The sequence below is a fragment of the Carettochelys insculpta genome, chromosome 29, assembly GCF_033958435.1.
Source record: "Carettochelys insculpta isolate YL-2023 chromosome 29, ASM3395843v1, whole genome shotgun sequence".
Classification (NCBI taxonomy): Eukaryota; Metazoa; Chordata; order Testudines; family Carettochelyidae; genus Carettochelys; species Carettochelys insculpta.
In genome coordinates, this window is record NC_134165.1 from 3,765,427 (window position 1) to 3,876,196 (window position 110,770).

Consider the following 110,770-nt stretch of genomic DNA (forward strand, 5'->3'; position numbering starts at 1 on the left):
AGTAGTCATGGCCCATGGTGCTAGGTGCTGTACATTATTTATCAGATGTATGACACTGCAGCAAGTCTCAGAACCCAGGCCAGCTGATTTGGATTCACAGACCCATCAAGTTTGTGTTACAGGGCTAAAAATAGCTATGTAGACACCTGAGCTTGGGCTGGTGCCCAGGGTCTGAAGACCCAGTGAGCAGGGAAGGTCCCAATAGCTGGAGTCTGCACCCAATTTTCTATTATCCAATGAAACGGCTCCCAGCCCTGTGGGCCAGACTCAAGGGCCAGGGGCCAGCCAGGTGTGTTTGATTGTGACATAGACACATCTGTGAGCTAACGGAGTGCGTCTGGACAAATCTGCCCTCACAGGGAGAACCAAGCCCTTAAAGTCTGGCCTGAGCTGGGACGGGGAAGTGTTAGTATGAGGGGAAATAGATTTACCTTGAATGGACTTCTCCGAGATGGCTCCTGCTGCTTCCTTCTAGAATACAAAACACAAGTCTGGCAAAAAGGGGACACACACACACCTCCCACCCACAAATACACACACACACACACACACACACACACACACACAGACCATAGGCCTGGTCTAACATGTTTTACCCCACTGATTTCAACCGAGTTGTTTGGGAATTACATCTCTGCCTGTGGACAGCCAGTGGGTCATCCTGAGAGGCCAAACGCCTAGTATCAGGGTGGGCTGAAATAGCTCATTGCCCATTTTTTGTTTCATTTGGCAGACGTGGCCTTTTCGCGGACCAGCGAGGGGTTTTTTAGTGGAAAGGCCTGGTTCCCATGGAAACTTTTGAAGTTTCATCAGCCCAAAAGCCCCACCTCCCAACCCCAGAACATTTTCAGTCAAATACATATTTGGGTTTTGACTGAAAGTTTTTCAGGGGTTTGTTTTTTCAGCTGATATTTCCCAGGCTCCGCCTCCCCAGGTACCCTGCTTTCCAATGAGTTTCGCTTCCCTTGCCCTGCAGGGGCTGTGATTGGCTCAGCACCGGGCAGGGTCAGGCTCTCGGCTAGCTGCCTGATTCTGCCTAGATTAGTGGTTGTCCAGCTGGAGGTGCTCTGGGCCTGATTCTGCGAGGTGCTGAGAACTTGGGGCTCACCTCTTGGACCCAGCTCTTCAAAGATATTTAGCAATTTAGACCCCACGGGCGTGAGTGCCTATGAGGGTCTGATTCTATTAAAAATTAGGCTGCTTGTCCCTCACGTTGGAGGCTGCTTTGGAAAGGTTGACCCGAAGCCAGGGTTTGACCCCCCCAGAGCCTCCCCCGTGGCTTCCAGCCTGCCCTGACCCACCCCCCTCCAGCCCCTGCAGAGCCAGGAAGAAAGCTGGGTGAGTCAGCTGGGTGCCCAGCCCAGCCTGAGAGCTCGTGTGGGGAAGGACTTCAGCCGGCTCATGTTCTCGGCGTTGGGCAGGGCAGCCCTTGCTGGGATCCTGGGCCAGTCTCTGCTCCCCAGGAGTCCCAGGCTAGCAGGGAAGTAAAAGGTGACACCCGCCACGCCCCCACCCACGCAACTCCCCCAGTCCCAGCACACAGGCACCGCCCAGATGCTGTCACCACACACACACACACACACACACACACACACACACACACACACAGAGCCCAGATACTGTGTCATCACACACACAAAGTGCCTAATCCCAGAACACAGGCACTGCCCAGACACTGTGTGCCACCACACACACACACACACACACACACACACACACACACTGCCCAGAGACACTGTGTGTCACCATAGCCAGACAGACACACACACACACAATTCCACACAGGCACTGTGCAGAGAGGCAGCTGCACATGCACACCCTGATTCCAGCACACAGGCACTGCCCAGGCGCTGTGTGTCACCACACACACACAGAATTCCAGCACACAGGCACTGCCCAGGCGCTGTGTGTCACCACACACACACACACAGAATTCCAGCACACAGGCACTGCCCAGGCGCTGTGTGTCACCACACCCACACCCACACCCACAGAGAATTCCAGCACACAGACACTGCCCAGGCACTGTGTGTCACCACACACACACACACACCCACACACCCACACACACAGAATTCCAGCACACAGGCACTGCCCAGGCGCTGTGTGTCACCACCCACACCCACACCCACACCCACAGAATTCCAGCACACAGGCACTGCCCAGGCGCTGTGTGTCACCACACACACACACACACACACACACACACACACACACACACACAATTCCAGCACACAGGCACTGCCCAGGCGCTGTGTGTCACCACACACACACACCCACACACACAGAATTCCAGCACACAGGCACTGCCCAGGCGCTGTGTGTCACCACACACACACACACACACACACACACACACACACAGAATTCCAGCACACAGGCACTGCCCTGGCACTGTGTGTCACCACACACACACACCCACACCCACACCCACACCGAGAATTCCAGCACACAGGCACTGCCCAGGCGCTGTGTGTCACCACACACACACACACACACACACACACACACACACAGAATTCCAGCACACAGGCACTGCCCTGGCACTGTGTGTCACCACACACACTCACACACTAGCTCACTTCCCCACCACAGTGAGCGCTCTCACACACACACACACACACACACACACAGCCCCATGCCTTTCCACCCCTCTGGCTCATCCCTGCCCACGCTGCCCCGCTTGCCTCCTGCTCCCGTTCCCCCGTCACTCACCCCGCCCTGGGCGTTCGCCTTGTCCAGCTCTTTCTGGAAGCGGAGCAGGAAATAGCCTTCGGTGGCCACGCCAGCCAGGGCCAGGAGGACCAGAGCGGCCAGGAAGGACTGGCCACGCCAGCACGTCCGCCGTGGCCTCCTCATGGGCGGCACAAAGGGCACCCCATGCTGCTGGCCATCCACCACAAAGACGGACGGGTACACCACCCCATCGCCCATGACGCCTCTCGAAGGGCCAGGGGATGCTCCACCAGGGATGCTTATGGCCAGGATGGCAGAGCAGAGGTGACTCCGGCCCTAGCAAGCAGAGGATTGATGAGTCCCTCTACTGCCTGGGTTATGTATCGGGGCCTGTGACGCCCACAGCCCCAGAGGAAACCACATGATTACCCAACTGGCCTCCACATCCTTATACTTTTCTCTTGCTTGGCTGGGCGGTGCTACCCCGCCAGAAACCACACCCCTTTCTCCACTCCCCCCGCCTCCCTGACAGAGCACCTCTTGCTGGTAGAAGCAACCACAGGCTCTTCGTGCTTTCCAGCATATGGCAGCCAAAAAAGGGACACGCGTGGGGGTTTCCCAGCCCCAAAGAACTCCCGGCCAGATCCCCTGGCCTCATTGTTCAGGCTGGGCATGAAATCTACAACCCACAACCCATGCTGCTGGAACCGAGGTGGCAGCAGCTCCTGCTCAGCTAGGCTAAATAGCAGGCTGCTGTAATTGTAAGAGCCAGAGCTTCAACCCCGCACTACGGCAGACATGCTCTTATTACGACTCATTTATTAGGCGAATTACAGTAGCACCTAAAGGTACGTCTACACTACAGAGTTATTCTGGAATAGCTAATGCCAGAGTTATTATTCCAAAAAATTAGCTATTCCGGCATAATGTGTCCACACTACAGGAAAGCCCTGAAATAAGCAAAGCTTATTCCGAAATAGTGCGTCCACGCCCAATAGAGCCTATGTCGGATTAGAGGCCTTGGAAGCACATGAAAGATAGAACACTGGTTGCAAGTGCCTAAGTCTACACCTGAGTGTCGTTTCAGCATAGGCTATTCCGGACTATCTATCTATTTCAGAGTGCATGTGCCTCTGTGAGTCCATTTGGTCAAGAACCCCTCCCAAACCTTCAGAGATAGGACCATGCAGCTTGTGCTGACCGAAACTCAAACCAAGGTCAGAGTTTGGTTGTGCCTGGGAAAGGGGACGTGCCAGGAACAGGGCTGTTTTCCACCACATGGAGAGGGAGGAGGCAAAGAGGAGATATTGACAGAGTGGCCCCTGGGGGCAGCTGCAGCCCCAAGAGAGAGGCCAGCAGGGCTGGCGTGCTGCTGTCTTGCCTGCCACAAAGACTGAGTAAGTAGCTCTCCTCACGCAAACCTAGGGCCTGCCCCTGGCCTGTGGAGAGCCTGCAGGTGCCAGAGGGGGCTGCTGGAGGGGGCAGCCCCCACATAACCTGCAAGTCATGGGTGGGGATGCTGGGGGGGAGTGGACAGCTGGAGGGGGAGCAGCCCACTGAAGCCTGACCCCCCAGACAGCCAGCTGATTGTGGGGGGGGGCAAATGGAGGGGGCAGTCAGAGAAGGGGCAGCCCCCCCAGCCTGGCCCCGCCCTGTGTGCAGACCACATGGCGGGGGCAGCTGGAGAGGATCCTGGTTCCTGCCCCCCCCCCACCCGATGGCATGCAGACTGCAGGGGAACAGCTGGAGGGGGTAGACGCCAGACAGCTTGCAGACCATGGGAGGGGGTGCTGGAGGCTGGAGCAGCCCCCAGGCCTTGTCCCATTCCAGACCTTGCAGGCCAAGTGGGGACCACTGGAGGCCGGGGGCAGCCTCCAGAGCCCTGCCCCACCCTCAGCAGCCTGTAGGACATGGGGGAGCGGAGGATGCTAGAGGGAGGGGCAACTCCCAGAGCCTGGCCAGCCTCTGAAAGCCTCCACCAAACAGGCTGCAGACCAGATTCCCCCTTAGTTGGGGGTCTCTCCGAGGAGAAATCAGAGAGGATTCAGAGAAGAGCAGCTAAAATGATTAACATGTTTAGAAAATCTGACCTATGAGAGAAGATGAAAAGAACTGGGTTTGTTTGGTTTGCAAAAGACAAGACTCAGAGGGGACATGGTATTATCTTTCAAGTACCTAAAAGGGTGTTACGCAGAGGAGGAAGAAAAATTCTTCTCCTTGGCCTCTGAGAACAGGACAAGACGCAATGGGCTTAAACTGCATCAAGGGAGGTTCAGGTTGGACATTGAGAAAGATTTCCTAACGGTCAGGTGGTTAAGCACCCGAATAAACTGCTGAGGGAGGTTGTGGAATCTCCATCACTGGAGACATTTAAGAGCAGGTTAGACAAATATATATCAGGGATGATCTAGATGGTGCTGGGCCCTGCTGTGAGGGCAGGGAACTGGACTTGATGAGCTCTTGAGGTTCCTTCCAGTTCTAGTGTTCTGTGATCTTACGAGTGAGGGCAGAGTAGAGCAGAAGAATGACTTCTCGTGTCTTTCTCACCACACTCCCATTCATGCACTCCTGACTCACACTTGCTTTTTTTCTTTTTTTGGAAGCAACTGTCTCACGCTGTTGATGCATATTTAGCTTGTGGTCTACCATGATCCCTAGATCCTTTTCTGCCATACTCCTTCTCATGTAGTCATTTTCCATTGTGTTTTGATTCCGCCTTCCTAAGGGGAGTACTTTGCATTTGTCCTCATTGAGCTTTGTCCTGTTTGCGTCAGACCATTTCTCCAGTTTGTCCAGATCATTTTGAATTCTGACCCTGTTCTCCAAAGCAGTTGCCACCTCTCCCAGCTTGGTATCATCTGCAAACTTAAGCTGTGCACCCTCTCTGTCAATATCTAAATCATTGATGAAGATATTGAATACAACCATTTTCAAAAGAGACCCCTGTGGGACTCCACTTCTTCCACCCTTCCAGCATGACTGTGAACCATGAATAACTACTCTCTAAGAACAGCTATCCAGCCAGTTATGAACCTGTAGTACCCAAAGGCACTGAGACCTCATCTGGGATGAGTAAAGTCTCTGCTCTACAGCCTCAGCTGAGAGACCGCTGGCCTTTAGCTCACGTGGTAGAGTGCAGGGCTTTAGACCCTCTGCTCGCAGGGTCTACCCCTGGTGCTGGCGACCTGGGTCTGTCAGCATTGCATACCCATGGGATTTCTTTGGGGGGCAAGGACTAGCAGGGAGTCAGCACTAATACCCAAGCTGCTAGAATGGCTGATCACAGCACTGACCAGTGCAATGAGGCCAGACACAAGCAAAGTGCACAGGGAGATTTTTTTTTTTAACTCAAGTTTGAGAAGGAGAAGGGTGGAATGGGCCCTTACCTAGCAGAGCTGAGAAGGCTGGAGTCCACCTGTCACTCTGAAGACTTTAAAGATTCTCCCCTAAAGCTCTGGTGGAATGTGTGTGTCCATTGAGAGATGCTGAGCTAATCGGAGGGAAATGCACCCAACCAGCAAGGGCCGCTGAACTATTCAGGAAAAGGCTCAAAACAATGACAGCCACTCCTGCAGCAGCGGAGGACACAGAGCGGCGTTCCCTGTAAGCCGAGCACAAGGGCGACATCCCAGGGGAGATTCAGGTGCCGCCCAGCTGATCAGCAGTGCGGGCCCAGCCGGCAGCGTTTTTCTACAGGTGGTGAACATGGGTCAGCCCCCAGAGCAAAATTTATTCTGCCCCTGGATGGGAAAAGCAAGAGGGCAGGATTTCCTGACATCAAGGCTAGATGGGATCACAGTAATCAGTTGGTCACATCTCCTAAACAGGAGGGGCCAGAAGAGGTCACAGCCACTTCCTGTGAAAGGAAGCAAGCTAATAGCAACACACACGCGCTGTTCTTAATCATCTACCCTAGGCAGGAACTGAACCATGGGCAGAAGGACTGGGATGGTGGCTACACCCAGCAACAGGCCAGGCTGCTAGAGGCTCGGGCTCCAGGGCAGCTCTGCAGGTTTCCTTCCCAAGCCTGTGTGGGTTGAGCCTGGCAAGAGTGTCCCTCTGTAGCCTCTCCGTACAGCATCTCAACACCTCCTCTTTGACACGCACAGTCCCTTCCTCACCAGCCTTCCTAGCACTAGCACCAAGAGGCTTGTTATCGCCACAGGATCTATCATACTGGTGAAGCCAGCTAGCCACTTTCTCAGCAATAGGTCTCATACCTTTCCCCACCATGGCGGAAGCTTTGCAGCTTCTGGTCGTTCCTAACTCATCACACGGTCCGTAGCAGGTGGGCCAGGAACCAAGTGAATAGGAGTGGAATTCCCCAAAGAGGGGTGCGATTTTTTAACCAGGGACAAAAAAACGACACCAAAAAACCCCAAGGGCTTTCTTCAAACTCTTGACTTCAGCAGGAATGTGGTTACTAATTTGATCCTCACCAGGAATTGAAGTTAGGGTTCCCACAGTGAACACTCTTAAGATTCTAGAGTTTGAGATAAACAGCCAAGCTGGCCCACTTTCACTTATAGGATTCATACTAAAAAAAACAGCAGAAATGTAGCACTTTAAAGACTAACAAAATGATTTATTCGGTGATGAGCTTTCCTGGGACAGACCCACTTCTTCGGATCAATTGATCATCATTTTGTTAGTCTTTAAAGTGCGACATTTCCACTTCTTTGTTTTGTTGGAGTGCAGACTAACATGGCTACTTCTCTGTTACTTTTGGACTCATGCTGTTACCTTCACAGCACACACACACACACACACGGGGCTATTAGCGAAAAACCCAAAATAGTCTCGCTAGAAGCTTGCAACATAAAACCACTTGATGGCTGAGACCCCACAACTCTAAGGCTATGTCTACGCTAGACGGTTTTTTGGCCAAAACAGGTGTTTTGTTAACAAAACCTGCAGAGCATCTGTGCTAAAAATGTGCCCTGGCGACATACTGTCAACAAACCCCTGCACTTTTCTCAACAGCCTCCTGCTTCTGCCCCACGAGGCAGCACGCCTTTCTCTACAGAATCCGTCCACAAAAAAGCCATGTGGACGCTCCGGGGAGCGCTCTGTTAGCAGACAAGGCTGGTGGGTCACCAGGCAGCCCTGTCTGCTATGCTTCTGGTCGGCCATTCTGTCGAGAGATGGCTGGGCAGGCTGATCACTCTCTGTTGACAGAATGGATCACTTTTGCATGCGGATGCACTCTGTCGACAGAAGTTTTGTTAGAAGATATCTTCCAACAGTAACTTTGGTCAACAGACCATTGTAGTATAAACATAGCCTATGACACCAGAGCCAAAAGACAGAGAGAAACAAAGCAGGCTGCTCCTTAAGATTCGATAGCTGCCTTCAGCTTTCTGAAGGGGGGGTTTCTAAAAAGGAGGGAGAGAGGCTGTTCTCCGTAATGATGGATGGCAGAAAGAGGAGCAAAGGTCTCAAGTTACATGGTGATGGGGAAGTCTAGGTGGGATACTAGGAAGACCTATGTCAATAGAGCAGGGGTGCTCAAAGTGGGGTGTGGGCCCTCTTGAGGGAGGTGTGACATTTTGTAAGGGGGCGCAGCATGATTGGCTGCTGGGTCTCAGGCACATCCAGCTCATTAAAAATGTCAGTTTTATGTGTGTGTATTTACATTTATATACCGATTCATAACATTCTTACATGCTACAGACTTATTTTCTTACACCAGCTGAAAAGGGGCTTTTTTCGTACGAACTTAACCCAAACTTTCTGTCTGTTTGCATTACATTAGACAGCTCGTTGGCGGGGGCAGGGTGTTAATTGCAGGGACAAAAAGTGGGACCCGGTGTAAAAAGTTTGGCCACCCCTGCACTGGAGGGCGGTGAAGCACTGGAATGCGTTACCTAGGCAGGTGGTGGAATCTCCATCCCTAGAGGTTTTTAAAGTCCTGGCTGGGATGATTTGATAGTGTTGGTCCTGCTTAGGGCAGGGGGCTGGACTCCATGACGTACTGAGGTCTCTTCCAGCCTGGTACTCTATGATTAAGACAGAAAGGCACAACTCTGCTTCCCTGGTGGTAGGCTGGCTTTCTGCAGACTGAGTGCTGGAAGACCCAGAGCACATGCTCCCCTATGGAGCCTCTGGACTTCCAAGGCAGCCCGGGAACCCCCTCACAGACATAATGTGCTAGTTTGTGTTTGTAATACAGTTGTCACTACACCGCATGGGGCCCCTGTGAACTGCTTGCTAGCAGAGGAAGCATAGGACAGGCTGAGCAGCGGGTTATACGCAGCTGCCACAGATTGACCTCACGACCGTAGCACAACGACTCCACACACCTAGACTCGCTTAACCCTCCGCTACCCTTCTCGGCGTGCATGCCTGGATTCAGGCCTCCAGTCTCCCAGGCCTCTGGGAGGATGGCTGGTTCACCCCGCACTGCAGCAGGTGGGAAACAAGCGGCTGTGCTCTGCATGCTGGGAAAGCTGCCCGCGTTTCCCACCCAGAGGCACCGGTAACAAAGACAGCAATTCCCACCCCCCACCCCCCACCGAAACCGCTGAGGTTTCTCAGCACACGGCTGTAACGCGTGTTTATCTCCTGCCATGACAGGGGGCTTTGTTTGACTGTGCTGCACCAGACTGACCGGACACTCCCGCCCCCCCTTCTTTCCAATCTCCCCTCCGCCAGCGCTAGCTGGGTACCCTTCCTGCCCACACGCGGCAGAGAGGCCACGGCTGAGCTTCTCTCAATACCACCGACAGCGAACACCTGACGTGAGAGGAGGGAGAGGAGCAGGAAACGTGTGTGAGCAGCACCTCGCCGCATTAGGGGAACTTGTGCTGAAATGAGGAACCCATCTGAGCCAGAGCCTTAACTTGGGCTGGGCCCCATTGCTGCGCTACAGCAGGGCGCTCTCTCACCTCACTGCCGCGCTGGTGAAACACGGCTGGTAGTGAGCAGGCACGGGGATTGTGCCCCGCTCTAGAGCAGAGAGTGTGCTCGTGACTTTCGTTAACCAGAGGTAAAGCTGTGAGCTTGCTCTCTAGACGTGACGCATTTCGCTCCTCTCCCACTGCGGCGTGAGCGCCCAGAAATTCAGCCTGGAAGAGCGCGGGCTGGGGATCGCACTCAACCAGCTGCTGCTAAGCCGGAACAGGAATAGGTACGCAAGAGCCGGTGCATGAATTCACGCGCATCTCCTCCTGCTGCTGCTTCGGCCAAAATTTTCACGGCATGACCAATGTTTCCTATCAGCGGAGCGCTTGGGCAGCTGCCCAGGAGAGATTCAGGTGCCGCTCAGCAGAGTAGCGGAGCGCCCCCAGCCTCCCACAGCCGTCACTGTGTGTTTCTATTGGTGGTGCGCATCGGTGCCCGGCTCGGTGCACATAACAAAATGTATTCCACCCTTGGATGGAAAATGTTAGAGAAACCCCCGGCTGGGACACCCACAGAGGGATACTTAAAGCCAGATTGAGGCTCTGACAATATGTTGAACCTCTCTAATCTGGCACCCTCAGGGCCTGACCACTGCCAGACAAGAGAATTTGCTGGACCACAGGAGGTCGGTATTGTCTAGCAGCATTACCAATACTTCTGCTGCTTGCTGGGCCCTTAGAAGACATTTAGGGGAAAATTACAGCTAAATAACAGCACAGAACACAGCGAGCCAGGACTGCTGGCTGTAAATTACCTTTCTAGGACCACAGGAAATTTGTCCACACCTATGATGAGTGGTCATCCGGCTACAGGATTACAGATGTTGCCAGATGAGAGCGTGCCGGATTAGAGAGGTTCAATCTGTACTTGAAAGCTGTAATGTCCCCTCCCAAGTGTCTCTTTGCCCATCTAAACAATCCCAGTTTCTTCAAATCTTCCACTGTAGGTCATGTTTTCTAGACTTTTAATCATTGTGGCTCTTCTCTGGACTTTATCCAGTTTGCCCCCCCTCTTTCCTGAAATGCGGCACCCCCTCGAGTTGAGGCCGAATTAGCACAGAGGAGCGTGGCAGAATTACAGGCTGAACCTCTCTAACCCGGAATGCTCCCGTCTGACATTAGGTGTAATCCAGCATGAATTGATTTAGCTGGATGACCACTCATCATGGGTGTGGCCAAGTTTCCTGTGGTCCCAGAAAGTTCGTTTACAGCCACCAGGCCTGGCTCTCCATGCTTTGTGCTGTTACTTAGTTGTCAGTTACCCTAAATGTCTCCTAAGACCCTAGGCAGCAGTGAAAGTGTTGTTAATGCTGCTAGACGATACCAACCTCCCGTGGTCTGGCAAATTCCCTCGTCGGGCACGGATCAGGTCCTGAAGGTGCCGGATTAGAGAGGTTCAACCTGTACTTCTTGTGTCTTTCTCACAACACTCCTGATAATACTTCCCAGAATCATGTTTGCTTTTTTGGCACTGTTGACGCCTATTTTGCATGTTAAACTGTGTTATACTGTTCAGACGGTAGGTGGCATGATATGTAATATACTTTAATTAAGGTCACAACATTTCCTGGCAGCCTATTAAAGGATGCACCCAGCTGGTGGATCTCTTTGGGAAGGAGCTCTGCAGCCAGCCCACAGCTGGTACAACAGCCTGTCTTGCAACCTGCTGTCAGGACGTGTCAGAAGTAAAGGTGGCCCAACTGGTGCCACAGGAGAGTAGAAATGGAAGGCAAACAGCAAACAAAGGTTTCAAACAGAAGAATCAAAACACCAAAGGTTGCAGGAAATTCAGTGCCCCACCAAATTTCACCTTTGATGGGGCTTCAGAACAAACAAACAAGCTGTTTGATCAGATTTCCCAGTACTACAGACCTCCAAAGGAAAATGAAGCTATTCAGTTCTCCTCTTTCATTTTTGCTGTGAGGAAGCTGGCAGACCATATATTTGCATCTTTTACCTTTGCTGCGGACTGGCATAAGATGACTATGAAAGGGTTTGGGTATGTTTGATGCATCATTTTTACTTGAAAGAAATGTGGTTTGTGAACGGTCGTATTTGCACTAGAGAACTCAGGAACCAAGAGAGCAGGCTGAAGCTTTTTTAAGAGCTCTGCAGGCATTGGCTGTCAACTGTGATTTTTGGGACGGCAAAACCTAAGAATATGAAAGAGGGGATGGTGATCGGGTTAGCAGAAAGGAAGCTTTCACAGCATCCGACTGCTACAAGACAGACAATTCTACTCTCAGCTATACAGATAGCAAAGCCGGCTGAGCCAGATAAACATCAGAAAAAAGGCAGGAGCAAATTGAAACCTGAAACTAGCTTAGAAGCTGTAAAGAGACAATATCCAAGGCTATGAGACCAGCTGCCAAGTATTTCCGACTAGATGTGAAAAATTTCCTAGCACTGGGACATGTCCAGCTAACAGGCCATAAATACGTTTTGCCATCATTTGCTGTACTAGGGCAAGCAGGAAGATGACTGGGATTACAAACAAATGATCAAGAGCCATTGTTTTTGGACTCACTCATGGGTAATGGACAGAGACAGCCACCTGCTGCAGCCCTGACAAACCCCAAAGGGATTCTGAAGACCATTGAATCAGTGCACCACCAACACAACTTACAAAGACAAAACGTTTGCCTTCGAGGCAGAAGTGACAGATAGGGCAGTGGTTTTCACCCAGCACGCTGCAGCAAACCGGCGAGCCAGGAGGCCTGTCCTGAAATTTCATCAATTTCCCCTCATTGTGGTTCTTTGCAGAGCCGCCATGGGGGGAAACTGACCCACCCCACACCAGCTGGGGCTCAAGCAGCAAGGTTGCCTGTGGTCGAGGGGGGGAGCACAGGGCGAGGGGTTGCAGTGCAGGAGGGGGCGTTTCCTGTGCTGTGGTAGCTTCCAAAAATTTGACAACTGTTTGGCTGCCAGCAGGCAGAGACCCATCATTCTGACCCATACTTGTTGCCTTACCCACCCCGTCCACAGCCATTATTCTTTGAGCGGCGCTTGGGAAGAGACCATTTTTTTTGTTTGCTTTGCGACTGTACAGCACCTGGCGCGCAGGGTCTCTGCTTGAGGTCCCCCAGGGCACTACTGTCTGCGACTTTTTCCAGCCTCTGGGTAACACAAATAATAATAGGAGAAGATTGGGAACCCTTTGAGTACCACAAAGGGATTTATACCTTAAACTCAGGGCTGGCCCCACCAATACACAAAACATGCAGCGGCGTAGGCTGCCATGAAATTTGGAGCACCAAATTGACCCAGATTCTGTGGAGCCCCCAGGCAGTGGCATGGTGCTGGCTCCGGAGGCCAGCCCACTCCCCCAGCCAGCAGCACCATTCGTGTGGGGGGGGCAGGAAGAGGACCAATGCATCCCCAGCCCGTCCTTTTTCTGCCTCCTCCCTGTCTGCACCCCACCCCTTCCCCGAAACCTCCTCCCCTTTGAACGACGCAGCCAAGGATTAGCGGGGGCCTGGTGCTGGCCGCGGGGCCTGCTCCTGTGCTCACTGCCGGAGCAACCTGGCCCCCAGCCCTCTGCTCTCCATCAGCCCCCTCGCTGTGGCCCTCCACCTGCACCCTTTGCCTGCTCCCTCCCCCAGGCAATGTGCCTGGGAGCCAAGGGGGCAGAGCAGGCTGGGACGGGGCCCAACTGCTTCTCCCAGCCCCTGCTGGTAAAGGCGGGCCTGATTCCTCCCCTGCTCCCTGTAGCTCTGGGCATGCCCCCTACCCTTGCAGCTCCCCTCAAAGGGTCCTGTTTCCCATGCAGGCTGCATAAGACGCCAACACATCTAGGGGCAGCCCTTGTTAACCAAATCTAATGCACCCAGGGCTCTTGCCCTCAGCCACATGCCCTGGTGGGTAGCATTAGATGACGTGATGGCTGTAAAAACCACAGGTGGAAAAAAGGACCCCCAAAAGTTACTTGAGTAAAAGTGCAGCTGCTTTGGGGGAGGGGGATGTACTTAAGTACAAGCCACTGGCGCCCCCCCTGGAAAAGTACTTGAGTAAAAGCACACCCGTGCACTCACGCTGTACTCAAGTAGCCAGAATTGAAGGCAGCTGCACTTACTTAAGTCACTTGTTAAGTACTTTTTCCATCTCTGGTAAAAAAAACAGCCCAAGAGGTCCAGGTAAGAAGTCCAGCATTTTATATGTACAAAATGAGTGGTAGGGGTGAGGCAAGAGAGAAACTCCGAGCCGGGTGGGGGACGTTACAGAACAGGAATCTCAATGAAGGAGCCTCAGCCTTGTGTGATCTCCTCAGACCAGCCCCTCTAGACTCCTGCTGTGGGCACCACTGCCTCGGTTAAGTTGAGCAGCCAATCATGATCATGGCTTGGGAGAACTCCTCCAAGTCCTGGCAGATGGTCTGAAACTTCTCCTCCTGGCAGTCCTCCTGCTCCTGGGGCCACAGCTCAATCCAGGTGTCCTTGCTGATCAAGTAGGAGAAGCTGGAATGGAGAGGGAGAAGGTTTGTGACTATGATGGAGGGATTTACTGCTCACTCATGAGCCATCTACCTGCTGCACCCCTTGAGGCTGGCCAAGCTTTGTCTTCTAGGTGTAGGTCACGCCCAAGAGGCAGGTGAATCTGGCACAGTCTTGGCCCATAGCACTTGTCATTTTTTCCCACCTGCCTGCAGAATAAATGTTGCTTGGCATACCACCCCTTAAAAACCAGGCTGCCGGCTCTGAGCAGGCACGGGCGCTCTGCTCATCACCTGGGACTCTCTCACCCAAGCACTCAGATGACAGGGAATGCTGGTCTCGGCTGATGGAGATGGGTCATTTAGCTCAGACCCTAGAAACTCCTGGTTTATGCTCCAGAGGTCTCAGATGCCGTCAGCTCATCCAGGATCCCGGCGTGGCATTGGCCGGCATCTGAGGACCACACCTGGCTTGTGTAAGAATTTAACTGGCTGCATTCAATTCTAATTTGAATAGGGGGAGAGAGTCTAGCCAGAGACTACAGTTCCCAGCATGCAATGGCCAGCATTCTGGATGGGAGCCTCTCCTTGTTACAGAGGAAGGTGTCATTTTGGAAAGCCTTGGTTTTGTGCATGGAAGATCCTAGCTTAGTGAGGAAAGTCAGCTGAAGTTAGTGGATAGTCCGGATTTAATTCATCCAAGGGTACGGAGGAAATTGGCAGATGTCATTGCAGAGCCTTTGGCTGTTCTCTTTGAAAACTTGTGGAGCTCAGGTGAGAGCGCTGGTGATTGGAAAAAGGCAAATGTGGTGCCCAGCTTTAAAAAAGGGAAGTACAATCCAGGGAGCTATAGACTGGTCAGCCTCACCTCAGTCCCTGGAAAAACCATGGAGGAGATCTGCAAGGAATCTATTCTGGAGCACTTGGAAGAGGGGAAAGCGATCAAGAGTAGTCAACATGGATTCACCAAGGGCAAGTCGTGCTTGGGCAATCTGATTAGGTTCTATTATGATGTAACTGGCTCTGTGGACATGGGGAAGTCAATGGGTGTGATATATCTTGACTTTAGCAAAGCTTTTGATACAGCCTCCCACAACATTCTTGCCCATAAGTTAAGGAAGTATGGATTGGATCCATGGACTGTAAGAGGGACAGAAAGCTGGCTTGACAGATGGACCCAATGGGTAGTGGACAATGGCTCAATGTCCGGTTGGTGACCAGTTTCAAGTGGAGAGCTCCAAGGGTTACTTCTAAGGCGAATATGGTTTAACATCTTTATTAATGACCTGGATGAGGAGATGGATTACTCCCTCAGCAAATTTGCAGATGACACTAAGCTAGGGGGTCAGGTAGATACACTGGGGGGTAGGGACAGGGTCCAGAGTGATCTAGACAAATTGGAGGATTGGACCAAAAGAAATCTGAAGAGACTCAACAAGAACAAGTGCAGAGTCCTGCACTTGGGAAGGAAGAATCCCAAGCTTTGTTACAGGCTGGGTGCTGACTGGTTAATAGCAGTATAGCAGAAAATGACTGAGGATTATGGTAAATGAGAGGCTGGATGTGAGTCAACAGTGTGCCCTTGTAGCCAAGAAGGCTAACAGCACATTGGGGTGCATTAGGAGAAGAGTTTCCAGCAGATCTAGAGAAGTTATTATTCCCCTGTACTTGGCACTGGTGAGGCCTCCTCTTCAGTACTGCATCCAGTTCTGGGCCTCCCAGTATAGAAAGGATGTGGGCACCTAGGAGTGGGTCCAGCAGAGGTCAATGAAAATAATTAGGGGGCTGGAGCACATGCCCTATGAGGAGAGAATGAGGGACTTGGGCTTATTTAGTTTGCAGAAGAGAAGAGTGAGGGGTGATTTGATTGCAGCCTTCAACTTCCTGAAAGGGGGCTCTAAAGAGGATGGAGAGAGGCTGTTCTCAGCGGTGACAGATGGCAGAACAAGGAGCAATGGTCTCAAGTTACAGAGGGAGAGGTGTAGATTGGATATTGGAAAAAAACTACTTCACCAGGAGGGTGGCAGAGCACTGGAATGCATTACCTAGAGAGCTGGTGGAATCTCCATCCCTAGAGGTTTTTAAGTTCTGTCCTGGCTTGACAAAGTCTGGATGGGGTGATTTAGTCGGGGTTGATCCTGCTTTAGGCAGGGGGCTGGATTCCATGACCTCCTGAGGTCCCTTCCAGCCCTAGGATTCTATGATTATCTATTCAAGGTGCAACTGTTTCTGATCACACATCCTCCCCACAGAACAGAACAGAACAAGGAGCAATGGGGAGGTGACCAGCCGTCCCGTATTGGGTGGGATCCCTACTTATTTTTTAAAAGGAGTTAATTGTCCCATATTTGGGCCGTCCTCCCAGCTGACCTTATCCACCACCAGCTGGTGGGAGTCATTTCCCTGAGGCTCGGGGAAGCAGGGAAGTGTGGGTGGCCGCTGCTTCCCCACAGCTCCCAGAGAGCTCTGGGGGCTGCTGCTTTCCAGGGGATCGGAGATCCCCAGTGCTGCAGCTTTCTTAGGGCTTCGGCGGGGGGCTGGCAGCTGCTGCTTCCCCAGGGCTCCCATATTTGGGACAGGGAGATATAGTTGCGCTAAGCAATGGTTTCAGTGGAGAAGGTCTAGGTGGGATACTAGGAATAACTATGTCACCAGCGGGGAGGTGAAGCACTGGAATACAATACCTAGAGAGCTGGTGGAATCTCCATCCCTGGAGGTTTTTAAGTCCCAGCTTGACAAGGTCCTGGCTGGGATAATTTAGTTGGGGTTGATCCTGCTTTGGGCAGGGGGCTGGACTTGATGACCTCCTGAGCTCCCTTCCAGCCCTGGGATTCTCTGATTCTATTGTTTTGTGATTCAGTATCATACCACCCCACCTTCACTCATGTGCCGCTGCTGGTGGCAGTGGCACCTTCAGAACTGGGTTCCTCTCCTGCCACCCAGCTGTGAAAGCAGCACAAAAGTAATGGTGACAGCAGCGCAACCTGCCCCTGTAATAGTCTCACGACTTCCTTGGGATCAGGATCCCCAGTCTGAAAAAAACACTGATTTAAGGGCTTTACATGTTTACATTTGTAAGCACCTATTCATGAGTTGCGACAGAGTGAAATGTAAGATTGGCCCTGTGAAACGCAACCTGCCTAAAATGCTATAGACTGAAATTTACCAAAACGGACTGTGAATTTGGTAGGGCCCAAATAAAAGAGCTGGTAGAAAATTTTACAGTGAAACTCTTTCACAGTTGAAAACTAGGTTTTCCATCCAAGGGTTTGTCTAAACAGCAAAGTTATTTCGAAATAACTCTCCTAGCATCTACACAATGCAATTTTGAAATTGGCTTATTTCATAACTGGTAAACCTCATTCTACCAGGACAGTGCCTATTTCAAAATAGGTGTTGTTAAGATGGGGAATACAGCCTATTTCAAAATAGGTGCAATGTGTGTAGATGCTGCAGCCTGGGTGTGCCTATTTTGAAATGCATTTGTGTGTGTAGCAGTGTTATTTTGAAATAAACTATTCCGGAATAGCCTATTTTGGAATAAGGCTGCCGTGTACACATACCATAAATGAGATATTTTGTGAAATGTCAGCTTTCAGTGGGAAAAAAAATAATTTTTCATGGATGAAACAAATTTCTGAACAAAAAATTTTTGCATTCAGCTGTCCTGCCTTGCTTCCCCATGGGATATATTGTTTGGTTTAGTCCTGCTTCTATTCTTCTATATGGGCCACAATCCCCGACCAGATTACATATCCCATGGTGCACTGCAGTGAGAGCCTCCCATGCTGGAATGCACGCCCTGCGTACCAAGAGGCGAGAGAGTGTTGCATCATGGGAAATGGCATCTGACCAGAGATCCCAGTTTTTCTCCCTTCCTCCCTGCTGTGCTGTGGAGAGTGAGCCTGCAGGGCATGATGGGGTCCCCAAGGCACCCTGGGACCTGTAGTTCCTGCTTAGGGAGATGGCCCTGAAGAAGGGAAGGGACCATGTTTCCCAGATGCCCTTGGCTGCTTGCAACAGGAAAGAGAGGGAGCGGTGAGACCCCTGAACAGCACTTGCTGTGCATGGAGAGAGCTGCTGCAAGGGGTGGGGGTGGCACTATGAGTAGGAGTCTCTGGCCCAGATGGACTGGACTATTTTGGAACATTGTTTTCCACTTACAGTATTACAGCAAGATCCCAGAAAGTGATTTCTCTAACGCTTTTATTACTGCATACATTTTTAGTCTGTTATCACAAAATCATATTACTGATCACTGTTTCCACTCTCTAAATTTTTCATTAACCTCTCTTATGCGCACTCATTGTATGGCTATTATGAACTCCTTTATATTTTACAAATTTGCGGTCCATGTTTACCAAAAAAGTACACCCCCACAGAAATTCCTGCCCACGGGTTTGCAGGCTGAGTGCCCTTGATGTATTTTTATATGCAATGTAGAAAGAGCTAAATATGACTTTTCTATCATGGCTCCTAGATAACAGAGAAAATAATTGCACAGGAAATTAATATTATTTTCCCATCCTTTCTAGTAGATAAGTCAGTGCCAAAGAACAGACCAACCCATAACTGTCTGGAAACACTTCAGCTGTGATTAACTCAGCAAAACACAGATATTTTGGAGCCTAAGCATTCGTGGGCAAAGACCCGCTTCGTCAGACTCACGCATGACTCATGCATCTTTGCCCACGAAACCTTAAACTCCAAAATATCTGTTGGTCTATAAGGTGCCACAGGACTGCTTGTTGTTCTCAAAAGATACAGACTAACAGGGCTACCTCTGTGATGGCCACACACTCGACCTCCAGCCCTGCAGCACAGACCTGAAAAAGCCTCGAGGGCAGGTTACTTACTCGCCTTTCAAGAGCCACAAGTCAGTAGTGACTCCCCAGATCAAGTAATCTTTGTTAAGCTCCAAGTTCAGAGACTGCCTGCACTTCACATGGCTGACGAATGTGCGGGTTTCTCCGAGTGCATGTTCATCGCTCCCTGAGGAGGAGAAGAAGAAAGGTCAGAGGAGAGCATGGCAATTCCCGGCAGGGGGTGCTTATTTCCCAGAGTCCAAAAGCGGGTGCTCTTACCTGCTTTAATGACTTGCAGAACTTCCATCATGTGGTAGTCGTGGTTGCTGGATACGTTAGTTCCAACAAGTTTGACTTTATACACTGAAGGGGAAAAAAGTGACACTGGTTAAAGACTGTAGGAAAACTGGTGTGGGGGCAACTCCAGGAGAGACGGAGAGAGTTAAGCGAGCAGAGCAGAAGACCTTGATCTGTTCCATTTGTTCTGAGGCTTGGACTACACTAGGCAGGTCAGTCGATTGCAGATACACAATTCTAGTTATGGCGATTGCATAGGTGTAATCAACTTACCTGTCGCTCTTCACAGAGGGAGGTCAAGGGGAGAAAATCTCGACCTCCCCTATCCCTCGCAATACCGAGGAGTACAGGGTGAGCCACTGACCCCAGAGAGTTTGATTTCATGCTTCTCTACCAGATGCACGAAATCGAACTCCGGAAGATGGGCCCTGACCAGGTTGATCTTCTGCGTAATGTAGATGTACCCTAAGAGTCCGCCGGGGTCGGGATTAGGAGTTTCACATTATTCTTCGATCTGGTACTGACAGTAGTGACATGAGTCGTAGGCATACATAGCTGGGGGCCTATCCAACATCGGCCAGTGCCAGGGGCACATAGGGAATGAACAAAATCATCAAATCATCCACCCCCTGTCAGCAATTCCCAGCTTCTGGCAAACAGGCTGAGAACACCTGTCTCTGCTGCCTAACAGCCATCGACAGGCCAGACCCTTCATGAATTCATCAAGATCTTTTTGGGCCCATTTTATAGTCTGGGTCTTAATAAAAGCCCCTGGCAGGGAGTTCCACAGGTTGACTGTTGTGTGAAAGAAACACTTTTCTCTTGTTGGTTTTAAACTCAGCCAGATCCTTTCCCTACTCCCCTTCTCTCCCCCTCCAGGGCAGTAGCAGAGCCCAACAACAAGAGCAGAGGCAGTGCCCTGACCACCACCCTCAGGAAAAGCACGGGACCCACCACAATAGCATTGCCACACTCAATATTCCAAAGCAAGAAGCTGCATTTGAATTCTTAGCTCCTGTGGTTTTGGCTCTGGGCTGCATTCCAAATAAAATGAGGTCTGGTTTGCAGATTTTGTTGGTAAAACAGGTGAGAGCTCATGAAACCAGCTGGTTGATGGGGTTTTTTTTTGAGATTTCTGCTATCTTAGGGACCCAAATTCTAATGAGTCATTTGTACAAGTTGAACCTCTCTGTCCGGACCTCTCTCGTCCAGCAACATCTGTAATCCTGCAGGATTTGAGTTAGCTGGACGACCACTTATCATGGATATGGTCAAGTTTCCTGTGGTCCCATAAAGTTTGTTTATAGCCACCAGGCCTGGCTCTCTGTGCTGTTATTTAGCTGCAATCGACCCTTCGATGCCTTGTAAGAGCCCAGTCAGCAGTGGAAATGCTGGTAATGCTGCTAGACAATATGACCCCTGTGGTCTGGCAAATTCTCTCATCTGGCACTGGCCAGGTCCTGAGGGAGCCAGTCAAGAGAGGTTCAACCTGTACTGGTAAATCCAGAACCCGTCACCCTGGAACCCGTCTCTACTCTCACAGGAAGGACTCAGCACATCCAAACAGGAATCTTACCGTAATCGATGCCTGGCTCACACGCCATCTCAAAGCGTTTGCTCAGGGTGATGGGGCCGGCCACCTTTTGCCGCAGGAAGCAGTTTTCTGGGGAGGGGAAGAAGGAGACAGGCACCAGGGAAGACATTGGAGGAGTGCCGGGCAACAGGGTTTGCCACAATTTGTTCAGAAGGACAGAACCGGCGACACCGAAACGCTGGGTGGTCCAGCGTGCCAAATGGTTTGGTTTGGCTTCTCCCCCTCCTGCAAGTTCTGAGCTATCTAAATGTTAACAGAACGACAGGCGAGAGGAACGGTCCAGGATCCAGCCTGCCCTGCTCTGGTGTAAGAAAACAGGCCCCTCCTTACCCTCTGCGCACCGACAGACGTCCCCTTGGCAGATCTTACTGAAGAAGCCGCTCTCGTCAGGCAGGCGGTAGAACATGGTGCACTTTTCATCTGCCGGAAGAGCAGAAAGTCCCAGCTGAGTAGGTTTTAAGGGCTCGAGGCACCGCTGCGATCTCGCCTGACTGCCCACAGCACACAGGCTGTAGACTCTCACCAGCCGGACCCTCGCGATAGTGCCAGACTATTTTTAGGAAGACGCGCAGAGGTGGGAAGAAGGGGCGCTGGAGCTGGGGCGGTGGGGGGTGGGCCAGGTGGCCACGGTCCCACCACTTTTTAGCAGCTGTGAGGATGCTCAATGGGGAGGAGGGGTGGAAAGCAGGGAGTGGGGGGGCTGGGTCTTTGGGGGAAGAGGCAGCACAGGAGCAGGGCTTGGGGACCAGGAATGGCAAGAAGGCGGGGCCTCGGAGGAAGAGGCGGGGCGAGGGTGGGGCTTGCGCTGAAGAAGGCAGGAGCTTGGCAACGCAGCAGTGGGGCCTCAGGAGACTGGTGAGGGACTCATGGACAAGAGGTGGCCCAGGGGCTGGAGAAGGGGTGGCCACAGTTGAGTTGCCAGTACCCACCCCAGCATTAGGAAGCTGCTGATGGGAAGTGTTTACCTTCAGACAGGTTAACATCCATGAGTTGGAACAGTCAGGAGACAACCCTGCAGCCTGTGCTCAAGGCAACCTCCCCCTGAGGTCACCGCTGGAGTACCAACTGAGCAAAGCTAAGTCCCAACTAAGATCTGGAACCAGCTAGAGCAGTGAGAGAGATGTTAATGTATCGAGTCTCTCTGGGAGGCCGGGGTGAGGCTGTCCCTGCAAGAAGAGACGAGCTGACCTCTTCATCTGGAGATTATCCTGAATCACATCCTTGGATCTTCATTTCATAGCTGCAGAGATTTTAAGGCCAATCTAGACGCTAACTACCTCTAAAGCAAGAAGTCCTGTGGCACCTTATAGACTAACAGATATTTTGGAGCATCAGCTTTTGCAGGCAAAGACTGGCTTTGTCATCTGATGAAGCGGGTTTTTGCCCACAAAAGCTTACGCTCCAAAATATCTGTTGGTCTAAAAGGTGCCACAGGACTTCTTGTTTTTGAAGAGAGACTAACTCGGTTGCCCCTCTGATACTTAACTACTTATGCTAACCAATCTCTTCCCCTTTGAGGCTTTAAGTAGCTTTCCCAGGCCCGGAGGAGAGCCGGGAGTGACTCAGAATTATGTCTCTCTCATCGGCGTAAGTTCGTCCCATAGAAGATGACCTTCCCCTGCCTCGTCGTTGTCATTTCATGATGACGTGAAGTGGTTTCCCATGGCACATGCAATGTTCCCTCTCATTTCTTCCATTCACGTGAGGAATAATTTTTGTTATGTGCAGTGAGGCATGAATGGGTGTGCGCTGCCAATCAAAACACACGCTGTGGGTGCTCTGCCAGTCATCTGGGGGCTACCCACATTTCTCTTGCGCAGCCGCCCAAGTGCTCAGCTTACATTGAACCCAGGACGCACAGTCCAGTGATTAACTGCCCTCGGCAGCTCAGCAACCCAGACGAGGGAAGTCTAGATCTGGATTTCCTGACTCACCTTGCTTGCTTACACACACCTCTCACAAAGCTGGAAGGAACCTCTGGAGGTCATCAAGTCCAGTCCCCTGCCCTCTTGCCAGGACCAAACACCATCCCTTCTTTAATCTATTTGCCCCAGATCCCTAAATAGCCCCCTCGAGGGCTGAACGCCCATCCCTGGGCTTAGCAGGCCAGTGCTCAAACCCCTGAGCTCTCTCTCCCTCCACCAAGGCAAGAAATGCACCTTACTGTGCCACACAGCTTATCTGTTCTCTCCTGCTCCTGGCTGATAAATAGCTCATGCTCTGAAGCACGAAGAATGAGAATTCTTGTTGCTTTCCTTCTCGCTGCTGGGACTACTGGTGCTTTTCTTATCATGCACCTGATCAGCTCCCGTACTCCCATACGATGTTTGCTGCCCAAGTCACAGGGAAAAAATCTTCTGAGTGTCTGGGGGGCGGAGGCAGGGGCAAGGGGCATATTGGGTGTGATCCCTGCTTCCCTGAGTTCCCTATAAGCTGCACACTTGTGTGCCCATTCAGGAGAGACTCAGATGCCACTCATCTGATTGGCAGAGTCCCCACAGTTGGTTTTGTTTAACCAGTGGTGCACATGCCTCTGTGCACGTAGAAAAATTATTCCACACACGGACAGAAGAGATCAGAGGGAACGGTGCAGCTCGCTGTTACCTAAAGAATAATATTCATAGACTGTGACAGATCCTGGCTGAATGAGACCAACTTCGAAAAACTGGTGAGCTTTAAACTGCAGGCACTCCTCCTCCACGTGTGAAATCTGGGGGGGCGAAGAACAGAGAAGCAGCGCTCAGGTCTTTGGAAAGGACGAAACGGTGGAGGAGACAAAAAGGCGGGACAAGGAGGCCGACAGAGGTGTGTAGGGCATCCAGCTCGGGGTGGGCAACCTGCCACCCACTGGGGATCGGTGGGGGGCCCACACGATGGTTTGTTCACCACAGCCCAGGCGCGGGGTTGCCAGATTCTGCTGATTTTCATCTGCATAGTTTGTTTTAAACTACCAGCAGTGGTGACCAGTGTGGGCGGGGGGGGCGACAGCCTCTCTGTTCCAGCCCAATTCATACCTCATCCCTCTCCTCCCACACCTCTTCCATGTGCACCCCTCCCCACCCTTGCTTTGCCTCTCCCCCACCCTCTTCCTGCAGCAGCCGCTTCTGGCAAGTGCAGGAGCAGCCCCCCCCCCCGCCGCATCTCCCAGTGCAGCGCTGGGAGAAGAGGAGCCCGTCCCCCATGCTTGCCAGAAGCAGTGCAGCACTGAGGGAGAGGGACAGTGCTAGGGGTGCATGTGACCCCCCATATGCATGCCCTCGTGTGTCACCCCTGCCTACCAGTGTTATGAAAGTGACCTGCACGTAACACCAGGGATCTGGATTTCCTGACTCAGGTGTGTGCTGATGGCACACAACATTGTGAGAACTGGGTCTTCCTGCTGCAGCCGAATCAAATGCTAGATACGCCAATGCCCTTAGCAAAACTGCCCTGTCCTGGGAGGCTGCCTTGGTGATGACAATCTTGCGTCCCACCGAGATGAAGGAGGGCCACTTCTGCAGCCCCCTTACTAGCCTAGGCTGCCACTCACTGGGCTAACTGGTGCATCTCCCCTTAAAGACCATGGGGACTGTGCACGATTTAGGCTTTGGGCGATTCTGTTCCCTGTTATCCAGTCTCCAGCCCTACCGGAGTCTCTGGGATCCCTGAGAGTGGAACCTTGAATTTAACACAAGATCAGAGCCCAGCCCAGCAGAGTCTTACCTTGTTCAGGTAGATGATGAGCATGCTTCTGTCTGAAGGAGACCTATCAATTTCATACTTGGAGATGTATCTGTCAGTGTTGGAAAGCTAAATGTAAAGGAGGAAAAGCAAGAGGTGTCGCTGGAAGAAGGGGACTCCGAAGCCTGGAGCTGTGCCAGAATGAGTCAAAGCCTGCTGCAGGTTGAACCTCTTTAATCTGGCATCCTCAGGACCTGAGCTAATTTTCTGGACCACGGGAAGTCAATATTTTCTAGCAGCATCACCAACACTTCCGCTGCTTACTGGGCTCGTAGAAGACATGTAGGAGTAACTTACAGCTAAAGAACAGCACAGAGCATGGAGAGCCAGGACTTGGGACTGGGAACAAACTTTATGGAACAACGAGAAACCTGGCCACACCCATAAGCGGCCATCCGGCTAATTGAATCATGCCGGATCTCAGATGTTGGTGGACAAGAGAGAGCAACCTGTACTGGAGTGTGGCTAAACAGTACAGTGTGGCCATGATCTTCTCTCTTTCTAGTGGCGGTTCTGTATCACGCCCAAACCTACAGATTTGTGGCTCCAGATTAGGTGCAAGAGGGCAGGGCCAGTCCTCACTGCCCATAGCGATTCTTTCACGCACGGGGGCCTGTCTCACACAGGCACCACAAGGAATGAGTTTTCATTGCTGACCGGAGGAGACCTGCTTTCCCACCACTGAAAGTTTCCATGAGCCAAAGCCTCGAGCCCTCCAGGCTCTGACCACTTTGCGTAGCTATCACCTTTCAGAGCATGGGAAGAACCGCCCCCCACAAATGGAGCTTTCAGCTCTGCTTAGCCTGGGCCGTCCTTTTTGGATGATTCCAACATACCGCCTTCAGATCACTGATATCCGGCGAAAAGCCTGTGAGCATGGAGACACTGAGGATTGACATCGTGGCATTAACAACATCGCGGTACCTAGTAAGGAGAAGAAAATGCCCTTGTATCAGAACACACTGCCGGGAAAACCATTCAGGTACTGACTCGCCAGTTTTTACTACAGGCTGAACCTCTCTAATCCGGCGACATCCCTAATCCGGCGTAGTGTTACTTAGCCAGAGGACCACTTATCTTGGGCGTGACCAAGTTTCCCCGCGATCCCATAAAGTTTGTTTACAGCCACCTGCCCTGACTCTGTGTTGTGTGCTGTTATTTACCTGTAATTGACCCCAATTGTCTTGTAAGAGCCCAGTCAGCAGTGGAAATGCTGGTAATGATGCCAGACAATATTGACCTCCTGTGGTCTGGCAAATTCTCAAGTTTAGCAGTGGTCAGGTCCCAAGGGCGCCGGACTATAGAGATTCAACCTGTATTTGTTCTGCTGCCCTCTCGGCAGATGTATAGCCCATAAGTGCCCATCCCTATCTGTGTATCTATCTTTTCCTTGCTTGGCTGCTATAGTTGAAATGAGGGAGAGTGAAAAATTAAAAACCTCAAACCTCATTATTCTTTGCAATTATATTCACATAGTCACAATTAAAACATACAAGTGTATTTGCAAGGGAAGGAAAAAACACAACATTTAACACTTTTACAATCAAACCTGCATCTTCCTTCCTTAGTTGAGTGGAAAGTTTCTCCTTTCCAAACACGTTGCCGCTGCAAATTAGCAGGCACTGGGGGAAAAATGTTCTGTTTCACTTGTGGAGCTGCCGTTTGGCCAGTGGGTTGAAATCATCCGAAATAAAAGGATGAGCTACTTGGGACTGCAGATGACAATGCTGTGAATTTGCTACAAAATCTGTTTACCTAACTCTCTCTCTAGGTCTTATTACTGGAGTGCCTAGGATCAGGGTTCCCTTTAATTTTTTCCATCCATGGATGGACTACATTTTGTTATGTTCACCAAGACATATGGGGATGTGAGCCACCAATAGACACACATGTTGCCAGTTGTGGGCTCTCCACTAATCAGCTGGGTGGCACCTGAATTTCTCTTACAGGAAACTCAGCTGAGGACCCCAGTTGTCGTGTTGGCTGCTGTAAAAACAGACCCAAAGGATCCTACAGTGTAAGTCTAAGGCCAGATGGAACAGGTGGGTAGAGACAGATGGGAGGACACAAAGACGTAATATTGACCATCATGATGGGCTTGGGTCTCAGCTCACCAGCTGCCTGACTGTTGTCGATATTCTTGTGGGACTCAAAGCAAAGGAGAGTTCAAGGACAAGATTAGAAGGAAAGTGCAGCTGCTTTGTGGCTGCATAGGTAAGGTACTCGTATGGCCCTCATCACGGTAGGGTGTACACCCTTCTGTATACCTAACCGGGTCTTTAAATCATGCCAAATAGAGATGTTCATTCAGGAAGCCATCAGTCAAATTACACAGGACAAGTTCTGGGCGAAGCTGCTTCCAAAACATTGTGCTTCAGTGTGGTCTTGTGTGTAGAGCACTGGAGCGGGACTCAGGAGACTTGGCTTCTGTTTTTAGCTATGTCCCAAGACTCCTGGACGAGGGCAAATGCTCTGTGCCTCAGTTTCCCCACCTGCAAAATTGGGGGTAATGACATTGTTCCTGTTGAGATCTACTCATGGTAAGAGCTGGGGACAGTTAACGGTTATTCACTAGGAGTGATCCTTAGTCTAGCAAAACCTGTCCAGTGCTGGGCAGTATTCAGAGATGCTAAGGCCAGAAGGGAGCAGTGTGATCATCTGCTCTGAGCAGGCCGGATGACGGGGAGGGGAGCCCAGAGCTACAGTGGAGGTGGCTGGAACTCCAGGTTCCTCTGACGTTCTATAGCTGCCTCGTACCCGACAGCACTGAGGAAGGGGAGGGGCCAGCACGGTGGTCCTGGCAGTGCTACGGGCCAGCTGCCCCAGGCCCTGCCCTTCCACCTTGGCCCCACCCCTTTTGGGGGCTGTGGTGGGGTGGACTAACCCCAATGCCCTGCACAGGAGGCCAGAGGACTTGCCACGCCCCAGCCCAGCAAGAGAAGACAAGAGGTCCTGCAGGCAGGACAGGGCGTTGTCTCTGCTGCAGCCAAATCAGGGCCCAGCAGGCTGATGTAAAAGAAGCTGCTGGTCTAAGGCTTATCAGTTCCTCTCGTGGGCTGACCCAGGCAGATCTCTATCCTGTCTGGAGAACAGCAGCACTTTGCACAGCGGCAAGGCTGAATTTAGACTTGGGCAAGGCCCAGGCCCAGTGGTCAAAGACAGGCCACAACCCAAACATAAGAACTGAGGGCTAGTCAGAGCCTACCCCCAGAGCCTTGGAGACAATCAGGGAAAGACATGAAGCAGCACCCCTTTGCCACAGAGGGGCACTCTCAAGCGGGTGGAGTCAGGGCGTGCCTTGGCCAATTGTTCCAGGGGTAAGTTAGACCTGTATACCTTACTGGCCCTCTGAATTCATCTAGCGTCAATGTCAACATTCTCACCTGGTGCAGATGTTGATGTAGACTGATCGCAGGGTTCCCTCTGGCTTCTTAGCTAGAAATGTTACAGAAGAACAATATTTTTTGTGGTCAAGTTCATTTTTGTTTTGGAAAAGACCCCCGCCCCCCCCAAATTTGGCAACTCGGTCCTCAAAGCAAATAGATCCTAGAACTGAAGTGAAAAAGAAAAGCCTGAAGCTGCGAGCCACTTTCAAAGATCCCAACGCTGCCAACTCTCGTGGCAACTCTTTTAATTCGCAATGTGTTGCTGAAAGCCGCCGCTCCTGGAAACAAGATGGCACGGGAATTTCAGCTTTCACTTAGCGTAAAAGTCCAGCTGTAGACCCTGATGTTGGGGCGAAAAGCTTTAAAGTAAAAGCAATTGAAACTGGAAGGCAAAGCAGAAAATTCCAAAATGGATTAAGGTTGAACCTCGCTAGCCTGGAGCTCTCTGGTCTGGCAACATCCGTGGTCCAGGATGGTTTTAGTTAGCCAGACGTCCACTTACCACGTGTGTGGCCAACTTTCATGCAGTTCCATATAGTTTGTTTGCAGCCACCAAGAGGGGAGAATAGCCACCGTGAGCCCCAGAGGAAGGTGGAAGGGGGACCCAACTCTGTGCCCCCAGAAGGGGCGGAGCCTAGGGCAGTCAGCCCATTGCATTGTGTAGATTGTGCCCCTGGGCCCTTCTCTGCCCCTCACAGCTGCACTGAGCAGCAAGACAACACTGTCACAGTACTTCAAAGGCACCCTGGATCTTTGGCGGCTGCTGCAGCCAAAATGTCAGGCCCAGGACAACTGCTGTCTTTAGGCCCTGCCATCAGCAGGCCCACAACCCCCAGTCCTGGCTCTCGGTGTTCTGTGCTGTTATTTAGCTCTAATTAACCCCTAAATGTCTTGTAAGAGCCCAGTCGGCAGTGGCAGTGTTGGTAATGCTGCTAGACAATATTGACCTCTCATGGCCCAGCAAATTATCTGGTTTGACACTGGCAGGTCCTGAGGGTGCTGGATGAGACAGGTTCAAGCTGTATTCTAAAAAATCTCAAGAAGTTAAGCAGATGTTCTTCCTACCTGCCAGGGTGGCTAAGTGCTGGGATAAATTGCCGAAGGAGGTTGTGGGTAAACATCTGTCAGGGATGATCTAGATGGGGCGTGGTCTTGCTGGGAGTGCTGGGGGCAGGACTCAATGGCCTCTCAAGGTCGCTACCGATTCTATGTTATTGTTTTTTGGGGACATAGAATGCTAGAATTGGAAGAGACCTCAGGAGGGCATTGAGTCCAGCCCCCTTCCCAAAGCAGGACCAACCCTAACTAATTCATTGAAGGCTGGGCTTGTCAAGGTGGGACTTAAAAACCTTTAGGGTTGGAGATTCCACCACCTCTCTAGGTAGCACATTCCAGTGCTCCACCAACCTCCTGGTGAGACAGTTTTTCCTAATATCCAACCTACACCTCCTGCTCTGTGACTTTAGACCATTGTTCCTTGTTCTGCCTTCCCTCACTACTGAGAACAGCCTCTCCCCATCCTCTTTAGAACTCTCCTTCAGGAAGTTGAAGCCTGCTCTCAATCGCCTCTCACTCTTCTCTTCTGCAAACTAAAGGAGCCCAAATCCCACAGCCTCTCCTCATAGGTCACATGCTCCAGTCCCCTCATCATTTTGATTGCCCTTGGCTGGAGCCTCAGCAGTACTTCCACCTTCTTTTGACACTGGGGGAGAAAGAATTGTGGCAGTGATGGGATATGAACCCAGCCACGCCCCAAGAGATCGGACATGATTAATGGGGTTCTGAATGCTTGTGCTTGGCAAGAGCAAAAAAGCCTCTCCCACAGAAACATGGAGAGAGGCTGGACTCGGAAGCCTGGATCTGAGCTCTCTTGGACTTTGGAAATTTCAGAACTTGATCCAAAACTCCCGACTGGCCCTGATCTCTCTGACGGGCCAAGACAAAACTCTCACTCTGCATCGCACGGGCATAGGCTACGTTGCCAACATGTTCTAGGCATGCGATTCCCCAACTTCCACATCATCGTGCTAGTGCTCTTCTCACTAGCATGAATGTAAATAGTTGTGTAGTCACGAGTCACAATCACATGGGCAGCAGTGCAGAGCACAAAGCTACCTTGTGCTGGAAGGTACGTACCCAGCACCGCTAAGCCATGCCTCTGTTGCCTTATCTGTGGCTCTGCAGCTACATCGCTATTTATATTCACGCTAGCTAGACAAGCGCTAGCACGGCCTGTGAGCACACCTAGCCTGCAGTGTGCACATCCCTCGAGTGTGTGCTCCCGTCTCCATCTAGTGGCTCAAATCAAGGACAGCTGCCAGCTTAGTCAGCCAAGTTATTTGCAAAGGAAGCAAAAGGTCAGTGCTGGGAACAGCGAGGTCTCGCCCCTGACAAGCGTGACGAAAGGGGATCTGGATGCTCTCAAACTTTAGACTCTTATACGTCTACCAAGCTGAACTGAACCCTAGATCTGAGCACCCAAATACAGGAAGCCGTGCAGACCCAGTTCTAAATGCCTTGGTTCAGTCACAGAATCCCAGGGCTGGAAGGGACCTCAGGAGGTCATCTAGTCCAGCCCCCTGCTTCAAGCAGGATCAACCCCCACTAAGTCATCCCAGTCATCTCTCTGTTAGAGGGAGTAACTTGGAGTCCTGTGCCTGACTTCTCATCCATATGATATTGTGGGATGAGAGATTCTAACCACACTGATCACAGGTCTTGTGATGTCAGCGAGCTGCCTGGTAGTGGGACAGATGCTGTGTTGGAACAGGCAGTGCTTAGAGACAACAGTGTTATTAGGATAAAAAAGTCTTAAAGCGGAAAAGGAGGGGGAGAAAATAGGACCTAGCTCTTCTAGAGTATTTTTCAGCTGTAGATCTCAATGTGGTTTGCAGTGTCATTAGTCCCACTTCACAGCTGGGAAGACTGAGATACAGAAAAGGGAAGTGAGTTATCCAAGGTCACTCACAGGCCAGGGCAAAAAGGGAAGGGAGCCCAGATGTCCTGAGTACCAGGCCAGTGCTCAGCCCACTATGCAACACTGCTGCACTTGCTAACCTACCCACCCAGATGTCCTTATTACTTTACACCCCACCCAGCTCAGTGCTGGTCTTATGGTTAACACACCACGTCAGGACTCGTGAAATCTGTGCACATTTCCTGGCTTTGACCCAAACTCCCTGGGAAAGTAAGGGAAACACGCTTATTCGCTCCTCTCCCTCTTGCAATTTTACACAATTTCCTCCTGTGTAAAATTGAAATAAGCACCGTCCCTATGGCGGGTAAGACTGGAAGCTCTTGAGGGCAGGACTCCCTCTCACTACTTCTACGTACAGCGCCTGACGCAACACATCCTTGATCTCGGTTGAAGCCTCTTGGTGCTATCCTAGAGCTAATACAGCTATTTTAATTTGGTGCGTCTACTCTTTGCCTCCTGTTATCCTTGTCTTAATTTAGGCCGCAACACTTGTGCAGGTGTGTGGGTAGCAACCTCACATTTAATTCAACCAATCAGAAGGTTACTTACCATGCAGGGCTTCCTTGACGGCCACCTTCAAGTCAAACTTCTTACACTGAGACGTATTCTCTGGTATCTTTGCGTTGTAAACCGTTACCACAGTCAAGGTTCCTTGGCCGGTGCCTTTCGCTTTCACAACGAAGTCTTGATTCAGCCTAGTCTGAAAAGAATCCGTAGTCAGACTGGGCAGCTCTTACAACTCTCCATTTGAAATAGGTCTGTGCTGATGAAATGTGCCGGACTGACAGCCTGCAGGATTTCCGAGGTTCTCCACATACCAACCATCTACAGGGGCTGAGTCTCATAACACATGTACTGTCCCTTTAACGTGCTTCAGTTTGGTCTTATACAGGTTGAAACTCTCTGGTCTGGCATCCCTGGGACTTGAACAGTCACGGAACAGGGATTTTGCTGGACCAAGAGAGAAAAATTCTGCCCCCCCACCCAGTGGTGTTATAGCCCCTGCTCCTGAGCTCTCCTCCCAGCTGTCGCCAGACCCCTGCAGCATCCCTAGCTGTGGCTCAGATGCAGCTCCCAGCCCCAGACACTGGCACCCAGCCCCAGCCAGCCATTGCCCAGCCCTGGCCACAGCTTCCCGCCTGGCTGCAGCCATTAGATGCTTCAATCCACCACTCCTGGGACTGGCCTGCTGGCTTCCTAGCCCTGGCCACCGCCTCTGGATGGAGGCAAGTTAAGTGCTGCTCTTGCCCTGGGCTCCCTGGCTGTTGCTGCCCCACCTCTTGCCACCAGCCTAACTGTGGCTTCCCTACCATGGTCTCCTGTGGCTAGTCTAGCTGGCCCTGCCTCCTCCTAGCCACAGAACTCTCTGCGCTTGGAAGATCCGTGGTCCTGCTGGATGACAGATGTTGCCTGATGAGGGAATGCTGGACCTGGAAATTTCAACCTGTAGTATATAAATGCAGTCTTACTATGGAAGCAGGTTCCCTCTTGTTCTCTCCTTCGGTTTCTCTGCTGGGCCCATCATCAAAAGGAACAAGAGTGGTGGGGATTTGCCATCACTGAATTGAGGCCTCCCACTCCTCTCATGCCAGACAGTTAACAAGCTTCTGATGGTAACAACTGGAGCTGGGCAAATAGCTATGGAGCTGAGTGAGTGACTGATCTGTTGATTCATTGGCAGGTCCAAAATGTTGGCCAAAAAAAAACAGGCTCCACCCAAACCAAATCTGGAAAAAAACAAAAAAACAAAAACACCCCAAACCCAAAAACCCTTTGAAAATGAAAGAGACTCATCTTGGGTGGGACGAAGCAATTGGTAAGGGGTAGAGTCACCCACTGGAGGCAGGAGGAGGTTGTACTTTAGCTCAATAGTCTGAGATTCATCTGGGATTTAAAAGATCCTTGCTCCATTCCCTTCCTCTGCCTGTGGAGAAGGGTTTTTCACATGGGGGTCTCCACATGGCAGACAGGTGTCCTGGCCACTGGGCTATGGGATAATCTCATAAAGGGCTTTCTCAAGTCCTGCAGTTTAAGCTCTTTTACTTCTCAGCAATCATTGCTCTCCCAGGAGCAAACACTGGATGTTAGCTGTCTTGCAGCTTTGGAACACCAGTTGTTACACCCTTTCTTTTCACCACAACCACCTTTGTGTCATCTGAAGCCAGTCAGCAAGCTTGGGACCAACCGAAACAACAACTTTTGGTGCATGAAAGGATCTCCCCAGCTACAGTCATGACACCTTTTGGTCCCTGTGAGCATGTTCTGCAGGGGTGAAACTCCAGAGGGCAATTCCAAGTCCCTCTACTGGCCAAGGCAGGCCCCTGGCAACTCCTGCTTTTTCAGATGGCGAGAAACGTGAGCGGCCTTCAAGGTTGGAGTCCTTGAAATCTTAAATGTGTTTGTCCACTAATGGTCATGAGCTACTAGATCAGTGGTGGGCAATCTGTGGCCTGTGGCCCACATGCAACCCACTGGGGCTCCATCTGGGGCCCATAGACCCCAACTGCCCTCTTCCCCCAGCACACGGAGGAGAGCAGGTAAGCATGGGGACCCAGTGTGCAAGAACCATGGGGGAGGAGGGCACACAGGGGCTGCGAGCTCCAGTGACCCACCAAGGTGAAGAAGGGCCACTCATGTGGCCCACCTGGTTGCCCAGCCCTGAACCCCTCCAAGTCCAGGCTTGCCCACCGAGATGAGCTGTTCTCCAGGAATTTCAGCCCCAGGGGGCAGAAACCCGGTGAAGTCAGACACTTCCATGACATTTCTGCACCTTTTGCTGCTCTTGTGAGGTCTTGGTAGCATAAATCTTTCAGTAGAGTCTCTCCCGTTCATTTAATCTCCTGGAAGTGATGCCATGTCGGATTGAATCCGCACTGGCACATAGCCTCTGGGGGGTTCGGTCTGCACCGCTTCTGAATTGTGAATGCTGTCATGAAATTAAACCACAAAACTACTGTAACCTGGAAAGATCATAAGAACGGCCAGACAGGGTCAGACCAAAGCTTTATCTAGCCCAGTAGCCTGTCTGCTGACAGAGGTCGGTGCCAAGTGCTCTAGAGGGAATGAGTAGATCAGGGAAGCATCAAGTGATACCTTCCCTGTTGTCCATTCCCAGCTTCTGACACGCAGAGGCTAGTGCCATCATTCCTGCCCATCCTGGCTAATAGCCATTGATGGGTTTATCCTCCATGATTGATCTAGCTGTTTTCTAAACCCTGTTAAAATCCTGAACTTCACAACGCCCTCTGGCGAGGAGTTCCACAGGTTGACCGGGCGCAGCCTGAAGAAATTCTTCCTTCTGTTTGCTTTAAGCCTGCTACCTATGAATTTCATTGGGTGCCCTTCACTGTTTGTGTGTTATGGGAACAAGCCAATAACTTTCCCTTATTTATTTTCTCAACACCAGTCACAATTTTATAGACCTCTATCTTTTCTCTCCTTAGCCTCCTCTCCTACATTGAAAAGTCCCAGGCTTTTTACTTTCTCCTCATACAGCAGCCGGTCCAAACCCCTACTCACTTTTATTGCCCTTTTCTGAACTTTTTCCAATGCAGCGATAACTTTTTTGAGGTGGGAAAGGGGTTAATAATTCTTCTTTATTTACATTCTCCACACTGGTTGGGATTTTATAGACCACAGTCATATCCCCTTTCGTCTTCTGCATGTATGTGAAGCCCCATGAGTTAGCAGGGCTGTGTCATGCCTTGGTCAGGCAAGAGATAACAGGGTGTGACCAGCACTCAGTGACCATCAGCTTAAGCAGCTTGGGACCATAAGTTTTCTCCCAGCACCACCGACCACCACCGTGGTCCCTGGGATAAAATGAGAGGGGACCCTTGCTCCATGCCTAGAAGGGGCGGGGCCAGGAGCAGAAGGGGCGGGGCCAGAAGCAGTCAGTCCTCCGCGTCACCTCAACGACAGTGCTGCCCCCCAACTCCCTTACAGCCACAGACAATCCCAGAGCCGTGTTGCCAGGGTGTTTCAAATGGGCTCAGAGGCAATTCCCCCACATTTGATCCACCTGGGAGAAAGCTCTCCCCCCTCTAGGAGCTGGGGGTAATGGGTAAGAACCAAAAGCAGAATGAAAGGAAAGGAACAGGAGCCCCCAGCGGGTGTCTACAAAGGGGTGAACAAGAGGCAAGTTAGGGGAAGCGAGGCATTGTGCTCCGGATTAAGAGGAAGGCAACAGTTGCAGGGCCAAGTCAGCAATGGGCCAGAGGACCCTGCCTGCCAGAACAGAGGTGATCATCCCAGGACTCCCAGCCAAGGAGGAGCTGCTGAGGGATTTGGGATGTTCCCCTGTTTTGTGTGATCCTCTCCTGGGCTGACAGACTGCGCAAAGTGTTGGGGGGGAAGATAACTGCTCCACAGCCACTGCAGGTGTGTGGGTGCTGGAGAGAGGTCCTCTGGGAACTGGAAGCATCACACCTTTTGGGTGCAGCGCTGGGAGAAGGATGGAGCTCTGCCAGGCTGTTGCATGGGCTAGCATGGCTACCAGAGGGGCTAGGTGGCTGAAGAGTGGATTCCAACACTCAGTGTGGGGGGAGGGGGAGTCAGACAGAAACCTGCACCCTTAGAGTTCACCTAGCACAGAGCTGCTGACTTCGTGGCTACTCTGGGGCTCAAGCACGCACAGAAAAAATATAGGGGTGCTCAGCACCCACCAGCCACGGTGGTTCTGTGGCCCCAGGGCTGGCCACAGATCAGCTGCTCCTTGGGCAGCCCAGGCCAGCCACGGATCAGGGAGTGGTTGGTGGGAGGAGTGGATGGGAGTGGGGACAGACAACTGAGTGGCAGAAGGGGGTGTGCTTCAGGAAAGGGGGCAGGACAGGGTGGGAGGATGCAGAGCAAGGGTGGGGCCTTGGGGTGGAGGAAATACAGCTAGGAGAAAGAGAAAAGTCAGTGTCTGAGATGCCTGGGGAATCCCTTGGCCCCACCCCTTCTGCTTTTGGCTCTGCCCCTTCTGGGCATTCAGCCTGCAGGTGCGCCCAACCCCTTGGGGATCCAGAGCACAATGCCAGCCTGTGGCTAGGAAGGGGCACTCGTTAGGATCTGCGGCAGCAGGAAGAACAGTACCTCTGCCGTTCTGACCACCATGGCATTCTCATACAAAACCCTGTAGTTGATGGGGGTGGCACGGCCAGGCAAAAATATTGAAACATCCAAATTCAGCTCTTCGTGCCGCGGGATGTCTATCTGGTACTGTGCAAGCGCCTGGAACACCATGATGATAGCCTGGAAGGTCAGAAAAGAGACAAGAGAGTTACATTGTTTTGTCCTATGGTCACAAGCCAAGGGCCTGAATCCCATCTGTGGTCGGGGAAAGAGATCAGAATCCAGCCCCGACTGTTTAATGGCTGAGGAACTGAAAATGCAGTAACAGTTCTGGGGCATCTTAAAGATGAACAGATTTATTTGGGCATTGGCAGTTGTGGATAAAACCACGCTTTGGCCGATGAGTCTTTTGCCCATGAAAGCTGATGCCCAAATAAATCTTTAGCCCTTAGGGTGCCATAGGACTCCTCCGACAGTGTTCCCTCTAATGTTTTCCATCTAAGGGCAGAATAATTTTGTTATGTTCACCAAGACATATGTGGATGGGTACCACCTAAAGAAACATGCACTGCCAGCTGAGAGTGCTTTGCTAATTAGCTGGCCAGCATCTGACTCTCTGGTGAATGGCTGGCCAAGTGCTCAGCTCACAGGGAACCCTGCCTTCTGATACTTCGTACAATAGCAGTTAATGCTTAGTTATCTTAGGAGCATGTTTCTCAGCCAGTGGTACACGTACCCTTAGAGGTGAGCAAGAGAAGTCTGGGGGGTACTTATAGTTTTTTTAAAGGGGTCCTTTATAAAAAACGTTGAGAATCACTGACCTAAGGGAAGTTCCACAGACTGTTTTATACAGGAGGTTGTAATGCTCCCTTCTGACACTCGAAACTCTGAATTTATATGAGGTTATCTTAGGGGTGAGAATTAGTGGCCCATGGGCTGGACACAGGTTACCAAGGCGAGCCCCTGGAGGATGGGCTAATGTTTTGTTTACCGGAGCAAAGGTAGCTACAACCATTTATGGCTCCTGTTGGCCACTGTTCCTGGACAATGGGAGCTGTATGCAGCTGTGTCTGTGGACATTCAAGTAAATAAAACATCTGGCAGCCCACGATGGACTAGACTGTCTGACAATGCCTGACCACTTGCTGCCCACCCACAGATTATCAGGTCCACCTCCTTGACTAGTTCATGATGTTCCCTACAGGTGTACTGTCCATCTCAGTAGGTTGAGTGGTGAAGTTTCCAGTCCTTCTCTGGGGAGGCCTTCCCACTAAACATATCGTTCTGTCAGCCATGTGAACAGATTCACCGAAGCTTATACTCACTTGGGTAGACCCATAGCGTCCTTCATAGAATTTTGCCTCTGACAGCCATCTGACGATGGGCCTGGCTAGTTCAAACTTCTTCATGCGCAGCAAGGCCAGCAAGGCGTACGCGGTGGCCTCCACACTGTAGGTATAGGCATTCGTGTCTTTCCAGTGGTTCCCCCCTAAATACCATCAAAGAAAGAGAGCCAGAGTTACCCTCCCCTGGACACATAATGGCACATTTTGAGTGGCTCTGAACGGAAAATGCCACCTCTGCGGCCAGGCCCGTGAAGAACGCTGTGTGTGGGACAGATCCGTGGCGACGTAGATGCTCCCCCACAAAATATCTAAGTGCGACAGAAAGGACGGTTGGGCTATTTTTTTAAAATAGCTCTAACAAATATGTTATAAAGATAAAACTATGTACAAGAGTAAATAACTAACTATAACTTATTTCTTAACTACAGGTCTGAGAGGCAAGGAGAGAGCCATCCTCCCTCCGCAGCTGAGGGCAGCAATGAAGGAACTGAGGAGAGAGCGGGGCTGTACGCACTATACCTAATGGCGCGTGCTGGGATTGAGCATACACAGCCCCACTCAATGCTGCTTGGGAAAGTCTCTGTCCTGCGGAGCTGGGCGAGCCCAACACCTACCGTGGAGCCCATGCAGGGACAGCACTTGAAGAAGAATTACTTCATGTATTGCAACACTCCTATTAATACCGCCCTGAATTATGTTTGGTTTTTTTCCTGAGGGTTTTCTATTGACTCCTGTTTCACCTGTGACCCCTAGATCCCTTTCTTATCCTTCCTAGGCAGTCATTTCCCCTTTTGTACCTGTACAATGATGGTCCTTAGTGAATTTCAGCCTATTTGCTTCAGACCATTTCTCCAGTTTGTCCAGATCATCTTGAATTTTAATCCTATTCCCCAAAGCACGTGCAACCCCTCCCAGCTTGGTATCATCCCCAAACTTTACAAGTGTGCTTATTATGTCATTATCTAAATCACTGATGAAGGTATTAAACAGATTCAGACTACAGGACCGATCCCTGCAGAACCCCACTCATTACGCCCCTCCAGCATGACTGTGAACCATTGGTGACTTCTCTCTGGGAATGGTCTTTCAACCAGTTCTCCCTCCATCTTACAGTACCTCTATCTAAGTTGCAGTGCCCTTGTTTGCAAAACAGTATTAAAAGCTTTACTAAAGTCAGGTTATACCACATCTACCACATGTCCCATCCACCTGGCAGGTAACGCTGCTAGAGAAAGCTGCTTTTTTTGACATTTGTTCCTGACAGATCCATGCTGACTGTTACTTATCACCTTATTATCTTCCAGGCCCCACTGCCTTGTGGGTTATCTTGGGAAGGAGCAAGGCTAAGGGAGTAAACCATGACAGAAAATCCAGAGGGGAGTCCTAAGGCGGTTCTGTGCCAACTTCTGGCATTGACCCGGCAACTCCTGCAGCTGAGCTGGTACCAGACGTAGAGGTTATCCTCTCCTTTGGACTATATCAGTAAAGCTGAGAGGGGGACACTGGTGTCTGGGCAGCCCAGGGTCCCAAAAAAAAATTGCCCAGGCTCGCTCCTGGAGAGGTACGCCAGTATCGCTTAACAGTGTTATGATCCCAAATGGAACTACGAAGGGCGCAGTCCATAGTCTACATAGACTGAAGGATGCCTACTACTATTATCTTCCAGATGTTGCATCTTCTAGATCCAGGTGTCAGTGGATCATAAGCTAAATATGAGTCAGTGTGACACTTGTTTAAAAAAAGAAAAAGTTTAGTAATGACAGGCTTGGTGTAAGGGGAAAGGCCGAGGACAACAGTCAATGCTTTGTTGACATACAGCAAAGCTAAAGGCCTCAAGCCTGAACAACGGTGAGTTAAAGCAAAAACTGGGCTAGGTAGATGCTGCCCACAGGAATGCAGCAAGAGACAGAGCTGATAAGTCACAGGGCCTAAAAGCACAGAAAAACACTGAAAAGCACCCAGAGCCAGGCACTGAGTGATACACATAAACACATCCCGCTTAGTGCTATGCCCTCCCCATAGATAACAGCTCAGCACCAGGTACATTCCCGCCCAAGTTCAGGAACAGGTCGTAATGACAGCAGGATGGAGAGTGTTGTTTGGATGGTACCACCATTATCCCCCAAGTTAACGGCTAGATCTAGTTCCATTAAGGGGTGTTGATGTATTACAATGAGAGGGTTGTACCTGGATACGTAATTTGTTTATACCTGTGTATAAAAGTGCGCGTAACAGGGGCTGCGTTGAGCAACCTAGGGGATGACAGAGCCCCCTTGCCATCAACTGAGTGGTGTCCATTGTCACGACGTGTGCGTGTACCGATGTAAACTGTTGAGTCACATTGGAGACGCATGAGGGTGCTGGAGACCAGCACCCTCGACGACAATAAACCTGGCTCCACTGCCTTTGTACCTCGCTTGATTTGTGGTTCTTGGGGACTCTCAGAGGTCTGCAGTGTCAGCTCACTGCAGGATCTACGCTGTTGTCCAAAGAGAGCACACACATGCAGCCAAACTGATTACATCAAAGGGAGCAGATTGGACGTCCGAGCACCGTTCCGGTAGAGACGCCCGACCACAAAAAGCAAACATCATTCTGGGATGCATTAACAGGAGCATCATAAACAAGACACGGGAAGTCATTCTTCTGCTCTACTCCGCTCTGATTAGGCCTCACCTGGAATATTGTCTCCAGTTCTGGACCCCCACATTTCAAGAAAGATGTGGAGAAATTGAAGAAGGTCCACAGAAGGGCAACAAAGATGATTAAGTGTCTAGAAAACATGACCTATGAGGAAAAACTGAAAGAATTGGGTTTGTTTAGTCCGGAAGAGAGAGGAGCGAGGGGGACAGGATGACAGCTTTCAAGTATCTAAAAGCTGTTACAAGGAGGAGAGAAAAAACATTTTCCTTAAGCTCTGAGGATTGAAGAAGGAGCAATGAGCTTAAACTGCAGCAAGGGAGGTTTACGTTGCAGATTAGGAAAAACTTCCTAACTGTCAGAGTAATTAAGTGCTGGAATAAGTAGCCTGGGGAGGCTTGAAAATCTCCATCATTGGAGAGATTTAAGAGCAGGTTAGACAGACATCTGTCAGGGATGGTTTAGATGGTGCTTGGCCCTTCCGTGAGTGACTGGACTTGTTGACCTTTCAAGCTCCCTTCCAGTTTTTGTGTTCTATGCTTCTATGGTCCTATGAAACGGATTCCTCAATTATTTGCTCCATTATCTTTACATGCAGGGAAGTTAAGCTTCCTGGCCAGGGCCGGTGGGAGCCGCAGCGGCGGTTCCTGCAGCCAGGGGTAGTGTGTGGAGGTGCCTGTCCCCATTGTGAACCTGTCTTAGCCCCCTTGTGCTCTGGATCAGGACTCAGAGCTGCCCCAAGTAGGCACTGTCCAGCCAGAACCTGCACTCTGATCACCTCCCACACTCTGAACTCTTGCACCAGCTCCGAGCCCCCTCCTGGAGAGAGCACCCTGCACTGCCTCCTGGATTCTGCACCCCACACTGCTGTCTTAGCCCTGAGCCCTCTCCTGTACCCCCTCCTCCAGCCCTGAGCACTCCCAAGATCCCTCCCAGAGCCCAACCCCCATTCTCCCTCCTGCACCCAAACCCCTTTCCCCAGGTTCAGCCAGAGTCCCTCCCGCACGCCAAATCCCCTGTCCCCAACTTGGCAACAGTGAAGGTAGGGGAGAGCAAGTGATAGAGTGAGCAGGGGAAAGGTATCGAGATGGGAAGGGGCGGGGCCTCAGGGAAGAGGCAGGGCAGAGGGTGGGGATGCGTGTGATTGGACAGTTGGTAATCCTAGGCTGATCTGGATTGGCTATCGCTGTCGGACAGATTAGAACACTGTCCCCCTTTAAAAACAAGTCACTGATCAACAAAACCACACAGGACCCTCACCTGCTGCAGCTCTTGCTCGCTCTCTCCCAGGAGCGCCCTCCCAGCTTGGGCCACTTCTTTCTGGTACTGAGTACCCTCCAACAACCTACCGCTCGAAGCGTTCATCAGCACTTCCTCGTTGCCCAGTTTTCCCATGTGGGCTAAGGCGTAGGAGACGAGCGCCACGGTGTAAGGTCTTGCCAGCGACGGATACCTGGTGCTTAAGTACACCTCAGCTTTGCTAATGGAGGCTTTCAGACTCTGGGTGGTCAAAAAATAAACACATCAAGAAACTCACAGATCAGGCTGAAATTCTATCAATCCCTATATGTTTACATTGCATTATTAGAAGAGTAACCACCAATTAACTGAATTGTGCGGCACGTGAAGTTCATTCCGGTGAAAAGTGCCAGACATGGGATAAAGTCTGGAGATTCTGCAGAAAAAGTGCGACAGAAGAGTGAGGTTTGGCCCCTGTGCTTCATCTCATCTCTACATGCATGCCTCCTGCTCTGCGCCTTAACCTGTAGAGGGCCCCTCTGGGTCACAGGCAGACAGAGAAGCACATCCTTGGAAGTGCACTTGGGTCACGGTTTCTTTGGTGACCATGTGAACACCGGGGGGGCGGGGGGGCAGCCATAAAGGGGGGTTTAGTGACATAGTGGGTTGTGTGTTAGGGATTGTAGAGAGACGCCCTCCCTGCCCACAGAAGAACTAAAAGACTTGAGTGATGTGTTTCTAGCACTGCAGGGCTGACCATGAAGGGAGCAAGGGCTCCACGGCTCATTGATAATCTGTTAATCTAGCCAATCCCAGTTTTTTCCAGCTGCAGTCAAAGATGGGAAAGGGAGATCAATCTAACCTAGCTGGGTGGGCACATTCCAAAATTCCTGTTTCCCTGGCACATCAAGGCAACAAGAATTCAGAGAAGGATGGTCTTGTGGTGATGGCATGGGGCTGGCAATCTGAGTTCACCTCCTGGTTCTCCCATCCATTTGCAGCATGGCCTTGGGCACCCCAGTTGTCTAGCCATGCTGCATTCCCCCATCATTAAAAGGGTGTCAATAACATACCTTTGCTCTGTCCTGATTGTAAGATCTTGGGGCAGGGATCATTCGGGTTGCTGTTCTGGCATTAGAAATCTCAGCTCCTAGAGGACTGTGCTGAGACTGCTGGAGGACCAGGAATCTGGCCTCCTCAGCACACTTTGACACATGAGCTCCTTGATGGAGGGCAGGGGAAATCTGGCAACTCTAATCATTCCTGTAGGGCAAATTCTTTCCACACCCGGAAAGAGGAATACCGTGACTAAGCGAAGATACACCATAGACATACTCACAGGGACTAGTTTGTCACAAACGTCTCTGGACTCCAGCAAGGCAATCAGAACGAAAGCTGTGAGAGATACCTCAGGCTCAGCGCCCTGGTACCCTCCCTAGAGGGGAAACAAAGAACAAAGACTTGATGACTTTGTCAATTGACCTTTCTAGTCTGTCCAGTCTATTGATGGATTTTAGTTCTGCGCTCTAAATACCCTGACCAACACAGTAGCTGCGCACCCATTCTGGCAACAGCACTGCAAGGTTTTGGCATCAAACCATCACTTGATGTACTCTGACTTATATACATCCGACTTGTACTCCGAGTGAAGCATGTGTCATCTACAAGTCTCCTCCCCTTCACCCTCTCACAGGACAAAAAACTTCTAGCTGGCCCCAGGAGCACCCCGGTTGCTGTCCTTCGGCCTCAGCAGGTCTTCTCCACATTGTCCAAGGTCTTCCTATTTTGAGTTTTCCTGGTGGGTTCCCTGTGAGAGCTTGACGGACTCTGCTGGACGGTGCTTTTCTGAGGGCGTGGCCTGGCCATCCCCACTTTCTTCTCTTGATTTGAACATCAAGTAGTTCTTGTCCTGCTCTGTTCCAAAGCTCCTCATTTCTGACACGATCTTGCCATTTGTCGTGAGGGACGTACCTCTGGCGTCTGTTTATAAAATGGCTGGAGCTTGTGACTTGAAGGCTTTTTAGTATGCTGGATCTGGCATCCAAATGACCAGCACAATGTCACAGTGCACCGGCACCCATAAGAAATTCTCTGTCTACTGTAGTGGACCCAGTTTGGTCCACTACAGTAGATTGGTTGTTCGGTTGCAGTGGTCTTGCAGAAGGTAAATATACTGGCCATTGGATGAATAGTTTTCTGTTCCCAGCGTGACCAGGGCAGGGGGATACTCCAGAGCAATTAGGAACGGACTAGATCTAATTAAGTCAGACAGACATCATAAGACACCTGGAGCCAATTAAGAACTTGCTAGAAGCAATTGAGAGACAGGCTAATCAACATACCTGCAGCCCTGTTGGGACTCATTTAAAACGATCCCTTGAAAGGGTGGGGGTGGAGATGGGAGGCAGGGGGTGCACTGGGCAGGAGCTATGAAGGATGAGTGTGGTCAGGTACCAGGGGAGGTGCTGGGAGGGGCTGTTTGAGGAAGTGGCCCAGGGAAGGGCTGTTGCTCTGGTGATGGAGGAAGAACTAGCTGCTGCTGTTGCCAGTAGGGTCCCTGGGGTGGAGACTAGGGTAGAGGGTGGGTGTGGTTTCCCGCAACACTTCCCACACCCCTACAGAGACACTCCCTGAGAGGGAAGATTGGGACTAGGGCGGGGTCTCACACCCAACCCATTGACTGGCCCATGAGGAAGAGGGCTCAGTAGGCTGTGACTCTTGCTTCCAGGAAGGGAGAGAGAGAAGCTAAACAGGCTCACAGTGAGCCTCTGAGGCAAACCCTAACTGCCTAGGAGCGCAGGGTTCCCCAAGGCAAAGCTGGAGCTCTGCCACACTGCTTAACCCCCCCCAAACACACTGTCCCTTCTCCAGACACATCTAACCTATTTCCTGCATCCTTCATGGGCCAGCTTGCCAAAATGCAGGCACCCTGCTGAGATCAGCAGCGTTCTGCAATGCAGCGTCAAGGGTTACACCTCTGTTTAAGCAGAAGCAGGCTCAGAAACGCCCAGAAGTAGCTACAAAGAGACCTCACACTAACTCAGGGACACTCTGCCATTTCCAGTAGCGCCTGAGCCACCAATACGTGTTATTGAGTTTGTCACAGCTGAGGCTGATGGCGTGAGGGCTTCTACCAGTGAGAGACTGTATGCCTCACCGAGCTGGTACAATGACACAATCACTGGGCCACGGCCTGAAATAATCCAACGAGGTTCAACAAGGACAGGTGCAGAGTCCTGCACTTGGGACGGAAGCATCCCAAGCATTGTTATAGGCTGGCTAAGTAGCAGTGCAGCAGAAAAGGATCTGGGGATGACAGCGGATGAAAGGCGCCAGCCTGCCCTTGTAGCCAAAAGGTCACTGGCCTAGTGGTGAGCATGAGGAGGAACATTTCCAGCAGATCTAGAGAAGTAATTTTTCCCCTATATTTGGCCCTGGTGAGGCCACACCTGAAGCATTGTGTCCAGTTCTGGGCCCCTTAGTATAGTAAGGATGTGGATGCCTTGGAGAGGGTCCAGCGGAGGGCAAGCAAAGTGATGAGGGGGCTGCCGCGTATGACCTAGGAGGAGAGGCTGCAGAATTTGGGCCTATTTCTTTTGCAGAAGAGAAGAGTGAGGGGCAATATGAGAGCAGCCTTCAACTTCCTGAAGGGGGACTCTAAGGTGGATGGAGAGAGGCTGTTCTCAATAGTGAGCGACGCCAGAAGAAGGAGCAAAGGTCTCAAGTTACAGTGTGGGAGGTATAGGTTGGACATTAGGAAAAGCTGTTTCACCAGGAGTATGGTAACGCACTGGAATGCATTACCCAGAAAGGTGTTGGACTCCCCATCCCTAGAGGTTTTTAAGCTCCATCCTGGCTTGACAAAGTCCTGGCTGGGATGATTTAGCTGGGGTTGGTCCTGCTTTAGGCAGTGGGCTGGACTCAATGACTTCCTGAGGTCTCTTCCAGTCCTGGGATGCTATGATTCCATGATCTCCTCAGGTTTTACTCACTTTTGCTTCAGATATAATTTTCATTGATCTCAACAGAGGCTTTGCTTGGATAAGTACTCGCTAGAAAAGGGCAAAGACTTTGGGATCTGACTTTGTAAGGTGAACAGCTGGTTTAGGAAGTATCAGACTGCTAGGCAGAAGCAAATGGGGATAGTCTGGCACATTATGCAAATTGAGGTTAAACTCACCATCATACTTTTCGCCATCACGGGGGCATCTTCCTTGAAAACTCCATCAGGTTTCTGCTTTTCTAGGATCAGCCACTTCACTGCCCCGCAGATAACTTGAGATTCTATGCCTACTACCCTCTTAGCCAGGGCAAAGACCTTTGCTACGTACGCCGTCAGCCTGTGAGTTAACATGCAGAATCAATCACGTGAGAAATTCTCCTCAACAGATGTTTGAGCCCAAGCATTACCCTCTTTGGCTGAAAGCTGGATAGATGAATGAAACACTTAGGAAACCATAAATAATTGAAACAAAAAGCAGTCAAGTAGCACTTTAAAGACTAGCAAAATAGTTTATTAGGTGAGCTTTCGTGGGACAGACCCACTTCTTCAGACCATAGCCAGACCAGAACAGCTATGGTCTGAAGAAGTGGGTCTGTCCCACGAAAGCTCACCTAATAAACTATTTTGCTAGTCTTTAAAGTGCTACTTGACTGCTTTTTGTTTTGATAGGGTATAGACTAGCACGGCTTCCTCTCTGTTACATAAATAATTGGTGTTGGGACAGGTTTTGCATGGCTTAATCTCGTAAACCAATCGCAGGGACTTGGTTACCACTCCCACAAATAAGCAGGCCAGAGACGGAGAAATGAGCTTAGAGATACATGAATGCTTAGAAGTCCTTGCATGTAAGGAGCAGAACTTCCTGTAGTAATTGGGTTTTTTCTGGCAATCTCCCTTCCAAGTCCTAACCAAGCTGTATTTGAGTAGCATGAAACATGACGAGATCATGACTAGAGTGGCTGTAATTCTAGAATTTTGGGGGGTTGTGGTTCAAGTGTCCCCTCTAATTTTTTTCCATCCATGGGCAGAATAAATTTTGTTATGTGCACCAGTGTGAATGTGCACCAACAATAGAAACACAAGTTGCTGGCTGTGTGGGGGAGTGTTCGGCTAACCAGCTCGGGGGCACCTGGACCTCACCTGGGCAGCCGCCTGAGCTCTCAGCTTACAGGGAACGCTGCTGCGGACACCTTTTCACCGGGAACTAGACTGAGACCCACCCACTTCATCATCCTATGCTAACAAACAACCCTCTTGAGTTAGGCCAGACTGGTTTCAGCAACCATGCAAGGAACTGTACCAGTCTCTGATGCCATCAAGTCGCCTTGGTTTTTAATCAGCAGGTGTGTTATTTTAAAGATCAAGGTCTACTTTTCCCATTCACTAGAGCCAGGGGAAATCAATCACCTCTACCATTACTCTGGAAGACAGGAGTCAGAGCAAAGGAGAAGCTATGCATGGCTCAGCGGACAGGTACAGAAAAGCTGCCTTTACCATGTGCTTGAGGGTGTTCTTAAAAAGGCTGCATATGAGTAGTCAGGTTTCTTATACGACAGTTGTTGTGAGTAACCTGAAAAGAAGAAAGAGAGCTCTTTGAAACATGTTGTGCACCCATCCAGCCTACCTCCACCCATCTGTCATACTTCCTCCCTCCCCTCCCCTTGTCCACCCTCCTGCTTTCCTTCCTCTTTTCAATGGACCAGCTCGGCAATACAGTTCTGCATTGTGGTTTAAATGAATTATTACTGGGTTCTGCATTAAACATGCCTTGTAAGGAATCTATTTGTCAAAAAAAATCTGGAATCTTTTTTGCTGTCTGTGTTCTTACAGACAAGCTTGCTGAGTGATATTTTGAAATAAACTACTAAAATAAAAAAAGCAGTCAAGTAGCGCTTTAAAGACTAACAAAATAATTTATTAGGTGAGCTTTGGTGGGACAGGTGTCCCACGAAAGCGCACCTAATAAACTATTTTGTTAGTCTTTAAAGTGCAACTTGACTGCTTTTTTGTTTTGATAGTATATAGACTAGCACGGCTCCCTCTCTGTTACTACTAAAATAAGTGAAACTGGCATGCTAATCTGGTGTTATTTTGATAACTAAACCAGGCAGATTTAAAAAATACTGTGAGAAGAATTTCTAATATTTTGGCAAAGAATTCCGCTTCGTGTAGGTTGACACCAGCTATTTACGGCAGACTCCCAGGTATTGTTACGGGCTGGGGACCCACTGGCTAAGTAGCAGGGCAGCAGAAAAGGATCAGGGGATTACAGTAACAGAGAGATAGTCTATATTCTGTCAAAAGAAAAAGGCAGTCCAGTAGCACGTTAAATACCAGAGGGGTAGCCGTGTTAGTCTGGATCTGCAAAAGCAACAAGGGGTCCTGCGGCACCTTATAAACCAACAGAAATGTTTGAGCATAAGCTTTTGTGGGCAAAGGCCCACTTTGGCAGATGCAGGGCACCATGTAAGGCACTGCATTCAGACGTATGGAGTGGAAATCTAGCACTTTAAAGACTCACAAAATAATTTATTAGGTGATGAGCTTTCCTGGGACAGACCCACTTCTTCAGACCACGGCCAGACCAGAGCAGTCTGCGGTAGTGGGTCGGTCCCATGAAAGCTCACCACCTAATACATTATTTTGTGAGTCTTCAAAGTGCTACTGGGCTGCCTTTTTGTTTTGAGGGGATTACAGTGGATGAGAGGCCGGATATGAGTCAGTGTGCCCTCATCACCAAGAAGGCTAACAGCATATTGGGCTGCATTAGGAGGAGCCTTTCCAGCAGATCTAGAGAAGTTATTGTTCCCCTCTGTTCAGCACTGGTGGGACCACGTCTGGAGTATTGTGTCCAGTTCTGGGCCCCCCGCTATAGAAAGGATGTGAGTGTACTGGACAGAGTCTAGTGAGAGCAACGAAAATGATTTGGGGCTGGAGCACACGACCTACCAGGCGCATCTGAGGGATTTGGGCCTATTTGCTTTGCAGAAGAGAAGAGTGAGGGTTGATTTGAGAGCAGCCTTTAGCTTCCTAACGGGGATTCTAAAGAGGATGGAGGGAGGCTGTTCTCAGCAGTGAGGGATGGTAGAACAAGGACCAATGGTCTCAGGTTACAGAGCAGGAGGTCTAGGTTGGATGTTAGGAAAAACTGTTTCACCGGGAGGGTGGTGAAGCACTGGAATGTGTTACCTAGAGAGGTGGAGGAATCTCCATCCCTAGAGGTTTTTAAGTCCTGGGTTGACAAAGCCCTGGCTGGGATGAATTAGTTGGGACTGACCTTGCTTTGGGCAGCAGGTTGGACTCAACGACCTCCTGAGGTCTCTTCCAGCCCTAGGATTCTATGAGTTTATGATTTATCCACCCTGACTCTAGAATTCCTGAGTTCTGGTAATGAACATGAGTCTGGAGAACGATTTGCAGGAAAGCCTCTTACCGCTCATGATAAGTTTGAGGGCTTCCGCCCTGCGATCCACCCCTATCTTCTCCCACTGGTTGGTGCTGTCCAGGAAATGGGTGGTGATGACTGTTGGGGTCAGGCTGATCATGTTCTGTTCCCCGCAGCCATAAGGCACTGTGATAAGATGCCCCATCTTGGCCCCGTCAATGGAGCTTTCCACAACATTAGCCACGGGGTTTCCTGACCAAGAGAAGAACCTGGTGTGAATTCAGACACGGGGGCAGTGGTTTGCGGGAATGGGGGAGAAAGTGACTCTTTGATAGATCCTGTAGACTTCACACTCTGCCCCAGTATGTACCTCAATGCCCTCTGCCCCCAAAGTCAGAGCACCCACCAACCTAGAGGTCCTAAGATGGACCAACTGACCCAGAGCCTGGTTGGGACCTCACACGTTGGAAGAGAAGTCAGCGATATTGAGACGGGGGATATTGTCAGTGCAACTTTTTTTCATTTACAATTCCGCAAACCAGGCCTAGAGCACAGGTGGCTGCAAACAGGATGCAGGTCCATCCTCTCTCCTCTCCCCAGCATCTTGGTTGCAAACGCTAATTTTCAGTTCCTAGGGGACAACTCCAGCAACTGCTCTGCTGCTTTCCACAGCTCCCCCAAAGGAAATTCTTTCACAAGAACACCATCACCAGGCCTGTTGATGGGGGGAGACGTAAAGGGGGCAATTCCCCAGGGGCCCAGTGATCCGAAAGGCCCGGGGGATCCTGGCAAAGAAGCAACAGCAGCGGCTGGAGCCCTGGGTCCTTTAAATCACTGCTGGCATGCTGCACAGCATGCTGGGCGGTCTGGGTGTGGGCAGCACAGCGTGGTGTGCTTCAAACAGCCAGGAGAGCTGGCTGCCCCAGCCCCACCCCTCCTGTGAGTACCGAGTCCCCACCCCCTTGCCCAGGGGCCCAAAAAGCCCGTCAGCTCCCCTGACCAACACTGTATCTTTTCCTTCACTAAAATCTCGCTCCTTTGTTAGGAAGAACCTTGTAAGACTGTAACGTTTGGTCTGGTTGTTGGTGTAACCGGCCAAACAGTCTTCTGAACTTCTGAGCTGCACTATTTCTAAGCTCTCTACAGTCGCAGGCTCTCACTTACCACTGACGGTGACTTTGGTTTCTGGTTCACTATGCGGAATGATATCATTTATATTTGCAGCTTTCACCTTTATTTCCTGTACCCCACCTGTGAAAAGGACAAAAGAGCCCTTGGTCAACGGACGAGCATCCCATGGTCTTTGGTGCACCTTACGGGCAACCAGCCTTCATGCAGAGCTTGAAGTGACGTCCTGTGGAAGGTAGACAGGGGACGCTACTGAGATGGGAGTGGGGTGGGGACAGAAGATAAACTGCTGGTATCCTCTTGTAGGCAGTATATCGGAGACAGCAATAACCGTGAAGTCCAGACTGGTTTCCCCAGGATTCATGCAGCCACCTGCCTTTAGGTAAGTCATAGAATCACAGGGCTGGAAGAGATCTCCAGAGGTCAGAGTCCAGGCCCCTGCCCAAAGCAGAATCAACCCCAACTAAATCTTCCCAGCCAGGAATTTGTCAAGCCAGGACTTAAAAACCTCTAGGGATGGAGGTTCCACCACCTCTCTAGATAAACAACAAGAAGTCCTGTGGCACCTAATAAACTAACAGGTATTTTGGAGCAAAAGCTTTTGTGGGCAAAGACCCACTTCAGCCGATGAAGCGGGACTTTGCCCATGAAAGCTTCTGCTCCAAACTATCTGTTAGTCCACAAGGTGCCACAGGACTTCTTGTTGTTTTTGAAAATACAGACTGACCCGGCTACCTCTCTGATACGCTCTCGGTAACACACTCCAGCGCTTCACCACCCTCCTGGGGAAGAAGCTTTTCCTAATATCCAACCTACACCTCCCCCTCTGTAACGTCAGACCATTGCTCCTTGTTCTGCCGTCCCTCGCTGCTGAGAACAGCCTCTCTCCATCCTCCTTAGAAGCCCCTTCTGGAAGCTGAAGGCTGCTCTCAAATCACCCCTCACTCTTCTGCAAACAAACTAAGCCCAAATCCCTTAGCCTCTCCTCATCGGTCATGTGCTCCAGCCCCCTCATTTTGGTTGCCCTCTGCTGGACCCTCTGCAGTGCATCCGCACCCTTTTTATACTGGGGTGGGGGGTGGGCTCAGAACCGGATGCCGTACTCCAGCTGTGGCCCTACCTGTGCTGAATAAAGCCAGACCAGTTGCACGATCAGAGGCTTGAACAAGCCGATTAAAGATGATGGTAAAGACATTAATACTAGTGGCCTTATTCTGCACTGCTTTTCACCTCATTGTTACTTACTACTGTCTGAACTGCAGAGATGCCCATAGGCATCAATCTGGGGTCAGGTCTCCATTCTTCCTCCATTGCCTCCAGTGATGGTGAATAATGCCCAGTTTTGTAATAAATGTGATTTTCTAAAAGGTTCTCTTCTTCCCTTGAGAGCCACCTGTTGCACCAGCCGCTAGCAAAATTTGTGTCACACTTTGTATTTAAAAGCATCATTAGAACGTAAGAATAGCCACACTGGGTCAGGTCAAAGGTCCATCTCGCCCAGAGTCCTGTCTTCTGGCCATGGCCAATGCCAGGTGCCCCAGAAGGAATGAACGGAACAGGGAATCACCCCGTCACCCATCCCCAGCTCCCAATAAACAGAAGCTAGGAAAACCATCTCTGCTCATCATGGCTAATAGCCACTTATGGACCAAAGCTCTATGAATTTATGTAGCTCTCTTCTGAAACCTGTTAAAATCCTGGACTTCACAAATCCTCTGGCAAGGAGTTCCACAGATTGACTGTGTGAAGAAATACTTCATTTTGTTGGTTTTAAACCTGATTTCTATTAATTTCACTTTGTAGCCTTTAGTTCTTGTATTATGGGAACAAGTAAACAAATTTTCCTTATTTACCTTCTCCCCACCAGTCTTGATTTTATAGATCTCTGTCATATCCCTCTTTAGTAGTTGTTCGCCAAGCTGAAAAGTCCCAGTTTTATTAATCTCTTCTCCTACGGCAGATATTCATAGCCCTAATCATTTTTGTGGATCTTTTCTGAACCTTGCCCAATGCCAATATATCTTTTTTGAGATGAGGTGACCACACTTCTGGACACAGTGTTCAAGGTGTGGATGTACCAGGGGTTTACATAGAGGCAATATGATATTTTCTGTCTTATTATTTATCCCCTTTTTAAGGTTTCCTAAGATTCTTTTTGCTTTTTGACTGCGTGCAGATGTGGTTGCCTTATCTCAAAAACGATACCTTGGCACTGGAAAAAGTTCAGAAAAGGGCAACACAAATAATTAGGAGCATGAAACAGCTAAAATATAAGGGATGGATAACATTTCATTACATGTTTGAAGAAATGGTTAATTGTTATAGATTGGTAGAGTCCAGTAGATCAATATGTTGCTTATAAACATCTGTAACACCTTCTGCCAACAGCTGCCACACACACTGCTCATGTCTGCACTATGCTTATAACACACGGTAAAACTTTTAATTCTTTATTAAACTGCTTATAAGCGCACACAACATCGTGTGACCAAAATCTATGTGTTTTGAACAGTGTAAGTCCTTTGAGAGGAAGGATGGTCCACAGAATAAATTATCATCCTTGGACTGAGAACCTAGATTTATCCCTTATTCTGGTGCAGATGCCATACGTAACATTGGGCTAGAGGTTAATAGCGCTGTGCCTCAGTTTTGCCAGCTGTAAAAGGGGAATAAGAGCATTTCCTATCACATTAAGGTGTTGTAGGGGTAAATGCATTACAGAGGGTGAGGTGCATATCAGTGGTCCCGCTAAGTTTTTTTCCATCCATGGGTGGAATAAATTTTGTTCTGTGCAGAGAGGCATGGGCAGATGCGCACCACCAGTGGAAACACATGCTTCCGGCAGCGGGTGACTGTGGGTGCTTTGCTCAGAGGCACGTGAATCTCTCCTGGGTGGCTGCCTAAGCGCTCAGCTTACAGGGAACACGGGGACAGAGACCACACTACATTGAAGTCCCTCAGCTGGCTAGAAGGCTTCAGTGTTATACGACTGTGTGCAGACGAGAGAGGGGCCCAAAGTAGTGCTGGTATTTCACACACATTTGAAACAAGCGTAGGGTATTCCATGGAACTGATGCAAATCTTCCATTCTCAGCCTCGCACATCACCCTCCCCCTCCGCCGCGATCCATTTCAGACTTCCCAGGCACAATTGTATGTCAGGGGCAGAAGTTTTCTGCGATGCCTGAGGCAAACTGGGTGAAACACCAGAAAGAGAGGAGGGCTCTGCAAATGAGATGCCCTTGCTTGGCTCCTGGGGGAGCGCTCCCGGAGCTCTCGTGGAATGAACGGCGCTATATAAAGACCCATTGGGGTTACTCGCCTGTTGCGGCTGGATCCAATACAATGGAAGTAACAGATTTCGTCATTTTCATCCCTTCAGGCTAGGAAAGAAGAAGAACAGGCCACACAATCAGAGTGTAACTAGCATTATATGCTGTGTTGTTGTGAACAGGTTGGTCCCAGGACAGGGCTGGTGATGATTCTTCCTAAAAGAGGAGGACCCGTAAGGTCCCACTCCCCCCTGTGGCCCCACCCCAGCCCTACTTCTTCCCCCTTGGGTCTGCCCCCTAGCCACGCAGGAAGTCAGAGCTGAGACGTGCCCAGTATGCAGCCCTAGGATTTGCCCCTCCCCCCCTTGGCCAAACCCACCACCCACCTTACCTTGGGCCCCAGGGTGGGTGAGCCCTTCCACCTGCCTGGAATAGAAGAGGCCAGAGAGCACGTAAACCTCATTCCATGAGGAACAGTGCCTATTTTAACCCCTTTTGAAAGAAGCGTTGCGTAGACAGGGAATAGAGTCTATTTCAAAATAAGCCGTAGTGCATCCAATAGCTCTGTTTAGGAAGAGTATTGGTTGCGTGTAGACGATCTATTTTGAAATAGCTAAGGAGGTTTCGAAATGCATTTTGTGGGTAGAAGTGTTATTTCAAAATAAACTATTTTGGAATAGCTGTTCTGGAACAGCTTATTTCAAAATAAGGCTGCTGCACAGGCAGAACTACACCTGTATCTTCAGATTTGCTAATCTAATTTTGCATTATTCCCAGTTATGTACTGCATGTGTTGTTTGGCTTTTAAACAAACCATTTGTACTTTTGGATTTTCCAAGCATGACACTCAGAAGGACAGACACTCCTTTCTTCCTCTGTGCATTATATAATTTTAACATGATTTTTGATGCAATTTAAAAATCTGAGTGCTTCAGGATCCTGCACAGATCTAGTATCGGAGAGGTAGCCGCGTTAATCTGTATCTTGGAAAACAACAAGAAGTCCTGTGGCACCTTATAGACTAACATACTTTGGAGCATAAGCTTTCATGGGCAAAGACCTTCTTCGTCGGATGCATGCATCTGACGGAGCGGGTCTTTGCCCACGAAAGCTTATGCTCCAAAAAGGCTGTCAGTCTATAAGGTGCCACAGGAATTCCTGTTTTGCAGAGATCTAGGCTCAGGACTTCCCAGAGAGGCAGAACAGCACTAACAGTCCCAGACGGGTAATTGATAAGCTGAGTAAGTGACTTGCCCAAGATCACACAGAGTCTGTGGCACAGCAAAGAATCAATTCAAGTCTCCTAAGCTCTAGGTCAGTAATCTAACCACAGGACCAACTTTCTTGTGCAATGCGGACTTGAGAGATGGTTCTTTCAGATATACCATTGATGTTTTCCAGCACACCGCAGAATTGGATCCTGAGGATGCTGCTGCTTCCAGCGCATGCTGTCCAAGCAACAAGACACAAGGGCACCTGTGGCCAGCTTAGGGCTCTTTGAGCAATTAAATGTGGCTCCTGCTCAGAGCCGTGAGTCAGGATTGCCATCCGCTGTTCTGTACATGCACCCCAGCTCATGGTGGGAGAAGCACATGGCGGTGGCTCTGGTGAGTCACTGGCATCGAATCTGAGTAGGGGGCTGGGGATGCCTGGCTGTGAGGGAGGGGAAGGGTGTTGGGTTGGAGCAGGGGAGGGCTGGAGGTGCCTGGCTCTGGGGGAGGGCACTGAGCCACGTATTCTATCAACTGATTGATAAAAAACATGTATACGTGACTCTTTGCACTCTACCCATGTGGCTCTTTGCACTTTATCCGCGGCTCTTAGTCCCTAACTGGTTGGCCATCCCTGCAGGAGGGGCTTAGCAGCTGAACTTGGCTCTCTCATGTGAGATCCTGCAGAGTTACACACAGCAGCTCAGCTGTTAACAAGGCTGCTGTGCTCACTGCAGCAGAGGTCAAGGAGTGGCCAAGGATGTAGGTGCTAACTTACGCAGTTAGGTAGAGCAGACTCCAAAGACAACCTGGCCACCCGCTGTGGGCTTGGGACCCAGTACATACCACAACCTTCAGCTTCTTTCTCACTCCATCACCCACATATGTGCCCCAGACGGCTGCTTTGACCTCAATGTCGTGCAACCCCAGCTCCAGCGGGACGATGACTAGTGGCACTGCCCGGGAAGACATGGCCGTGATTTCCAGGGTCTGCCGGTATTTTGCTTTGGAAGTGGCCGCGCTGCAGAAAGCCGGATTGTGGATCAGCTCCATTCGGACCTGAGAAGAGAACGGGTTTATGAGTATGAGAAGCAAAAGAGAGCAGTTCTCTCCATTGCAAACTGCTGCTGGGGTCTGCGGGTCCAGTCCTGCCAGGTGCTGAATGCCCTGGTAAGCTGAAGGTGCTCAGCATCTTGCAGCATCTTTGCAAGAACAAGTCCCACAACAGGTCCTGAAAAGCGCTGGCTGACGTGTAACGAAGCCAAAGGATCCAGACTGGGAGGCCCTAGAGCCTAGGGGTCAGCAACCTTTCCAACGCGGAGTGCTGAAATTCGACTTTTTGACTTCTGCATACAGTCCGAGCGCCGGTGAGACTCTGATAGTCCTGCTCACAACAGCTTCATTAGTAAATAAATTAAAGGTGCAGAGCTTTACTGTTCGGGTGGTGGCTGACAGCATTAGCTGGTCTTTTGCTAATCCCCAGGCAGCATAGCTTTGAGCAAGCTCCTGGCTGTATGGGGGAGGAGGGGCGGGACTGAATTCCTGCCTCACGTGCTGCTGAAAATCAGTTGCAGCAAGGGAGGTTTAGGTTGGAAAAACTTCCTACCTGTCAGGGGGGTTAAACACTGGAGCAAATTGCCTGGGGAGGTTGAGGAACCTCCAATCAGTGGAGATATTTAAGAGCAGGTTAGACAGACATCTGTCCGGGATGGTCTAGACGGTGCTTGCTCCTGCCAAGGGGGCAGGGAACTGGACTCTATGAACTCTCGAGGTCCCTTCCCGTTCTAGTGTTTTGTGAGTCCAGGTTTAGGTAGGGTGGATCCCTCAATGGAGTTAGCCAGGATGGTCAGGTGTAACCCAGTGCACAGGGTCTGGGACAGGATGGCTGGGGATGAACTGCGGAATCATCATCATCCTGTTCTGTTCATTTCCTCAGTCGTCTGGCACTGGCCTCTGCTGGAAGGCAGGGCAATGGGTTACAGCACAGGTGGCTGGCGCCAGGGGAGGGTGCAGGGACAGCCACCCAGAGGGCCTGGGGGCGTGGCATGAAGGGACACTATTTAGCAATTAAAGATTTGGCGGGGGCACAGGGAGGCAGTACACCTCTCGAGTGCCGCCACGAGTTAGCTGTGGGCCAGATGGACCATTGGTCTGACCCTGCATGGCTGTCACAGCTCTGTGGGATTTCAGTGGGTATTTGTCTCCACTTTTCCTTTCGACGGAGGGGGTTTGTTAGAGACAAAAATCCTGGGTCTCTCCCTCCTAACAATGTCTGAAAGTCTTTCCTCTCCCAGCCCAGCGACCCCTAGTGGGCCGGCAAGCCCACCTTTCAGGCATTGATCCCATTGGGAAGTGAAACGGCCAACACGTTTTAGAGAGGCTCCAAGCAGCCCCCATGTTGGGAAGGGCCTTCTGTGAGCTCACACGGCCAGCGGAGTCAGTGTGACCTGGGCTGACCCGATCATTTTCGGGTCTCTCTTTCAGAGCAGAACGAGCGTGGCATGAGCAGCGTGTGACCCCCCACATCTGAGGAGCTTGGGCCACAGCACCAGACCCTCCCTAACAGCGTGGGAGATGCACCAGCGCCTGGAACGTGGCCCCAGCCCCTGCTCCACCCCACAGCTTGCCTCTGCTCAGCCTCCTCCCCCCGAGGCCCCATCTGTACTCAGCAGGGCCCACTGCCATGTGCGCGCGTGGGGGGTGAGATGCGCGCCACCAGAAGGGACAGAGGCTCAGGTGGAAGGGGTGAGACAAGGGCAGCCAGACCTTCGGGCTCCCCACAGCGTGCAGCTGCCTCCCCCCACCCCGCAGCCCTCAGAAGCTGCACAGAGCAACGCTCCTGCAGTGTTTCAAAGGGTGCAAAACCTCCTGTCGGGGGGGCTCAGGGCAGGTCCACACTAGGCCGGTAAGTCAATGCTAGATACACAGTTCCAGCTACAACAATTGCTGAGCTGGAATCGACCTATCGACGACTGGTGCATCAGGCTGTCCTCACAGAGGGAGGTCAATGGGAGAAACTCTTCCGTCGACGTCCCTTACTCCTCAGGAGAATGAGGAGTACCGGGGTTGACTGAACCCCCAATGGTTTGATTTGGCATGTCCCCACTAGGCATGCTAAATCGGACCCCAGAGGATCAATCCTGACCAGGTGGGTCTTCTGCTTAGTATAGACGTACCCTTAGTCTCCCCTGGACTCATGCGGCGAGGGGCTGTACTTCGATTTGTGGCACGGCGATTTCTAGTTGAGCCATCGCGGATCTAACAGCATGTCCAACATGCACCTAACAATGCAGTGTCTGGGTGCCAGCCAGGACTTTACCTTGATGTCGTTTTGCCAATAGTTGTAGAGGATGGCCCGGATCTCCACCTGCTCATTCCTCACTACGGAGTAGGGCAGCCGGAGGTCGATGAAAAACTCCTTCATCACTGTTATCTCGTAGGGGTCGGCCACGCAGATCCCTGCAGTGGGAAAGGACCCTGGGATCAGAACCAGCAGGCTTTATGCTTTAATATTGAAGGCTGTTTGCCATCGGCTGGGCTGTTACGTCTCACTGGGACGTTTTTCAAGTCCGTGGTTTCCTGGAGTTCTCTTTCCCCCCCCCCCCAATCAGAATTTCTGTTGGCTCACTTCAAGAAGTGGGCTGTGCTCCTCACCTGTGGTTTCAGAGAGGCTTACAGCCAGCACCTCCCAGGTTGTGATGGAATCCATTAGGTGAATATGCAATGTCTTGGAAGAAATGCTACAAGGACAGAAAGGCAGAGTCTCAACTCTGAGAAGGAAGAAGCTGGGTCTCCTGGACATTCTCAGCCCCAGGGCCTACATTCTAAATCCACCCATCTTTAAATGATATCTGACCTTGGGATCCTGACCAGCTATAAGCAGTGGCTGGACCCCCTTTGGTTTGGGGGCAAACTATAGCAAAATACAGTGGGCCAGGTCAGTAGAGCTTACTGATTTACACCCACTGTGGATCTAGCCCTCTGAGAGCCATCCCTCTATGCACTCTTACCCATCTTTGTCTTGTATCTCGTTCAGCGTCTCCACTATCCACAACCAACTCTCTGGAAACTGGCTTCTTGAGGTAATATCTTCATCTTCTAAGATCCAATCATCAGTCTCACCTGGGATAGAAAAGCCGGGGCAGTTAGCTGAGCTGTGAAGTCCTCAATGCCCTGCATTGAGGCACCATAGGATGGCAGGGATGTCATGGCATAGACTGTTACGTTTTGATGCCACCATGTTCTGGGGTTGGAGTATAAGTAGGAGGCTGGAGATGGAAAAGTCCCAGCTGCCCACATTGGGCTGCCTAATTTCACCCTCTGCTCCCATCTCCCAGAATGACCTGGTTTTGGCTGCTTCCCCAGATGGCCAGTCTCTTCCAGCTGCCCATGCTCCAGAACACGGCAAGTGCTTTGGAGGAGAGGGTCAGAATTCCAAGAGCTCTGGACAAACTGAAGAAGTGGTCCGGGGCAAACAGGATGAAGTTCAAGCAGGACAAAAGCAAAGGGGTGCACTTAGCAAGGAACCAGCAGTTTCCCACATACAAAACGGGAAGGGACACCCTGTTGTGTCCCATAAGAACCTCTCTGCTCTAACAGAGAAGGGCTAATGGCACGGGAGAGCCAAAGTGGGGAAACTTGCCCCTTTTCCCAGCCCTCACAGAGTGTGTGTGAACCCAGAACTGCAGAGAGGGATCAAACGGTCATAGTGAACCACAATGAATATGAGTCAACAGTGTGATGCTGTTGCAGAGAAAAGCAAACATGATTCTGGAGTGTTGTGAGTAAGACATGCAAAGTAACTCCTTGTGGAACTCCTTGCCAGAGGAGACTGAAGGCTAGGACTATAACAGAATTTAAGAAAGAGCAAGATAAATTCATGAAGGTTAGGTCCATAAAAGGCTATTAGGAATGGAGTCCCTGGCCTCTGATTGTCAGAGGCTGGAGATGGATGGCAGGAGACAAATCACTTGATCGTTGCCTTCAGTCCATCCCCTCTGGGGCACCTGGCACTGGCCACTGTCAGCAGACAGGCTACTGGGCTGGATGGACCTTTGGTCTGGCCCAGTATGGCTGTTCTTATGTTCTAATTCTTCTGCTCTACTCTGCACTGACTGGGCCTCAACGGGAACACTATGCCCAGGTCCGGGCCCCCCATTTTAGAAAAGATGGGGAGAAATTGGAAAGAAAAAGTGTCCAGAGAAGAGCAGCTAAAATGACGAAAGGCCTAGAAAATATGACCTGTGAGAGATGATTAAAAGAATTGGGTCGGTTTAGTTTGAAAAAAGAGAAGGGGACATGCCAGCAGCTTTCAAGTACCTAAAAAGGCGTTACAAGGAGGAGGGAGTAAATTTATTCTCCTTAGCCTCTGAAAATAGGAAAAGCAGCGAGGGGCTTAAATTTTAAACAAGAAAGGTTTAGAATGGACATTAGGAAAAATTTCTTATCTGTCGGGGTGGCTAATTATTGGAATAAATTGCCTAGAGTAGTTGTAGAATCTCCATCGTTGGAGAGATTTAAGATATTTATCCAGCCTGTTCTAACAGGGATGGTCTAGATGGTGCTTGGTCCTGCCATGAAGGCAGGGGACTGGACTTGATGACCTCTTGATGTCCCTCCCAGTTCTAGTGTTCTGAGACTATGTCACAGATCTCACTCAGTGACTGACTCGTGTGGTCCAATATTCTTCCCCAAGTGATGTGCAATGCTGGTACTTGCTTCTTGCCAGTTCCAGGAGGAACTCCCGTTGCCGCTCATCACGGATTTTCTTGATGTAGTTGCAGCAGTCGAGGAAGGCTTTCTTGCACTCGGCCGTGTCTAGGATGTACCCAGCCCGCTTCTCACAGCTGTGCCCCATGGGGTTCTCATACATCCCATCCTCGCAGCATTTCTTCACGGCTTGGTCCTGGTACTTTGCCACTGAAATGTACAAACCACAAGGCCTGACCTGCTGAGCTTCTGCTCAGCTTGTTGTGACCCACAAGGACCTTTTTACTCTCTAACAGAGAAGAGCTAATGGCAAGGGAAAGCCAAACTGGTGAAACTCGCACCTTCTCCCAGCCCTCAGAGTGTGTGTGAACCCAGAGTAGACACCCTTTACATTCACCCACCTCTGCCAGTGAGTGACTCTCACCCACCCCATGCTCATCACTCCTGGCTTAGGTCTCCTGAAACTGGGTTCCAGATTCCCTCCTGCCTCTGAGGGCTGGTCAGAGCAAGGGAATGCTCTGATGAGGTTTAACAAGGAGAAGTGCAGAGTCCTGCATGGATGACTTAATCCCAAACATTGCTACAGGCTGGGGACTGAGTGGCTAAGCCCAAGTTCTGTAGAAAAGGACCAGGGGATTACAGTGGAGGAGAAGCTGGACATGGGTGTGATGGAGTGGGGGATACCTGTGTGTGTGTGGGGGGGGGGGGGCTCACAGAGGGTGTGGGTCTTCTGCTGAGGGTAACCTTGATGACCAGGTAACACCTTTGTGCTAGAGACAAAGGAGGAGGTGGATCCTGAGGGGTTTGAATTGGAACTGGGAGTTGGGAAGCAGTGAGTGTGGGCTGAGAGAGCACAAGACCAAGGAGGGGGCAAGCCCTGGTTCTGGGGGCCCTTGAGGGCCTCCTCTCCCCAACATGGATGGGACTGGCTGTCTCTGCCTGCTGTACTGACTCCTCTGTACAATGCTGTGTCCTGTCGGCTAATAAACCCGCTGTTCTCCTGCTGAGTGAGAGTTGCTCCTGCCTGCAGACAGGGTGCAGAGCTTGGGGGACCCCGAACCCCATCACAATGGGTCAACAACGTGTCCTTGTAGCAAGGAGGCTAACGGCACGTGCAGCTGCATTAGTAGGAGCACTGCCAGTAGATCTAGGGAAGTGATTATTCCCCTTTATTTCACACTGGTGAGGCCACATCTGAAATACTGTGTCCTGTTCTGCTCCCTGCCCCTTCCTTACAAAAAGGATGTGGACAGGCTGGAGAGGGTTCAGAGGACAACAAAATTATTAGGAGTCTGTAGCACATGACCAATGGGGAGAGGCCGAGAGATTTGGGCTTATTTAGTTTACAGAAGATAAGAGTGAGGTGCGATTGATAGCAGCCTTCAACTTCCTGAAGGGGAGCTCTAAAGAGGATGAAGTGAGGCTGTTCTCAGTGGTGACAGATGGCAGAACAAGGAGCAATGGTCTGAAGCTACAGACGGGGAGGGGGAGGTTGGATAAGAGGAAAAACTATTTCACTGGGAGGGTGGTGAAGGACTGGAACGTGTTACCTAGAGAGGTGGCGGAATCTCCATCCCTACGGGGAAGGAGAACACCCCATTCTGGGTTCTCTCAGCCTTCATACCCTTCCCAACCTCTGAGCAGTCGCCTACAGTGGAGATGGAGTGGGGCGGGCTGACACAAACACACATCTTTTGCTGATTTTATGGGAAATTCCCACCCACCAGGAGAATTTTTCCACTATGGGCCTGGCATTGTCTGAGCGGTTCATGCAAATGAGCATCCAGCCCAGAGCTGAAGCTGGTGTAATTCACACAGTGCAGGGGCCAAACAGAGAAGAGCAACACCAAAAAAAGCAACAGAAGAAGGGGACTAGCGCACGCTTGGGGGTGGGGGGGATGCACCTTCCTCCTTGTCCTCTTCCAGTCCCTAGGAGTGCACGTTATCTTCCCTCTTAAACCGTCTCCACTTCCCTCATTCTCTCTTATTCCAGACAGCACCAGGGACATCTCAAATCACCCAGCGCCCCCCCATCTTTTCTCAGGGACAACAAGGCACCAAGCCAGGAGTTGAGGGGGGAACCTTTTTTGGGTTGGGGGCCCACACACAAGTGAAAAGCCAAACCTCACAGATGTGGCCCCCAACTGAAAAGCAGAAAGAGGCTTCTTCCCAGGACCTAGCAGGACTGGGACAAGTAGACCTTGTGGGATCCTCCTAGGCTTTGGGGTGGGGCCAAAAACGAGGGGTTCATGCACAGAAATGGGCTTCAGGGAATGGCGATGTAGGGTCTGGGCAGGAGATGGGGTGCAGGAGTGGGCTAGGGGTATGGTATTTCCTTAGCAGCATCATCCCCCATCACTCCCATTGGCTGTGGTGCCTGCACACAGAGCCACTACCCCATCTGCTGGTAGGATCTGTGGACTGGATGCAGCCTTGGCTTGCCTGGATCAGGCCCGTGAGGCTTGGGGCTCCTCCCCTTCCCTGCAGTGGCGTGAGCCATCCGGTGCTGGTGCCCCCCAAGTGGCTGGAGCGCCAGCGCTGGCTTGCGGCCCTGGTGTGGGAAAAGCCTCAAGCCTCGTGGGCCAGGTCCAGGGATCCAGCCCACAGGCCATAGGCTCCCCACCCCTTCACTAGGCAGCAGGTGCATTGGGCAGGGTGGGAGTTTTACCTTCCGCTAAAGCGCCCGATGTCAGTCGCGCTTGAGAAGCGGATCTCCACCTCGCCTGTACCTACCTTGGTTCGCCTTGTACTCAACAAGATGAGCAGAGCGACGCCGGCGCTTGCCTGGCTGAGGACACTCTGGATCTGCAGGAAGAGAAGAGAACCGTAACGAAGCCCTGGGCAGAGGGGACCTGAGCCTCCGTTACCCACCCCGTCCTGGCATCTCCACTGAGTCTCCCATGACCCCCGCGGTGATGGTTCCTGCCATGGAGTTTATCCATGCTGCACCCCCATGCCTCTTTCAGCCAAAGACCCCAAAACACCGGACCCAGGTGAGCATCACTCTCCCCGGTTGGTAGACGGCAAAGCTGAGGGGGCACGCAGCGGTGATGTGACTGCCCAAAACCTCACAAGTGGCAGAGTCACAAATGGAATTGAAGCTTCCTGAATGCTCATTCCTACTGAGCCTCATCTGACCTATCCCACTGTCTCCAAGAGCTGGGAACAGAGCCTAGGAGTCCCGATTCCTGGTCCTTATCTAAACTCTAGGCTGGGGTAGTCAATTATTTTCTGGTAAGGCCCACATTTCTGGATCAAGGTCCAGACACCCAAGGAAAAAAAAAAAACAACAAACAAAACAACCCGATGCTGATAAGATTTGGGGGTCCATTCAAAAGCATCTGGCATTCCAGATTTGGCCAGTGGTCTGCCTATTGACTACCCTGGTCCAGATCCACCAGCCTTAAGAACATAAGAATGGACATACTGTGTCAGATCAGAGGTCCATCTAGCCCAGTGTCCTGTCTTCTGACAGTGGTCCAGAGGGAGTGGACTGAACAGGTAACAATCAAGCAATCTCTCTCCTGCCATCCATCTCCAGCCTCTGAGAAACAGGCTAGGGACACCGTTCCTACCCATCCTGGCAAACAGCCATTGACGGACCGAACTGCCATGACTTTATCTAGCTCTTTTTTGAGCCCCATTATAGTGCTGGCCTTCACAGCCTCCTCTGGCCCGGAGTTCCACAGGGTGGCCAGGTGCTGCGTGAAGAGGAACTTCCTTTTATTTGTTTTATACCTGCTGCCCATTACTTTCATTGGGGCCGCGTCTACACGTGCCGGCTACTTCGGAGTAGTGGCGCTAACTTCGAAATAGCGCCCGTCACGGCTACACGTGCTCGGTGCTATTTCGAAGTTGAAATCGATGTTAGGCGGCGAGACGTCGAAGCCGCTAACCCCATGAGGGGGTGGGAATAGCGCCCTACTTCGAAGTTGAACGTCGAAGTAGGGCACGTGTAGACGATCCGCGTCCCGCACCATCGAAATAGCGGGGTCCGCCATGGCGGCCATCAGCTGAGGGGTTGAGAGACGCTCTCTCTCCAGCCCCTGCGGGGCTCTATGGTCACCGTGTGCAGCAGCCCTTAGCCCAGGGCTTCTGGCTGCTGCTGCCGCAGCTGGGGATCCATGCTGCATGCACAGGCTCTGCAACCAGTTGTCGGCTCTGTGGATCATGTGTTGTTTAGTGCAACTGTGTCTGGGAGGGGCCCTTTAAGGGAGCGGCTTGCTGTTGAGTCTGCCCTGTGACCCTGTCTGCAGCTGTTCCTGGCACCCTTATTTCCATGTGTGCTACTTTGGCGTGTAGACATTCCCTCGCAGCGCCTATTTCGATGTGGTGCTGCCCAACGTCGAAGTTGAACGTCAACGTTGCCAACCCTGGAGGACATGTAGACGTTATTCATCGAAATAGACTATTTCGATGTAGCGTGCACGTGTAGACGTAGCCTGGGTGTCCTGTAGTCCTGATATTACGGGTACAAGTAAATAATTTTCCTTGTTCACTTTTTCCACACCACTCCTAATTTTACATACCTCTATCTTATCCCACCTTAGTTTCTCTTTTCTAAGTGGAAAAGTTCTCGTCTCTAATCTCTCTTCATAGGGGACCCGTTCCATCCCCTAATTATTTTAGTTGGCCTTTCCTGAACCTTTTCTAATGCCACTATATCGTTTTGGAGATGAGACCACCACATCTGCATGCAGTATTCAAGATGGGGGCATACTATGGTTTTATATTAGGGCAATAAGGTGTCTCTGCCTTCTCTGGGCAGTTGTTCTCTGGGAGGTGGATCGAAACCGTCCCAGCAAACAGAAGACCAGGAGGCCAACTTTTAAATTCTCTCTGTCCTGGGTTGCAGTAGAACAAAGTCTTGGCGGTGGAAGGTTTTGAGGTCTAGTTGCCATTACCCAGAGCCCCCCAGAGAGCAGCCAGACTATGAAGCTAGTTATTGAACGAGGAGGTAAGCAAGGCGCATCAGTGATACCTGATCTTTGGGGTGTTGAAATCTTAATGTTTGTCTGAAGGCTCAGTCCAGCATCTGCAAACACACCCTTATTGTCCTTGCCACTACCGGGGGTGCAACCAATGTCGTTCTTCTCCACTGTGTCCCAAATCTGTGAGGAGGGGGCAGAGGGCGATGGGAAATCGTGATGAATAATGTCATTTTCTATTATCTATCTGAGAGAGTTTGTCTGTCTGCGAGTCTGTTTGTCCAAGAACTCCTCCTGGATGGTAAGAGCTAGGACCACCAAATTCAGTAGACAGCTTCTTCTTGTGGGGAAAAACAATGAGGAGTGCCATGGCATCTTACAGATTAACAGATTTTTTCTTCCAGCGTAAGCTTTTGTGGGCAAAGACCCACTTCGTCAGGGGCATGTCTTCCTCTTGTCATAACTTAAAGCAAGGTCAGGGGTTGGTTGTGCCAGGACAATGGGATGTGCTTGGAATGGGATTGTTTTTCATCAAACAGGAGGGGAGGGGCCTGCTAGCAGGGACAGTTATACTCCACAGTGGCCACAGCGGGGGGGCAACAAGCGTACCAGCTCTGGAGAGTAACCGCCAGTACGGCGGCATGGCCCCCAGGACCATGGCCATCCGTGGGGAGCAGCTGCTCGATAGGCAGCTCAGCCCTCGCTGAGCTCATGGGAATAAGGGGACTTCGAAGTAGGCGGGGCCCTTTCGAAAAGGAGCCCCGTCTGGACGCGCCGCGCGGCAGCAAGGAGCGTCAATTTCGAAGCGCCGCTGCCGCCCGCATGCTAATGAAGTGCTGAATATGCATTTCAGCGCTTCATTAGTAAACTTCGAAATGGCCATTTGCGTGGCCATTTTGAAGTTTGGGGCACGTGTAGACACGGCACTAGTGTGTTAAGATATCAGGCTTGGACATCTACAGGGGTCCAACACAACGTCTTCTGTCCAGAAGGATCTGAAAGCCCTTTAGTGGCTGAAGACTAGATTTTGCTCTTTGACGGCTATGGCTGAAAAGTGCTCCATCTACACCAGCTAGGCAGTGTTCTGGAGCGAGTCGCAGGCTGACCAGAGAGCAAGTGTGAAAACTCAGGATGGGGGGAGCAGGAAGTGCCTGCGTAACACAAAGCACCAAATCTCAGGACAGTCCTCATACAACCGGGACACCTGGTTACCCCAGCAAGCCTCCCAGTGGGGTCAACAGACTTGCCAGCGCTCTAAAAAACAGCCGAGGAGGCAATGCTGAGAAGCTATGGACTCGGCCGGAGCCCACACGCTGCCTGGGCTTCAGAACCCAAGGGGCAGCGCAAGCTGCAGTTTCAAAGTCCGGGCTGCACTGCTGTTTTTAGAGTGCCGGCATGCTGGGGGGGTGGGGTGAAAGGGGCATTTGCCTTGGAGCCCAGTGATTCAGAAGGGCCTGGAGCTCCCAGCTGCTCCTAAAGTGGCAGTGGGGACAGCTGGAGCTTCAGGCCCTTCTAATCACAGCTGGAGCCCTGGGTGGGGTTGAAGGGCTGCTGGCAGGAGGCTAGGGACAGCCCTGCCCCTCCTGACCAAAGTCCCACCCCTTCCAGGAGCGTGGCTCCATCCCCACTTGCCCAGGGGCCTGGCAATTTTGCTAGGTCCCTGGAGCGCGAGCCCCGCTAACCCGTGTTGGTTGACTTGGGAACACTCCTAGCTTGCTCCAGAATGCTGCGTTGCCGTACCATGGCAGATCGCAGCGCCGTGTTGGAGTGAGAACGGACACAGAGGGAGGAAGGCCTCACCTCAGCGTGGCTTGCAGCTCTGAATTTCTTTTTGGCAGTTGTGGGCAGCTGACGCTGACTGTCCGTAGACGCCGCCACTGCAGCTCCCATGGGCTGAACCGCGGCCGCTGGGCATGGCAGGGGGAGGTGCCTGCGGATAGTCCATGTCAGCAAAATGCCTCGTGGTCCACAACCAGATTATCTGGGTGGGCCATGGGCAGGCCCCAGGTTGCCCACCACTGCTTTAAGGTGTCCCATTTTAGGACTGAATGGGCTGAACCTGGCTTTGAAGGAGTCCGAAGGAGAGCCCACCCCAAAGAGTAACCCCCCTGCCAACAAAAAAATGCTGGCTAGTACCGAGCAAATCTCAGCTCAGCACTTTCCACAGCATGCAAGACCTCAGGTCAGTCAAGGTGCTCGTGCTTTCATGTCCCACCTTCATTTGTGACAGCTTGTGCTTCTTGTTCAGAACATAGACTGCCTTGTCCACCACCACCAGCCCGACGTGCGCGCCAGCATCTCCTTCCACTTTGATGTTCATTGAAGACATCGGGGCGTGGACTTTATTGTCTGCGTCGCTGGCTCCTTTCACCACCAGCTATTTGGAGAAGGGTGAAGCAAGGGGGTTATTTTATGGCTGAGGAAGCAGTTTCCTTCTGTTCTTGACATGAGAATGTAGAGGAAACCTGAAGCCGATTCTAGATTCCAGAGAAATCTATTTATGGACCTTAATGCCTCTCTCTCTATTGCACCTCTGAGGAATCTCTTAATTGCGGTACAGGTTGAATCTCCCTAACATGGAGCTCTCCCCTCCAGCAAGATTGGTAATTCGGCATGATTTTAGTTAGCCAGATGACCACTTATGGTCCTGCAGTCCCATAAAGTTTGTTTACAGCCACCCGTCCTGGGTCTCTGTGTTCTGTGCTGTTATTTACTTCTAATTTATTCCTAAATGTCTAAGAGTCCAATAAACAGGGGAGGTGTTGGAAATGCTGCTAGACAATATTGGCCTCCCATAGTCTGGCAAATTCTCTCATCCAGTACTGGTCAGGTCCCAAGGGTGCCGGACTACAGAGTATCAGAGAGGTAGCCGAGTTAGTCTGTATCTTCAAAAACAAGAAGAAGTCCTGTGGCACCTTACAGACTAACAGATGTTTTGGAGCCTGAGGTTTCACGCGCAAAGACCCACTTCATCAGATGCAGGACTACAGAGGTTCAACCTGTATTGACTCAAGGGATGCTGAGAGCTGACTGTCTGACTATTCCTAAAAATGACTTTTTGTGTATTTCTTTTCTCCAGTCGTGATCGAAAGTGGTCCGGTCTCTCTTGTGCTAAGAGAGGAGGAAAAAGAAGCCAGAAAATTGGAGAGAGAAGATAATAGTGATAGTTTCACAACAGAGAATAGTGATGGTTTTATGTAGGGTGACCACATTCACCTATAGAAAATATGGGACGCTGGCTTCTGGGGATGGGGGGCTTTTGTTCCATGTTAGGGTTCCTCAGCAGGGGCGCTGCTGCCCCACAGTGAGGCACCTGGGATGGGGGCTCCGCAACCTCCTGGTGGGGGTGCTGAGAATAGGGGCTTTGCAGGCTCCCAGCAGGGGGCCCAGGGAATGCAGCAGCCGCCCCACAGTGGGGGTGCTTGGCAGCAGGGGCTATGTCCCTGAAGCATGGGATACTGGGGAACAAGGCAGCCACGCTGTGGAGGGGCTCCATGGCAACAGGACCCGCCTCCCCTATGCATGGGGCACCAGGGAACAAGGCAGTCATCCTGTGGCGAAGATCACGGGTGGTACCAGGGAATAGGGCAACTGTCCCACAGAGCAGCTTCCGAGAAGCAGGAGCTGCCACCCTGAGACACCAGGGCTAAGGAACAGCAGCCCTAAGAAACGTGGGCCAATTTGCCTAGTTTCTGAAAGTTGGGACATCTGTGAGACAGCCTAAATTAGGGACTGTCCCAGGAAAACACAGGACAGATGGTCACACTCATTTTGTGAAAACAATTGTTGATTTGTCTGAACATGCCAAGACCACAGAGGAAATAAACCTACTCTTCCCATGCAGGTGTCTTGGACATCCACCCAGACCGAGTCTGCTACGAGCTCTGAATTTCCTCTCTGGTAGTAAGCCAAGAGGCGGAAAGAAGGGAGGAGGTTTGGAGTGATGGGGAGGGACATGGTCACCAGGGTCTGTCCAGCCTCCTTGGGCTGTCTTCCTGCATGGATGATCTTCCCTTTGTTCAGGATCTAAGAAGGAAACATGGCACATGGGTTGTTCAGAACAACGAACTTCAAGTGGAAGACATCTGGAAACATTTCACTGATGCATTAAAATCTAGCATTGACAGAATTGGTTGAGAACAGCAAAACCTGGGCCCTTGATGTGGGGCTTACCAATAAATATTTTCAACCCCTTTGGAGTTTTTAAGAGCACGTTGATAGGAGATGAGGGAGGGACTAAGAAATATGCTATCATCATTCAAGCTCTGCTTCTACATCACTCTGGAGTCTTCAGCATCTGGATGGAAAAGGAGAACCTACAAACCTGAAGCACAACACTCACCAGGTAAGTGAAGTACTGGATCTGGTTCGCAACAGCTGAGCTGCTAGTTTTCATGTGGAAGTTCACAACTAAGTAGTCTCCAACTTTGACATCAGTAGAGGTGACGGTTAAGTGGAGATAATTTTTAGTCTCTCCTTCGGTCTGATAAGGTTCAGCCAACATGGACTTACGGGCCTGGCGGTTGTCTGGGAGGGACTTATGGTCAGTTTTTACCTGGAAGGATCCGGGGAAAAAAGAAAGTCAGCTAAACTAAATTTGAACCTGAAAGTAGAGTCTAACACATTCATCTGGGCCAGATTCTGTTCTCCCTTACACTGGTGTAAATTCAGGGGTGCTCCAGTGCAGCTGCTTTAGATTTACATCATTTTTGTGAAAACCAGTGCCTGGACTGTAAGTCTGTAAATAAACAAAAAGCTAGTTCATAAAGCCAAGAAAAATGAGTGACCTCCAGTCCTCATTCTTTTAGCAGCACCTCACGCTCATGGGCCCCGTCTACACGGTGTGCCGCTGCCAGCAAGGTCATGCAAATGAGGGCACTCGAGAATGCAAATGAGGTGCTAATTTACAAATTGTGTGCCTCATCTGCATACTCTCGCATGGTCACCGTCTTGACAGAGGCTTCGGTCACCACCAAAGCAGCCGCGTAGACGGACTTCTGTCGACCAAAATCCCCCTTGTCACCAGCCCCTTATCCCTGACAAAAAACCAGGGCCAGGGCGTCACCCGGCAGACGCTGTTCAGCGGGTGCACACATCACCCCCAGCCACCCATGGATTACTTGCCGTGATGGGTAACGGTGAAGGTTCCCCGGGCGTGTTGATAATGAGCTTCGCCGTCCCGTCTCTCTGAGTCAGCCTAGAATCTTGGGAGCCCTCGACTTTCACGGGAACGCGGTACGCTGGCGAGCCATCGGGGTTTGTAACGTAGGCCTGGGCAGGAAGGGGATTAATCGTCGAGAGAACGGTCCCATGGCTGCCCCACCCTCCCACTCCACTGCCCTCGGCTGTTTGACACTAGCAACCGTCTATCCCCCTGCAAATTCCTGCTGCTCCCCAGGGCTGTTGATTCCCGATTCTCCTCCACTCACCCTCTCCCCAGGGTGTCGGAATGGAGGGGGCCCCATGGCTAGGCCCTTCCGTGCTTTACTGGCTGTAAGGGTGAGCCAGGCGGGGAGGGGCAGTAAGGATGGACCGTGGGAGAGGTTGGCAGGGGTGGGGTGGAAAGAGATGTCACAAGAGCTCAGGGAAGGGGGGAGGTCTGGAAGAAAGGGACATGTGAGGGCAGGGGCTTGGCGGGGAAGGGGTGGCTTGGGAAGAGAGCCCACAGTCCAGGCACCAGTGGATCCCCCCACTTTTTGGGAGCTTCCGCCCTGCTCCTGGGCTTGAGTACACACCCAGGGTCCCTGGCAGGCTTGTTCCCTGCTGTTACCTGACGGCTGTTATCTGCACTAGCCAGGGCGAAGCCGGCTCAGGCGCATCTATATGAGGTCATGGGCAGTGGGTGACCCCACAGCTTGGGGAGGAAAGACCCCTCCCCCTGCCCAACAGCCATGTCCCTTCCGCCCGAAGCCCCCGCCACCCCGGTGGCCCCGAAGCTCCAGGGGGCACAGCTGTAGCCTGCCCCAAAGCTCTGGGGAGCCAGGGGATGGAGTCACTGGCTGGCCCCCAGCCTGACCCCGACAGGAGCAGGCTGGGGGACCTGGCGGCCTCTGGTAGACGTGGGCAGCGCCTGGCCTTCCCCCTTCCGACACCCGTCGCCCACAGCTGCGCCTCCGAGAGGGGGCGCACAACCAGAGACAAGCTGCCCTGGGGTGCCCAGCCCAGCGGAGAGCTGGAACCAGTCCCTGTTCCTTAGCAGGGCAGCGGGCAACCCCCCTTTCCTCAGGCTCTGCCCTGCCTGCCTCCATTGTCCCCCTTCCCCGAAGCTCCCTCCCCCTGCCCCCGAGCTACGTGAGCACAGGGATTACTGGAGGCAGCAGGGATCAGGCCCCTCCCCCAGTCACCATGGCAACAGGGGCTGAAGCCACCCCCCAGCCCACTGCAGTATGCCCTGGCCCCAGCCTGGTCCCCTCTGACCCCCAGCGAAGGTTCAGGGAGCATAGGGAGGTTGGGGGTGAGGCTGCTGAGGGCCCCCCACCCGCTGCAAAGCGCAGGTTGCAGAGTGCTGCCCTGAACTGCCCTTGGGAGGGACCTCAGCCTCACTCCATGCTCTGCCCCTTCCCAGCAGCCCCACCCCATCCCCAAGGCCCCGTACCTCCTCACTCCACCCCCACCTTCGCTCACTAGGTCATTTGCACCAGGCTGAGGCAGGAGGTTTGGGGGCGGGAGGGGTGCAGGCTCCAGGGTGAGGCCAGAATTGCAGGGTTCAGTGTGCAGGAGAGGCCTCGGGGCTGAGGCAAGGGCGTGGGGACAGGAGATACACCTCTCCTAGAGCTGGAAGGGACGGCAGGAGGTCATCTTGTCCAGTCCCCTGCCCTCTTAGCAGGACCAAGCACCATCCCTGACATTTATTTGCCCCCCTCCCTCAATGGCCTCCTCAAGCATTGAACTCACAACCCTAGGTTTAGCAGGCCAATGCTCTACCCCTCCCCAAAGGGAGGGGAGGGGCAGGGCAGAGGGAGCTTTGTGCAGCAGGAGATGGCTTGGGGCTCAGCCCAGGAGCAGGTTCCAGATGTGGGCTCCAGGCAGTGCTTACCTCAAGTGACTCCCAGGAAGCTGCCGACATGTCCCTCTAGCTCCTGGGTGCCGAGTTGGCCATGGGGTCTCTGCACACACTACCTTTGCCTAGAGGGTGTGGTTGCCAGCCAATGGGAGCTGCAGAGCCGGCGTGCAGGGTGGGGGCAGTGCACAGAGAGCATCTCTGGCTATCCCTGCATCTAGGAGCCAGACACACTCATGGAGACAGGCAGGGAGCCTGCCACGCCTGCACCAACCAGACTTTTAATGCTGACCGGGCGCCCTGGTCCAAAACTGGACACTTGGCAACCCTGGAATGTCTAAAGCCTGAAGCACCCACTACTGGTGCAAGGCCCAGGAAGTACCATGGTCCTAAGGCATCTGCGTGACCTCATGACCTATTCTGCATCCAGAGCCACCGCATGGCTCCCTGCACAGTCAGCTTTGAGCCGGATTCCGATCTCCATAGCGCCAGCATGAATTGGGAACAGCGGAGGCACGGACCCGGCCCTTTGTCTCCCGTTAAAAGCAGGAGAGCAATTACCATGAGCTCAAAGGGCATCCCCGGTTTGAAGTACTTGGGCGTTTTGGTGAAGTGGATCTGATAGGGAGACGTCACAATGTTAATTCCCGTTAGCTCCGCTTCCACCATGTCACTGCCTGCAGAGAGAAGCCACAGGGTGGGTGAAGAAAAATAGTTTCTGGACTAATGCTGATCTAGTCTTTCCTGCTGTCCATCAGAAATCAATTATGGAGGGTTACAGTCTCATTATGCCATTGTAATTAACAGAAGCCTTGGGCCTGATATTTCCAAGGTACGTGGGAGCTAAGCCATAGACCAAAAGCTGTGTCTTGAATTGCACCCAGAGAAAACAGACAGTCAATGTCAGAGCCCTAGGGCTGGAAGGGACCTCAGGAGGTTGTCGAGTCCAACCCTCTGCTCAAAGCATGATCAACCCCAACTAAATCCTCCCAGCCAGGGCTTTGTTAAGATGGGACTTAATCTGTAGGGATGGAGATTTCACCACCTCTCTAGGTGACTGGTCCCAGTGCTTCACCACCCTCTGGTGAAATCATCGCTCCTGATATCCGACCTGGACATCCCCCACTGTAACTTGAGACCACTGCTCCTTCTGCTATCTGGCACCGCTGAGAAGCGGCCTGTCTCCATCCTCTTTGGAACCACCTTCATGTAGTTGAAGGCTGATATCAAATCACCCCTCACTCTTCTCTTCTGCAAACTAGATCAGCCCAAATGCCTCAGCCGCTCCTCACAGGTCACGTGCTCCAGCCCCCAAATCATTTTTGTTGCCCTGCACTGGATTCTCTCCAGTACACCCACACTCTTTCCACAGTAGCAGAGGGCACCCAGAACTGGACGCCATACTCCAAATGTGGCCTCACCAGTGCCAAATAGAAGGGAAAATAATCACATCCTGAGATCTGCTGGAAATGCTCCTCCTAATGCACCCCAAAGTGCTGTTAGTCTTCTTGGCTACAAGGGCACATTGTTAGCTCATGTCCAGCTTCTTATTCTTTTCTGCTGCACTGCTACTTAGCCAGTTGGTCCCCAGCCTGTAACGATGCTTGGGATTCTTCCCTCAAGTGCAGGGCTCTGTCCTTGTTGAACCTGATTTTTTTGGGCCCAGTTCTCCAATTTGTCTGGGCCTAGGCCAGTCTGTCTATATTACATTCTTCCTGTGGAGAGGACTTTGTTCTGTGCCTCTCTGGAGTGAGCCGTTACTCACCGGACTCTGTCAAAACCGTCGTAATTGCATAGATCGAGTGGCCAATGAGCTCGGTCAGGTTGGTGAAGCGAGCTTGCAGCATCTCTCGGGTTAGCTCTGCTTCCCCATTCCCATTAGAGATCTGGAAACAGGGAAAGGGGTTCCTAACATCATCTGGCTGACCACACATAGACATGTGCAAACTTCCATGGGTTTCTCCCAATGCCCCAGGCTGGGCTTCCCCTCAGAGCCCAGGGACTGTATCTGGAATGGCACAGATTTGTTATTAGTTTTGGGAAGCAGACCTGGAGTCCACAGGACCCCACCTACAGCTCAGAGCTCTGTATCCTCTGCTGCTGCTCCTCCAAATTCGGGAGGGGGTGTGACACGCCACAGAACTCCTCGGGTACCTGTGGTTCACTGTCAACATTTTGGCCAGCCTGCTATAAAGGAGCCATGGGACAGTCCTTATGCTGCCCCTTTAACTCCTCTCCTGTGGCAGCTGCAGAGGAGCTGCGTGAAGCAGGCACAGCCAAGAGTGTCATAGAGGCAAAGAAGCTCGGGGCTATGGCCTGCTCCCTAAGTCCACAGCCCCGTACAGGCAAGTGGAAGCTACAGCTGGCGGGAGAGAGGGCAGGCCACCCTGAAGGAGCCACCTATCTCTGTAGGCTTAAGAGCACATTGGGAATGTGCGGGCAAGAGGTGGAGGGATTGTAGGGCAAATCTAGTAGGGTCACACAACTTGGTTCTTTGCCATCTCATGTCCCCACCCCACAGTGACCTTGACTGCAGGACCTTGGTGGTGCGGGAGGTAAACACCTGACTAAGGTGATGTTCAACTAGAGAGGCTCTTCATTTCATTTGTAAGGATGCATCACTTCCCCAATATTTCCCCTCTGAGAACAGCTGCTACCTCAATTCTCTTGAGTGACTGTGGGATGCTCTTCTTCTCATTCCCTATCTTCACCCCAAAGAGGATATAGGCAGTGCCCTTTAATTCCTTCCCATAGAGGAACCTGAAAGAGGAGAGGGTGGGTAAGAAATACCCCCTGGAAGCCTCCCAAGAACCCGTGGTGCTGGCCTGTGGGTTAGACCCAAGACATTTCCATCAAGATCTCTTGAATGACACCACGTGCCTTTGCTTAGAGGTGGCCCAGTCAGAGATCTAAGTCATTTGTTTTCCAGTTATCTGCTTTCTGGTGTGGTAGCTGGAGGAGGTGGCAGTAAAGGTGGATGAAGAACCAGAGCCGAAGACACAGTTTGCTGGTGGGTCAGGCTAGTTTCAACTCCTCACCAGAAGAAACTAAAGGAGGGGAAATTTTCAGCAAGTTCCACTCCCAAACTGTTGTTCCATGGCAAATTGGGTTATTTATCAAACAGTCTTTTCGATGCAAACCATATGCTTTCCACAAAAGGGAAAAAAAAAAATCTATTTTTAAATGAAAAATATTTTGGCCAAACCCCCAAAACACTTAATTTTGGAAGCGCTGCCATGATGGCTTATGGGAGGTGTAGCTCAGCTGTCTCATGTCCCCATGTTCTTCTACAGGCCCCTAGCCGCCCAACCAAACAACATCTCCCATGATGCACCATTGCTGGGGATTCCCACGATACACCGCCTCCTCTTCCACTCTAACAGCTCACAGAGAGACCCACCTCGCATGGATATGAATTGTGAGATTCTCATTGCCATCTATGTAAAAAAACTTCTCAGAGGGCACCAATGTGACTTCGAAACTTGGTAACACTGGAGAAGCAAGGAGGAGAGAACATTCAGCTTGTAGGAGGATTCAGCAGGTCTGCAAAGCCAACCTGGATGAAATTTCTCCTCTACAATGGGTTCAGGGGATGAGAGAGAGGAGAGAGCTCTTTGGGACTGAAGGAGGACAACAGGAGAGATCCTCACCATATTCTTTAACCTCAAACTGTGTACTGAAGCTCTTCTGTGGGGAATCTTCATACCTAGCCACAATCTTCCAGGTTCCCAAACTAGAGAGAAAAACAAAAGACAAATGAGTGGTCCAGCACATACATGGCTATGTCTGACTGGCCCTCTTCTTTCTCCAGGTCATTGTGTTGGGCTGTGATGCTAACCCTGAACCTCGCATTGATCCTAAGATGTCTTCAAGTCAATAAAGATGACTGTTGCCTTCTTAGCTTCAGATAACCTAATGTACAGTTGTATATTTTGAGAAGTGTTGGGAACCCTACAAATCTTGCTCTCTTTGGGGCAGGGGTGAAATGTGGGGCAGGAAGACAAATTTTGACCAGCTCTCCAACTGGACATCTCTGTGACTCCCCAAGACTAGAACAATTAGTGCTAATAACAACACTGGCAGGGTTCTTAAACCATATCCTGCAGGGCTTATGCCGGTCTCTAAATATCAGAGATTGATGTGACACTGTCATGGTGATGTTATCCAACATCTGCCTACTGCAGAGGTTCCTACACTGTTCTCTGCACCAGCTCATGGTGCTGCTTCACTGGACAAGGTAGACATTGAGTCTAAACCACTCTGGCGATTTCTATGGCACAATCATTTTGTTATGAGGGGCTAGATCCCTTTTCATAGTGAGATAACCATAATGGGTACACACCTGCTTTATACACTGCTTAAGAGTGTCTTTACTCCAGGGGAATGTTTGTAGATGACCTAGCTAATGAATCATACACCTAAACCTTCCGTCTCCCTGCCTGGTCTCCGTAATCTTTATTACCTAGGTCTACGGTGACAGTTAGGGCAACTTACGGGATGATCTCAGGTAAATGGTAGGTCAAAGGGAGGATTCCCTTTTTGCCAGATGAAGATATGGATTCTCTCCTCACAATAATGCCCTCAGGGGTCTGGTGAGAGAAATCAGGTCAGAGATCAGAGGGGTTAGAAAATACTGTAAATTATCCTGAACAACACGATCGAGAGGTTTTTTGGCGAGGTTTCTGAGAAGAGATTCCGAGGTTTATAAACTAGTACTTAGCAACCAGTTGCTGCGGCTGCTGCTTTGGTTGATGTGACACAGACCCACCTCGTTGCAGTCAGTCCTCAAGACAAAGTGCTCCAATGTAAGTTGTTTTGCACTTACGCCATTAAAACTTTGAGGAACACAAGGTTAAAATTCCTCCTCACTTAAGTAGTTATGTTATTTAGCACACGGAAAATTAGCATAGCTTACCAGCATCCTCCGCAGCTTTCCTCTCTCTCATATGGCACACAGGGTACAAATGGTTTTAAAAATGTATTTTGTGTTAGGATTATATCTTTAAGTGTTGCTTAAAACGCCTGGTATGGTAAGCGAGTGGCACATTAGGGTTTGAACGGTCACATAGGTAACATTTGTGCTTTTTTCAGTCCCTGCCCCCCTCTATTTACGTTATTTCTTATGGCATAGAATGAGGAATTCTCTCCCATTTTGCTTTAAGTCACAACTTTACAATCCCTATCTCCAACGTATATCAAGGAAGACCTGTACAGGCAAATAATTCTTACCTCAGACCTGACAAACTTACTCCATCAAACTCGTGGCTTGCAGGGTAATGTAGGGAGGCTGTGCAGGAAACAGCCAATAGGGGAGGAGCTCAGAGGAGCAGCCAATCCAGGCTGGGCAGGCCCCTATAAGAACTGCAGCTGGGGCAGAGCAGGTGCAGTGGGGGAGAAAGTTAGACCCCAGGAAACGGCAGTCGTGGGCAGGAGCAGGGGAAGCCCTGAGGTCCGTGCAAAGAAGGTGCTAGGACCGAAGGGAAGGGGCCCAGAGAAAGGGCATGAGCGGGTGGAGGATGCAGTACATGTCTTCTATCTCCAGGGCCCCTGGGGCGGGACTGAGGGTAGGGATCCTGAGCTGGGACCTGGTGCGCTGCTGCTACGTCATGAAATAATGTAAAAATAAATAAAATAAAACATATTGTGAAACAGCAGCATGTTTTCGGACAAAGCTTTGGTGTGCTCTGAGAGCATTTTTTTTTTTTTTTTTTTTTACATTTCAAAAAACATTTGCGCAGGAATTTCACCAAAATCATTCATTTTGGGAATCCTGCTCTTCGTCAACATGTCGTTGTCTGCTGGACAATGGTTTCAGCAAAGAGCAGCTCTAGTCATAGCTTCCACTTCAGAAACACGCGGCATGCACTGCTCCCTTACTGGTCACCTTCCCATCTGCCCAAAGTGCTGCCCGGTTTCCTTTCAAAACCTTGCACCAGTGCTACACCCAGCATCTCCCACAGTTCAACCATGAAGCCTCCCAGAGAGCTCAGCTGTGGAATCATACAGCCACTAGTGCAGTCTAGCAGTTAGAGCAGCAGCCTGGGTCTCAGGTCTCCTGGGTTCTAGGTCCCAGCTGAAAGTGGGGCTAATGCGTGCTTAAGAGGCTGTAAGACACAAGAGCAGAGGGGGTGAAACCGATGAATGTGCCTGTACGAGCAAAACCAGGTGTTGTCCCACCCCCTGCTACAGGGCAGAGTGACACCAGACTCAGTCAGCCAGAGGTGTGACAAAATGCACAATATCAGCTGAACAACATCCCCATTGGCTAAGCCTTCCCTGGAGAGCTGGCTTGGCAGTGAGGGGCTGTCTTCTCGGGGTGGGGGTGGTAACTACACTAGCATCACCCCCTGGGGATACCTCAATGGGCTCATACATTAGGTTAACCATGTCAGACTTCTATTAGCCGTTAACTTGTGTCCTATTCCCACCATGTTTTCCTGTGTTCTCAGTGCTGGTCCCAGGATGAGAGAGAGATGAACTTTCCCGATAGACAAACCTGAAGATGACCTTTGTGTAGCTCACACAGTTTTGTCCCTTTCCACCAACAGCAGTCAGCCCAGCAAAAGATATCACTCCCCCCACACCTTGTCTCTCTCATGTTGCCATCTAAGCATTTACCTGCAGCTATGCTCGTTAAAACAGTCTTGTTTCCAAAAACTCGGTGCTTTACACCTACACATTTCGAGAAAGTGACTGGGAACTGCCTTACCTGAAGTTCAACAGCAACCGGTTTCAACACTGGTTCCAGTCGGTGACCCACAACGAAGAGCCGACAATTGACTGGGGGAAAAAAAAAAAAAAGGAAAATCAGAAGGCAAATTCATGGTTGATGCTCTGTTAGGCCTTGGACTGGTTTACTTCACATTAAGCAAAGCACAGGCTGATGCATCCTGAGCAGACAGGCTAAACTATAGGCAGCAAAGGGTGGGGTGACAATCGGGAGCATGTTTAAAATAAGCAAAAAGGAAGCTCATCACACAATGCTCACTGGACTTGTGGAATTCATCTCCCTGGTAGGCTGTCCAAAGGCCACAAGTGTAACTGAGCTGGTTTCATGGAAGATTGATCATCTTGGCTAACAGCCAGCAGAGGACTTGTGACAACCCCGTGCGATAGGGTGTCTCTAGATATCCAACCACAGACCATTGGAGCATTCGGCCCAGGTCCCACGTTTTTGGGGGGAGGGCTGAACTTCAGGGAGACAAAAAGTCTGGGCAGCGCAGGGACCAATGGCAGTCCTACCCAACCCATTCTGCCCGGCCCCACCTCAGAGGGATGTCCTAGTGGCATTCAGGACAGGTTTGGGGGGGATGGCTGGAATGGGGATGGTGGTGGGGTAGGGGTGGGAAGAGACAGGGGCTTGCAGGAAGGGGTGGAGCCTAGGACTGAGTGGGGGCTGTTCTGAGCCCTGCATGCCCCTAAGGATGGCCCTGCCTAGCTAGAACAGTGGTGTAACCCAAAGTAGCCAATTCTCATATTCTCACTCCACATGCAGCTTCTGAGGAGGGCTTTGTGTCTACACGCTGCTGTGCCACTAGGAGTTGGGAAGGGATGTGAAGAGTAACAAGAAGGGTTTCTACAGGCATGTGAACAATAAACCGGTTATCAGAGAAGGTGTGGGGCCATTACTGGATGAGGGAGGTAACCTAGTGACAGATGATGCAGGAAAAGCTGAAGTACTCAATGCTTTTTTTGCCTCAGTCTTCACAAAGTCAACTTCCACGTGATCATCCTAGATGATGCAGTATGGGAAGGTGGAGGGCAGCCATCTGTGGGGAAGGAAGAAGTTCTGAGCCATCTAGAAAAACTAGATGTGCACAAGTCCATGGGTCTGGATTTAATACACCCCAGGGTACTGAGGGAATTGGCAGAGGTCATTGCTGAACCTTTAGCCATTATCCTTGAAGACTCTTGGAAATCAGGGGAGATACCGGATGACTGGAAGAAGGCAAACGTAGTGCCCATCTTTAAAAAAGGAAAGAAGGACAATCCAGGGAACTATAGACCCGTCAGCCTTACCTCAACCCCTGGGAAAATAATGGAGGGAATCCTCAAGGAATCCATTTTGAAGCACTTGGAAGAGGGGAAGTGATCAAAAGTAGCCAACATGGATTCACCAGGGGCAAGTCCTGCCTCACCAATCTGATCAGCTTCTATGGCGAGGTAACAAGCTCTGTGGACATTAGGAAGTCAGTGGATGTGATATACCTTGACTTCAGCAAGCCTTTTGATACGGTCTCCCACAACATTCTTGTCCATAAGTTAAGGAAATATGGATTGGATCCTTGGACTATAAGATGGATAGAAAGCTGGCTTGATGGTCAGGCCCAATGGGTAGTGGTCAGTGGCTCAATATCTGGATGGAGGTCTGTTTCAAGCGGAGTGCTGCAAGGCTCGGTTCTGGGGCCGGTGTTATTCAACATCTTTATTAATGACCTGGATGAGGGACTGGGTTGCACCCTCAGCAAGTTTGCAGATGACACAAAACTAGGGGGAGAGGTAGATACGTTGGAGGATAGAGAGAGAATCCAGAGGGACCTGGATAAATTGGAGGACTGGGCCAAAAGAAATCTGATGCGGTTCAATAAGGAGAAGTGTAGAGTCCTGCACCTGGGGTAGAAGAATCCCAAACATTGTTACAGGCTGGGGACTGACTGGCTGAGCAGCAGTGTGGTGGAAAGGGACCTAGGGGTTATGGTGGATGAAAGGCTGGATATGCGTAAACAGTGTGCCCTTGTAGCCAAGAAAGCTAACGGCATACTAGGGTGCATTAGGAGGAGCATTTCGAGCAGATCTAGGGAAGTAGTTATACCTCTTTATTCGGCACTGGCAAGGCCACATTTGGAATATTGTGTCCAGTTTTGGGCCCCCCAGTATAAAAAGGATGTGGATTTCCTAGAGTGGGTTCAGCAAAGGGCAACAAAAATGATTCAGGGTCTGGAGCACAAGACCTATGAGGAGAGGCTGAGGGATTTGGGCTTGTTTAGTTTACAAAAAAGACGACTCAGAGGTGATTTAATAGCAGCCTTCAACTTCCTGAAGGGGAGCTCTAAAGAGGAGGATGAGAAATTGTTCTCAGTGGTGTCAGACGGCAGAACAAGGAGTAATGGTCAGAGATGAAGAGGGAAAGGTGTAGGTTAGATATTAGGAAAAACTTCTTCAGCAGGCGGGTGGTGAAGCATTGGAATGCGTTGCCTAGAGAGGTGGTGGATTCTCCATCCCTAGAGGTTTTTAAGTCCCGGCTGGACAAGGTCCTGGCTGGGATGACTTAGTGGGGTTGATCCTGCTTGAAGCAGGGGGCTGGACTAGATGACCCCCTGAGGTCCCTTCCAGCCCTGTGATTCTGTGAGTTAGACCGACAGCCAAAGATTTTCTTTTCCACAGGCCACAGAATAGCCAACATCATTACATGTCAGGGCACTACCAACCAAAAATGGAACTGGAAAATAAATCATTTCAGTGTGCTGGGATCCATAACCCATTCCCACTGAGGCTTAATCTGTCTGTGGTGTTCCGGTAATATATGGGTGTCTCTCACGAGCGCTTCACGGCAAGGCCATGCTCTTATCCCCATTGTACAGATAAGGCAACTGAGGCTTTGAGAGACCAGGCATCTCTTCCCCTTCTATACTGCAACCTCTGAAGAGTCACTGGAAAATACAGGAGGTATCATTCACGAGTGCTTTGTGCCTTGCGTCCAGAGTCGAGTGAAATATTTTCTTTTTGGTTCCATGTGAACTGAAAAAAAAAATCTCCCCAAATTTTTGTTTCCAACAAAATGGAAGTTGGTTTAGTTTTCTTGCCAAAAACAAAATTAGGCTCTATCAATATAGGACAATGCCCTTGCATGAAGTGTACTGTGGATGGTAAACACTTTGTGCTGGGTCAAAATAAACGTTTAGTTTAGTTTTCTGGTGGTTTTGACAAACAAAATTTAGCTGAATTTATAAATGGAAAACTGTTTAAAAAAAGTCAAACATATGTCAAAAAATGTCAAAAGGAACCATTTTAACTTAAAACAATTTTTTCAGGCATAATTCTGCCAAATCAACTCGGAATTCATGAATAGTTTCGATCGACCGAAAATTGCAATTTATGGAGGTTTTTTAGTCCTCTTGTGACAAAGTCCTGACTAGGATGATTCAGTTGAGGTTGATCCTGCTTCAGGTACAGGGCTGGACTAGATGACCTCCTAAGGTCCCTTCCAGCCCTGGGAATCTACAGAGCATCATTTGTCTGGAAAAACGTCAGCCAGCTCGACTCGTGTCATCGTTTGCCCAGAGGCAGAGTGGAGTAAAAGACTACCTCTAGCATGAGAGGAGAGCTCTGTTTTGATCTTGATTTAGATCTTATTTGCAGAGATGTGATTGATGACCTAACATGGAAAGCAGTAGATGATCAAGATATGACCATTCCCTTGCAAGGAGTGCAATGCAAAAGGCTAAATCTCAACGAAAGTTATCAGATGCTTGGGGAGGAGGACATAAGAAGCCATTAATGAAATACAGTAGAAGAATTACAACCACAAGGTGAAAGACACAATAATCTGGGTAATACACTGTCTGCAGCCCTGCTGTAGATCTAAAATAAAGCCAGGGCCCCCAGCTACCAAAAAGGAGCAAGAAGGCGGCAGTACCTGAAGATCCTGGTGTGTAGATGGTTTTATCTGTCTGGATGAAGATGTAGCCACTGTGGAAGGAGACCAGAATCACCTTCTCCAAAACAAATTGTGGACTTTCGGCTTGGACAGACACAAACTGTTTGACATCTTTCTTTAGGTCTCTGGTCGGAATCTGAGTGAAAATAAGATTTACTAGGAGTTATTGGTTCAGCAGGTCATTAGTCAATGTATAAAAGTATCTGTGCTGGAACAGCAAAACTCAGTCAGAAATTTATCAGGGGGGGGGGCCATGTTAGTCTGTATCTGCAAAAACAATGAAAAAGTCCTGTGGCACCTTACAGAGTAACAGATTTATTGGAGCATACGCTTTCGTGGGCAGAGACCCGCTTCATCAGATGTGTTGTCAGCCTGTCACAATGCATCTGACGAAGCGGGTCTTTGTCCACGAATGCTTACGCTCCAAAATATCTGCTAGACTATAAGGTGCCACAGAACTTCATTTTTTTGAAAATTTATGTCAACAATTCATACAAAGCTCTACAAGAAGTGCTGTATGGCATAAATTTCTCCCTGACCTACCCATCTGCTCAACCTCCGTTCATAAGACATTCCAATCACAAGTCCACTGTACAATATGACCCTAATAGGGACAATAAAGCTGCTATTCCCCACATAATTCAGCCACCTTGGTCCTAAAATACTAGCCTACTGGCCAATAACTACCAATATTTTGAAATTCCCTTTTATTCTGAATTGGAACAAAACCAGAACCGGCTGGTAACTTCGAAGTAAAAATCGAAACATTCCATATGGAAAAAAGTGAAAAAAACGTTTTCTTCTTTATCACGGCTATATAAAGCCAGGACATGCCCACATCTTGAATAACGTGTACAGATGAGGAGACCAGATCGCAAGGAAGATCTCTTAGCACTGGAAGTGGTTTAGAAAAGGGCAACAAAAACGATGGAGGGATTTGGAACGGGTGACATATGCAGAAAGATTAAGACGACAGGGACTTTCCAGCTTAGAAAAAGGGAAACTAAGGTGGGTATAACAGAGGTCTATTCCCACATCGGTCATGATTTTAAAGTGACTAAGGAAAAGCTATTAACCTGTTCCCATAACATAAGAAACTAGGGGTCATGCAATGGAATTAGTGGGTAGCAGGTTTCAAACTCAAAGAAAGTATTTCTTCAGAGTACATGGTCAGTCTGTGGAACTCCTCGCCAGAGGATGTGGCGAAGGCCAGAACTTTAACAGGTTTCAATGAAGAACTAGATGAATTCATGGAGGTTGGGTCCATTAAGGGCTATTAGCCAGGATAGGTAAGAACAGTGTCTCTAGCCTCTGTTTGTCAGAGGTTAGAAATGGATGACAGGAGAGGGATCGCTCAGTGACTACCTGTTCTGACAGTGACCAATGCCATATGCCCCAGAGGGAGTGAACAGAAGACAGGACACTGGGCTAGATGGACATTGGGCCTGAATCAGTGTTGTCGTTATGTGCTCTTTCTGACTTTTTCCTTTTGTATCACTATGGCTGTGGCCACACTTGGCCAAAACTTCAAAATAGCCATGGCCATTTCAAAGATTACTTATTCAGCGCCTCATTAGCATTAGGACACTTCTGGCCATGGCACTTCGAAAGCACCACTTTCAAAAGCGCGCAGTTCGGCGCGGCCCCACCAGGGTCCAAAGGAGCAGGGTCCTTTCAAAAAGGACCCCCATGTAACCTCACCGAGCCACGCGCTTTTGAAAGCGGCACTTTCTAAGTGCCGCTGCCAGAAGCATCCTAATGCTAATGAGGCACTGAATATTTGCATGGCCATTTCGAAGTTTTGGCCAAGTGTGGCCACAGCCTATATGTAACTAAATACACAATTAAATACCTTCCAAAACAAAGTTATTTCTAAATGAAAATTGAAAACATTCTATTCCAATAAGGCTAAAACACTCCCTTTCAATTACAAAAAAAAAACCCCAAAGAAAAAAAAAAGACCACCAACCACACAAAACAAAAAGAGTCAAATCAGGCATGCTCCTTTGGAAAGTTCCTAGTTGGATGAAACAGCATTTACATTTTCCACTCATATAACCCACATACCTTCCGGATGTGGTATACTGGCTCATCTAGTGACATGGAGACCACTTACACAGAGCATAATCTGCACTCCAGCTGTAGCTGCCAGCCAGCTGGATTTTAGCTCATGTTCTAAGCTTCCAAGGTTCAATTCCACCTACAGATGACACCCTTATGGGCTTGCAGTTTATTGGGATAATCCATTCATCTGGACACTCAAGGCCAGGGACTCTCTTACCAATACAATGCATTCGGTAGACATTAAAATACACCCTGAGCCAAACCCTCAACAGGTGTAAGCCAACACAGCTTAGTTGATGATACTGATTTACATCAGCTGAGGATCTGACACTTGATTTAACAAAAATAAATCACAATCTGACTGTGCCAAAGATCACAGTAAGCTTTTTTGGAAAAAAAAAAAAAAAAAAGTCACTTCTCCCTGAAAATGAATGACCTGCAAAAGGTAAAGAAAGGACTACAGAAATACGGACTACCATTGGATATTAACCCATTGGTTAAGTGATTCATTTTTTCCTTCCTTGGTGGAAGTTACCCCAAAACATCAATGCTCATGATTTTATGGAGATCCTTGCGATAGTCAATGTTTTTTGCAAAGCTCCATCTCCTGGACTCACATCATTATGTGCGAGAATCAGCTTCCTTGTTCTTTTTAAACAAGGAAGTTCTCAGAAAGCTTGAAAACGTGACCCAAATGCACTATGATCACTGGGGAGGGTGGGGGTGGGGGGGGATGGTGTGAAAGTCCCTGGGATTTTTCAGCAAGTCTTGGGACTTTTTGATGTCTGATTTATGGTGTCGGAAGACTTGGGCTTAGCCTGGTCGAAACCTAAATTGTGATTTGGTTTAACCAAGTGATGTGAGGCCGGGGTTTTACCCACCTTTATTGTGACTGTGCCCATCGTCCCATTCTGAGTGGTCAGGGTGGTTTGGCCCTGGGACAAAATGTGTCTCTTGAAGGGGAAGTCCCGTACAGTGACTGTCACGGTGGTGGAAGCGGTGAGTCCGTGGGCTTCAACCACGATTTTCTCTTCAGTCTCCACACGCAGGACGTTAGGGGTGATCATCGTATATCTAGGAAATATTTATTCATTTACTACCTTTTAAATTCCTTCTGAGGCCTGCCCCTTCCCCAAGCACGTCTCTGACCCCTTCATCACTGATAAGCATCACACCCTCCAAGGTAGAGCTAAACACGAAAGAAACATGGGGCTCATCACAAACACTGCTGCAAAGAAATCACTTATGAACTGGTGGCCAATATCAGATAAGGTACCGGGAACCAGATTCAATTCTCAACACATTAAGTGCACATGCTCCAACAAACGATGCAGATGAAACGGGCAAAGAGATTCCAGATAGAATCGAATGATACAATGAAAGAAACACCAAACCATGTTCTTGTCCTGATCATGGGACGGATTGAATACCTGGACTGGAAATGAAAGTAGAGGTTTTAAAGACAAACAAAGAGTCTTCACACAACTGGAATGACAGATAATGGCACAAGATTTCTGGAATTTTGGGCCACACATGATCAGCACATCTGCAAATCTTTCTTCCAACATGAAAGCTTACACATGGATTTCACTAGATGGTCATGTACAAAATCAAATCTGCTCTCTCAGGTTTCAGAGGTAGCTGTGTTAGTCTTTTTCAGCAGAAAAAACAGACTCCAGTGGCACTTTGAAGACTAAGAGTTTCATTACGGCATAAGCTTTCCTGAGTTGCAACTTGATTTGTCAGGTGCCTGAAGGGAAACAGAAAGAAACAGCAAGCAGACGCAGAGATGCAAGTGTTACATTAGGATGTATATGATCAGGGTGGATGTGGATAAGAAGAGGGGAGTATCTAAAGTGGAAAATTACTCAGAATATGCAAATAAGGTTAAATATGCAAATATATACCTCATTTGCATTTTGATTTGCCTAATTTGCATGCCTCTTTCGAAAGAGAAATGCAAGCGTAGATGCACCCAAAGAGAAAGAAAATAGACCCAGATCCCTCAATACACAGAGGCTATGTCTATGCTAGCCCAAAACTTCAAAAACAGCAGATAGGAACAAGGGGATTTCGAAGTTGCCAGGGTCCTTTTGAAAAGGAGCCTGGTCTGGACAAGCTGCGTCAATTTCGCAGTGCCGCGGTTGCCGGCATTCTAATGAGGCGCTGAATATGTATTTCAGCGCTTCCTTAGTAAACTTCGAAATGGCAATTTGCATGGCCGTTTTGAAGTTTTGGGCTGAAAGGCGAGTGCCGTCATCTCTGGTGCTGGGGACCTCGGTGCGGCTATCGGTGCCGCTACATGCGGTTCCATCAGAGTAGCTGCCTCCAGCACTGTTGGGTCCCATGCCAGGGACTCTGGTTCCAGTACTCTCGGTGCCACATCGGCACTTGCTAGATCCTTGGTGCTCACCGTTTACTGGTCAGAGCCCCGAGCACTGCTCTATAGAGTGCGGCCTTCTCGCTGCTTTGAGCCACCAGCGGTTCACGGCCCTGTGCCTCGCTCGTCCTGCCCACAGGTACCACCGGCAAGGATCGAGTTGGGGATTTACTTATGCGTAGAGGAGGTTAAGGAGGTAGCCTTCCTCTTATGCAGTCCTGAGGGCCCTTCCTTCTGGGACGCGTCCGATGGCTCAGGCTGGAGGACCTTGTTGAACAAGATCATTTTTAATCTCATTTCCCTGTCCTTCCTTGCTCTGGCTGCTAGTTTAGAGTGGTGAGGACACTTCTGGGGGACATGGGCCTCTCCCAGACAGCGAATGCATTTACTACGGCCATCGGAGGCAGGCATGGCCTCGCGGCACGATTCACATTTCTTAAACCCGAGCAAAGACATCTCTTCCAGGGTGTTTAACTCCTTTCAATGTTAAGTAAGGCAGTTAACAGCTAACAAAGCAGATATTGTTTACAATCTCTAAGATAGCGGAACGCCTGAGGCGGCCGCCTCCTTTTCTTATTCTCTCTTTTCCTGCCCCCCCCGCTATTTTTTTTTAAACTATATACAAGAAACAACTTTAACAGTCTTAGAAAACGAGACAAAACAAACTAATAACTATATTATAACGAATTTATCCGTCTCAGGTGTTGGAGCCGGAGTGGATTCCACCTGCAGCCGTTGGCGGTTGAGAGGAACTGGTGTGGACCGGATTGCGCACGTGACCAAAAGCGCGCAAAGGACCAACGTGCATCGGCGCATGCGCGACCTGACGAGATACAGCTGGAAATCTCCGATCTGCGGCGCCGGGGCGAGCCCAACACCTAATGTGGAGCCCCCATGGAGGCCACTCAAAGAAGAAGCTCTTTTCCATGGTGACAGATGACAAGAATGAGGAGCAATGGTCTCAAGTTGCAGTGGGTGAGGTCTAGACTGGATATTAGGGAAAAACTGTTTCACCAGGAGAGTGAGGCACTGGAATAGGTGGTGGAATCTTCAGCCCTAGAGGGTTTTAAGTCCTGGCTTGACAAAGCCCTGGCTGGGATGATTTGGTTGGGGTTGGTCCTGCTTTATGCAGGGGCTGGACTTGATGACCTCCTGAGGTCTATCAACTCTGTGATTCTATGAACAAAAAACAAAGTGGAAAGAAACCTGACTTTTTCCAAAACAGCTGTGCTAGAAGCAGCCCAAAGAGATCTTAGAAGAAACAAGGAAAATTAGAGATAAAAATAGCAAACAAAAGGTTCTAGTACTACAACACGTGACTGAGGAAACAAAACAAGCCTATAGGATATTAGGAAAAACTATGCATGTATCTGACAAAGAGGGTCTTTTTCCACAAAAACTTATGCTCCAAAAAAATCTGTTAGTCTATAAGGTGCCACTGTTTTTGAGAAAAATCTGTTTCACCAGGAGTGCGGTGAAGCACTGGAATCTCCATCCCTAGGGGCCTGTTAAGTCCTGGCTTGAGAGAGTCCTGACTGGGCTTATTTAGTTGGGGTTGAGCCTGCTATGGGCAGGGGGCTGGACTTGATGACCTCCTGAGGTCCCTTCCAGCCCTAGGGTTCTATGGACCTTGACGAAGCAGGAAAGAAGCAATGCAAGAACGGTAAGTGAAACTGGATGGAAAGCAAGGCCGGGGAAGCTGCAGAAGCAGGGGAAAGAAACAATATGATAACAGTCTCCACAATCTTGAAACCTTATCATGATTACCTAATAAAGAAATATGTTAGGTCTTCCAGGTGCCACAGGCCTGGCTGTTATTTGGGAAGCTACAGACTAATATGGGTCCGCCTCAGAGTCTACAATCTTGAAACGTTAGAACAAAAAAGCAGTGAAGTAGCACTTTAAAGACTAACAAAATAATTTATTAGGTGATGAGCTTTCGTGGGACAGACCCATTTCTTCAGACCACAGCGTTAAGGTGACCATCCATCCTGTTTTGGCCAGGACAGTCCAATATGTCAGGCATGAGGAACAAAAGGGTTAATTGTCCCATATTCATGGCCCCTGCTGTACTGCCCTCCCCCCAGGTCAGAGCAGTCACATCTGCATGTACAAGGTGCTGACCAGAGAGCACAGCCAGATGTGCAGGCAGCCAGCAGGGGTCTTGCCATAGGGTAAGGCAGGGGTGGGAGGGGGCAGCATGTGTCCCACACAGTCCTTTTTGCTGCCCCTCCAGGCAAGGAGACGTCTGCCCTCAAGGTGGGGCTTGCAGCCCCGTTCCCAGCTCCCATGGCTGAGGGAAGCTGGGAGTCACACCTGTGGGGCTGCAGTCCCGTTCCCACTGCCGCGTGGTGTGGGGCAGCCAGACAGCCCCCATCCCACAGCTGGGCTGCATTCCTGGTGCCCCCTGGCTAGACAGGTGTTCCACCTTCCCATCCAGGAAGCACCTCCCCCAGGCCTGCAGGGTGCAGCCATCAACCCTGGGTTCCCATGCTCCCACTGGGAAGCTGCAGCGCCTGTGCCCTGGGCCACCACTGCAGGGCAGGAGCCCCCCGTCCAGTGCCCCACTGCAGGGCAACAGCTGGGAGTGGCAAGGCTTAATTCTGTATTCCCCATTTGCTCCTCTCAAAGAAGTTGTCTTTGGAGCCCATGGGCCAGAGTCAGAGCCAAATTAACCTCCTGTGGGTCTGCGGCCCAAACATGTGTGTGGGCTTTTGGGGGGCGGGGGGGCAGCAGAGCCTGGTGCAGGGCTGAGAGGCCAGCCTTGCTAAACAGCACTGACCATTGACTTGCAAACACATATTTTTAGTTTCCTCCTATTAGTTATAAAAATGTCATGCGTGTTTTTAGTGGGTGCTCAGTAAACAGTGTTAATTTGAACATTTGTACAGTGCAGGTCTGACTGATTTCCATTGAACTCCCTGCTGTCCGAGAAATTTTACCAGGTGTCCTATATTTGGCATAGGGAAATATGAAACAGTTGAGCAGATCAGGAACAATCTTCAGACATGTCCCAGTGACAGGGAAACAAGGAGAAATTCAGAAAACACAACAGGAACACGGATCAGAGAGGTAGCCCTGTTGTCGTTCTTGAAGATACAGACTAAGGAGTCCTGTGGCACCTTGTAGACTACCATATCTTGGAGCATGAGCTTTCGGTGGCAAAGACCTGCTTTGTCAGATACATGTGTGTGTGTGGGGGGGGGGGGGGTGTTCAGAGGAGGATTTAAAGAGTGGGGTCTCAGTAAAAGGGAGGGCCAGAGCCAACAAGATCTGTTCAGCCAAGGTGGAAATGGCCCGTTAGTGGCAGTAGGTATCCAAAAAGCTAAAAACGAGTCAGATCAGACGGGGGATGTGGCCCATTGTCAGAGTCTAATGTGGAGACTGGCAGTGGCTGGCCCCTTACAAAAGCAGCTTCTCTGCCCTGGGTGTTAACATCTCCACATTAGACTTACAATGGGCCACATCCCCCCCCGTCTGATCTTGCTTTTTCCTCTTTTGATACGCACTACAGATAATGGGCCATTTCCCCCTTGACTGCACTGACCTTGTCAGCTCTGGCCCTCCCTTTCACTGGGACCCTCTCTTTAAATCCTCCTCTGGAAATCTTCCCCCCCACCGAAGTCATGCACCTGATGAAGCAGGTCTTTGCCCAGGAAGAGGAACAGAACACTTCAGAGAAGTGCTAGATCAACAAGAACCAATTTAGTAATGACAAACCATCAGACCTAGATTTAGATGCCTTCTGTTTTTCTCTCAGAGAGGTTAAAAACAACAAGGCACCCAGGCTGGAGGGCTTTCCTTCGGAGATGCTTAAAATATAGAGACGAAGAGGTGAAATCAGTCACGTGTTCACTGTGCAACAAGCTATAGACAGAGAAGAAAGTGGCAGAAGACCAGACCTTCGGAATCCTAATTAAATTAGCAAAGAAAGGCGATCTAAGCATTTGCTTAATTTGAAGGACAGTGACACTTTTATATGTCGGAGGGAAAATATTAGCAACAATCCTTCTGTACAGAAGGAAAGAAGAGATGGATAATCTCCTAGGGGAGCAACAAACCGGATTTAGACAAGGGAGATTCCATACAGGTTTTGTTTTCACACCGAGATGGATTATGGAGACCACCACAGAATTCCAAGTTGCAGTCCTGCCATTAATTCTATGCCTTTGGATCGTGTGAACAGAGAAACAAGGTTAAAAATTGTGGAACAAAAGGGAATTCCAACAAAATGAATTAATATTACGGATGTATTATACATCAGCTCAAAATGCTTCATTGCAATGAATTAAGCAAACCACTCAACATCCAGACAGGCGTAAGGAAGGGGTGCATCCTGTCCCCTTTTCTGTTCATGCTAGTCATGGACTATGGATTAAAGCAATGCAATGGTGACGCATACATATGGCCTAAAATGGAACAGTTCAAGGCCATTTGATCTAGATTTTGTTGAGGACATCGCTGTTAGTAATGAAGATGCCAACAGGCGACAAAAATGCACAAATCAAGTAAAAGGAACGCTGGAAAGGATAGGTCTGGATTCAATGCAAAGAAATAAAGTCATGTAACAGGGACTGTAAAGACAGAAATTAAAACTGAATTAGAGAAGCTGGAGAAGGTGGACAATTTTACATAATTTGGAAGTTCCATCACCCCCCACCCAAAAAAAAAAAAAAAAAAAGAAAAAAGAAAATCAATGCTCCCACAAGTCTCTATCCATTGCACAGAGTTTTTCCATGCACATGTGGAATAAATTTTATGTGCACTGACGTGTTGCCTGATCCTCAGATGATATAAAATTGGCTCTAGATTCCACCCACCAGCTTCAAGATCCTCCAACCCTGAAACAGTTACAAATCAAACATGGTTGACAAAGATCAGAGCAAACGGGGAATGAAGGTTTCTGAAGAGGGGGCTCCCACGGAATCTCAGCAAAGGAAGAAAAACAAAGGGTTGACCTCACTCAGAGCAGCCAAATGAACTTACCGTTCATAGCCTCATTTGGCCAGAACACCAGGGGTACTTACAGTTGGCTGTGGGACACAGTAGGGAGACAGAACCCCAACACCACCACAAAGTAGAGAACAGACCCCTCCATAGCTCTGAGGGTTGAAACAACAGCTCCCGCTGTGTTATTTAGATTTAGAGTCCAACGTTATCAAGCCTTTGTGTAACCCAGGGAGTAATTCTTCAGGGCTGGGAAGGGACCAAGCCAATTTTGCATACTCAGTGGAATGACCTTGCAGGGATATCTGCTCTGTTGGTTTGCTGTCTGGTCTGTCATTTACTCAGCCTAGTGACAGCCAAGAAGAGTCAGAGCTTAAATCTAGGGGTGGGGAAATGTTCAGTTCTCCACGAGGAACCAAGAACCAGGCCTGGGAGTCAGGACTCCCAATTTTTGTTGCTGACCTGCCACTACCTCATCCTATGACCATGGCGAGGGGGTGGGTCGCTTCAGCCAGGCATGTAACAGAGCTGGCTGCTTCCTCAGAGCCTCTGCATCGCTCTTCCTCAGTTTCCCTCCACATCTCTGTCCAAAGGTAATTAAGACATTTCCTTCCTGGGGTCCAATTTGTTTAACCCTGACACACATTGGCCACCCCAGGCCACAATTCTAGTTCAGTGTCTCTGACTTTGAGAGGAGCTTCGTTCAGGGGCTGGTTCTCAATTCAAGGTCTCTCTCTCCTCCCTTGAGCAGAGCAGGGTGGGGGTGGCACTGGGTCTTTAGTCTCTGCTGGCCCCTAAGTACAGGCCATCCTGCTGGCTCTGGTGTCCAGGCCTCAACCTTCTCCCAGTCAGAGCCTCTGGTCATGGACCACCCACTTAGCACCCAGGCCCAATCAAACTGGGAACCCCCCCCAAATCCACATGCTGGGACTCCCAACCCCATCCAGCTGTGTCACAAGGCTCTCCTGCCAGCACCACAGGCTGTTGCCCCAGTGCTAGCCTCCTGGGGGGGCATGCCTCCTGGGGGCAAGTCTGGGTGGGACTAGCCCTGGGGCCAGAGACCAGAGCATCAGCATGTATCACTTGCAGAAGGGAGATGAGAACAAATTGGCAGGACTGACCTGGGGTTGGGAGGGTGAGTGGAGTTCAAGGCCCCCTGGGTGCACCCTGCATCCTGTGTGCTCTAGGTCCCTGCTGGAAAGCAAGGCGGGGGGGAGGCAGCACCCACATCCTTCCTGCTTCCCCAGGTCCCACCATCCCTTTCCCCCTCCTCCCACCACTGCCTGCTCACCTGAGAACGCAGACATAAGTCACCAAGCTTGCTGCTCCCCACTCTCCCACAGCTTCCTTGTATGGTTTCCTGCTCTCCTCTAGCTCCTTATAGAAACCAGCTGCTCTCCACCTGACCCTATGTGAGGCTGTTAAAGAGGCACAGGTGGGCTGGACCAGTTCTCACTTAAAGGGACCCAGGTTCCTTGCCTGAGAAAGGGGCCGTAAATAACACAGCACCGTCAATGGCTGTGAGCAATTGTGCTTTGGCGGCAAAGACCATCGCAGACCTCCATGAAAGCCTGGGGGGAAGCCCAGTGCTCTCAGAGGAGGGTTCACCCAAGATTTGCCTCTAACTCTTCCAGAACGGGGCTCCTTCTTGCCAGAAAGTTTGTGTCTCTTGAGGCAGAAGCTGAAACCTCACAGGCTGGGGCAGGTAGGTCCAGCACTCAGCAGAGCACTCTGGACATAGGGACAACTTGTCCGCCTGGGGGTGTGAGGGATATCAGAGGCACTGGGGTCTGTAGGAAGATGGAAGGCCTAAGCCCATACAGCACAGGCCTGGTGTAAGGCCTGAGGCCTAGCAACAACGGATAAAACGTGGCTCAAAGCAAAGCTAAGCTAAGCTGTGAGCAAGAGGCTGGCCTCTGCTAACAGAACTTGGCACAGACGGGGCTGAGAGTACAGGACACTCATTGGTAAATGGTCCAGGCGCAACACAATAATCGGCATAAGTTGAAATCACAAGGTCTCACCAGCTCATTAAAAAAGACCTTGATACCTGCTCCGTACGGATACAGACCTACGCTCACGAAAGGGTCTCAAACAACATTGTGATGGATAGAGGTGATCTATCCAAGCCACGAGTACAGGCTGATGGGTGGTAGCTAAGTAGCCTCAGAAGGCGGTAACCTGACAGTGTCAGAGGGTGGTAACCTGAAACATCAGCAGTGAGGTGTGTTTCGTTTGCACCTGGATATAACGTGATGTCTTGGGGGGGGTGGGTCTTTGTCTGACCTGAGGGGGCAGTGGAATTCCCACTGGCTGTGTCAGTCCATTGCTGCAGGAACGTCTGTACAGTGTATCAGTACAGTATACTACCCTTGACAACTGTTGTTTGTACCTTGCTTGGCAACAAACCCTGGCTGCGCGCCTTCCAGCCTCACCTGGTCTGTGGTTTTTGGGAAGCCTCGGCTGTGGTCAGTGGGCCTGCTTCACTGAACACACACACACACTAGCAGCCTTCTGGTTATCGTCACTGATGGGGCCAAAGACCTGTGAGAACACCACAGCAGTAAGTCCACCATATTACAGGGTCTAAAGCTGACCTCATGGATTAGTTGAGCAAAGGTATTTGCAGAGGGGCTTCCTCAGTCATTCCCTCTGCTCCTCTCTCCAATTCCTCCACACCCCTCCCAAAAGACAGCGCCGAAAACCAGACACAACATTCCAGTTGAGGCCCAACTGGCGCAGAGCAGAGGAACAAACCCCCACGTCCTGCTCGAAGCATGGCCATCAGCACAGCCCAGAACTGTGCCGGCCCTTCTTGCAAGAAAGTCACACGGCTGACCTACGTTCAACCCTTGTTTCTTCACACCCTCCAAGAACTCCAAGGGATGAGTGAAAGGAGAGGGGCCTCTTTGACCAGATCATGTGCACCACGTTGGTCTAGACCACTGGTTCCCAAACTTTACGGCGTCCCGCGCCCCCCCCTTCTGATTTTTGAGAAACCCTCACGCCCCCCACACCTCTTCATTACCAGCATCCAACCCCCCTTTGAACCAAAAGTTCAATTCGTAATTTGAAACTTGATATAAAATGTTATTTAAAATTAAAAATAAGCAGAAATAGTTTTTCTTGGCCCTTTGTGGGTGCCTGGTGCCGCCCCAGCTGGCCGGCTGCCTGAATCCTGTGCCAGCTGCCAGAGCTGCCCGTTCCAGCTGCCCGCCCACCTGCAGCATGTGCTGCCAGAGCCAGCCGCCCCATCCCCGCACCACCAGGGCCAGCCACCCACCCCAGCTGCCCACCCAAGCCCCATGCTATCAGAGCCAGCTGCCTGCCCACCAGCCCGAGCTGCCTGAGCCCCGCAATGCCAGAGCCGCTCCCCTCCCCTCCCACAAAGCCAGACGCCACCAGCCCCCCCTGCTCTTACTCCATCCCCATCCCCCTCACCTGAGCCAGGAACCCCCAGTCCCCCACCTACCCCCATCCCCCTCCTCCCCTCAGCCCACACTCACTCTCCTTTGCAGGAGGCGGCTAGCTCCATATGGGTCTTCGCTGGCTGCCTGCTTTTTATAGCAGCTGCGCCAGGTCGCCCACATAAAAAGGCAGGGGCTTAGAGCCAGAAGCAAAGGCTGGCTCTTTCTTTGGGTGGGGGGAATGACGGGGGGGCTGGGTTGCCTCACAACCCTCCCCCGCCAGAATTTCTTCATGTCCCCCTAGGGGGGCACGTGCCGCAGTTTTGGGAAACCATGGTATAGCCCAAGACTTGCTTCTCCCTTCTGGGTTCCAGGACTCGCTGCTCTAGGAAGCAGCAATAACGATGGGTAGATATTTTATCTCTGCATCCCACCCCACGGCAGCACGTTCTCAGTTAATATGGAGATAGCTGAAATCACCCAAGTGATGTCAGCAAGGAAAGCACTGCTGTCCTAAAAAGGCCTGGGCCGTCTTACCCAGGCTGCTGCTGGTCGGGAAGGGTGTGTAGCTGGCCAGGAAGTTTGGACTGAAGCACAGTTGCCCTTGTTGCGACTCAGCTGGGGCCAGAACTGCCCAGCTTCTCCAGGGACCAGAGCAGAGCCAAGGCTACCTGGATGCTTCGGGGGCTGGAGAGAGGCCAGAGCAGGGCTGGGACTGGGACTGTCTGGTTGCTCCAGGGATCGGTGGGGGAACTGGGGCTGCTGAGCTGCCTGGCGCAGGGTGGGCAGGTGCTAGCAGCCAGGTGGGCATGGAAGGGGTGGGGCCTCAGGTGGAAGGGGTGGAGCTGAGGCTTGCCTTCCCAAGCCAGCTGGTCACCCACCACCCATGCTGCTCATTTCAGAATCACCATCGCCAGTATAGTTAGGATTATAGTCCTCCTGTTATATCTGATGGTTCAAGCATGGAATTCTTTATCACCGTGTTCTGTGATGCTGGTTGATTCGTTTCAGAGTTCAGCGGTATTGACTTTATGCTTTTTTTTAACCCCACATTGTACCACTCCACCACCAGCACGACCTTCGCTGTCGCTCCTGTACAGTTTGTATTCAGGGATCACTGTGTCCCACTGATTATCTCCTCCTAAGGCACCCCAACATGCTGTTAGTCTTGCTGGCTACCAGGGCACACCGTTGCCTCATATCCAGCCTCACATGCACTGTCATCCCCCAAGTTCTTTTCTGCGGTGCTGCTACTTTTACACTCGGTCACCAGCCTGTCACAATGCCTGGGATTCTTCTGTCCTAAGTCCTAAGGACTCTGAACTTATCCTTGTGGACCTCATCTACGATGGAAAGGGACCTAGCAGTTGTGGTGGATGAAAGCCTGGATATGAGTAAACAGCGTACCCTTGTAGCCAAGAAGGCTAACATCATATTAGGGTGCATTAGGAGGAGCATCTCGAGCAGATCTAGAGAAGTGGTTGTTCCCCTCTATTCAGCACTGGTGAGGCCACATCTGGAATATTGTGTCCAGTTTTGGGCCCCCTGGTATAAAAAGGATGTGGATGTGCTGGAGCAGGTTCAGCGGAGGGCAACAAAAATTATTAAGGGGCTGGAGCACAAGACCTATGAGGGGAGGCTGAGGAATTTGGGCTTGTTTAGTTTACAGAAGAGAAGACTGAGGGGTGATTTAATAGTAGGCATCAGCTTCCTGAAGGGGAGCTCTAAAGAGGAGGGTGAGAAACTGTTCTCAGTGGTGTCAGATGGCAGAACAAGGAGCAATGGTCTGCAGTTACAGAAGGAGAGGAGTAGGTTGGATATTAGGAAAAACTACTTCACCAGGAGGGTGGTGAAGCACTGGAATGCGTTGCCTAGAGAGGTGGTGGATTCTCCATCCCTTGAGGTTATTAAGTCCCGGCTGGACAAGGTCCTGGCTGGGATGACTTAGTTGGGGTTGATCCTGCTTGAGGCAGGGGGCTGGACTCGATGACCTCCTGAGGTCCCTTCCAGCCCTGGGATTCTATGATTCGTCAGATTTCCTTTGGCCCAAGCCTCCAATTTATCTAGGTGCGGGAAAGAGATTCCCAGTAGTTCCATCCTGCAGCCATGGGTAGCAAAAGGAGGTGAGCACTGGTCATGGTCACTATTTGTTCTCAGCACAGGAATGAGGATGGTAAGAGTACACAGGCACTGCCAGACAAAGGACTCTGATCCCACGCGCCTGGGGCACATGCCCCCCGAGATGGACAAATGTTTGAAGAACTTTTTAAAAACTTATTCCAAGTGCACATGCAAAAATTGACCCCCAAAGGGCTCCAGCTGCAAGCCAGCAAAGAGTTAATGGGGAAATAGGCTTCCAGAAAATCAGCCAGTTTCCAGTAAACTGTTTTTGTGGCATTGCCCAAGATGTTTGGAAGGGATCTAAGTCGGGACACTCTCCAATATTTGCAAATTGCAAAATACTGAATCAAGATGGCATCAGCCATGATTTCATCACTCAGAGTAGCTCCAGACTTCCTAGATACGTGCTATGCTTGTCCGGTCACACGTGCACCCCTTCTGACTTCCATGGAACAGGATCATCTCTGGGAAGAGGATCAATCAAGCAATGCCTGTTCGTCTCCCTGTCACACGGTTGGTATTTTAGGAGGATGGACTGGAATGCTCCTGACCCTGCATTTCACCAACAACCCACACAAGCTGCTGATCATGTTTGGTGGATTATGGACTCTGATAAAGGTTGGGGATGTTGGGTTTGGGCTGTTTCCAGAAATCTCCTGGCTTATCAATAGCATTTGTGAATGTCCTCTGTCCCAAACCTGCCCTTATCTTAACCTTGAATGAAGCCCTCCCTGCCCTAACTTTACTGCCCTTCTTGTTCTTTTTTGCAATTGCAAACCAATTTTTTTAATTTAATCACAGGTTTGTTTATTGAAAGAGAAAAATTCAAGGAGAAACTTAAACATTAAGGTAAAAGTAATATTACTGAAATGTCAGTTTCTTATTTGGAGTTTTATAAACTTATTTGCACTCTCAGATACCATTCTAAAAACGTTAGAGTGAAAATCTTTCTTAAAATATAACAATTTACACTCTACCGGGTTATGCTGCAAACATTAAAGCTAATCAAACCACTTCAACTGGTCACCGCCTGTGTCTCCCAAACAGATACAAGTAGCATAAATGTTTAATACATCCAAGTATTTACCTACCAGTAGTTTGGTTCAATTTTTATTGTGTTCTGTTAAGGGGCAGTCATGGTGGTTAAAAGTTTGTGCTTCTAAAGAGTTAACTGTCGCAGACAAATAAGTTCTAAAGCACTTGGGTAAAAATTGTTCCTAAGGGACTGGCTACACCGCCAATGTTACAGCTGGTCGGGGGCAGCACTGTTACCTCAGAACTGTGACCTGGACAGAGCAGGAACTCTTTATCAGCAGGGCAGAGCTCTCCTGGCAATTACAAAAACAGCCCAAATGAGGGGTGGTACATTTGTCACCAGCAGTGCGGTTCCTGGAGAAAAACGCTGTCGGTATCGGTACTTTTCAGCACTAAAGTTTATCATACGGGGTGGGTGGGTGTTTTCACACCCCACATATGTAAAGCTTTCACATGGAACGTGGCAGTGTAGACCCGTGTCTTCTACCAAAAACAAGAGCGCTAGGAGGGAGTCCCACAGAAGACTGTAAGTGTCTATTGTAGCACTCCAGCGTTATATTTAACCAGCAGATGTACCCGGCATTGCTTGGGTCCTCATGGGGGCTCAGGGCAGGGGGTGAGGAGGGTGGCTGTAGGAATCAGGGCAGGGGGTTGGGAGGTGCGTGTAAGGGGGCCTCAGGACAACCTGAAGCCAACCTGGGCTGCGTTCCCCTGCCAGCAGCATTCCTGGGAGGAGTTGGGGGGACGGTGGCTGTGGCAGTGGGGACGTGTTGCCTGACCCGGGTCAGTGGTGCTCCTTGGTCTGCTGGGTGGTGGGTGGCCCCCAGCCCATGGCCACTGCTGTTGGTGCCAGGCCCCCTTGCTAGGCCCCACTGCCACCCTGAGCTTCTGGTCCCAAGGACCACTAGCTTTAGCTCTTCCTGCCACAGTGTTAGAACATAAGAACATAAGAATGGCCATACTAGGTCAGACCAAAGGTCCATCCAGCCCAGCATCCCATCTGCCGACGGTGGCCAATGCCAGGTGCCCCAGAGAAGGAGAACAGAAGACAATGATCAAGTGATTTATCTCCTGCCATCCATCTCCTGCCCTTGTTCTGATGGCTAGGGGCACCATACTTTATCCCTGGCTAATAGCCATTTATGGACCTAACCTGCAAAAATTTATCAAGCTCTTTTTTAAACCCTAATAGAGTCCTGGCCTTCACAGCCTCCTCGGGCAAGGAGTTCCACAGGTTGACTGTGTTTGCGGGGGTGGTCACATCCTCTATCACGCATGGTCCCTGTTGTGTATTAAATATGCAAATAAAGAAGGAAAAACTTTACGTTAATGAACGTCAGCTGTTTCAGGTTGCAGCTCACAGGCCGAAGGTGCCTACTGACATCATACCCTGGAGACACCAGAAAAGATCACTACACAGGGAAGAGACCCTCATGCACCAAGAAAGTAAAGATAAAGTGCTTTATAAATAACAAACTGCATCGAAGTCAACCATACATGGATAATCGAGTAGGCCAAATCAGATAAAAACCATTATCTGGTCCAGGTCTAATGGCATTTGTAGTAAGTACAGGCCCAGTATGAGGCCTTAGGCCTGAACCAAAGTAATGGTCAAGACTTTGCTAACAGAAAGCAAAGTGCAGCTGTGAGCTAAAGGAATGCATTGCTCACAGAAGTTGGCAAGAAGAGGGTTGATGTTACATAAACATATCTACCTAGCATATTGAAGTAGAAACATGGTACCAGAACACTCTACCCTGGAACATTCCACAGATAAGAAAGAACAGGCCGACCCATCCCAATGACAGGGGCAAAAGGGTAATATGATGGATAGAGTTGTTTTGTTCGAACCAACATGTACAAGGTGAGATGCGGCACCTGACTACGTAGAAGGGTTGTACCTCAATATGTCAGGAGTGATGTGTAAATTGTTTGTACCTGTGTATATGAATGTACTCCTGGGGTGTGGTCTGGGTCCGGCCGAGGGGGCAGTGGAAGGTCCTGCCACTGTCTGAGCCGAGTCCATTGACCGTGGGTGCATATTTGTAGTATGCCCTGACTTAGACTGAGAAGTCTACAGGGAACTACTATTGTGTCCAATACAGCAATAAACCTGGCTGACGCGCCTCCGCACCTTACTAGACTCTGTGGTCATTGGGGGTTCTCTTCGGGTCTGCTGTGTCAGCTATCTGCAGAGCTGGGGCAGCACACAGAGGGAACACACGCATGCAGCCGAGTGATACCAGCATTGGAGAGAGCAGAGCACCACGCTGGTAGCATCTGACAACAGCATTTAAATGGGATATTATTCAGCAAATCAAGTCTACATGCCAGGGGTTTAAATCTTTAACACTGAAATATGAATGAATTTGGCTACCATGTAAAAGCTGCTGTATTATTGCCGTGCAACACTGACAAACTTTGCCAAACTGTTTCACTAGCGTACCAGTAAAAATGAAGAAAGAAATGGCAGCAAACAACTGGACCCAAGGAACAAACAAGCTGGCAATGAAATTCTTAAGTTACAGGGTAACTTGAACTTAAGTAAGCAAATTCCCTGTTAGCGCCATCATCATGTGGGGCAGTAACTACAACCTAACGGCGTTGCAGTAGACCCTCAAGTCACACAGTTTCAGGCAAGTCGGGGCAGTGGATGGTGGGCAGATGGGAACCAGGCTTCTGCATGGTTCCTGGCTCCCCTGGGTTTACAGGAGCTGGGAAACTGACCACCTCACAAGGGCTGGTCAGTTTCCTGGCTTCCAGAGTAGCAGGGAGCCTGGAACCAGGTCGCAGCCTGGGTCCCAGCTCCCGGCTGCTTGGGGGACTGGGAAACTGACCTGCCCTCCTGGGCTGGTTAGTTTTCTGACTGCTTTTCCCTGCCTTACCCCAGCCATGCTGTCAGCCTGATAGCTGTACCGCTGGGGGAAGGCAGGGAGAGGAGGCTACAGAGCGGCTTCAAGTTGTGCTAACTTGCATTAAAGCGAGTTATGCGCATCTTGAAGCTGCATATTTCAAGGGTTTACTCTATTCAAACTCATCTTGCTGTGTGTCTGGGTACTGATGGGAAATCGAGACCCAGCTTTATTGGATGAATGGAATATTGTTGTCCCTTCAGTAGGTTATCTGGAAGACAGCATCCATACGGAATAACCAGAAATACGTCAGCTACAGGTGTATCACTGAGCAACGCAAACGATGGAACAGAGACACTGTCCACTGCCGTTTTCTGCTCAGTACAGCTACCCCCGGTAACAGCCAGCGGTTGGGGTAACCTATAACCAGATGGGCAGCAGTAAGCCTGTAAGCAGAGCGCTTGAACAGCTGTCCAGCAAAAATTCAGGTGCCACCCAGCTGATTAGCAGAGCGGCTGCAGCTACCAGTAGCTGTCAGCATGTGTTTCTATTGGTGGAGCACCGAACAAAATTGATTCTGCTCATGGATAAAAAAACAATAGCGGGAACATTCTGAGCAGTACTGGGTAGGAACTAATTACACAAATTGATATGTAAAGGCCTCATTTGCAATGACACTCCTGCAAATACCTGTTTTATTTCTTTTATACACAGCATGGTTGGGTAGCCTATAAATTATGAGGCCAGTATTACAAAGCACACAGCCTGCTGCTAAAAGGGGTGGTGACCAGTGTTCCTAAACCTGCCGACAGGGTGGGGCAAAGGGGCAGGTGCCCCAGGGCCCAGCCTTTAAAGGGGGCTCTGGGTCACTGTGAAGTGCCAATAGCGCTGCTTTGTTGCTCTGAGGCTGGCGGGGTGAAGGCAGCACCACACCCACTGCCCTTGGCCCCACTCTTTCTGCCCTTGCCCCACCCCTCCCGTGGGCTTTGCTTTGGTTGACTGTCGGCCCTGCTGAGTGTTCCCTGTAAGCTGAGCGCTCGGGCGGCCACTCAGGAGAGATGCAGCTGATCAGCAGAGCACCCTGGGCTGGCAGGGTGTGTTTCTATGGTGGTGCACAGCCACACATGCCTCAGCGCACAGAACAAAACGTATTCCACCCAATGGATGGAAAAAAATTAGCGGGAATCCCGGGCAGTAACTGTAATTGCCCCAGTTGGGGTCTGTTGCAGCACCAAAGGAAAGCATCAGATAACAACTTAAAGTTGCCAACTTTCTAATGGCAGAAACTGAACCCCTCGCCCTGCCCTGCCTCTTTCCCCAAGGCCTCTCCCCCATTCACTCCTTTGCCCCCTCCCTCCCATCTTCAGTTTCCACACAGCCCCACACCCTCTTCCTGCTCACTCCTCACTCTCCCAGGACTCGCCTGCTGCCTGCAGAGCCAGGCTGGGATGGCCTGATGCGGAGCCTGCCCAAGTGGGGCATGGTGGAGTGGAGAGGGAGGTCTGTGAGGCAGAAGGGGGAAGACAAGCTCCCCCCACACCTTCAGGCAGCAGCACCTACCCCTGGGAACTTGGGCCAGAAGCCAGACACTGCTTTCTGTCAGGCTTCAGCGGATGAGCAGAGAGCTGCTCCTTCACGGCTGCTGCTCTTGGGGCAGAGGCTGGCTACCGCGACCAGCTGGACTTCTATCATCTGGTCAGCCGAGCCTCCTGGATACCGCCAAGGTCCCTGTTCACCAGACCTGGATATCTGGCAAACCTCATGGAGTGGAAAGGGTTTGTTGTGCTTGGATGTAAGGTGGTGTCATACGCACACATACATTCTAGGCGTATAGTCTCACAGGTGCGGCCCATATAAATACCACATCCACCCACCTGGGCTTCCCCATAGGCCACAATCCGTGATCAAAGTCCCAGGCCCAACATAGGGGTCTAAAACCAGCCTTCTGCTGTATATTGGAGAAATCTCCATCTGTCTGTCCATCTGTGAGTCCATTTGTTCCTGCACGGGAAGAGCTCTGACTGCCAAAGTTGCGATGCAGCTTCCTCTTGTCGTAGTTCAAGACTAGGTCCAGGTTTGGTAGTGACAGGACACGGGGACGTGCCTGTTTTTCATTAACGGGAAAGGAAGGGGGCGTCTGCTAGAAGGGACTGTTATATCCGGAATGACCACAAGGGGGCAGTGAGTGCAGAGGACAAATATAGTGCACAGTGACCACAGGGGAGAGCTGCATCAGGGGTCAGCTGAGGCTGGGGCTTTGCATGGTGTAGGCCACAGGCAAGAGGCCCACCTGCCCCAAAGCCACATCCCAAACCACTCCCCTCTCCCCACAGCTCTTGGCCTCAGCGCTGGACCCAGGGAGCAGCTGCCAGCCAGGACCAGCAGAGCAGCCTCCACTGCCGCAGCCAGGAGGAGCTGCTTGCAGGGCAGCAGAGCCCTGGCCCCTGAGAAGGAGCCACCAGCCCAGGCTGGCCAATGCAGCCCTGTCACCACGCCCCCGCTTCCCTGAAGGAGCTGCTGGCCCAGCAACACAGCCCCTCCTTTCCCCAGGCTGGCCCTGGAGAGAAGCCAATGGCCACCCCAATCTCCTTCCCTAAGTGCTACCCCGCCTGCTCAGCCCCTCTCCTTCCAAACTCTGCCCTTCCTCCTGCTACCCTATCTCCTGCCCTGATCTCCTCCTCAACCCCCAACCCTGATTAATGCACCCCCACATTCCCAGCCTCCTGCCCTGACCCCTACTCCATCCCTTAGGCCCTGTCCTAATTCCTGCACCCTACACACCACCAGCTCCCTGCCCTGAAGGGCCTGCAGACACAACCTATCCATCAGCCATACAAGGGAAGGTGCAGCCTAAGCCGGGGTGAGCAAACTTTTTACATTGGGGCCCCATTTTTTGTTCATGCAATCAGTAGCCCCTGCTTCCTGATCGAATGTCATCCAAACCAATAGAAATTTCAGGTATGATCATATGAAGCAAAACCCCTTTTGGCAGATGAACAAAAACAAATCCATAGAATGTAAAAATCTCATATATTGGTATAGAAATGTGAATACCCAGGCATAAAAATAGTCACATAGGTCAACATTTTTAATGAGATGGATGAGCCTGAGACCCTGAGGCCCCCTTATAAAATTTTAACACCCTCCCCCCCAGGGGGCCCATCCCCCACTTTGAGCACTCATAGATTAAGGCACAGGTGGGATATGAATGTACGGATTGTAAAATAAGGTGAAAAAAAAAACGTTTAGCCCACGGAGTCATCTTCCATCCATGCATTAGATTTTTCCATAGACAAGGATAAAACGCTCTCACCATAAAAAGTGGTCTTTGCCCATGAAAGCGTATGCTCCAAAACATCTGTTAGTCTATAAGGTGCCACAGGAGTTCTTGTCGTTCTTGAAGACACAGACTAATACGGCTAACACTCTGATACATGCAGAAGACACGGGAGGGGGAATGTTAAGGCATGGTGTTAAGGATGCTTGAGGCAGGACACTTAACATCCACCCTACCCCTACCTCTGTCTTTCAGTCCTATGTACTTGATTTGTCTGTCCCACAAAAGCTCATCACAGAATAAATCATTGTCTTTCAAAAGCTACATTTCTGCTGTTTAGTTTGTTGGAGTACAGACTAACACAGCAACCTCTCTGTTTCTATCCCACAAAACTAGATCGGAGTATGGGAATGTTGAAGTGGGGCGTTTGTTTTGAAGCTGCCCCCATCTACACTGTCCATCTGCAATTAGAAGTCTGCCCTTCGAAATTCACCTGGCCACCTTTATGCTAATGAGGTGCTGAATATGCACATTAGTGCCTCATTAGCCTGCTTCAAATTGCCTTGGCATGTGTAGAAGCAGCCTTAGGCTTGGTTTATACTACGCAGGTACGTGGATTGCAGATACGCAATTTTAGTTATGGCAGTTGTGTAGCTGGAATTGACATCTGCGCTCGACTTACCTGAATGGGAGAAATGCTCCCACCAACCTCCCTTACCAGGTGCGTGGAATCAACCTCCGGAAGATTGACCTGAGCGAGTCGATCTTCTTCCTAGTATAGGCAAGTCCGTAGGCACTACACAACAAGCTCTATGCCTCTCACAGAAGTTGATGACCTACCACTCAGCAGCTGTGAAGTTAGTGAGCCTTAAGGGCCTCACTTATGCGGACACCTTGGGAGTTACAATTCTGGGAACTGATTTACTGCCCAACACCTTGCCAATGTAGACAAGGCCTGAGTGAGAGTGGATTGTGTTACAGGGGAGATCCGAGAGGTACTCTGCCACTTTCCCGTGAACCTCCTGAGTAGCTCTGAGCAAACCATTGATTTGCCAGCTCTGGGTTCAGACAGAATATTCCATTGGGTATGACGCAAAATGCCTTGTTTTGGTGTTTGATAGGTGCTGGGAGTGGGCAACTGGGGATTCATCACTAGATAATTGCCAGTTCAATTCATTCCCTGGGGGGCACCCGGCATGCGGCATCGTCAGAGACAAGATACCGGGCCAAATAGCTCTTCAGTCTGACCCAATGTGGGCAACTAAGCCAGGGCCCAGTGAAGACTCTTGTCCTCCCTCTTTGCACCGTCACAACATTAAATGGAACCTCATAGACAATGCAGAACCTAGTGCCCATTGATTTCAATAGGTGTCAGGTGCCTACTTACCTCTGATCAGAGATTAATCCTGCTCCCCTCGAAACCAATAGCCACCTCCCCCTGATGTCAGTGGGGCGGACTGTTGTACTAGGGGCAGGGCACACCCATCAGGTGGCCATATTTCTCAAAGGGAAAATGGGGCATGGTGTGCTGAGCCCTGCCCCCCATTGCCAACACATCGCTAGCCCATGCCACTCCCTGGAGCCCCACTCCCTGCATGGAGCTGATGTCACCACCCCCTCAGGCTGCAGGGCCTGCGCCAGCAGCAGCAGAGGGAACAGCGTTGACCAAGCGGGGACTGAGGAGGGCACTTGGGGGGGGGCAACCCCTCAGGAGCACACTGAGCCCTGCAGTAGCTGGTTGTGCTTCCAGCCACTGTCACTGACTGTGGGGCTGTGTTCCTGGCCTCCATCTGTGGGCTCTGTACCCTCCCTGCCCCTGAGTGTTCCTGCTCCTCCCCTTCTCCCCCCTAAGCCTGAGTGCTGCAGATAAGCTATGTGTGGTGCTCCAGATGCTCTGGGAGGGCAGGGGAGGCATTGCGAGCAAGGGGGACTGGATTTACTGGAGGAGTTCTCCAGCCTGGGAGCACCCAAGGGGATGTCAGACCACAGATGGTGCTGGACTATGGAAGTCTGGACCACAGAGGTCGAACCTGAAGCTGGTTACCTATCTGCTAGACATGTGAGAGAGTTGGTGTGTCTGTCTGTCCATCTGTGAGTTGGTCTGTTCAAGAACTCCTCCTAAACAGTAAGAGCTTGGAGGATCACCAAATTTGGGCTGCAGCTTCCTCTTATCCTAACTTAAAGCAAGTTCTGGGTTTGGCTGCGCTAGGAACATGATATGTGCCTGGAATATGGTTGTTTCTTATAACACAGAAAGGGAGAACTTTGCAAGCTGGGACAGTTATAATGCATAGTGACCACAGGGGGCAACAATGGGCCAAAGATGGGGACCAGAACAGCAATAAACCCACTGGGACAGCCGGGGGCAGGGGAGGGGAAAGGTACAGCTATCTACGACATATTTTAGAGAGTTTCTGTTTATGTGTCTGTTTCCCTGGGTGGCTGTTTATCCCCATGTACCCCTCCCTCATCTGTGTCCACTGCAGCTGCAGCATTTATGGAGAGAAGCTTTTCAGAGGGATTGATTATACTCTCTGCCCAGAGCAGCCTGTATAATGAACCCCTCATCCCAGAACCACCACACAGCAATGATTTAAATGAAAAAACAAACAAACAAAACTTATTCAAATATGCAATGTCTGGTAAATCTTCCAGTCTCTCTCTACATTTTAGAGTCCAACTGTCTGTCTGTGAGTCCATTTGTTTAAAAGCTCCTCCTAAACCACAAGAGCTAGGACCACCAAATCTGGTATACTGCTTCCTCTAATCCTAACTTAAAGCAAGGTCAGGGTTTGGCTGTGCTAGGAACATGATATGTGCCTGGAATATGGTTGTTTCTTATAACACAGAAAGGGAGAACTTTGCAAGCTGGGACAGTTATAATGCATAGTGACCACAGGGGGCAACAATGGGCCAAAGATGGGGACCAGAACAGCAATAAACCCACTGGGACAGCCGGGGGCAGGGGAGGGGAAAGGTACAGCTATCTACGACATATTTTAGAGAGTTTCTGTTTATGTGTCTGTTTCCCTGGGTGGCTGTTTATCCCCATGTACCCCTCCCTCATCTGTGTCCACTGCAGCTGCAGCATTTATGGAGAGAAGCTTTTCAGAGGGATTGATTATACTCTCTGCCCAGAGCAGCCTGTATAATGAACCCCTCATCCCAGAACCACCACACAGCAATGATTTAAATGAAAAAACAAACAAACAAAACTTATTCAAATATGCAATGTCTGGTAAATCTTCCAGTCTCTCTCTACATTTTAGAGTCCAACTGTCTGTCTGTGAGTCCATTTGTTTAAAAGCTCCTCCTAAACCACAAGAGCTAGGACCACCAAATCTGGTATACTGCTTCCTCTAATCCTAACTTAAAGCAAGGTCAGGGTTTGGCTGCGCTAGGAACATGATATGTGCCTGGAATATGGTTGTTTCTTATAACACAGAAAGGGAGAACTTTGCAAGCTGGGACAGTTATAATGCATAGTGACCACAGGGGGCAACAATGGGCCAAAGATGGGGACCAGAACAGCAATAAACCCACTGGGACAGCCGGGGGCAGGGGAGGGGAAAGGTACAGCTATCTACGACATATTTTAGAGAGTTTCTGTTTATGTGTCTGTTTCCCTGGGTGGCTGTTTATCCCCATGTACCCCTCCCTCATCTGTGTCCACTGCAGCTGCAGCATTTATGGAGAGAAGCTTTTCAGAGGGATTGATTATACTCTCTGCCCAGAGCAGCCTGTATAATGAACCCCTCATCCCAGAACCACCACACAGCAATGATTTAAATGAAAAAACAAACAAACAAAACTTATTCAAATATGCAATGTCTGGTAAATCTTCCAGTCTCTCTCTACATTTTAGAGTCCAACTGTCTGTCTGTGAGTCCATTTGTTTAAAAGCTCCTCCTAAACCACAAGAGCTAGGACCACCAAATCTGGTATACTGCTTCCTCTAATCCTAACTTAAAGCAAGGTCAGGGTTTGGCTGCGCTAGGAACATGATATGTGCCTGGAATATGGTTGTTTCTTATAACACAGAAAGGGAGAACTTTGCAAGCTGGGACAGTTATAATGCATAGTGACCACAGGGGGCAACAATGGGCCAAAGATGGGGACCAGAACAGCAATAAACCCACTGGGACAGCCGGGGGCAGGGGAGGGGAAAGGTACAGCTATCTACGACATATTTTAGAGAGTTTCTGTTTATGTGTCTGTTTCCCTGGGTGGCTGTTTATCCCCATGTACCCCTCCCTCATCTGTGTCCACTGCAGCTGCAGCATTTATGGAGAGAAGCTTTTCAGAGGGATTGATTATACTCTCTGCCCAGAGCAGCCTGTATAATGAACCCCTCATCCCAGAACCACCACACAGCAATGATTTAAATGAAAAAACAAACAAACAAAACTTATTCAAATATGCAATGTCTGGTAAATCTTCCAGTCTCTCTCTACATTTTAGAGTCCAACTGTCTGTCTGTGAGTCCATTTGTTTAAAAGCTCCTCCTAAACCACAAGAGCTAGGACCACCAAATCTGGTATACTGCTTCCTCTAATCCTAACTTAAAGCAAGGTCAGGGTTTGGCTGCGCTAGGAACATGATATGTGCCTGGAATATGGTTGTTTCTTATAACACAGAAAGGGAGAACTTTGCAAGCTGGGACAGTTATAATGCATAGTGACCACAGGGGGCAACAATGGGCCAAAGATGGGGACCAGAACAGCAATAAACCCACTGGGACAGCCGGGGGCAGGGGAGGGGAAAGGTACAGCTATCTACGACATATTTTAGAGAGTTTCTGTTTATGTGTCTGTTTCCCTGGGTGGCTGTTTATCCCCATGTACCCCTCCCTCATCTGTGTCCACTGCAGCTGCAGCATTTATGGAGAGAAGCTTTTCAGAGGGATTGATTATACTCTCTGCCCAGAGCAGCCTGTATAATGAACCCCTCATCCCAGAACCACCACACAGCAATGATTTAAATGAAAAAACAAACAAACAAAACTTATTCAAATATGCAATGTCTGGTAAATCTTCCAGTCTCTCTCTACATTTTAGAGTCCAACTGTCTGTCTGTGAGTCCATTTGTTTAAAAGCTCCTCCTAAACCACAAGAGCTAGGACCACCAAATCTGGTATACTGCTTCCTCTAATCCTAACTTAAAGCAAGGTCAGGGTTTGGCTGCGCTAGGAACATGATATGTGCCTGGAATATGGTTGTTTCTTATAACACAGAAAGGGAGAACTTTGCAAGCTGGGACAGTTATAATGCATAGTGACCACAGGGGGCAACAATGGGCCAAAGATGGGGACCAGAACAGCAATAAACCCACTGGGACAGCCGGGGGCAGGGGAGGGGAAAGGTACAGCTATCTATGACATATTTTAGAGAGTTTCTGTTTATGTGTCTGTTTCCCTGGGTGGCTGTTTATCCCCATGTACCCCTCCCTCATCTGTGTCCACTGCAGCTGCAGCATTTATGGAGAGAAGCTTTTCAGAGGGATTGATTATACTCTCTGCCCAGAGCAGCCTGTATAATGAACCCCTCATCCCAGAACCACCACACAGCAATGATTTAAATGAAAAAACAAACAAACAAAACTTATTCAAATATGCAATGTCTGGTAAATCTTCCAGTCTCTCTCTACATTTTAGAGTCCAACTGTCTGTCTGTGAGTCCATTTGTTTAAAAGCTCCTCCTAAACCACAAGAGCTAGGACCACCAAATCTGGTATACTGCTTCCTCTAATCCTAACTTAAAGCAAGGTCAGGGTTTGGCTGCGCTAGGAACATGATATGTGCCTGGAATATGGTTGTTTCTTATAACACAGAAAGGGAGAACTTTGCAAGCTGGGACAGTTATAATGCATAGTGACCACAGGGGGCAACAATGGGCCAAAGATGGGGACCAGAACAGCAATAAACCCACTGGGACAGCCGGGGGCAGGGGAGGGGAAAGGTACAGCTATCTACGACATATTTTAGAGAGTTTCTGTTTATGTGTCTGTTTCCCTGGGTGGCTGTTTATCCCCATGTACCCCTCCCTCATCTGTGTCCACTGCAGCTGCAGCATTTATGGAGAGAAGCTTTTCAGAGGGATTGATTATACTCTCTGCCCAGAGCAGCCTGTATAATGAACCCCTCATCCCAGAACCACCACACAGCAATGATTTAAATGAAAAAACAAACAAACAAAACTTATTCAAATATGCAATGTCTGGTAAATCTTCCAGTCTCTCTCTACATTTTAGAGTCCAACTGTCTGTCTGTGAGTCCATTTGTTTAAAAGCTCCTCCTAAACCACAAGAGCTAGGACCACCAAATCTGGTAT

The 110,770-nt window shown here is 50.3% G+C and overlaps 2 protein-coding genes across 2 annotated transcripts in view; both read right to left on the bottom strand.

Annotated features, from left to right (window-relative positions):
• Nucleotides 1-2,934, bottom strand: part of TNFSF14 (TNF superfamily member 14) — a 6,525-nt gene extending 3,591 nt beyond the window's left edge. Inside the window, exons 1-2 of the mRNA XM_074980289.1 lie at nt 2,716-2,934; nt 432-468 (exon numbers count right to left, since the gene is read on the bottom strand). Coding sequence (XP_074836390.1) covers nt 432-468; nt 2,716-2,934 — 256 coding nt within the window. The remainder of the gene's footprint in view (nt 1-431; nt 469-2,715) is intronic.
• Nucleotides 2,935-13,775: 10,841 nt separating this feature from the next.
• On the bottom strand, nt 13,776-91,930 carry LOC142003419 (complement C3-like). Its single transcript, XM_074980378.1, has 40 exons — nt 91,830-91,930; nt 85,304-85,496; nt 82,338-82,494; nt 78,411-78,481; nt 76,196-76,290; nt 75,352-75,434; nt 75,102-75,192; nt 74,359-74,461; nt 73,467-73,587; nt 72,263-72,378; nt 69,826-69,972; nt 69,044-69,256; nt 68,533-68,727; nt 66,917-67,078; nt 64,755-64,884; nt 62,507-62,578; nt 59,783-59,983; nt 58,075-58,186; nt 57,719-57,804; nt 57,384-57,523; nt 54,911-55,123; nt 52,904-52,964; nt 49,619-49,705; nt 48,503-48,706; nt 46,564-46,639; nt 45,247-45,406; nt 42,406-42,501; nt 41,177-41,327; nt 37,167-37,330; nt 35,863-36,021; nt 31,336-31,486; nt 27,807-27,858; nt 25,260-25,347; nt 24,406-24,492; nt 23,308-23,413; nt 21,034-21,123; nt 20,686-20,772; nt 19,092-19,175; nt 18,864-18,999; nt 13,776-14,032 (listed from the first exon to the last, which is right to left on the bottom strand). Exons 1-40 carry the CDS (start codon nt 91,898-91,900, stop codon nt 13,888-13,890), a joined length of 4,956 nt encoding a protein of 1,651 aa, XP_074836479.1. The 5' UTR covers nt 91,901-91,930; the 3' UTR covers nt 13,776-13,887.
• Nucleotides 91,931-110,770: the final 18,840 nt, after the last annotated feature.

Coding starts and splice junctions, on each gene's coding strand:
- LOC142003419 (XM_074980378.1), bottom strand. CDS start 91,900: ATGGAGGGGTCTGTTCTCTACTTTGTGGTGGTGTTGGGGTTCTGTCTC. Junction 82,495..85,303: donor TGGGCACAGTCACAATAAAG/GTGGGTAAAACC, acceptor ATTTTCACTCAG/ATTCCGACCAGAGACCTAAA. Junction 36,022..37,166: donor GACGCTATGGGTCTACCCAA/GTGAGTATAAGC, acceptor CTGACCTTCCAG/GCTATCATCATGGTGTTCCA.